The following is a 144179-nucleotide window of genomic DNA, read 5'->3' as shown; positions in this document are numbered from 1 at the left end:
AGAATGACTCAATTTTAAATAGAATTATTTATTAGAAGGAAGGGCTTAACACCAACAAACTGCATACTAAATTACTCAGAAAAGACAGAAGTTTATAAAAATCTATCATAAATGTTCAATATGTCCACCATTGGCTGCACAGACGACATCTAGCCGATAGCCAAATTCATCCCAAACTGAGTGTAAGGAGTCTTCTGTCCCTGAAGCTACAGCAACTGATATTCTTGTTTTTAGTTCATCAGTGTTACGAGGTAACGGGGAAGGGGGGATGTAAACACATTGTTTAACATATCCCCAGGAAGAAATCACATGGTGTTAAGTAAGGGCCCTATGAGGCCAAGAGTGTAAAGCCTGGTCCCACAGTCCTGTATGCCCTGTCCAACATTGAGGCACGTTGGCATTGAGGAAGTTGCGCACGTTGTTGTGCCAGGGCGATGGTGCTCCATCTTGCTGATAGATAGAATCACAACGCGTAGACTTGCGGGGGCTCCCCGCAAATGCTTGTCAGATTTGTTCCACTGCTTGTTCAGGAACACGTGGCCGGCCATGACTTTTGGCTTTAAAGAGGCACCCTGTTTCTTCAGACTGTTTATACCACCGTCGAATGTTCTTTGGTGCTGATGGTTTAGCACGAAATCGAATATGAAACTCCCGCTAAACTGCGATCACTGACTGAGTACGACTTAAGTCAATAACACAATACGCCTTCTGTTGTGCGGACGCCATATTGCGCGAGACTGGCTGCACGATCCAGGTCAGCGCTCGCAGCAACATCTAGCGGTTTTTTTTCTGAAACTCTAGACCATGCCGATTACATCGAGCGCTGTTTGAGTTACCCAGTGACATTTTTCTCAATATTATTACAAGTTAAAATCGGGTGATTCTTTTTGGGACACCCTGTATTTTAAGTAACTGGTCTATTTCACTTTGTGTTGAGTTTTCATGGATGTCTTTGAACGACACTTCTTTCGATGATCTTAAGAGCGCTAAAGACGACGTTCTCTTGCGCTTAATCGTATCATCATCATCACGTCCTATCTTCCGCTATGGCAATGCCGTAAGAGAGTTGTTCTATAATAAGTCAGTCCGATAGGCCTGCTTCCATCAGCAGCTATAATGCTATTCGTTCTTTGGATGAAAACTGCCTCACGAATAAATTATTAGCTGTGCCTCTGAGTTTCCTTAACCAACTGCCCAACTAACATGTCATTTAGAGAGCAAGAGCTTCTACACAGAAGAGAAGGTGGCTGAAGTAATTGTTTCGACGAATGGTGGAGTGTCCAAAAAGCAGCAGTGTACTGTTGCTAAGCATTACTTGTTTGTCACTTTGCCGTGTGCTGTCATAAAGCAGAAGCTGCTACGTACAAAATGTAACGTCTCGTAAAGCCCCAAAATTGCTCTTAGCGCAGAAAAGCGAGGGCGTTACGCGGAATTATAGACGTAGCGCCCTGGAAACCTGTCACAATGGTCTACGCGTGACAAAGGCATCTCTCAGGCAGTTCTGTGCACTCACGTCACTGACATGGAAAAGGGCAAAAAATGGGGGTGAGTTTGCCTTTCATCACGAAATTTAAAACACCAGGGCCAGAAGCAACTGTGGGGAGCATACGCTCCGGGAACTGACGCCTGTATATTCGCAGAACTACTGGCGATGCCTGGGCTTTTTCCAAATGGCGCCCAACAACAGCACCAAATAGGAATGAAGTTCCACAGTGCGAGTGTAAAGTCGATAAAAGTCAACGGCCTGCAGGAATAAATACGTGCATGTATTTCAGTTTCGTCTACACAACAGCCATTTCCAAATTCTGAAGTCAACAGGGATGAATATTTTGCTCTATACTTTTCATTCTCTAGACAGAAGGGCAGTGCAGGCTGTTGGAGGTCGCAGCCACAACAGAACGCAGTTTTCCGCAGCCAAGTATGACGCGTGCAGCCGTGGGGCATTTCTCAATTTTTATGCAGGATTTCCAACTGCAGGATTTACCTTGACACCATATCCGAGGCAAAATATGGACTACTAATGAATGTTAAACTCAGTTTATACGGAGGCACTGAGTTGAGAAACTCGCTTCTTGGAACCAGAGTTCCGAAACTAGTTTCATAAATAGCTTTCTACAATACATCGACGTTCACTTGTTTTGACATTTTAGGAGAGCTGAAGTACAATTTTCATGTGTGGAATGGAATTTGTGACTGTTAAATTGATAGTGGAGGGGTTCAGGCTTGTCAGCTTGAAATTAGTGCAAAAAGAAAAGAGTAAATTTGCCTGCATTCGTGCTTGGATAAAGAGAAATCTGTGGTAATTCATCGAACACAGTAGGACAGCAGCCAGATATGAAGTACTTGAATAATGAAAACTGAAACTAACAGCTACATATGAAGTACTTGAATAATGAAAACTGAAACTAATAGCTACATTGCAACTGGTGGCATGCTCTGCATAAACGACGTTTGAATTACAACAGTTGATTTCAATTCTCATTATTGAAGGATAAAGAGAAGGTGTCAGCTCGGATGCCCAGTGACGAAATTTTTGTATTTTACTCCAGAAGTTACTCCAGCCACACGAGGATGACGTCAGAATAATTCGCGGTTCTTCACGGAGTCCCAGATGCTATATGGAAAAAAGTTACACTAATGCCTGAAACATTTTCATCAGAATTGAAATTGGAGAACACATAACGTTGGAGATTTTTATTCCTGGTTCCTATAGCAATCATATCAAGTTGCTAACGCCGCAACTGCGAAATTTGTTTCAGAGATTTGCCACACCCCCTATTTATGAAGTTTGTCACCCAACACTTCCAGATATCAAGCTTTCCACTTAGTACATATTAAATTTCTGTTTTCACCGTTCATTGTCTCCAGCTCGTGGTCGTGCGGTAGCGTTCTCGCTTCCAACGCCCGGGTTCCGGGGTTCGATTCCCGGCGGGGTTAGGGATTTTCTCTGCCTCGTGATGACTGGGTGTTGTGTGATGTCGTTAGATTTAAGTAGTTCTACGTTCTAGGGGACTGAAGACCATAGACGTTAAGTTCCATAGTGCTCAGGGCCATTTGAACCATCACCGTTCATTGTATTCTTTGGGCAGCTTCCGCATTTGTGCAACTGTGCTTTTAGTGAAGTCAGCCTTTTCAAGATTATTTCCGTTGACTTAAGAGCATTTACAGAAGTTTCTAAACCTATAGTAATAATAAATCTGTAAAACTGCAGTGTCCGTCTGTTCGAACACGCTGATCTCCAAGATTACTAAACGAATTCTCGTAGGAATTTTGCAGGTAATATGAGCACAGCTTGGGGCACCGTATAGGCTTCATTTCATCAAAATCGGATCACAAAAAAATTTCATCTAAAACCATCGTATCAATCTGTTTCAACAGGCAAAGCTCTTACACGCTGTTTTGTAGATAAGTTGAGCATATCTTGGGGCATCGTGTAGGCTTCATTTCATCAAGATCAAATCACGGAAGAAAGAAGACATCGTAGTTGGAAATGTTAACCCATACTAATGCTACAAATGCGAAAGTAACTCTGTCTCTTACGTTTTCACGACTAACCCGCAGAATTGATTTCCGTGAAATTGGGTACGGAGATAGCTTGTAGCGTGCGAATGAACATAGGCTACTTTAAATAGCATGTAGTACAAGGTGCTTACAGATTTCAAGAAGAATGCGCGAATTAGGGAAAAAATTTGCTCCTTGAAAAAGCAATTAGCTGTTAGACTTTTGATTTTTTATCATATTTGTGAAAATGCTTTAATTGGCTGATAAGTACTATGTGACACTATGATATTACCGGCTGTTACTACGATAGTAATTCCCCAGTAATGTTACTCCTACTAGAGGAATGAAAGTTTAAGCGTGAGTGTATACTAATCGAAAGGAATCCGACTGTTTCGTCACCTGAAAGATTTTCTTTTTTTAATGACATTGCCGCCATTTGATTGTAATGATTTTTATTTTATTGTTATACAACCCACGTTTCAGCTTTGGGCCACTTTCAAATACAAAACTTGTTGTTCAGGCACAATAGTGCGGCGCCTAGGCGCTTCAGTCCGGAAGCGCGCTGCTGCTACGGTCGCAGGTTCGAATCCTGCCTCGAGTATGGATGTGTGTGATGTCCTTAGGTTAGTTAGGTTTAAGTAGCTGTAAGTCTAGGGGACTGATGGCCTCAGATGTTAAGTCCCATAGTGCTCAGAGCCACTTGAACCATTTTTTGCGGCGCCTATCTGTTTATTGGTTAGCAGTTTCATTCAGCAGCTGCGCTATTGTGCTCCTCAACCAGAGTTTGCAATAGGTTTAGGCGTTTGAGAGATGTTCTCACTTCTACTAATGACTGGTTTGGCCAATATCAACAGCATGGTTTTTTTCGACATTGACTTGTATGTCACACCTATCTGATGTATTTGTACATATAAATAAGTTTTTATACTAAGAATGGACTGGTGTCGAAATCTGGATCGCATAAAAATAAAATAAAGTCATTACAGTCAAACGGCGGCAGCATCATTCAAAAGATTTACCATGACGGTGGCTCCAGCCATAATAAAGATTATCAGTGTGATTCAATTTCTAAAGTACCACGGTATCCATTAAAATGGACGACAACAATTAGGTAAAAACATCATGAACAAATATAATGTCATCCAAGAAAACTAACTACTGTAACTGAATTTACATGGAACTGAAATCAGTTTTGCAAACTGAATACGAAACAACAGTACAATAGAGCAAGTATTGGTAAGATAACGAGCCATGGGCACAACAGATAAAATCTTAAACCGTTATGGCAACAGACTATCTCATACTAATGTATGCTGCACAGTTAAGGTGGACATGAAACGACCAACATTTTACTCTTGAAAGATATTTACGTAGAAATTATCATCAGACTGCTATGTTAACTATTATTATTACTATTAGGTTACTAACAGAGCGTGTAAGTCTTTGGACTATACAAAACATGCATGGGGACTCTAAATATCTTGTGGTCTTGATAAGTTACAGTCGGTTATACTAATAACATAAATGTCTCTAAAATAATTACTACACTTGATAAATACTTCACTGTGGACATTACTGAACTTATGGCTCAATATTAAGTGGGGGGGGGGGGGGGGGGAGGAGGGAGGAAAGAACTGTTCTGTCTTTTCCGTGAGTACAGAAGTACCATTTCAAACAAGATTCAACAGAGATACATACGTAAATGGAAACATAAGGGTGGAAGCACCATTACAAACCGGAAAAGTTAAGAATAATTGTGCAGTCCCTTGAAATGTAATAGCCTGTAATTGCTCCTTATACCATAACTCTCCCGTGTTACTGTAACACTGAGCAAAGCTTTTGATAATAATGAAAATTAAATACTGTAGGTAAATCTTTTTCTTTGCACTCATTCTTTTGAAACAAGTTAACTATACTCTTTCATTGATCAGGTGGTTTGTTTTATTGGAAAGACTAATTATTCATTTGAGAAATTTATAGTTCGACGAAAGGTAATAAAGGCTTTTGACACAATAATAATTTTGTAGTTCGTCAGAAATCGGACACTTGGTATTATTGCATTACTATGAATAGGAACCATTCTAAGTAAATGGCTGAGAACAAATCAGTGTTCTCAATACAAAATTGTAATGATAGCACTTATTATTTGCAAATAAGCAACTTAGTGATCCATACAAACAAATACAATACCAAACTTTATTTGTAGTGAAGGAGGTGGCGGTGGTGGTCTTCTGTGGCATCGTCATACATGATCATGGATCTTCATGTAAAATAACTTTATAAATTATGGTATTACCGACAGAATGAGAGCATGCCTATATGCCATGGTCTGATAGCTAATGTACAATCATATCTAAGGCATACATTACCCAATCTTGATGTTATCGTTGCCTCAAGCTACACACAGAACGTTAAGTGTTTGCAACCTAGCCCCTGACTCTTCGTCTCGCAGACTTCTTACAGCACTTTACGCTAAAAAACTTCCCCCCTTTGCACCTTCCCAGTTTCGTTGCAGCTTTTTTATCTATATACACCTACGTACCTTATGCATGAATTAGTTTTATATGCAGCTGTTTAACTCTTGTGATGATAAAAGAACACAGTTTTGAAAATTACATTCGCAAATTAATTCTTGTTAAATTGCTTTACAGATAATAAGAACAATAAATATGATGATTCGAAGAACGTTGGAACACAGATATTACATTGCCGTTTCAGATGTAAGCGTCACTGTGCATGTATAGATGTAACTAATTGACCTGCAAGATAATTCTCGTTTCAATTACAGTTCCTTTCACGCTGAAACTACCCAGGACAAGGTTTCTCAGGTAGAGATTCCGTGTCTCCATAAAGATGACGCAAAAGTGCTACAATATTTCGATTGATATATTTATGCGAAAGATCTCCTTCAACTATCAAACTAACAAGTCACGATTAAGTGGCAAACTGAGTGAAAATCTGTGAAATTATCTGCGTCTGTCAGTATGCGGACCGTTTGTACCAGATAAAAATTATGTTTTCAGCACGCCAATATATTTAATAATGCTGAAAATTAGTTTTTTTGGTCATCTATGTTGATGATAAATGTGTAACATATACAATGCGATTGCGTTGCCATGTAAATGCGGCGCATTGTGAGTTTCCCACTCTCTCCCCTCCTCACGCTCAGTGTGGCATGGCGGTGGGAGAAATGTACCAGCCAGGTTGAGCTCTATGACACTCGTCCTAAGAGCCGGTCTCTTGACCGCTCCTGGCCCACATACTCCAGTGTACGTGAAGAAAAATAGTGAAAAGTTATGCAGCTTTTAATTGCAAAAATAAAACCTACAAAGGAATCTGGATTAATCTCTACATGCACGTGAATATATTTAGATGTTTTATGTTAGGGACTTTCAGTCACAGCATTCACTGACTTTATATTCTTTTTTAACAGTACCTGTTATTTTTGACAGCAGTGGTGGACATGAGGCTAAAAATGTTTCATTTTGCAGTGCTGTAAAATAGCTCGTATAGCTCAAATGTAGGTGCGGACGCCACACAGTCAGGTGTCCAGGTAACAAGATTCACCCGCATACAACACAGGGCACGAAATGGTAATACAGTGGATAGCCCTGAAATCAATATCTATCATACAAAAACTACACATCTTACAGCTTTGTGGTTTGAGACAGATGTAAAAGTATATCACCAATTTTGTTTTCGTATCTTTGTTGCAGGTAAGATCACTGTTGTTGGAAAATTGTCTCACACGAGGACAAGGCGCAGTGTAGTATGTGCTATTAGGAGACAAAATCTTTAGTTGCTGTGGAGAGAAATTTTCTAAAACATACAGAAGAGAAGTACTGATAGAAGAAGTATTGTTGCGTAGAGAAGTTTTCTAAAACATGCAGAAGAGATGCACTGATAGAAGTATTGTTGCGCGGTGCATAGAGCTTAAACAGACCGGCAGTGTGTTAAGTCTTCCGCGAACAGTGTCAATGGACAACGTGTCGGACCTGTGCAACGTTCGATCTTATGAAGGCCTTCCACATCTACTAGTCGCGTATCTTGTTAATTAGGAATTCCTAGACCGACAACAGGAAGAATTCTACAAATCAGATTGCACCAGCATATATACAAGACCCAAAAAAGGCGTGCCTTAAAACCTGATGATTTAACTTGTCGACCATCTTTTGCAACTGAGACAGCGCACGGATCGATACAAGCAGTGACAATATTCAACGAATTTGTTTTTCAGATAAGACTAGTTTCCACGTATCAGGTAAGGTTAAAAAGCACAGTGTGAAGATATGGGGTTTGGAAATTCCACACGTTGCCTAAGGTCACTTTAGCAATTCCCAATGAATGTGTGGTGCGGTTCAAAGGACAGTAGCCATCGGTCTTTTCTTTTTTGTCGAAACATGTATGTGGATCTGCTCGAACTGTTTGCGGAACCGCAACTGGGAGACGTGCAGTCTGGTGCGATTTTTCAACAAGGCGATGTACCACTGACTGGAATTGCATGTTAGAAATTTTCGTAATCGTATATATCCTGTTTGGCAGGCTAGGCATGATGGTCCCAGTGCCTGACCTGTAAGGTCACCAGACCTATTTATTTATTTATATATTTATTCATTCAAAAATATCTTTCCAGGTTGTGGGACGCAGAAAAAGAAATAGTCACACAACATAGTAAAAATGCTTTTTTTCAGTAGTTACATTTTAACTTTACCCACAAAAGGGCTTGAACTACTTTTAGTAGCTGCACTGCTTTGTCTCAAGTCTCTTTTATCTCAAATGTTCTAAAGTTCTGCTACTGAACGGAAGCAATGGTCTAACATGAACGCCCATAAAGTATTACAAAAGAGTATGAATGATAATATGGCTTTTACCTTACGTGGAAAATATTGTAAATTTGTATAGTACTGCTTATTTTGAAAGTTTTGTAGACTGATGTCCTTACTGACTGGACATGAAGCTTTTCCTTTAGTCTTGTATGATGCTTATTGAGAATGTCAGCACCGATTTGTGTGCACTACCAAAATGGGCACAAGATATAGGGTTAAACCTCAGCCCATCAAAAACCCAAGCGGTGTTGATTGGCCATGCCAGGCTCATTGCCCCGAAATATCAGGAATCCCAGCCATCCTTAATCCTAACTGCAACTAACATCAACTTCTCTCCTTAAGCGAGCAGTCTAGGAGTAACAATAGATGATAATCTGAGCAAGTAACTGCGGTGTGCAAGAAGGCATCAGCATATTTCCATGATCTACAAAAGTATATAAAGCTATTCCCTCTTGACCTTAAAAAAGAACTTTTACAAACACTTATACTTCCAATTATTGATTACAGTGATTTCATCCTGCTAGGCGTTTCTCAGGAAGGTTCACAGCGCCTGGAACTGGTTGTGAATGCCTGTGTTCCATATATCTGTGATGTTTGACTCTCCTATCATATTTCACTGTTATATGCACAGCTATCCTGACTGCATGCAGACAGGTGAAGTGATTTCCATACCCACCGTCTCTTTTTTGTCTTATGGTTATATACTCTATTCCATAACTCTCCTCGACCTTGATACACTTGTCTGAACACCCGTTCCCATCAGAGCAAAATCTTTTCAGTCTCACTCAGTCGTTCAGCTACTTTCTCTAAGTTCTGCTCAGTACCAGGAACCTGACTTTGAAGTAACCTCGCGCATTATATTAGAGAACTGAGTAACATATCCAGCTACTTAAGACACTTAATGACATATAAACTAAAGCAGAAATTATGACTACCGTTGTCCCCACTACTCCTGTATATCCCTATTTGCAACCAGATCTTCTGCATTTCCATAGACTCTTAGCTGGTGCAATGTCCTAAAACTTCCTTTCCCCATAACTCGTTATGTCAGCAAACATCTTTATTTTACACCTATAAATTCTTTTTACATCTGCCACTATCATCATCATCATTATCATCTTTATTACTGGCAGCAGCAGCAATAGTAGTAGAAGTACTCCCAGTATTAACTTTGTCTCTAGAGACACTCAAAGAATTTTAGTACTATTTGAACTATTAATATTATTTCTTAGGTAACTATGACGTAAAAATAGGGTAACGTTTGTGTAAAACCATGGTCCGATGTAAGAGAGGGCCAGATGGGAGATCAGGCTAAATAAATAAACAAATAATATTGACCTCTCATAACATTTTGTCCTTGTGGATCGATTAAGAAAACCTTAATTACTGTGTGGGGACCAAATAAGAGTTACACAACAATTACCACGAGCGGCTGTAACCAACAGGCACAAACGCACGCTTGGGGTTTTTCACATGAGTACGGCAGCCTCCAGATGTCGCCTACAAACAGGGACCTCTTCCTGAATTGCATCTCTTCCTTAGCATGTCGTGAACGTCCACAAATGGTGTTAACAGCCAATAAAGAACATTGTTAAACACAGACTATTTTGTTTCCACCACGTACGGTCTTTTTTTTTCGTGAGTCATCAGGCTTCCGACTGCTTTGATGCGGCTCACCACGAATTCCTCTCCTGTGCCAACCACTCCATCTCAGAGTAGTATTTACAACCTACATCCTCAATTATTAGATGGGTATACGCCAATCTCAGTCTTCCTCTACAGTTTTTGCCCTCTACAGCTCCCTCAAGTATCATAGAAGCTATTCCCTGATGTCTTAACAGATGTCCTATCATCCTGTCCCTGTCAGTGCTCTCCACATATTCTTTTCCTGTCCGATTCTGCGCAAAATCATTCCGTACTTTATCAGACTACCTAATTTTCAACATTGGTCTGTAACACCACATCTCAAATGCTTCGATTATCTTATATTCCGGTTTTCCCACAGTCCATGCTTCAACACTATACAGTGCTGTGTTCCAGACGTACATCCTCAGAAATTTCTTCCTCAAATTAAGGCTTATGATTGATACTAGTAGACTTCTCTTGGCCAGGAATGTCCTTTTTGCCAGTGTAAGTCTGCTTTTGATGTTCTCCTTGCTCCGTACGTCATTGGTTATTTTGCTCCCTAGGTAGTAGAATTCCTTTACTCCATCTACTTCGTGACCATCAATACTGATGTTACGTTTCTCGCTGTTCTCATTTCTACTACTTGTCATTGCTTATCTTAGATTTGCTCTCCATCCTCATTCTGTACTCATTAGACTGTTCATCGCGTTCTTCACTTTCACACAGGATGGCAATGTCATCAGAGAATCTTACCATTGATATCCGTTCACCTTGAATTACAGTTCCATTACAGAAACTTTCTTTTATTTCTGTCATTGATTCTTCGATGCACAGACGTGACGGAAGGGGCGAAAGGGTGCATCCCTGTCTTATTCTGTCTTACACCCTTTTTAATCCGATCGCTACGTTGGGTTATCCACTCTTATTGTTCCCTCTTGGCTCTTGTACTATTGTATATTATCTCTCTATAGCTTCCCTCGTTTTCCTCATTATTTCGAATATCTTGCACCATTTTATATTGTCGAACGCTTATCCAACATCGACGAACACTATGGAAGTGTCTTGATTTTTCTTTACTATTACTTCCATTATCAACCGTATCGTCGGAATTGCCTCTCGGATGCCTTTACCTTAACTAAAGAAAAACTGAGCGTCATCTAACACATCCTCAGTTTTCTTTTCCATTCTTTTGTATATTATTCTGATCAGTAACTTGGATGTATGAGCTGTTAAGTTGATTGTGCGATAATTTTCGCACTTGTCAGCTCTTTGAGTCTTCGTAAGTGTATGGATATTTTTCCGAAAGTGAGATGGTATGTCGCCAGACTCATACATTCTACACACCAACGTGAATAGCCTTTTTGGTGCAGCTTCCCCCAATGATTTTAGAAATTCTAATGAAATGCTATCTATCCCTTCTGCCTTTTTGATCTTAAGTCCTCCAAAGCTATCTTAAATTCTGATTCTAATACTGTATCAACTATCTCTTCTAAATCGACTCCTGTTTCTTCTTGTACCACATCAGATAAAACTTCCTCCTCATAGAGGCTTTCAATGTATTCTTTCCACCTATCAGCTCTCTCCTCTGCATTTAACAGTGTAATTTCCGTTGCACTATTGATGTTACCACCCTCGATTTTAATTTCACAGGAGTTTGTTTTGATTTTCCTATATAATTTCTTTTTCGATTTCTTCACATTTTTCATGCAGCCATTTCGTCTTAGCTTCTGTGCACTTCCTATACACTTCATTTCCCTATGACTTATTTCTGTAGTCCTAGATTTCCCTGAACATTTTTGTACTTACTTCTTGCAATCATCAACTGAAGTATTTCTTCTGTTATCCATATTGCCTTCACAGTTACCTTCTTTGTACCTATGTTTTTCTTTCCAACTGCTATGAGTGCCCGTTTAAGAGATGTCCATTCCTCATCTGTTGTACTGCCTAATGAGCTATTCCTTATTGCTTTATCTATAGCCTTAGAGACCTTCAAGCATATTTCATCCTTCCTTAGTACTACTGTATCCCACTTCTATGCGTATTGGCTACTCTTCATCAGTACTACATCATGATCTGAGTCTGTATCTGCTCCTGGATACGCCTTACAACCCAGTATCTGGTTTCGGAATCTGTCTGACAATGATGTGATCTAACTGAAATCTTGCCATATCACCTGGCCTTTTCCAAGTGTATCCCCCTCCTCTTGTGGTTCTTAAAATATTCGCTATTACCAGCTGAACTTTATTAAAGAACTCTATTAGTGTTTCTATTCTGTCATTCTTTGTCCCCGGCTCATACTCTCCTGTAACCTTTTCTTCTACTCCTTCCCCTAAAACTACATTCCAGTCCCCCATGACTATTATATTTTCATCTCTCTTTATGTACTGCATAAACATCTCAGTTCGACACAAATTTTCGGCTTGCCCCATTGATATAAATCAATGCCTACTGGCAGATAATGTCTTAAAGTCCTTTGTGTCTTGAAATGTTATTAACATTCTACATCCTTATTCTTCATATCTACATAGCAGCAGCCTCCTGCCGCTAGAGGACAGCGAATCATAGCGTTAACGTAGTGGTGTGTGACGCAACTGTGTCAGTGTGTGAGAAACAGCATGGTGCAATCGGGTTTCGAATTCGAAGAGTAGATCTGCACATGTCTTTCAGCATGACATTGCCAGATCACACACGAGCGCTACGACATCTGTAGCAATACGTTGCCTTGGGTTCACTCTCATACATCATTTTCCATACGGTCCCGACTTCTCCGATTTTCATGTCTTTCCAAAACTTCAAAACACAATATACACAGGACTTCAGCTTGATAGCGTTCAAACTATGCAAGCAGATGTAAGGTGTGTCTCCGTCAACAAACATTCTATAGTGACAGGATCAACGAACTGATCTCTTATTGGGAGAAATGTCTTCGTCGCCAGGCTGACTATGTGGAGAAATAAATATGTATAAATTAAGAATAAAGATGCAGAATGTTAATAATATTTATTTTATTTAAAAATCTTTCAGAGTTTTTACATTAAAAGATTTGGAGGCATTACTTCTCAGCAGGCTCTCGTAAAGTAACCAGGGAGATTAATCTGCTACTCTAGTTTCTAAACATGTCTCATAAATACTAAATAAACATAAATGGACATGCACGTGCTACACTTTGCAAACAATAGCACATTAAGAAAATTATTAATGTTTATCTTGTGCGTTTGTTGAATAACAGGGTTATTCAAAAAGAAATTACCCGGGAGGGAGGAGGGGCGGAGGGGGGGGGAGTGGTGTAAAACGAAAACCGCTGAAGGGATCGTAATGCCATTACCAACGAAACAAGTTGTGGTCTCTGTAAGAGCGCTGAGACCACAAACTCGCCGCTAGATGCACACGGGCGCACACCCACTTGATGACAGTGCGTCTGCAAACACGTTTCCCGAGACCAGAAGGAGTACGGGCACGGGAATTCATCAAAAAATGGCATAACTGTACGAAGAGCACTTTCAAGGTTGAAGGCGTGGCTCAAGCGACTGATGTCTTTTTCCGACGATGCACTTCCTGTAACGGCACATAGCCTTACCGATGCCATTTTTGAACAAGGAGATGAGCTCTGGCGAGTTACGGTGGCAGCAACTGCTCCAGACGTCGGATTGTGCGGCAAGTCATTCACTGCTCTCCGCACACCTGTGTCATTCTTCGATGGACTTCCGTTTACCACTCTCGTGTTGCTATAAGGAATTGTGCTACAGTCCTGTGTTCTTCTTTTGAAACCTCCATTCCTCAGTTTCCAGCATGACGAGTGATGCAGCGGAGGTCGACGCTTGCACACCCTCCCTCTGTCGTCATTTGGGTGTACGACCATGTCTCTCTAGCGTCGATTTTGCGCTTCTTGTGGGGAGCACAACGTCTCCTGTAGGCAACGCGATTTTACGATTTTGTGATTTCACAGCCTCCTGGTCGGTCGTTTTTGAATGAGGATTAATTTACTTTTAGATTACTGTTTCACTTCTTATGAAAAACTTGTTCTATTAGAACATTAAACAACAGGTAAAGTGTGTGACCATATTCTAACTAGACTCAATCTGTAGATTACTTTTCAAGATAACACAAATTTCTGTCAGTTTCGTTACGGGGCTCCGGACCAGCTGGAAAATTCCTATCTTGGACAACGTAAAATATAGAAGGTACCTTTTCTCCGGAACTATTGGAATTAAAAATGGGAAAAAAATATTATTTGTAACTTACCTATTTTTGACCATTTTAACACGGGGATTCCTTAGCAGTTAAGTCCCAAAAGATTTTACACACATTTGAACATTTGATTAACACAGTGATTTTAAAATATTTAGTGATTTTAAGGTAATAATCGCTTCTGTAAAAAGTGGATATAAAAATAAAAGACTGTCTACACTTTTCTGCGTATCATTGAGATGAGATTTGCAAAATAAGGAAACCCTAGTGTTAAAATATGCAGAATACTTCGATGAGTATACTCGGTAATTTAGAACAAGTTCTGTCTAGTAGTAACTGAGAAAATGTACAGTTTATTCCTAAAAAAATACAACTTACGTGAAACAGCCATTAAACTTGTCAGTCCACCCCAGCTCCAAAAGATGGGTTGTCCGCATCGTCTACCATCTCATCTTGCAGTATCCTTTTTCCTTCTTCTTTGCGGTATCTTGCCCATGTTTCAATGTTTCTAGCAACTCTCTCTGATGCCATAAGTCTTTCTTTACCTAAATTTAACATTTGTTTCACTGTGAAACGACCAACAGATTGTAGCAGTGATTTCGGTTCTTCGCACCTTGTAATATTTCCTTAAATGGACGTCATTACTACATCAAAGACACCAAAATGCTGTGCACTAACTGCCACAAACACTATCTTGGGAATTCTGGCCAAGATTATACTGTTGATAAAGTCATTAGGATTCTGGGCGCGCCGGCCGCGGTGGTCGAGCGGTTCTAGGCGCTACAGTCTAGAACCGCGTGACCGCTACGGTCGCAGGTTCGAATCCTGCGTCGGGCATGGGTGCGTTTTAGTTAGGTTTAAGTAGTTCTAAGTTCTAGAGGACTGATGACCTCAGAAGTTAAGTTCTATAGTGCTCTGAGGCATTTCAACCATTTTTTTGATTCTCGGTGCGGCCATGAAGACATTTCTTCAATAGATTTGCCTCAGACAAATTTCTGAAAGCTTCTTTCAAGACCTCCTCTATGGCATTAGGATAACTGGTTTGTTAATTAATTTCTTGCCATTTTGCTGTGCTCTGTTGTGTTTGCACGCTGAATCGCTTTCTGGAGTGCATAGGCCCTGAATGGATTTATCTCCTGTTGAAGAGAGGTGAAAAAAATCTGCCCATGCAGCTTTTCTCATATCGTATTCCGTGAATCCTCTGTCATCTTCCTGTTTCATTCCATGGTACGCAGTTTTCAGTCGTCCCAGCCTCTTACCCATTCGCTTTTGTGCCCTGTGCACTCCTGCTTAGTGATAGCCACATTTACTGTATATGGCTTCTCTTCCTCAACTGCATTAAAACTTTTGAATCCCCATTTCCTAGATAATTGCCCTAGGAAGTGGAGGATTCAAAAAATCAGATTTCAATCTGAGAACTGTCAAATATACGTTGCGACGTCATCGCAGCGTTCTATTTAAATATATCATTTATCATTGTAAAAAAAAAAAAAAAAAAAAAAAAAACAGAAATTTAAAATTCTAATTTTCAATCTGTCCTATTTAAATGAATAAATCAACAAGAAATAAGACCATTATATATATCATTGTAAAAAAAAACAGAAATTTAAAATTCTAATTTTCAATCTGTCCCGAGTCATTTAGAAAAATAAAACAGTTTTCTGTTCAAAATTACGAAGCCAACTTTTAGGATTTGGGTCAGGAACTTATTGCAGGCAGCATGATTTCCGTCAATAGCAGTATGTTTGCACGCGTAAATTAAAGTATATTGATAAAAGAACACACTATAAGTAATGGCCCATGTAATTTACAACACTAAAGAAGGAGTACATTTCCTGCAAGCCATTACATCGACGTCTTCAGCCTCGGCGTTTACTAGGCTCATACGTATCTATTATTCTAATTAACAAGCGATGTGCGACACTGCTTACACAATCCACATCTTTACTGCTTGAGACAACGACAATGCAAGATAATATTTCCACGTAGTTTAGCCTCGTATACCATCCGGCATTTGCTATCCTATTGTTTATCGACCCTATACATGGAATATTAAACATAGAGTATTTGCACAGATTGCAGTACAGATGTAAAACTGGTTCTTAGTGAGTAGAAATTCAGAAATAAATATAAGCAGTAAGAAAAATAAGCGAATGAACAGTATCTACAAATGACTGAAAATTCGAAACGCCGCTTTTTAGGATTCTTTTCATAGGAGACTTTCTAAAAGCACCCCACCAGCGACGCGTCATATTGGGCTCATTTTTATTTTATTTTCTTTTTCAGTTTCTCCGTGCACTCCCTTTTAGCAATCAGCTTCAGTGCGATTCCGGCGTCGCGCGACCAACACCCGCAGTTCGCTCGCTGCCCTGCTGCCAGATGGACGCCCTTTTTTTCTTTCTTTGTGGCAGCGACGCAGCTTTGCGTGTAGCCGAATGTGGCTTTTGTGTGGACACAACAGGTGGCGCGAAAAATATTGCAGTTCGAGCCATAGTGTCCGCGGGTCGCAGCCTGATTCTGTGCGATATTTGCACCCAACTGCGACTGCTTCGCAACCGTGAATTGAAGTTCCAGTTTTACGGAGGAAAAGCACAGAAGTCTGTGTCCGTTATTTGATTTGATTAAAGCAGGGAGACCAAAATAACAGTGGCTCTAGCCCACTGCTGCGCGCACTGAATCTGCGTTTATTGTTCAGTTTCACTCATTGTCATTATATTAAAGCCAACCGGTACCCTTAAAAAGTAGCAGACACTTCACTAGTTCCGCTTAGACACGATTTCTTCAGGACTTAATGACCCGAATATTCTGTGCGCATTGTTCTCCAACGTTTCGCACTGGAAGATGTGGTTTCATCCTCTACACCACAAAGCGTACACTGAGGGGCATACTCCTCTATTCCCATCTGGTATAGGCGTTTCTTAAGGTTTCCACGGCTAGCTATACGTCTTACCATGAGTATAATGTGCCTCCGGTCCAGGATAAAAGAATTTCTCTTGAAATATGGCTTTCCGCGTTTATCTTTCTGGATCATAGAACAATATTCTACATGCTGCCTCCTGATCCAGCTACGTATTTTTGATTTTACCATCGCCTTTAGTTATGGTTAGGAAGCTCTCGGTCCAACAAACTGAGTACTCTGGCCTGTCCTGACCACTCTTTCAGCTTGTTGTTTCTTGACACTGTCAACGTCGGAGATAAGAGACCTGTTGCGATTTTTAAATTAAGGATTGAAAATTCTTAAAGACAGCAACTAAATTTTTACTTTGATTACTGGTTTCAGCTATACATGAACCATATTCAGATCACAAAAACATCCCTCCTTTGTGTAACTGCCATGATGGTTCAACACATCGTTAAAATCTTTTTTTAATGACAACATCCACCCAGAACTATGTAAAACAAATTTACATAGTTCATAATGCTCAAGTAGAACGAAGGTCATGAAACTAAGGAGTTATACAGTTAAAACTTAGTAACTGGCACAGTTTAATTAGTGTTTGTATTATCTCATCGCAGTTGACGTCCTCTTCTATGGTATAAGACAACACGGATTAAATTGTGTCAGGTACTACGTTTTAACTGCATAACGACTCAGTTTTATGAACTTCGTTCTACTTGACTAGTTATGAAGTATGTTAAGTTATTTTATCTATATGTTCGGTATGGATGTTGTCAGTTTGGAAAAAGGATTTTAACGGTGTGTTGAGCTTTCATGATAATTACACTTGTCAAGAATGTTTTGCTGTCTGAAAATAGCTCGTGTGTAACTGAAACAAGTAATCAAAACAAAAAAATACTTGCTATCTTGATTTCGAGTATTTTTAATCATTAATGTAAAAATATATCAGCTTTTCATTCCCACTAATTCCTGTGTAACCTAGGACCCAATACAGGTCTACCTAGTCACTTTCCTCTGGTCTCCGAAGGGCTCCGTGGCATTCTACAACGATTTTAGATCTTGTTGCAAGGGCTGATAAAGATTTCAGAGATTCTGAGCTGTCTGAATGAATGTAGATGCTACGATCCTTTTGGCATCAATTCAAATTATTCTCCGCGTACACTCGGATGGAACACTGGCCAGCTCCCCTTGAGAGACTACTATGTCTAGTCTGGACTGTACCCCATATACTGACTCCAGCACCTTCATCTTTTTTTCATCCGTCAGTAAACCAGACTATGTCTCCTGAATTGTGTAGTGTTCGTTCTTCAATATCCACTTCTCCCAGCTGTTACACTGAAAGGTTTACTGAAGCAGCTGAAAGTTATTGTGTGGTCAGCTGACACTTTCCCAAGCAGGCATTTCCCCGACTATTACTGTATTTACTACACACATTATATTGGTGTGAGATTTTGAAAGATAACCAATTATTTCCAGTTTTTAACCAATATGCACCTGTCGCGTAATAGGGATTTGTCTGCCAATATCCTTAGCAGCTACATTCTGTTCTGCTTCATTCCACCGCATTGTAACCCCATAAATTATCACAGATCTTATTATAGTAGTATACATCCAGTACCTGTTCCTAGGATACCGATCCCAGTTATTACCAAAGGCTCCTCTAGTACTCATAAGAGTATTTCTTGCCTTGTAATATATATTGTTTATGTGAGTGGTCCATGGTAGTTTCACATCTGGGGCTACCAATAGATACTTCACCCTTACATCCTATTATCTGCACCTGTTTTACACAACGCCAAATGCACATTGTGCCAATATTATAACGTTACTAGAAAATTTGACAAATATTACTATGGCTAAACCGACAGCGTATCCTTGAAAAAAGAAACTTCTAGTATTTAATCCCTCAGTGAATTCATCGATCCATAGGTTCCACAGTAGTTGGGACAGAGCCTCCTTGTGGACACCGTCTAGCAGTGTTGACCACCTATATCCCATTCATCATGGTGGCTTTGGCCTTTCTTCTACCTAGCATGGTGTTGATCCATCCGCATATGGTGGTCTCAGTGTTATGTTCTAACCATGGATTCGAAAGGCCGAGCGGAGTGGCTGTGTGGTTAGAGGCGCCATGTAAAGGAATTGCGCGACACCTCCCACAGGCTTGGATGTGTGTGTTGTTCTTAGCATAAGTTAGCTGAAGTTAATTTAAGTAGTGTGTAAGTCTATGGACAGCAGTTTCATCTCTTAGGAATTCACCCATATTTGAAATTTTTTTTATTCAAACGCTGTACTGCTAAAAGCCCCCTCAGTATCCAGGAAGATTTACAGAAGAATTTGGTCAAATTACAGAGCCCCTTCCGTCTTCCCAACAAGTTGGTGAAGTGCCATTTCAGATTATTTGCCTAGTTCATATCCGTATTTGTTTATATGTAAAGGACCTCAGTAAACCTTTTTCCTTACCGTGCTCATTAACCAGTTTTTCTAATGTCTTTAGAGGAAATGAGGACAGTCTGATTGGTCTCATTTCCTTAGCCCAGGTACGATCCGTTGTTCCTGACTTCGAAATGAAAACAACCCTCACTGTCGCCCAAGTGTTAGGAATGATTGCTTCTGCTAGGCTGACCCGAAATAGTCTACACAGGATTTTAAATGAATCTTTTTTGAAAAATTCCCATCGCTGACTGGAATTTTTTTGAAATCAGTACATTCTCTGGCGGATTTCCAGTGTTCCCTTTGATTTCCTTTTAATCAGTGCCTCTCAGGAACTAAGTGACACCTGGTCTCTGTTAATTGTCAAAGTGGATTGAGGGAAGTGAGTCTTGAGGAGCACACAATGTGCCTCGCTCCTTGTATACCGACCACTCTCCTTTCTTCGAGTACCACTTGGATTAGTTGGTATCCTAAGGAGGATTTTGTGAAGTCAAGCCCAAGTAGCTGTACATTCCACTTCCTCTCAAAATACCTTCCGATATGAAAGCATCGCTTGTTTCATCGCAATGTTGTATTTGGTCAATATTTTGCCCATTGTCCTTCCTTCCTTGCAAGGTTTAACCGTTTTGTTATCTGCTTCCTTTGTAATTCCAGCCGATTGTTATTCGCAGTACATTTCTATTTGGTCACTCCTTCGTGGGGGCAATTTCCTTTATATGACGTTGTAATATCAGATATCACTGCATCTGCCATTTCCGCGAAATGTACTATGTTTCTTATCGAATTCCAGTTGAGGGTAAGTTGAGATCTTTCCATAAGAGTCCCAGCCTGGTTTCCTAAGATTCCTATACGTCATGATCTGTTTAACACCCATTTCAATGTCAAACTTTTATATATATATATATATATATATATATATATATATATATATATATATATATATATATTTTAAAGTGTTACAAAAAGGTACATGAGGAATGTTTCCTAAAAGTTTGGCTTTTGTAACACCCTGTATATATATACAGGGTGGTCCATTGACAGTGACAGGACCAAATATCACACGTAATAAGCATCAAACGAAAAAACTACAAAGAACGAAATTCATCTAGCCTGAAGGGTGAAACCAGATGGCGCTATGATTGGCCCTCTAGATGGCGCTGTATCTATATTGTAAGATGGCAAGAACTTCACCCCTTACATGAAGTCATTAAAGATCACCTAAGTCACGTTGAGCGAACAGTAGGGCTGAACAAAAATGACTGACAAGGCACATTGCATCTTGTAGAGGGTAGTATGGATGTATTGGAATAATTAATGTCATGTGATGGTTTCAAAGTCATTCACACGACATGAAAACTTTGTTTGAAGCCCGTCAATTTACTGGTGGCCATCTGGGGAGCGGCGAAAGGAAGTGGCAATAGGCAGCTTAGGGCGGCTCAAGCTCTGAGAAAGTGGTAACGGGGCATGGCCTCCAGCTGCCTTAAGATGAGTGACAGTGAGTGGGTGGTGGACCCCATGCTGGTGTACCAGGAAGCAGATGGAGAACTTGTACGCCCGTTGATAAATGTCCACCGTCCCGTTTTCAGTGAAACATGCGAGAAAGGCGCTCAAATCTACAGTGGAGCGGTCAACAGAGGCCAAAATATGTGTGTTCGTGACTATAGCAACTTCACGCTGAATTCACGGTCCGCAGAGACTGAAGGAAATCGTCTGAAGAGCAATAGAATGAAATACACTGGCCTCCGATGGGAACGTAGGACCAAGGAATTTGAAGCACTCTCCTGGGAGTCAAAATTCCGGAAAAATTGGTGTTTTGTGCAGATGCTATACTTGATAGGTGGCCTGGGAGGAGCTAAATAGCACAAGCTGAGAGGAAGGGAAATTTTGTGGGAATTTGTCCACTTCCCAGAGCAGGCATTGCTCGGCGCTGGGAAGCGACTCATAATTAACGCGAGTTGTGCTGCAATTAGCGTAAGTGATTGTGCTGGAAGGGAAATTGAGGCGAAGAGAAGATTGGGAGAAGTCTCCATAGGGTCTTCCATTCCCAGCTTGCCTAGAGTGCAGACGTGGCGTTCTTTACTCAGCTTGCCTGAGAAAGTGTTAGCATCTCTGCAGTTTAGGAATTAGCAAATGGAACGATTGAGCTTGGAGACAGGAAGTTTTGGTTCAGCTATGTACTGAGCAAGATAGCTAGGAGCGAATAGATGAGCGCAGCCTTGCAGCACCACAAGGTCGGCCGACGTCCGAACAAAGACGCCGCTCCGCCACGCTGTATTCGGTGATATTGCGCCCGCTCCGACCACTGATTAATTTGTTGGATCACGTCGGCAAAGATTCCACAAGGGTTTCATGGACCGTGTATTATAGAATACTTCTCGCACTTCGCATTACGCCTGGATCAGTCGATAGGAATTACTTTTGAGTTATCACGCTTTACTCCACACAAACGCAATTTATTACCACTGCCTGGTAGGAGAGTCATGTAATGTGATGATTGAAGGTTGTGAGTTAAAATAAATTTGTGCTAATCCGCTGCATCTGTTTTCAGTCAAGTAGTTGAAATCCAAAGTCACTTTATTAATTAATTTTATGTTCAACATTTGCATCTGGTATTCAGTAGCTGAATATAACATCAATGTGCACCCGTTTTTAATTAAAAGTGATCAATTCTGAATCAATTAATGTTAACACTGCCATCGCAGTTTAATGAGGATTGCTTGACATTAGTAGAGTGGAACCAAAAGTTATGTCGATTTTTCCCCTTCTTATATTACTGAAGGTAGATTCCCTACCCCTATTCAAGATTTCCACATTATTGTGTAGTAGATGTTCGAGTAGGGGCTCAACTCTGTTGTTGATGTTATTGATTCCCCACACAAGGTTGTGGGCCTTGACATTACAACCAACCATAAGTCGTTCATTCTGCTGTGAGCAGGTGTCCGCCAGTCCCCTCACTCAGTGGGAAGAGAAGGTAGTATCCTTGCAAGGAAGGTGAGCTGAAGCCAGTACAATTGCGCTCATGCTTTCTTTCTCACGTAGTTTCAAACTGATAATCACTAAGTTTCTGAAACCAAAGTCCGCCATAGGCATGAATGTAATTTTTCTTAATCTAAATACATTTAAATTATTTTATTTAAATTTCCAGCATAAATCACCTCCGAGGTCTGAAATTCCTCCTTATAAAGATAGGGTTTCTGGATGAAGGCCACGTCCACCTCCTGCCTTCGACAGGCTCAAGGTTGTCCTTCACTGTGTTGCAGGTTTGTCTGCAACATCTTCAACCTCCAACTTGCCACCATAGCTTCTTATGCCTTTGATTTCTGTGATGGCAGCCTGTGATAACGCTAAACACAATTTCAGGCGCTGGTCTCGCATTTCGGTCACATACTTTTCGCCTACTTTCAACACAAGGGTTTGACTATCAGATACAACCTTTCGGTTTATTACCCTCGACCACTTTGTCGAGACCTTCAGGTGGTATGCCCTTACTTTCTAGAAGCCTTTGGTACCCCAGTTGATGTCATTGCAGTCCTGAACAGCTCAGCTACTCTCTTGACCAGCAGCTCCGCCTCCTCAGATTGAGATTTTTTAACAGTTTCCCGTAAGCCAATGTACTGCTCCCATTCCCTCGTAGACAAAGATATGAGCACCCTTGTCCAGATAGGCCCTCCTGAATTTGGACCTGGACTTTTATCCTCCCCAATCTTCTGCAACACATCCACCTAAACAAGCTCTACCTGCAGCAAGGTTATGTTTATCTGTAGATATCTGCGTTAGATAACCGCCATCCTGGAAACTGAGAGTGCGGTACTGCAGGTCTCTTTCCTTGTTCTCTTGTTTCCTACCGAGCGAGTTGGCGCAGCGGCTAGCACAGTGGACTCGTATTCGGGAGGACGACGGCTCAATCCTGCGTCTGGCCATCCTTATTTAGGTGTTCGGTGATTTCCCTACATCGCTCCAGGCAAATGCCAAGATGGTTCCTTTGAAAGGGCACGGCAGACTATCTTCTCCATCCTTCCCTAATCCGATGGGACCGATGACCTCGCTGTCTGGTCTCCTTACCCGAACAACCCAACTCAACCCTCTTGTTTCCTGTCTTCGCTGTAGCAGGTTTTTTTTTTTTTTTTTTTTTTTTTTTACTTAGGTTCAAGACCTCCTAGTTCTCTCCATTTGTGTTTAGGAAGCCATTCATTTTTAATCTTTACGTGCTCCAGTTTCTCAGAGACATTTTCTACTTCTTGGCCGTGTCTATCGCCCAGTCCGACTGCAAAAATAGCCCTCGGTCACTACTGCAGTAGTTACTCTGAGATGAAGAAGCTTGCACAGGAGGGAGTAGCATGGAGAGCTGCATCAAGCCACTCTCTGAACTGAAGACCACAAAAACAACAGCGTGGAAATAAATAAATAAAACACTGTGTTACTGTAAAAATAAACGACAGCTCTATTGAAACCATAGTTTTCTTACTCAGTGTACACTAGTAGGGTAAATTTCAAATCTGATGAGCCTGATATGAATTTCTGTGGTCGACAGATCTTTCTTCCGCAATGTCATCTCAATTGAAAACTGAATAAATCTGTCTGATCTGTTTGTTTCGTGTTTAACTACTTGCGCCTTGTGATTCTGAGGTGTAAATGAGGAAGAAGACGCCATTCGTCCAAACAGCTGTGATAAACGGTTTAGTAACTGCTCGTCGTACAACAGCAACAGCTGTTCATCCGACAACGATTCGATGTGAGACTGGTTCATGTGCCAGTCTCGTACATTGGCTCTCATTGTTCTATGCTAAACGAACAGGTCCAGTGGAATAGAAATTTAAGATTTACTACTGTACCAAATAAAAGGGAGAGAGTGACTCCAGATCCCAGACTTAACGTGTAACTTACAAAAACTTGATATGGTATGCAATCGCTCCCGTTCCGTTTTTTCACCCTGTGCGTTAGACTGCGATAGCTTCAGAGCCTGCAGTGATGCTGAAGCGACAATTGACGTTAATCTACTGAGGACAAACAAGAGCCTCCCATCTCCTGTCCTGGTCCACGGTCGGTTTAATACGCGAGTTTAGGGGGCGATTAATGACCCACAATAGCGTCTGGAAGCGCTCTGAGGGCCGGGGACAGTTTAGTGCAAAGCTTTCGACGCGTGCTCTGAGCACTTTGTGGGCGATTAAGGCCGTTCCTTACGACGCGGCGACGTCGCTGGCGGCGGCCGTAAAATTATTCACCTCATCTACTCCGCTGCTTCGAGACCACGCGGCCCCCGTACTAGTCTGCTGCAGCAGCGAGACACCTCCTCTTTACTTTACAGTAAACCTTCTCCTCCATTCTTCGTTCCTAATTCGGTGCATGTTTTCTCTACCTTCCGCTGCATAGTTTCAGGTCAGTGGCTGTCATTATTCGATTGTTTCTCATGAGTATTGCGACATTGCTGCAGCTATCACAACACGGTATTGGTTCACGTTTAATTTTATTTAGAACGTGATGAGCATATTTTCTATGAGAAAATCTTTGCCTTTTCCTCACTGGGATGGTGTGCTCCCGGTGTGGTCACTGGGTCCTCTTTGTCGGCTGGAGGAAGTCAATAATCTCATTAGGCCGAAACTTCCCTCAGAGAAAGGAAGTATTCGCGGAACTAATTCTTTTTTTTTTTTTTTTTTTTTTTTTTTTTTTTTTTTTTTTTTTTTTTTTTTTTTTTTTTTTGCGAAGCTGACTGCTCTCCTAGACTTTAGGGCGAGGCATCATGCCATCATGCCACCACTACCTATTCAGATATCGTAGGATGAGACACTGAGATTCTACCCGACCAGCAACGGAAAGTGCATTGCATTAACTGTAAAATTTGGTGTATCCATCCGAATGGAGTTGCCTCACCACCATGTTTACGGCACCGCTCCATCCCAGTACCAACATCTCTTATTCTAAGATGCATTTTGTATTTTCATCAGATAAGTGATATTCTTATCCATCACTCTGAGAACAGCACTGAGTCGCCTCATCCATATAGATTTTTTTGGGAAACAGAAGTTGTGGAGGGAGATCTATGTTATGTTTCGTGGATATTCATTCACCACCTACCACGAATGTCATTCATCTCACGGACGCTGTTTGCTGCTGATGGACGCACAGATCGCTGATGTTGGGGAAATTTACGTGTCACAAGTGTGGAGCACGATCGATTTTATCAGCACGTCGCCCCTTCCTCATTTTGCGATACAAGTTGTGTGCTTAATTTGCTTATGATATGTGACATCTCGTTGTATAGTTAACTCTGATTTCAAGAGTTGCTCAAATGATCAGATCTTTCTGTACTTTCTCCATACAGTCTTCCACACTTCTTCGTACCTCCTCACTGTGTTACCGTCATTTTGTAACTTGATTTGAGTTTTGAAGGACTTCGTTCTGCGTTGATTTTCATTGTAACTTTTTCAGTCCTTAGATAAGTATCTATTAATCTCGCCCTTCATTTACACTGAAGCGCTAAAGAAACTGGTATAGGCATGCGCATTCTAATGTAAACAGTCAGAATACGTCGCTGTGATCGGCAACGTCTGTATCAAACAGCAAGTGTTTGGCGCCGTTTTTTGGTCGACTACTGCTGCTACAGTGAAAGGTTGTCAAGATTTAAGTGAGTTTGAAAGTGGTGTAATCGGCGCACGACTGATGTGACACAGCATCTCTCAGGTAGCGATGAAGTGGAATATTCCCATACTACATTTCACTAGTGAACCGTGAATATCAGGAATTCGGTAACACATCAAATTTCAGACATCAATGCAGCTGTAAAAAGATCCTGCAAGAACAGGACCAACGACTACTCTGGAGAATCGTTCAACGTTGCAGAAGTGCCATCCTTCCGCAAATTGCTGCAGATTTCAGTGTTCTGCCATCCACAAGTGTCAGTGTGCGAAACATTCAACGAAACATCATCGAGGTGGGCTTCTGGAGCTGAAGGCCCACTCGTGTATCGTTTGCGACTGCACGACACAAAGCTTTACGCCTAGCCTGGGTCCGTCATTACCGACATTGGATTATTGATGACTGGAGACATGCTGCCTGGTAGGACGAGTCTCGTTTCAAATTTTATCGAGAGGATGGACGTGTACGGGTCTTGAGACAGCCTCATGAATCCATGAACCCTGCACGTCGGCAGGGGACTGTTGAAGCTGGTGGAGGCTCCGTAATGGAATGTAGTGGAGCATGTATACTTGAAGTGATATGGGACCCCTGATAGGACTAGATACGACCTTGACAGGTGACACGAACGTAAGCACCCTGTTTGATCACCTGCATCCATTCACGTCCATCGTGCACTTCGACGGACTTAAGAAGTTCCAGCAGGACAATATGACACCCCACAAGTCCAGAATTGCTACAGAGTGGCTCCAGGAACACTCTTCTGAGTTTAAACACTTCCGATGGCCACCAAACTCCCCAGACATGAACGTATCTGGGATGCCTTGGAATGTACTCCACCCCCTCGTACTCTTACGGTTTTAAGGACAGCCTTGCAGGATTCATGGGGTTAATTCCCTCCAACACTACTACAGACATTAGTGAAGTCCATGCCATATCGCGTTGCGGCACTTCTAAGTGATCGAAGGGCTCCTACATGATACTAGGCAGGTGTACCAGTTTCTTTGGCTCTTCAGTGTATAACTAGGTAGACGAGATAGTTTAAATGTTGAAATATAAGAAAAAAACAGTGACGAAATTTAAGGGGTTGTTCGTACTCTCCAGCAGATGTGGTTGCATAATTCTGGATGTATTATTGAGATCTGGTATTGGCTAAGCAGATACAGCCAAGGAAATGTTATGTGGCTTGAATCTGGGGTACGGAACAAAATAGATACTTTAAGTTTATTTACAAAAAAGGATGAATGCAGTTCACACTGACAAAAACTATTGTGTTCTTGGAGTAGATGAGCTGGCAGTGTATGAAACAGAAACCTTATTTAACAGTTTTCTGTCTGAAAATTAATTTTTAAACTGCACCTCAGCCATAAGGAAAGCGTTGGAGTAGAAGTAACAGTTTTAAACAGTTTAGTTTAGGCGCCATACTCATTGCTAAATTCCACAATGGTATGACAGTACATCGATTGTCCATCTGCGAATAACATTTTAGGAAAATGAATTACGGTTTTTTAAAGTGCTTACTACACGTGATAAAATTTCGACACGTATGACGATCATGTATGAAAAATGTGGCCATTGCAATAAAACGGAGCTTTGTCAACGAAGGCATAGCTAGCACTGTCTCAAGGAAAGTGCTCCTGTGAGAGGAAGGGTATTTTCTTGTATGAAAAACTCTGGTAGATTTGTTCCGCGCACTGTGGCTAAACCAGTGTTGTCTCAGCTGGCAGAACGTTATGTGGTCTTGTGAGCCGCTGGCAGCCGACTGAAAACTTTAAGGTCCCATTTAGGTTTTGCAATTATGCCTTGCATCACATTTGGTGACCAATAAAAACAACACAATAAATAACACGAAATGTTATTAAATAGGTCGAATTTTGCTTCCCATCCTGCAGGCCAATCTCAAAACATCTGATAATATATAAGATCAAGCTTGAAGCTATTATTCCTTTCAGGCCTGACTGTTTTCTGGATAAGGAAATTTTTTCTTTGTGCTGTAATGCTCTTAGCTGACTTTGTAAACATGTTAAATACAAGATTTATACTCGCATGTCTTCCCGTTTTCAAACTTACTTTGTACACTTGGCTTCTTTTTATGGACTAAAAAGTTAGTTTGGAATATTCACTGTTATAATGAATAAACTGCTCATACAGTATTACCATGCAAAATAACAACAATCATTCAGTTATACAATGGAATATAACTAGCCTACATTCATTTGCTTCAATTTTCATATTTATTCATAGTTATCGTCAAAAGGTGGCGTTCACTTGTGCATGGTAAAAGACTGAATATTCACAAATGTGTACATGAGGTTTACATTCAGGAAAAATATTTCTGTTTCAGCTAATGCACAGCAGATATTAATGTACACAATTGTAAACTGAGTGTCTGAAAGCATTAAACCAAAAACGTCTTAGGGTACGCTTGTAGGCATCTCTTTCGATAAAGTTTTGTAATATTACAGGGCCTGGTCAGACATGAAATTTTAGTGCATATGGAAACTTAAATGTAAATAATTTCCTTTCACTGTAACCCAAAATACATACCAAAATTTGCTTGCCTATATAGATGAACAGACATTAACGACGATTAACAGCTGTCCAAAATCAATACGCAATAAACGCGCTGACTACGAATGTCTTGGTATCAGCTGTGTTTAGTACAGATACACTACATATTACTGACATGAAAATTTGTGTCGCACTAGGAGTCGAACTCAGATTTCTCACATATCGTGAACGGTCACATTAATCACTTCGGCTATCCGTGCACTCCTCCCACACCGACGCAAACTATCACACTGCTACATACCTACACCGTAGTCCTCTACATTCATCACGTAATGCTCGCAGCCTTATACTGTATTCCCACACCAGTGAGAACGAGACTATGAGAAAAGCAGACCCATGGTATTATACCCTTATGCTATCAAAGGATAACTACACTCCTGGAAATTGAAAAAAGAACACATTGACACCGGTGTGTCAGACCCACCATACTTGCTCCGGACACTGCGAGAGGGCTGTACAAGCAATGGGCACACGCACGGCACAGCGGACACACCAGGAACCGCGGTGTTGGCCGTCGAATGGCGCTAGCTACGCAGCATTTGTGCACCGCCGCCGTCAGTGTCAGCCAGTTTGCCGTGGCATACGGAGCTCCATCGCAGTCTTTAACACTGGTAGCATGCCGCGACAGCGTGGACGTGAACCGTATGTGCAGTTGACGGACTTTGAGCGAGGGCGTATAGTGAGCATGCGGGACGCCGGGTGGACGTACCGCCGAATTGCTCAACACGTGGGGCGTGAGGTCTCCACAGTACATCGATGTTGTCGCCAGTGGTCGGCGGAAGGTGCACGTGCCCGTCGACCTGGGACCGGACCGCAGCGACGCACGGATGCACGCCAAGACCGTAGGATCCTACGCAGTGCCGTAGGGGACCGCACCGCCACTTCCCAGCAAATTAGGGACACTGTTGCTCCTGGGGTATCGGCGAGGACCATTCGCAACCGTCTCCATGAAGCTGGGCTACGGTCCCGCACACCGTTAGGCCGTCTTCCGCTCACGCCCCAACATCGTGCAGCCCGCCTCCACTGGTGTCGCGACAGGCGTGAATGGAGGGACGAATGGAGACGTGTCGTCTTCAGCGATGAGAGTCGCTTCTGCCTTGGTGCCAATGATGGTCGTATGCGTGTTTGGCGCCGTGCAGGTGAGCGCCACAATCAGGACTGCATACGACCGAGGCACACAGGGCCAACACCCGGCATCATGGTGTGGGGAGCGATCTCCTACACTGGCCGTACACCTCTGGTGATCGTCGAGGGGACACTGAATAGTGCACGGTACATCCAAACCGTCATCGAACCCATCGTTCTACCATTCCTAGACCGGCAAGGGAACTTGCTGTTCCAACAGGACAATGCACGTCCGCATGTATCCCGTGCCACCCAACGTGCTCTAGAAGGTGTAAGTCAACTACCCTGGGCAGCAAGATCTCCGGATCTGTCCCCCATTGAGCATGTTTGGGACTGGATGAAGCGTCGTCTCACGCGGTCTGCACGTCCAGCACGAACGCTGGTCCAAATGAGGCGTCAGGTGGAAATGGCATGGCAAGCCGTTCCACACGACTACATCCAGCATCTCTACGATCGTCTCCATGGGAGAATAGCAGCCTGCATTGCTGCGAAAGGTGGATATACACTGTACTAGTGCCGACATTGTTCATGCTCTGTTGCCTGTGTCTATGTGCCTGTGGTTCTGTCAGTGTGATCATGTGATGTATCTGACCCCAGGAATGTGTCAATAAAGTTTCCCCTTCCTGGGACAATGAATTCACGGTGTTCTTATTTCAATTTCCAGGAGTGTATATCGTAACCAAAGGAGCGATCTAGTGATAGTACCAGTTAATCTCACAGTGTTAGTAATAAAGAATTATACTACTTGACTATCTTTAAAGATAACATACACACATCAAAAAAAGTTTTGCATCATCCCAGTTCCAAGAACTCCTGAAGACAGACATCGACTGTAGGTTTTGTATTACAGACACAGTCTCTTTGACTGTCGGAAGTGTCACTAAATCTGCCCCAAGATGTACACAACTATGCATGAGCAGCGCCTATTAGACGGAGGTGTTCCGACAGTCCATCAATTCAAGTCATTCCACCAGGAAGGAGGTACACGGCTCGTGTTGTCTGTAGTTCAACCATGCCTAGACGGTCAATACCAGTGCCAGGAAGGGATCTCGACAAGGGAAGTGTCCAGGCGTCTCGGAGTGAACGAAAGCGATGTTGTTTGGACATGGAGAAGATACAGGGAGACAGGAACTAGATACAGGGAGACAGGAACTGTCGATGACATGCCTCGCTCAGGCCCCCCAAGGGCTACTACTGCAGTGGGTGACCGCTACCTACGGATTATTGCTCGGAGGAACCCTGACAGCAATTCAACCATATTGAATTACGGTTTTAATGCTGCCACAGGACGTCGTGTTACGACTCAAACTGTGCGCAATAGGCTGCATGACGCGCAACTTCACTCCCGACGTCCATGGCGAGGTCCAGCTTTGCAACCACGACACCTTTTAGTGCGAAACAGATGGGCCCAGCAACATGTCGAATGGACCGCTCAGGATTGGCATCACGTTCTCTTCACCGATGAGTGTTGCATATACCTTCAACCACATAATCTTCGGAGAAGTGTTTGGAAGCAGCCTCGTCAGGCTGAACGCCTTAGACACACTGTCCAGCGAGTGTAGCAGGGTGTAGATTCCCTGCTGTTTTGGGGTGGCGTTATGTGGGTCCGACTTACGCCGCTGGTGGTCATGGAAGTTGCGGTGACGGATGCGCGACACGTGAATGCCATCCTCTAACCGATAGTACGACCATATCGACAGAATGTTGGCGAGGCATTTGTCCTCACGGACGATAATTTGGTGAGGCATTCGTCTTAATGGACGAAAATTCGCGCACCCATCGTGCACATCTTATGAATGACTTCCTTCAGGATAACGAAATCGCTCGACTAGAGTGGCCAGCATGTTCTCCAGACATGAACGCTATCGAACATGCCTGGGATAGAATGAAAAGGGCTGTTTATGGACGACATTACCCACCAACCACTCCGAGGGATTTACGCCGAATCGGCGTTGAGTAGTGGGACAATCTGGACCACCAATGCCTTGATGAACTTGTGGATAGTATTCCACGACGAATAAAGGCAAGCATCAATACAAGAGGACCTGATACTGGGTATTAGAGGTACCGCCGGCCGTTGTGGCTGAGCGGTTCTAGGCGCTTCAGTCTGGAACCGCGTGACCGCTACGGTCGCAGGTTCGAATTCTGCCTCGTGCATGGGTGTGTGTGGTGTCCTTAGGTTAGTTAGGTTTAAGTAGTTCTAGGGGACTGATGACCTCAGATGTCAAGTCCCATAGTGCCCAGAGCCATTTTATTAGAGGTAGCGGTGTGTACAGCAATCTGGACCACCACCTCTGAAGATCTCGCTGTATTGTGGCACAACATGCAATTTGTGGCTTCCATGAACAATAAAAAGGGCGGAAATAATGGTTATGTTGATCTCTATTCCAATTTTCTGTGCAGGTTCCGGAACTTTCGGAACCGAGGTGATGCAAACACTTTTTTGATGTGTGTACAAACAGTGTATTACTATATATTTGGCTCCCTTGAACACGTAATAGTTAAGACAACAATATCTGTGATGGAACCAAAAATTGCAAAGATATCCGTCGAGTGGGGAAATAAAATTATAAATCTTTATGAGCCACGCGGGGTAACCGAGCGGTCTAGGGCTCTTTGTCACTTGAGTGCGGCTTCCCCCAGTCGGAGGTTCGAGTTCTCCCACGGGCGTGGGTGTATGTGTTTTCCATAGTGTAAATTAGTTTAAGTTAGATTAAGTAGTGTGTAGGCTTAGGGACCGATTGCCTCTGTAGTTTTGTCCCATAAGACCTTACCACAAATTTCCAAATAGGTCTTTATGGAATAAAGTAAGCAATAAATCACTCTAAGTGGAGGACAAACTCGCTATGCTCTTGTAATTATTCATTCTGTGTTGTCGGTTTGCAACAAAATACCTAACATTTCATCCTTCTTGAGCTATGCTCTTATGACGTCATTTACCAAATGGATTTTACCACTAAAACAACCTTTCTCTACAAAACACTGGCTTTTGCAAAACATAACACAAAAGAGAACAAACGCATAACATACCCTTTTTTGACCCTTAAAACACTGTTTCAAGTTTTCATCATAGTATTGATCAAAATCAATTCAATTATCTAACGTAACAAAGATACCCTTTTTGGAAAGCGATATCTTAGTGTGTACTTTGTAATGAACAGCTGTATACATCATGGGAAAGAAAACTATAAATACTATACACCCGTATCATAATATAGTCACTTTAATGATTGAGTAACATCTTATCAGTTGATTAATTGAGATTTCAGTAGGTTTGTAGGTGTTGAATATACAGAAACTGAACTCATCATAAACACCCGCAATTTCATGCATTTCTTCATTGGGTTCTTTATTTTCTTAGTACTTGAAGATGTTTAAGGTTTTGAAATAAATTATTGTTCGATAATGAACCATCGCAAACTTGAAATAAATTTACTATCTCAGCATTTACATCTCTTGGTCATAGTGACTTACGAAGAATCTATGACGCACCCGTGACACAATGTCTGCTTTCATCAGTACTGTAGAGGACACACCACATAACTTCTCTCTATTAGAATTTCAATATAAGCATACATTTCCATCAAAATGGCATTTAAGAGATTCTTCATTACTTTCAAATACTTTTTCATTATTTTTAAAGAGAGAGGCAGATCAAATTATTTAACCGGGCGTGCAATTTCGGTACACGGAGTAGCCTCCTCATCACAGATTAATCTGTCTTCACTTTCTGAACGCATTCATTTGTACGTCCGCTTACATCATCTGTTCAGCATACGTCAGAGCTCTAAACCAAGTATCATTGCTTGTCATTTAAGTGTCACTTCAGGGACGAAGCAATTTCCAATGAACGAGTTATAACGTTTTGAGCTTACAAAACTTTCTTCACTTTCATATATCAATGGAGGGAGTTCAGAAAGTAAAAAGCTATACATTATTATGGCAGGCCAGGTAGCTTTCATTGAATAACTCACAGCACTTCAAAGTGACATAGATATATGTCAACATTTTTCAATGTAGTTATCAAGTTACTGTGAACAACAATCAGAATTTAATACCTCTCCTGCTCCAAGCTCTTCATCACCGACTAGCTTTTGGAACTTACATCTCCTCAGTTAGAATGAAGCACCAAGGAAACTGGTATAGGCATCCATATCCAAATACAGAGAATACTGCGCTGCTGTCGGCAACGCCTATATAAGACAACAAGCGTTACTACTGCTACAATGGCAGGTTATCAAGATATAAGTGTGTCTCAACGTGGTACTATAGTTGCGCACGAGCGATGGGACACAGCATCTCCGAGGTAGCGATGATGTGGGGATTTTCCCGTACGACCATTTCACGAGTGGACCGTGAACATCAGGAAACCAGCAAAACATCAAATCCCCGACATCTTTACGGCCGGAAAAAGATGCTGCAAGAAGGGGATCAACGACGACTGAAGAGAATCGTTCAACGTGACAAAAGTGGAACCCTTCCTCAAATTTCTGCACATTTCAATGCTGGGCCATCAAGAAGTGTCAGCATGCGAATCATTCAACGAAACATCATCGATGTGGGCTTTCGGAGCGGAAAGCCCACTCGTTACCTTTGATGACTGCACAACACAAAGCCTTATGCCTCGCCTGTGCCCGTCAAAACCGACATGGGACTGTTGATGACTAAAATCATGTTGCCTGGTAGGGCGAGTCTTGTTTCAAATTGTATCGAGCGGATGGACGTGTACGGGTATGGAGACAACCTCATGAATCCGTGGTACCTGCATGTTAGCAGGGGGCTCTTCAAGCTGATGGAGGCTCTGTAATTGTGTGTGACGTGTGCAGTTGCGCTGATATGAAACTCCTGATAGTCTAGATACGACTTCGACAGGTGAAACGTACATAAGCATTCTTTCTGATCACCTGCATCCATTCATGTCCACTGTATATTCCGAAGATTTGGGAAATTCCAGCAGGACAATGCAACACTCCACACATCCAGAATTGCTACAGAGTGGCTCCAGGAACACTCTTCTGAGTTTAAACACTTCCCATGGGCACCAGTCTCTACCGACATGAACATTATTGAGCATATCTGGCATGCCTTTCAAAGTACTGTTCATAATCTCTCCACCCCTCGTACTCTTACGGATTTATGGACAGCCCTGCAGAATTCATGGTGTCAGTTCCCTCTAGCACTACTTCAGACATTAGTCGAGTCCATGCCACATCATGTGCGGCACTTCGGCGCGGTCATGGGGGTCCTATACGATATAAGGCAGATGTACCAGTTTCTTTGGCTCTTCAGTGTATTTGTTATATATATATATATACTGTTTTCTATCTTCTTCTACAGTTTTTATCCTCTACACAAACGTCTAGTACCATGAAACTTATTACTTGGTGACTTAAACGATCTCCTATCATCCTGTCCCTTTTTCTTGTCCGTGTATTACATGTGTTTCTTTCATCGCTGATTCTGTGGAGAAACTGCTCGTACCTTCTCTTATCAGTGGATCTAATTTTCAACATTATTTTGTAGCGTCACATCTCAAATGCTTTGACTGCCTCCTGTTCCGACTTCCCAAAGTTTATGAGTCACTACCATACAATGCTGAGCTCTATACGTACATTCTAAGAAATTTCTTGGTCAAACTAAGACCTATGCTTGATACTAGTACACTTATTTTCGCCAGGAACGGCCCTCCTTGTTTCATCCGTCATGATTTATTTTGATTCCAAGGTAGCTAAATTCCTTAAATTTGTGTACTTGGTGATCACCAATTTTGATTTTAAGCTTGTCGCTTTTCTCACTTATCCTAGTCTTTCTTCGGTTTACTCTCGGTCCATATTCTGTACTCGTAACATACTTCATTTCACTCAACAAATCCTGTAATCCTTTTTTCATTTCCACTAATAATTACAGTACCATCAGTCATTGTTTTCTTTTCTCGCTCAGTTTTTATCCCAGTCTTGGATCTTTCCGTTATTTCCATCGTTTCTTCTTCGATGTGTAATCTGAATAGTAGGAGCGAAAGACTGCATCGCTGTGTTACACCCATTTTAATCCTAGTACTTTTTTCTTGGTCCTCCAATCTTATCTCACCCTCTTGATTCTTGTGCAACTTGTGTATTACACATCTTTGTTTCTTACGTTACGCAACCGCTTCTCCGAAACTGTCTCGTAACTGATAACGTGAAATAAAAAGGCATATCAAACCGGCACAAATTAATCACCACTAATAAATGATGTATGTATGAGTACCAGTGGTTCCGGGTACTTACCTATGGATATTACAATTTCCTACCTAAACGTCTATAAAAGTATCTTGTACTTGGTTGTAGGCGAGGTGAACCGCCACGTCGGCCGAGGTGGCCGAGCGGTTCTAGGCGCTACAGTCTCAAACCGTGCGACCGCTACGGTAGCAGGTTCGAATCCTGCCTCGGGCATGGATGTGTGTGATGTCCTTAGGTTAGTTAGGTTTAAGTAGTTCTAAGTTCTAGGGGACTGATGACCTCAGAAGTTAAATCCCGTAGTGCTCAGAGCTATTTGAACCATTTTGTATGACACCAGAAAAACGCAGTGTTCAGAGTGTTCCTTGTTGGGAGCACACTGCAGAGTGTTGCTCATAGATAGGCTCCTTCTCTGGAGGACTTCCCAGGCAGGCGACTTGGCAGACAGACCTATTCACCCAGGCACCCCCTAGGGGAGATTTCGCTCTGGCAGCGAGAGGTTCTCATCCCACAAAACTGAACCTAGACACAAGTTGTCGGTACAGAGCCAATGACTGATTCTGCAGCTACTTCAGCCACCACTTGCAGATCATGAGTACGGTGAGAACCAGCCGCAACCACCAGGAAAACTGTAGGAACAGTCGAATTACTTCTGCGGCTATACATGTTTAAAGTGTGCAGGACTGGGTTTTGTTAATGACATGACTGAGCTTAATTTTCTTTATTCAAATCCGGTGAAAGCAGTAGATTCTACGAGTAGCTACTGGCGCCTACATAGCACTGAGGGAGTAACTGCACCGCAGTACCAGACTCTTGCAACAAGGACCAACAGTATATCCTGAAACAGAGATCGGTGTAAGTCACAAGCCCTTAACCGGCAGCATGAACAACAGTTTATTTACTGGCGTATGGCATATAACGAAAGGCAGGTTAAAGTCGCTTACAAAGAACACATTTACCAGCTCTAAAATATTTGGCAGCGATTCTCTCTTTAACTTGCAATAACTCACTATTACAATTACACAACATCAAAATTCTAACTTGATTCCGATAAGCAGTTCTTATACTGACTAGCGCACCTTATGAATAATTTATTATTAGGCAGCGATAGGCTTCAGTCACTGGCGTTTCTAATAGTATCTTAACTTAGACAGGCAGTAACTTTCCTAGGCTTACGAGGGAAAACTGCAGTACATTATCCATTAATTATTAATCAGGGGCTAGTCCTGTTGGCCTTCCAGCTCTTAACTAGCAGTTAACCTTAGTTTAGACTTCACTTGATGTGTCAGAACCGACACAAACAAGAAAGGAGGGAAGTTGCGATGACCAGCAGCTGTGATTCAAAAATGATCTGTACATTAAACTTTCAACTTACCACAATACTTTATTTCTAAAAAGAAAAGAAATAAAACTTGGGGTGGTGCCTGTGCCTCGTACAGGCAGTTACTGTTCACTATTACTACTCCCAGAAGGCAGGCTGTAATGTCTTCCTGTTACTTACTACTGATGTTCTCGAAGACTGCGAAGTGGGCCGACCAGAGATGGGTGGCTGGCTAAATTAGCGTTGACGGACGACGTTGAACTCTGTCTTTCTGGAGGTGTGGCGGTGCCCGTTCTTTCCAGCGGCGCGCTGGTCAGCGCCTTCTTGGTGCTGTTTCGCGGCGCTGTGCTAGGATTGCGCATTCCTCCCCTTCCCTCTCCCCAAAAAATACCACACCGTTATTGTGCAGTGTGTCGCCTTACGACAACGAGGAGAGCGAGGCAGGAAGCTGGGTGGCTTGAAGAGCTGGGAGCCGCAACTGAGTGCGAAGCCGAGCGCCCGGCCACACCTCGACATCCGCCCTGCGCTCCGAGGAGGACAGCGGTCGGAAAAACCCCGGAAAGGCGCCCTCTTCCTGAGCTGGTCCGACGAACAACGGAGAGGCCGACGTGACGTCGGCAATGGCACTGGGACGAACGCCCAGAAGTTGAGCAGGTGCGCCGGCGAAGGCGATGGGTCCTGCTCCACCGGTTCCGCAGGCGGCGCCGAAGAGGAACACGGGGGCAGACGCGCTGGGCGAAAGGTCCCGGTAGGATCCGAATCTGGAGACAGAAAATCTGCGAAAGGGCTTCGCAATCGACAAGCGCGAATCTGGTTCTGATGTCGGCATAGCAACGCAGTAGGATCGTCACGTACACACCGGGTGATCAAAAAGTCAGCATAAATTTGAAAACTTAAGAAACCACGGAATAATGTAGGCAGAGAGGTAAAAATTTACACACTTGCTTGGCATGACATGGGGTTTTATTAGAACAAAAAAAAGTATGGTTAGACACTTGAAAGATCTTTTACGCGCGTCGTTTGGTGATGATCGTGTGCTCAGCCACCACTTTCGTCATGCTTGACCTCCCAGGTCCCCAGACCTCAGTCCGTGCGATTACTGGCTTTGAGGTCACCTGAGGTCGCAAGTGTATCGTGATCGACCGACATTTGTAGGGATGCTGAAAGACAACATCCGACGCCAATGCCTCACCATAATTCCGGACATGCTTTACAGTGCTGTTCACAACATTATTCAAATGGTTCAAATGGCTCTGAGCACTATGGGACTTAACATCTTAGGTTATCAGTCCCCTAGAACTTAGAACTACTTAAACCTAACTAACCTAAGGACATCACACACATCCATGTCCGAGGCAGGATTCGGACCTGCGACCGTAGCAGTCCCGCGGTTCCGGACTGCAGAGCCTAGAACCGCACGGTCACCGCGGCCGGTCAACATTATTCCTCGACTATAGCTATTGTTGAGGAATGAAGATGGACATATTGAGCATTTCCTGTAAACATCTTTGCTTTGTTTATATTTGTTATGTTAATTATTGCTATTCCGATCAGGTGAAGCGCAATCTCTCGGACATTTTTTTAACATCTGTATTTTTTGGTTCTAATAAAACCCCATATCATTCCAAGCATGTGTGTCAATTTGTACCTCTCTATCTACATTATTCCGTGATTTATTCAGTTTTCTAATTTATACTGGCTCTTTGATCATCCGGTACATGCAAGCACCCAAATTTTGAAGAATCGTTCCTGTCACTCAGCACGTGGTACGACCAAAACCTGTGATAAAATAGAATCATTAGGCGGAAAGCGATACTTGCGAAGCACAAGAGGCGACGTGCTCTGCGGTGGGAGCAGCCACTCCGCCGCCGACGGACCATCGCGGGTCTGGGAGCCGTATGTTGCGAGGAAGAACAGCAACGTTTGCTCCTGTGTGTGGGAAGCACGCAGTTTCTTCACCTGTTGCTTAAACGTATGCACAAATCGTTCAGCTTCTCCATTCGACTGATGATGAAACCTAAAGTTGTAACCTAAAGTTGACGCTTGAAACCTCCGACGTTCAGTTGCGTGTTGTAACAAACACGGGCCACGGTCGGCGAGCATCATCTGCAGGGACATGTTTACGATGACGACCGTGTTTACGAGTGTGGCTGTAGTGCACTGTTGTGGTTTGGTCTATCTGTCGCAGTGTCCGCATGTAGCGCTTGCTGCTATTGTTATTCTGCATTCGTCTCCGCGCGCAGACCAACTGTAGTACACCGTGTTACCAGACGTCTGTGATAGTGTAGTGTTGTAGGAACTGTGACCGTGGTGTATTCGAACTCTGAAAAGGCGGAGATGATACTCATCTATGGCGAGTGTCGACGAAATGCAGCTGAAGCCTGCAGGGTGTATGCAGAACGGTACCCGGACAGGGAGCATCCAACGTGCCGCACATTGCAAAACATCTACCGCCAACTGTATGCAACAGGTATGGTCGTAGCATGCAAACGGGTCCGTAACAGGCCCGTCACAGGAGAAGCGGATGCAGTTGGTGTGTTAGGTGCTGTTGCCATGAACCCACACATGAGTACACGGGACATTGCGAGAGCCGGTGGACTGAGTCAAAGTAGTGTCATGGGCATACTGCATCGTCACCGCTTTCACCCGTTTCATGTGTCGCTACATCAACAATTACGTGGTAATGAGTGCAATTCTGTCAATGGGCATTAACAGAGAATGCGTCGCAGTTCTACCTGTTTACTGATGAAGTGGGTTTCACAAACCATGGGGCAGTGAATCTACGGAACATGCATTACTGGTCTGTGGACAATCCTCGCTGGCTCAGACAGATTCAGCGGCAGCGACCGTGGACTGTAAATGTATGGTGCGGAATCATTGGTGAGCACCTCATTGGTCCTCACTTCATTGCAGGGGCCCGAACAGCTGCAATATGCATCGCGTTTCTACAGAATGATCTGCCAACGTTGCTCGAAAATGTCCCACTGGAAACGCGTCGACGTATGTGGTATCAGCATGATGGTGCATCTGCACATTCCGCAATTAACACTAGGCTGACCCCTGACAGGATGTTCGACGGGCGTTTCAAAGGACGCATAAATTGGACAGCTCGTTCTCCTGGTCTTACACCTCTGGACTTCTTTCTGTGGGGCACGTTAAAGGAGAATGTGTACCGTGATGTGGCTACAACCCCAGAGGATATGAACGTATTGTGGCAGACTGCGGCGACATTACACCAGATGTACTGCGGCGTGTACGACATTCATTACGCCAGAGATTGCAATTGTGTGCAGCTAATGATGGCCATCACATTGAACATCTATGCGCCTGACATTTCGGGACACACACTATTCCACTCCGTAATTGAAAACGGAAACCACGTGTGTACGTGTACCTCACCCCTCCTTCACGTGATTGAATAACTCCGTCTGTCCGAACTTGGAAAATTTTTGCCGTCCCTTTTCGTTACTAATTTGTTGTGTAACTCTTTATACACTAACTTCGGCAATCACGGCACGACTTACACGGAATATAACTGTTTTATCCACAAACACGTACATTTGAATAACACTGAGGCGCGCTCCAAAGTCGACATCTCGCACCCGACTCAGGTGTATGTCTGTGGTACTCCCATGTGAGGCTCGTTTTGGTTTACTTGGGCAGTGCAGGCTGAGGTATCGCATGGGGATAGGTTTCTGGTTGTTGCCGTTGAACGAGGTCGCTGGCGGTCTGTTTTGGGTACGAGACGCTCAGTACCAACGGACTGTGGAGCTCGCTGGTGGAGTATGGAGAAACAGTGTAAACGCGGCAAGGACGTTCCAGCACTGGGAAGAGGGCGCGACCAGATGTTTGCGGCCTTTGACAACTTGTATTTTCCAGATCTCGCAGTTAGTGCTGTTTTGTCCGGAGCCTTGCTGCTCCTGGACTTGGTTGTTCAAATGGTTCAAATGGCTCTGAGCACTATGTGACTTAACTTCTGAGGTCATCAGTCGCCTAGAAATTAGAACTAATTAAACCTAACTAACCTAAGGACATCACACACATCCATGCCCGAGGCAGGATTCGAACCTGCGACCGTACCGCAGCTCGGGTCCAGACTGCAGCGCCTAGAACCGCACGGCCACTCCGGCCGGCCTGGGCTTGGTGAGCGCCGTGATTATCCTCCTGCGTTGGTGATTTTTCTCAGGTCTGGGCAGTGGAGTGTTTAGCACAGTTCTTGAAATATTATTCGGCAGCTTGCTCGTTTGTGCTGTTGTGATACATCACTTTCTTCTTTACTTCGTCACCTGTCCCTATTGCTTATGTCGTGCTCTGTTAGTGCTTTCATGTCGATCTAGCAACGCCATGCTCAGCGTCCCTCTCTGATGCGATGGTTTTCGATTTTGGCCTCTTTTGGGAAGCGTTTCTGTTTTATTGCGTTCACTTATTCTCGCCGGCGCGGGAGCTCATCGTGTTCGGTCAGAGAGCTGACTGGTCTCTGCAATAACAAATTGAGTGAAGGGATCAACAACGAACCGGCTGTCATGTGACATCTGCGACGACCAAATACAATGAACAATAACGAACAAAATGCAAAAAACGTGGCTAGCGTTGCTGCGTCTGAATCACTGGGTGCCGGGTTCGATATGTATACTGCTCGCCCTTATTTCCCTCAAAATTTCGAATATCTTGCATCATTTTATACTGTCGAACGCTTTTTTCCATGTTGCCAAATCCTACGAATGTGTTTCGGTTTTTCCTTAGTCTTGCTGCCATTTTCAATCATAACGTCAGAACAGCTTCTCTTATGCTTTAACTTTTTCTAAAGACAAATTAATCGTCAGGTAAAGGATCCTCAATTTTATTTTCCATTCTTCTCTATATTATTCTTGTCAGAAACAGGATGCAAGAGCTTTTTAGCTGATTGTGGGATAGTTCTCACACTTGTCGGCTCTTGCAATCTTCGTAATTGTGAGAATGATGTTCTACCGAAAGTCTCATGATTTATCTCCAGTCTCACACATTCTACAAACCACTTCCCCCCAGTGCTTTTAAAAATTCCGATGGAATGTTGTGTATAGCTTTTGTCTTATTTGATGTAGTTAAGTCCTCCAAAGATCCTTCAAAGCCTACCGATGTGCCCGAGCGGTTCTAGGCGCTTCAGTCCGGAACCGCGCTGCTGCTACGGTCGCAGGTTCGAATCCTGCCTCGGGCATGGATGTGTGTGATGTCATTAGGTTAGTTAGGTTTAAGTAGTTGTAAGTCTAGGGGACTGATGACCTCAGATGTTAAGTCCCATTGTGCTTGGAGCCATTTGAACCATTTGAAGCTCCTTCAAATTCTGACTCCAATACTGGATTCCCTATCTCATCCCTGTCGGCTCCTTTTTCTTCTATTACGTCCTCAGACAAGTTCTCCCCCTCATTGAAGAGTTCAACGTACTCTTCCCACCAATCCGCTCTCTCCTATGTACTTAATAGAGAATTCCCTTTGTCCTTTTAATATCGCCGTCCTTGCATTTAATTTCACCAAAGGTTGTTTCGACTTATTGTCAGAAGGACTGATTCCTTTTCGATTTATTGGTGTTTTTTATGAAGGCATTTCGTCTTAGCTTTCCTGCATTTCCTTTTTATGTCTTTCCTAAGTGACTTCTTTTCTGTAATCCTCATGTTCCCTGAACACTTTTGTGATTCTTTCTTTCGTCGATTAACCGAAGTATTTCTTCCATTAGCCATGGTTTCTTCGCAGTTACCTCCCATATCCCATGTCATTTTCTGTTTTTGCATCTTCTATGATTGCCCTTTGTAGAGATGTTCATTCCTCTTCATCTGAACTGAGTACTAAGCTATTAGTTATTACGGCATACGTAGCTTCAGAGAGCTTCAAGTGCATCTTTTCATTTCTTAGTATTTCCGTATGACTTCTTTTTGCTCATTTATTCTTCATGTCGAGTCTCTTAAAACTTGAGCCTACTCTTCATGATTATCAATTAGTGATCTACTCTATATCTGCTCCAGGCTACGCCTTACTATTCAATATTTGATTCCGGAATCGCTGCCTGACCATGATACAATCGAACTGAAATCTTTCCATATCACCCGGCCATTTTCCAAGAAGACCTCTTCCTCTTGTGATTCCTGAACAGAGTGCTCGCTATTACCAACTGAAAATTATTGGAGAACTCAGTTAGCCTTTCTCTTCTCTCATTCCTTCTACCAAGCCCATATTCTTCCGTAACTCTTACTTTTACTCCTTCCCCTACAACAGATTCCAGTCCCCCATAACTATCAGGTTTTCATCTCCCTTTACGTACTGTCGGCTTAGTGTAGCGGTTTAGCAAGTCCTCGGAGCTCTAATACGTTAACTTGTATAGTCGGGAGAGCACACTCATCGCAGTATGTTAATTTGCCTACCACTGAGAAAACTCCAACTAAAGCGAAACTCAAGCAGAGGAATGGGTGGGGGGGGGGGGGGGGGGGCGTCAGCTGGTGTATTCAACGTTTTGCAGATAAGGCCATCAACACCTACTGTGGAAGGGTTGTTAACATTTCCAACACAGCTAATCGTGTGATTTTACGAAAAGGAATGGGCTGCAGGTAATTGTTCAAGGAGAGGAGCACGGGGTAAGTATCTTGAGAAGAGAACGGCGGTTTTGCCGAAGACGGAAAGCTGCAGCTGTCGTGTGTGTACACTTATGGTGATAGAATATGGTAAACGAGTGCAGATTAGGGATGCCAACAGGCTAAAGCATCCGTCCGCCATGAAACATATCTTTTATATCATGCGAGTCTAAATGAGGAAAATGTAGAGGCTTTCAAGAATATGGAAGAATTTAGTAATAACAAACTGAATAACAAAGTTTTTGATCATAGGCTGTCGAGGGAATCACTACAACGAACGAGTGCGTGCTGAGATGTAATGCTTCCGAACGTTTTGTGTGAAACCTCTTAAAGCTTTTTATTCTTCGTCTCTGCCTATTTTCAGTCCTCTGCAGCTAGAGAGCTCCGAACTGTAGAGCGTAAAGTAACTACTCTAACATCGGTGCGGTGGAAGCAACGTGATGTAATCGAGTTTGTAAGAGAATGAAACTTCGTCCGCACTTGGAGCACGTGCTCCTTCAGCATGACAATGCCGGACCTGGCACTGTCATCGATCGTCCCCCACACAATCTCGACTTGGCGCCATCCGATTTTCATCTGTTTACAAAACTTAAAAATCATCTTCGAGGACTTCACTTTGACAGTGATGAAATGACGCAAGACGAGGGGTGATTGTGGCTCCATCAATGAAGTCATACATTCTACAGTGATGGTATAAACGAACTGGCCTCTTGCTGGGAGAAATGTGTTCGTCACCATGGTGACTTCGTTGAGAAGCAAATGAAGAATAAAGATGTAGAATTCTAATAGTCTGGTATATTTAAAAAAAACTTCAACAGTTTTCACATAACAAATTCGGTGGGGTCAATTTTCTTCACGCCCTCGTAATTGATTTACGAAGAAGTGATATGAAATACTCGTTCGACCGGTCCGTAATTATTGTTCATCAGTCCGGGACACCAAACAGGAGTAATAAAAGAGAGGAAGAAGGCTCAGAATGAGAGGCGCGTTTCGTCACGGGATCGTTTTCTCGGTGCGAGAGTGTTACCGAGATTCTCAACAAACTCCTGTGGTAGACAACCACAAGAGGGGCTTCGTACATCACGGAGACGTGTACGTTTGAAATTTTCGAGCGTACGTTCCAAAAAGAGTCGAGAAATATATCATTTCCTGCCACATACGTCACGTGAAATGATCACGGCGTGAAAAATCAGAGGAACTAGTGCTCATACGAAGCTTTAGCGTCCGTTAGTCTTCCCAAATGCCATGTACTATTGAAACAGGGAAGGGAGCAAATGACAGTGGCACACAATGTACCCTCCACCAAAAACCGTAAGTTGGCTTGCGGAGTGTACTTGAAGTAAACAAATACGTTTCCGTCGCTAGAGTCAGTCTATCCTTTTGATTGCCCTAAGTGTTTTATACGTTTTATTGTGGCCCACGTGATCCAATTGATGTTGTCACTGCAGTTCATCTATCCAACGAATGAACTGCTGATCTTCGAGATTGAACTAGTCAGAGTGCCTAAAAAGTCTATTATATTGATGATAGGTCTTGTCTCACAGGCTTTTGAAGTTAAAGCTAGTGTGGCGACTGAATTGTAATTGCCTCAACAGAATACCATCTCATTCGGAGTTTGATTTTTCAGAACGTCGATCAGTAGATGTTGTTCCTTTTATTTAAAATTTTAAAACCTAATATTGTGGTAAATTATACTTAAGTGTCAGCAACAATTAAATACTATAGAATTTTAAGTAATTTTTTTTTAATCAGAGAAAGCAGGTTATACTCGATAAAGTCTAACACACAGGGCGTTAAGGATATAAGATCAGATGTAATTGTATTGATGACTAGGGAAAGTATACTGAACAACATCAAATCTTTATTTACTTCATTTGCAGATTAATAATTTTAACTGTTACGAAAAGTATGTTTTAAGGTTCGTTAGTAGCTCCAAGTACGCGTGACACTAGCGAGCCAGTAATGTTTATTTTCCCCTGGCCAGCAGTTCAGGTATTGAAATGCGGACACTTGGATGCAAAATGAACAGTCTATATTGCAAGGGGTGTGGTATCTTTTCCGTGGTGCAATTACGACGATTCAGAAGACATCAGGTCGTAAATTATGGTTCAAATGTCTCTGAGCACTATGGGACATAACAACTGAGGCCATCAGTCCCCTAGAACTTAGAGCTACTTAAACCTAACTAAGGACATCACATACATGCATATCCGAGGCAGGATTCGAACCTGCGACCGTAGCGGTCGTGCGGTTCCAGACTGATGCGCCTACAAACGCTCGGCCACAACGGCCGGCCTCATAAATTATGTTATGTTTTTGTGGGGAGACAGGGAACAGACAACTAACACACTGAAGTGGGTACATATTAAGGTACCAATGAGTACAACACCTGTACCTACACTCATAACATCTTGTATTACCAAGAGTATCGGCAAAACCCGAAATACATAATAATTTTTGTAAAGGATGTGTAATGGTTACCCATGTATAGAAATCTCATTTGTATAAAATAAAACGTCAGGTTTAATAAATATTATGATGTAATTATTCATAAAAATAAATAAAGAAAATGGAGTATGTGAAATGGAAAGTGTTGGGTTGTATCGTGGCAATGGCTACTGCATGGTCGTTCATTGTGTCTTGGGTTCGCTCACCTACAACAGACCACATTTATTCCAAAGAGTCCGAGGTCCAAGAATGGTTTTTCTTCCAAGACAAGTAGAAGATTTTTTAAAGAGTGGAAAATGTCACACATTTTAATCGCTGTTTTTTTCACAAAACATGCTTTTAGTACTGTTGTGGTCTCTGCCCTCTGTTGCATATTCCTAACCGTTTTCAAAGTGCCAGATCCATGTTTCAAACATTCATTACTAGGTGTGATTAGGTCAGTGGTCGTAAAATTTTCTTGTTCAAGAGTCAATACTGATATTGTGAGACGGCACCTCTGGCCACAGGTGAACCGATCTTATTATCTATTGGTAACTTATGTAAATTAGTTTATTATGAGCCCCCAGAACACTAGCTATAGCACAATGAGTTCATAATGGTTCGGAAGTACTGATGGCTAAAAGCTGGCACCATTCGCAACACTTCATGTAGACTATTCTTTGTTTCCGATTACTGGCACACTCAGCGACCCAAAAGTTGTAACCCGATACTTGCCTGCCGAAGTGTTGTTTTGTAGTCTGCGTGAGTGGATGATTAACTGATTAATAACAGGAACTGTACTTGTGCTGAAATGCATTGTACGACATGAAACACCTCACAAATGTTTACCAAATATTTTGAATGTCATTTTCCTTCTACTTTTTGCACATTGGTGTCATATTCGTCATTTGAAGGCGAGCATCTCGATAATGCGCATTCGTGAATCCATGTTACTTCCATTTGAAATTTATACAATACCTGCTCACTGGTACGAGTCAAGCAAGCCAGTGATTGTCAGTACTGCAAAAGAAACAATAAACTTTTGTTTCTCTCTCCGGTGGCCGAGCTGGCTACCCCTCTACCCCTGAAGTAGGCGGCCAAGTTTATTAGCTCGCAGCCGAACTCGCCAACGTCAATTAAAATGAAGTACATCTTAACATATTATTGTCAAAAAATGGTTCAAATGGCTCTGAGCACTATGGGACTTAACATCTATGGTCATCAGTCCCCTAGAACATAGAACTACTTCAACCTAACTAACCTAAGGACAGCAGATAACACGTATTATTGTCCCTGTATTTTATTTTGTTACTGAACAGCTACACTCTTAAGAAGCTATTAACGTTAGTTAACGCTTTTAAATTTGGCCGTTAGTTGTCAGATGCATATTATTATAAAATACATCTGACGACCTCGGCCAGCATGCATATTTGATTCGGGCCGCAATTTGACGAGCACTGCTCTCGGTCTTCATGCCAAGTCGTGCTTCTTTTTGGATTTCCAAGTTTTATGTTTCAAGGTCTCCTCCATTTGGCCGATGAATAGTTTTGCCGGCCTCGGTGGTCTCGCGGTTCTAGGCGCTCAGTCCGGAACCGCGCGACTGCTACGGTCGCAGGTTCGAATCCTGCCTCGGGCATGGATGTGTGTGATGTCCTTAGGTTAGTTAGGTTTAATTAGTTCTAAGTTCTAGGCGACTCATGACCACAGATGTTAAGTCGCATAGTGCTCAGAGCCAATAGTTTGAATGTTAAGCAGAGTGTATCTCAGCTTTTTTGTGCCCGTAAAACGTTTGTCTGTAAAATGAAAGGTAATTAAGGTCTTTATTCTGCAAGATCTACACAAGATTGTAGGTTCAGCTAAAGCTAAAAGCCCAGTCCACGCAATTTCGCTGCATATGATTGACATTTTTCATTTAAAGATTCTGCTGAAAGACTGTTGACAGTGCAGGCATCTCCATATGCTGTACGATCGAAGTTTCCTATACTCATTTATCTCTCAAGAAGCTATTACAGTTCTTAGTCTGAAATAGAAAAACCTATTCAGAAGAGAAGAACCATGTCTAAAGGCCTGTTTAATATGTTGCCACATCACGTCAATAGCGCAGTGTGTTCTACAATCGACTATGCAACATCTGATCCTAAGAATGAAGTTATGTAAGAAACACAAGTCGATACTGCGAGATTTTTCTTTTCTTGTATTTAATTTTGTTATTCTCTAGACGGATGGGGTGGCCGAGCGGTTCTATGCGCTACAATCTGGAACCGCGCGACCGCTACTGTCGCAGATTCGAATCCTGCCTCGGGCGTGGATGTGTGTGATGTCCTTAGGTTAGTTAGGTTTAACTAGTTCTAAGTCCTAGGGGACTGATGACCTCAGAAGTTAAGTCTCATAGTGCTCAGAGCCTTTTTTTGTTATTATCTAGAAAAATTTAAAATTTACGAGAAATGATTTTTGGTGAGTACAGTTCTACTAGTTATAATGTTACTGCTGTATTTGTGTACTTGTAGTGACAAAAACAAAAGTTACTGCTCAGTATCAACGACATTTGAAAAATATCTTTCTTATTGGTACACAGAACTAGGTAATTACCTATTATGGTACATAGAACATTCGTAAGCCTATTTATTTTCTAATTTATTTCACTGTTTTTTTGCAGTGATAAAGTGAGCAGCATAATTCTGTGGCATCAAGATACCTTCTCAATAATGAGTTAGTGCCAACGTATGAAAAGATACTGCTGTGTCACTCTAGACATCAGACACCGACGGCGCCATGCACAACTTATTCGTCATGTGGGTTTCAATGAAATCAGCCCCTACAGACAGATGATATGGAACTTCGTAAATCTGGAACTCTGTAGCCAGACCAGTGGGGGGCGTCAACCAGGCAGCGTACACGGCGATGGTAGAGGTCGCTGGTAAACCACACGTCTTCATGCATCTGCCAAAAATAGCCTCGCACATATCTGTCCACAAGGCGGCTATTTAGGCTGGCACACAAGCTTCGGACAGCAGTTCCGTAGCAGCCAGCAGCCTGATGATCTTCACTATGCTGTGCCAAGGACAGGGTCACTGGCTTTTGGACAGCACGCTGCCTCCTCAGCTGGGAATCTAAGAGGTCAGCGATATGCTCTCTGAGACATGGTACTTACTGTTGTTCTTCTAGTCCAGAAATTGAGTCAGACTGGAATTTTTTATACATGTCGGACTTAGATATTTCATTATTGTTGGGTTTCAATACTTTTTCAGCGGAGAACCTGAAGTGGAAAACTTCTCTGTTGTACTCTACACAGTCTGCTTATTAAAGGGCGTGTGACTACAGAAAACTTAATTCGCCGTTTTTAATACAAATATCTTAATACTTTAAGAATGTGTTCACTGAGGCGTGTGTAACTCTTTCAAGTGTAACGGAACTTATTTATTTACTTTGTTATTCTGGAGGTCCAAGTAGCTCTGGTATTTACGAACTATCATTTATTTTGTTTCACTTACTGAAGGACTAGCATCCATTTTGTCTCACTTATTGGAGATTCATCATTTCTTTTGTTTTCTTGTGGAGAATATTGTTTGTCAAAATTGTGTTGAATGTTCGCCATACCTGGGCTGTTTGCTTGTTCCCGCCAGCTCTGGACACATCAGATACAGTGTTGTTTTAATCTCCTGACGAATGTGACATTTGATACTTAAAACGTTTGACAGCTCTACTCTTCAAGATACGGACTGTGCGGCTGGTCCCGGCGGAGGTTAGAGTACTCCCTCGGGAATGTGTGTGTGTGTGTTTGTCCTTAGGGTAATTTAGGTTAAGTAGTGTGTAATCTTAGGGACTGATGACCTTAGCAGTTAAGTCCCATAAGATTTCAAACTCACATTTTCTACTCTTCATTTGTTCGATTTAATACAGTGTAGACCCAGGAATGCAAGAAGTACAGGTTTCGATTCATAATTACAGCTAAAACTATACGTCTTGGCATATGAACCAGATGTGTACCTTCTGATGGATAATTAGTTAACATTCAATATTGGGAGGTACATCATACTACCCTGTCTACGTGGTATAAAATAGCTAACATCAGTTGAATGATTTGTTCGTTTAAGGGGGTAATGAGTTGTGTCTCAAGGGATAATGGTATTGTTTCGAAATAATACGACGAGTCAAAGGAAAGGACACATTATAAATGTGCCTCAGTCTTGTCATCACATATACAAGACGTGCTAAAAACGATAAAGTCCAAAACAAAAAATAATCTTCTGTGTGTAAACTATCGTCCATCTGAGTGTTACAGTAATTTCCTGAAACACCTCGTAGAATTCAACGTAAAATCCGCAAGAACCCTAAAGCATCTGCCTGGTACGTGCACAGACATTGCATAGATCCACGTCACTGCATATAGGACACATTCTGGTCACAGTAGATGTGTGTTCATCGAGCTGAAAGTCAAACACGCCTCGGATGAAATGTTCTTCTGCGCTAAAGAAGTGCAGTCGGCGTTATAATTGTAACGGAGAGGAAACGCATTATAAACTCATATAGATCTCGGGTTGTTTGCTCACTAAGTTGAACAGGGCGTTGTTGACTGTGGAATATGCTCACTGCTCTAGTGGATTCGTAATTCAGTCTTCACGGAGTATAGTGCGTTTTTTCCTGGCTTGTAGCAACAACGTCATGAGCAGAGTAAACAGACGTGTATGACGATCGTCTGGTGACTCTGTGGCAAACAAGAAATCCAAAGCGTTTCAGCAATTATACTGCAGAGTTACGACTACACCACTGAAGAGATATCTGAGAACACTAGCAAACACTATACTAGCAATGAACAGTAATGAGAAGAATTTATTTTTCTTGTGGGATTCCTTTAAAGTTTACGGAGATCCTAAATAGAAGCTTTCAGTGTAGTGTAAATAGTCATCCAGCAGACTAATTTTATGACCGTGGTACGTATGTAAAGCTGCACAAGGAAATCTGCACCGATGACAGCTGGACAGACACAATATTCACAGAAGTTCTCTTTGGATGAGAAGACACGTATGTGGTGTGCAAATGGGTAACTGTGAAACGTTATAATAATTACTTGTCCAGTTTAAGGCTACGTCTGCGCTTTTACGGATGATGTGAGAAGCCCGAAATTTTAAAAAAAGTTTTATATGCAAGTTATATGTTTTTCAGTCTTTATTTGTCACTTATGATGATTGTGGACCAGCAGAGATTTTCTGTGCAGAGGAGATGTTAATACCATCTGTAACCAAACTCAATAACTGTTTCCTATGTGGCGATCCTCGTTTCAAATGAAACTTGTTGATACCAAAAATAATTCTGAGTCATCAAAAACATAAATTTAACAGTTAACAACGTTTACAAAAAGTGGTCGATATTGTGAAACTGCGATGACTGATAGAACATTATTCGCAAACAAAGTGATATCTGTTCTGAAGTGAAAACCGAATAACAAGCTAAAGTACACAGGAACAAAAGTAGTCCAACTCAGATCCATAGTAATATCACAATACTGTGTTTTGCAGGGAATATTAATAAAATTTTAATTATCACTTCTAACGAGGCGCGTTCTGTATCACGGTGTGGTCTGCTGTTAAAATTCCAAGAGCGTACATAGAAGAATAAGTCAATATATTGCTTCTTTTTCTTTTGCCTTTATCCCGAGCCTACACTGGATCGCCGTGACTGCTATTGGGTTAAGTATTGTTAATGTTTGAGGGTGGTCGGATGCCCTTCCTGTCGCCACTTTGTTAGCCCCCATTTGTGGAATTTGTGTAGCCAGCAGTCTGCATGTGGAGTTATCCATATGAAAGTGTGTGAACGTTTCGTAATGTTTGCGCATCGGGTAAATAAGGTGGTACGTGGGTACCAGCCCAGTATTCACATAGTGGTATAAGGAAAACCGCCTACAACACACAGCCAGGTTGTCTGGCACACCGGCCTTCATCATTTGCTCACAGGGCGGATTCGATCTGGGGTTTGTGCACCTTCCAGAATAAGTCAACTGGTATTAATTGATGACTGGGTGTTGTGTGATATCCTTAGGTTAGTTAGGTTTAAGTAGTTCTAAGTTCTAGGGGACTGAAGTCCCATAGTGCTCAGAGCCATTTGAACCATCAACTGGTATGCTAACACAGGCAAATCTCAGACAGGATGGCTTTAAGCACTATGGGACTTGACATCTGTCATCAGGCCCCTAGACTTAGAACTACTTAAACCTAACTAACCTAAGGACATCACACACATCCATGCAGCATTCAAAACTGAAACTGTTGACTCTTCTCTGACCAAAATAAATGGTTTTACCAGACCCATAACTAGGAAACGAACGAAGAAGAAATAAAAGTATCCTGCAACAATTTTTAATTAAAAAATATTTGCCTTCTCCAAACCAAAAGAAGCTCCAGTACGGACTGATTAGTCCTCTTGAGAACAAAATAAAGCCTTAGAACGATAAAGTCCCATGCAAAAATTAAGTAAAACTACTCTGCGACTGAGAAAACACCGATCTTCAGAGCACTAGAAATGGGTCTCTCTTAACATAACTCCAGGGGAACAAAACAAAATCTACTGGATTTCATTCTTGAAGCAGATTATAGGATCAAGTGCGAAGAACCTTCTCGTAACGAAGATAAAGGGAAAGGGGCCAAAATGTTTGCAAAGACTTTTCGAAGTTTGTCATTTTTCTTTAATTTTCAGGCAGTGTTCCCAAGTAAGAAGTCGCATCACCTACTTGAACGTCTATGACGGCACAGACCGTATGGCCGAGTAGTCGAACCTTGCCTTTGGAAAGGGTTCAAAGTTCGGCAGGATAACACTGCCAACGGTCACATTTGCAGGAGCGGTCCTCTTGACAAATGTCACCACTGTTCGGGGTAGTTCCCACACTGTTTTGACAGAGCGACGCTGGAACTGATGTTCACTTGTATGAGGGTCACCACACGTTCCACAAGCAGCTGATGCGCGGCGGCTGATGTCCATGAGTCGCGGGGTCATTGACAGCGTACTATTCACTGCTTTGTACCAGAGCACAAGAGCACCTGGTGATAATACTGCGAGGTTGATATTCTTCAAAGCCTGTTCCCAGTCAATTATAGGCAATCGAACTTTCAGTTTGCCGACTTGTGGTTGTCAGATTAAAGGATACCTGTGCGTGACCGTCCGTAAAACGTAACTCTTGTCGAGGAAGTAGTCACGTACAAAAGACATATGGTATACGATGCACGCCACCACCAGAGTCCATTAGGATTGTGGCCCGTAAATCGTCTGAAGCGCCGTTGTCGATCCAACTGGCTGTCTGGGCTACCAGGTGGCTGTGCGGTGGGCTAGCAGCGCCGCGCTCTTATATTTCGTCTCTGTTGGTCCATCATGACCAGGGGACATCGGCTGGTCAAGTAATTGTCAATGTCAATCAAATTTACCAACAGCTGTGTACTTTAAGATATTATTATATTTTATTCTGAAGGCTACCAGTTTCGGGCTGGTCAAGTAATTGTCAACGTCAATAAAATTTACCAACAGCCGTGTACTTTAAGATATTTTATTTTATTCTCAAGGCTACCAGTTTCGGGCTGGTCAAGTAATTGTCAATGTCAATAAAATTTAGCAACAGCCGTGTACTTTAAGATATTATTTTATTTTATTCTCAAGGTTACCAGTTTCGACATTTCATCATTCCATCCTCATGCCCTTGCATAATAAAATAGTATGCATGTAATACATAAGGGTGAAACGTACTGGCAGATTAAAACTGTGTGCCAGACTGAGGCTCGAACTCGGGACCTTTGCAGAAAAGCTTCTGTGAATTTTGGAAGGTAGAGGATGAAGTACTGGCGGAATTAAAGCTGTGAGGACGGGGTGTGAGTCGTGCTTGGGTAGATCAAATGGTAGAACAATTGTCCCCGAAAGGCAAAGGTCCCGAGTTCGAGTCTCAGTCCGGAACAGATTTACTCTGACAGGTAGTTTCATATCAGCGCACACTCCGCTACAGGGTGAAAATCCCATGCTAAATAAGCGTGTACAAAGCAAGCTTAAAGAAAGTGACGGGTTATCATAATACCACTTAAGATTAAAAGTGAAAGTAGTGGCGTTAAATCAAATCTCTGTGTACTTCCAGCACAATAGACTAAAACATGTGAACATCTTTGTTAGTGATAAAACTATCTAACATCACAGATTTATAAGGTAAATACATTAACAAGATCAGCGCCAGACAGTAAACAATCAAGAGCTCCGTTGAAACAAAGCTCCAAAGCTCGTCCTTTATATATAATATATAGGGTAAGTCACTAACTATTGCCTCCTGGAATAACTCCGAAAGTATGACAGTAGCTGAAACTTTCGTGGGAAAAATGTTGCATGGGACAACGGGGGCCATAATAATTACGACGTTGGTTCTTTCTTGTTAGGTGGAGTCGTGTCAGTGATATGAAGATCAACTTTGTTTTTTTCTAAATGGGATGCTACAGTTTGGCACTTTCTTTTCTGATAGCAGCTATCAAGACGAATCCAATGATGTGTAACAGTAAGACCTTTGAAGGTCAATGGAATTCACAAAGGTGGCATGAACGTCCATTTACAGAAGGTGTTCGAAGTGATGACCATCAGTACCAATGCAGTGCTGCAATCTTCTTATCATGCATTGAGTGGTGTTCCTTATCACTTCGGCACTTATCGAAGCACATGCTCTGACAATTCTCTCTCGTAAATCGTGCAAATAGTAAATATTCGGAGAATACGGCGTATCCATCTGAAGTGCCATTGACATGTAAACAGCATTCGACAGTTTAGCATTGCAAAACTAATAGGAACGATAATATGAATGTTGTATTCCTTCGAAGAACAAGTCGATATGCTTCTCATTCACGGATAATGCTAACGAAATTCTGTGAGAGCTAAAGACTCACACACTGAAAGATACTCTCAACGTACTCACCCTACACGTCGTACATTTAAATATGTGTATGATAAACGGGATCTTTAACGCATCGCAAACATATCCGGCAAAGGAAAGTTGCTAACGAGGAACCGGAAATTGGTACTCTTGCCACTGTCGTTCGAGATCCTTGTTTTAGTTCGAGTCAAATGAGGAATCTGGCATGAGCCAGAGTAGTGTTGTTCGTGTTCTGCATAGCCATAAATATCATCCTTACCATATCAGTCTCCACCAAAGATTAACTGGTACGGATTGTATGCGTCGCATTAAATTCTTCCGATGGGCTCAACTTCAGATTCAGAGGGATAACACATTTATTAATTTGATTTTATTTACTGACGTGGCTACATTCACGAACCATGGAAATGTTAATTTGCATAACATGCATTATTGGGCAACTAAAAATCCATGTTGGCTGCTGCAAGTTCCACACCAAAAACCGTGGTCGGTGAATGTATGGTGTGAGATTCTGGAGGATCGAATTATAGGCCCCTATTTCATCAAAGGGAATCTTAATGGTAGGTCTGTTATTGGAAGAAACACCTTTAGGAACAAGAAACGAAATGTGGTATCAACACGATGGGTGTCCGACAGATTTTCTGCTGTTGGCTAGAAATAAGTTGCAGAGACAATTCTCAAATCGTTGGACTGGACGCAGGGAGATGTGTCGTGGCCGGCTCGGTCGCCAGACTTGACGCCTCTGGATTTTTTCTTGTGAGGATTCGTAAAAGACGTAGTTCATAAACATGTTCCAAGTACACCTGGGGATATGCGAGAGAGAATTGTCAAAGCATGTGCTCCGATAAGTGCCTGAGTGTTAAGGAATACCACTCAATCCCCGATAATAAGACTGCAGCACTGCATTGATACCAATGATCATCATTTCCAACACCTTCTGTAAATGGGTGACCTTGTGACCTTCGTTGACCTTCAAAGACCTTACAGTTACACTTCATTGGATTCGTCTCGATAGCCGCTATCAGAAAATAAGTACCAAACTATAGCATCCCATTTAAAAAAAATTGACCTGTTGACCTTCAAATCTCTGAAGTGACCTCACCTAGCAACAATAAACTAAAGTCATATTATGGCAACCGTTGTCCAATGCAACATTTGTCCCACAAACCTTTCAGTTATTATCATACTTTCGGAATCATTCTAAGTGGCATTAGTTAGTGACTCACCCTGCATATGAGAACAAGTCAAAGTAAAATGTTCCACAGTAAGTTATGAAGTACAGTAGTATGCATATTTACATTATCACGGAAGGTGATATAATTAGTTGTCACAGCTTCAAAAAACATCATAAAACAACTTGAGGCAAAACCCAACGGCAGTCGACGTATTAAGAGATAGTAGCATGCAAAGCGAAGTCGACCAGCCAGAAGTCCCCTAGTCACATGTCCAGGACACTAAAAATCCCCTGTCTTCAAAGCAGCCTATGTTCAACTTGAGAGACTGACCTTCCGAGAAGCTCTGATACGCTTAGAACTTGATGAACGCACCAGGCCTTGGAGACAAGTAGTGTCCTTTTTTAATGCAGGTTAGCCCTCCTACTTGTATCGATTTTGTAAAGACCCTTTATAGCAACAAGCATTCTTCGCCAGGTTCGTTCTTGCATTTTTAGAAGACTGTAAGATGGCTATTTTTTGGTGGTGTTATTTGATGTGTTACTATTTCTAAAGGAAAATTACATATTTGAAGAATTGTGGTCAGAGAAACAGTTGTTAGCCAACAATATCTGTGGAGTCGTAGAATCGTTGATAGCCAGTAGTGGATAGCTGCGGCGTGCAGCACGGGGGGGGTTCGTTGAGAGTACAGCGTAATGGAAGGCCACGCTTTTGCGACTATGCGAGTTGCAGATTTATTACGAAGAGGTATGATGACTCAGGAGAATGGTTGAATAGCATACGGACATAAATGTTTTGAAATGAAGAACAAGATATTATTGTACGAGGTAAAAGGTTCAGCCTATCTTTATTTTTGTAGACTTGTATTGTTGGTCCACTTCACTCTCGTCACAGTCAAGTTTTTGGTAATTGTTCGACCGATTGATCTTTGTTTTTTTATACAGTTACGTTTCTTCAAACAGTTCGCACTAATCAAGTCTACTGAGCGTGAAATTATTGGTTTGTTTATTTATTTTCTTATGAATCAGATCGGTTTTCACACACACAAGATTCTTTTCACTTTCGTGTAATTAATGTGGCTTTGAGCTCAGTAGCACATTTAGGTTGTCAGTTCACATTCTCAGGTTTGTATTAACGATAACACACACACAAGTTGAAACGTCCCCTTTGGAAAATTATGTGTTACTGTGCACGTAAACCTCTTACATTATTTGTTTTTCATACAGCTGAACAAAACCGAACGTACTCAGACATTTCTCTCTTTACTTATTCTGATCATCACTAACCTGATACACAATATCTTTAGCGCAACGCAATGTGACTTTCAATAATCCCCACAAAAGAATGGCCCTGACTTACAATAACCTACACCTTTCATGAATCACTTACCTCACAAAAATCTTCGTTACTCGAACTACTGCAATACAGTGAGCGCCAATATTGCCAGCTCAATAAAAGGTTCGAACTACTGAAGGCACTAACTACTGTAAGTCATAGTTAGCAAATGAAAGATTTTGAGAGAGAACAAACAATATATTTTATACACATATCTATAAATTCATGACATCCATCTTTACAAATTTCCTTTTTTTGGCGGACATACGTCCAGATCGTCCGTTCTCAAAACTCTGGCATCTCTCTCTCCACATCTACCACTGCTGGCCGCTCACCTTCAACTGTGCAACGCTACGCGCTGTTCACATCCAACTGCCCAACATTACACAAGCGAATATTATAACAATGAGTCCATCCAGCCACAGACTGCCCACAGTGCAATCAGCGATTTTCATACAGTGCACTACGTGGCGTTACCGCCATAAAAACCTAAACAGCCCACTTACAAAGTAAAGACTACTCACTAACAAGGCATTCTGTAAGATAAGCCCCAATTTCGAGTGCTGTTGCACGACAGGGTTCCAAGGTCGGCCGTCGTCAATTCCGTGTTGGCCGACTTGGAGGATGATTGTTTTACGGCGCTCCCCATCCGAGGCGCTTTTATACTGATTCAGTAACTGACGTATGAGATCAGTGGCATTAGTTTGTTCTACGGAGATGCCCAGGACATCAGCGGAGACTGTTCCCTCTAGGGAAGACGCTGGCCGTGCAGCTTATGGCTTGTAGCAGGGAGTTAATCGTAATCACAAAGAAAAACATAGACAACAGGCAGCCCTGCCGAACATACTGCGAGTGGCCATTGGCTTCCTCCTCCAGTCATTAATGATCACCACAGACCTCGCTCCTGTGGAGAAGTTCTTGAAGATGTACAGGAACTGTTGACCGAATCCTAGTTTAACCATGATACACTATGAATAACAGTCACTGATACGGTAGAAGACACTGGCGAAGTCAATTAATAAAATTCCCCTCGGAGAGCCTACTTAGTGCAGTGTAGGAGACTGCATTACAACGACTGGCTCCACATTACTGGTATGAGCAGGTGACAGGCTTCATTTTCACCGCGTTGAATCTTGCTGAAAGTTTATAATCGGCGTTCAGGAGTGCTTTGGGCCGTAGATTTACAATACGACACATCTCCTGTGCCTTTGGTATCAGCTCGGTTCGTTCTCCTAAAATTTTTCTCTGGAACTGTGTACCTCAAATGACGCCGTTCACAACGTCCGTGAATGTGTCTGCAATGATATCCCAGAAGACGTGGTAAAATTCTGCAGGAAGACTATGCGGGCCTTCTTTCAACACCACTTCTATGTAGTGCTTTGACACTTCCTCGCCTAAAACAATGCGATCAGAGTCAGAGCCAACACTGTATATTCCTTCCAAAAGCTGTGTCATCGTTGTCAGCGTGAAAGAGGTTGGTAAAGTAGTCCGTGGCATGAGTTACAATAGCGGTCTTCTCAGATAACCAGACACCAGCATCCGCTACTGCGGTGTTTCTGGCGCCAGGTGATTGATTGACAGTACCTCATGGTCGAAGTCATACCGGGAGGGGGAGATGGGGCGGCTGCGAACCAAGATCCTTTCCGGCTGTTGACAATGGATTCGAAGGATGGTTTTTCGTTATACTGAAATGCAGAACAAGGCTAGCATCATGACCTACAGGGGCGTCGACTGAATCTTGGAAACCTTGCTGATAAAATGAAAACGAGCACACTTTCCAGAAGGATACTTCGCGACTGCAACCCTGTGCAGCAATCCTCAACCGTGGCTCTGCAAGATGTACTTCCGTGCGGAGACAAGCTGCAGCAAGACGTATTAAATTTCCCAAAACGCGAAGAGGTCGCGTAACTACTATCTTCCAATTTTATTTCACAAGCAAAACCACAGTGGTCACTGAAAGCCACAGGACGCACTGCAACACTTTGTTTGAGGCACATTGAGACACTGATCCTGATGATCATAAGCACAATACCACTCAACCCCTTTCCTCTAACGCTTACTTCATGCCTTCCAAGTAACCTCGAAACCTACAATCCAGTCAACCGAACACTCAGAACTCGTTATTATTCTCTGGTAGCTATGAGATTCACATTCAACTTTCTACAACTCCATCCCAGATTAGCCAAGATCCCATCCTCACAAATGTCCTAACATAATCTTAACATCTACGAAGTTAAAAAAAGGAAAGCGTGCAGAGAAAGAGAGAACAGAAATGACCAGTTATTACTTTTGAAGGAAATACTCGTCCTGTTCAAAAAATGGCTCTGAGCACTATGGGACTTAACATCTGTGGTCATCAGTCCCCTAGAACTTAGAACTACTTAAACCTAACTAACCTAAAGACATCACACACATCCATGCCCGTGGCAGGATTCGAACCTGCGACCGTAGCAGTCGCGCGGTTCCGGACTGAGCGCCTAGAACCGCGAGACCATCGCGGCCGGCACTCGTCCTGTGCCCGCTTAGGTACCGCTGATGTGCGTAACTACGAAGATAATGACCTTGTGAACCGAAACCATTCGTAGTTTCAGACAAAATGGAAAGTGCAACTGATGTGGACCTTTCTTCAAAATTATTACCTCAGTTACGCAATCGTCACCAATATGTTTCGTATGCTGCATAATATATGAGTCATTAGTTTGGAAACAGTTATTTTGTTAGTTTTTAAACATACAAGAAAGGAGACACCAAGGGAACATATATCTCCATCTGAAATCACGTTTCTTGCGATAAAAATCTGTAGTTAGTATTAGATTGGCAGTGGGATTCTACAGCAGTTACCTTAAGAAAAATAAAAACAAGACAAAAAGAACGTAACGTGAAATGTATCATTGCTTTACAAGTGATAGTGTGACCTTGAACTTAACACCAGACGAGAGGAAACGCTTCTTTCGCCCCGAAAGATGAATAACTTTAAGCAGTAAATTAATAATGTAACTATTTTCTAATATGTAGGTGCCGCATTGCAAACAAGACTGCATTATTCCACATTAAATTCCTTAATCTTAAAGTCTAAACGCTTCTGGAAATTAAAAAATGTCTTTGGATTTATAAAACAAATCATTACGTGAACGAACACTCTTACTTCCTACTCCTTCAGCATGTGGTGGTTTTCGGTATCGAGTACTTTATTCAGATGTACTGGCCTGTGGTATAATTGACAATTGACAGTTGTGAACAGTAAGCAAGTTCACGAAATTGCAAATCTAAATTAGTTCGCCCGGTAGCCATGGAACTTGGTTACCACGGCGTGCTTCAAATGAACTGTTGAATTATTTCCACCTTCTAGTGCACTCATATTATGCAGGATTCAAACAACGAGACGAGGTCGCTGCGAGCTCCAGGAAAAATCTGTTGTTACACACGTGCGCTGCGCCCCTTTGATATAGTAGACTGTAAACACTTTCATAATGGAAAGGATTTGCGCTAAAGCGTGGCTCAAACTCTGTTGTTGAACTCTGTGTGCATAACACATTAGTGTGTGTACTTTACAATGAACACGATGCAATAGCAGCAATGTTAAGAAAGAATCTGACAGGAATTCTGAGTGGACTTTGGATAAGTAAGCTTAGATACTTAATTACACTCACGAACGCACGGTTGTGGAGGAGCAGTGCTCTCCAAACATGAAGAAACTAATGAACTTTTCTTAAAACTTAAAGGTTAACTTCACGCATGCTGCCGACTGAATCTGTTATGTTTAAAATGATTATTTGGGTAGATGTAAGTACTTGAGCGCGCTGGTTTTTCGGCAGGTACTTTCGCAAATTGCATCTGCAGTCAACCCAACAAATGGTGTTCATCACGTCTGTTTTTCATGTGGCGCCCATCTCAACGGAAAACTTTGTTTCCTGTTACAAACAAAATGATTTTGTATACCTTAGTTTTAAGTACCCATTGACAGAGCGCTCCAAAATTAGTCTAGTGCGATATACGTTTTATGAACAGGGACAATAAAACAAGAAGAATAACCAGTACTCCAGCAGTGACAGACCCGCCCTCGATGATGCTATCTGCTACAGCCGTGCGGCAGTTTTGCTCAGTTCCTGCTGCTCTGAGAAGCTCATCTGCAGAAACCAGCACGGTTTTAGGAAACAGAGGTCATGCGAGACACAGCTGGCCCTCTTTGTGCATGATACACAACAAGCTCTAGATACCGGCTTCCAGGTTGATGCTATATTTCTCGACTTTCGAAAGGCTTTCGACTCAGTTCCGCACTGTCGCTTTTTCGAAAAAGTGCGCGCTTACGGTCTGCCCGATTACATATGCGGTTGGATAGAAAGTTTTCTAACAGACAGGGAGAAGTATGTCGTCCTGAACGGGGTGACTTCAACAGAAACAAGCGTAACTTCAGGTGTGCCCCAGGGCAGCGTAATAGGTCCATTGCTTTTTACGATTTACATAAACGATCTGGTTGATGGTATTGACAGCGGAATTAGACTGTTTGTCGATGATGCTATAGTCTACACGGAAGTTGTCAACGAATCAATGAGGATTTTCAGAAAATAAATGAGTGGTGTAATGACTGGCAGTTATCTCTCAATATTAGTAAGTGTAACCTACTGCGTATAACAGACGAAAATTCCCATTAATGTACGAGTACAAAATAAATGCGGAGTCTTTGGAAACAGTAACATCCGTCAAGTATCTAAGTGTGACTGTTCGAAATGATCTCAAATACAGTGATCAGATTACACAAGTAACGGGCAAGGCGAACTCTAGATTGCGGTTTATTGGTAGAATCCTGAAGCTATGCAGTCCTTCAGCAAAGGAAACTGCTTACAACACGTTACTTCGTCCAGTATTAGAGTATTGTTCGTCTGTATGGCACCCTTACCAGTTGGATCTGATTCTAGAGATTGAGAAGGTCCAAAGAAGAGCGGCAATATTCGTGAGTGGAACATTTAGCCATCGTGAGAGCATTACAAAGCGTTCTCGATTCCCACGCCCGGGTTCCCGGGTTCGATTGCCGGCGGGGTCAGGGATTTTCTCTCCCTCGTGATGGCTGGGTGTTGTGTGCTGTCCTTAGGTTAGTTAGGTTTAAGTAGTTCTAAGTTCTAGGGGACTGATGACCAAAGATGTTAAGTCCCATAGTGCTCAGAGCCATTTGAACCAGTTGGGTCTGATTCTATAGATTGAGAAGGTCCAAAGAAGAGCGGCAAGATTCGTGACTAGTACATTTAGCTATAGCGAGAGCGTTACAAATCTCATAGAAAGTTTGAAGTGGGACACACTTGCAGATAGACGACGTGCTAAACGGAAGGGGCTACTCACTAAATTCCGAAATCCGATCTTCGCCGAGGATGTAGATCATATATTATTACCACCAACTTTCAAATCGCGCAATGATCACAATTCAAAGATAAGGGAATTAAGAGCTCGTACTGAGGCGTTCAGACAGTCGTTTCTCCCTCCAGCAATCCGTGAGTGGAACAGAGGGGGGGGTGGGGGGGGGGGGGGGGGGGGAATATGACTTTCACGCGAATAGTGCGGAGTATGTGTGTAGATGTAGATTCTTTTCTTGTTTTGCAGCCCCTGTTAATGTATATCGCTAAGATTAATATCGCACTAGACAATTTTGACACAGCTCTGTCGAAATGTAAAATTCCGCTTTAAAAATCGTTTGTACCGAGAAAGAAAACGACGTTTCCGCCGACACTGGGCGTTGTATGAAATACGTGACGTGCGGCACTGTATATGTTTTGTGGTCTCCATTTAAAAAATCGAAATAACAAATGTACACCGAAGCACCAGAGAAAATGCTTCTTACGACTCTTAGGAGGGACATCGTATGTACATAGGGTGTTTAACAGTTTTTACTACTGGCTTGTAAGAGTTGTAGAAGGAACTTAGTACGTACAGTTTTGGTAAGTATCACATCTCCAAAATGTACTGTTTGGATGCAAAACGAATTTGAAGATCGGATACTTTCTGATGTTCTGCTTCATGGTATACACACAAACTGAGAAGAGAACGCCGTCGTCAGTCACTTTTGTAGTTGTGACACCACATGCCGATATCGCCTGATGTCAACAATAGCTAAGGGAAACTGGTCCGTTCGCACCTAGGAGGACTGTCTGTAGTTCTCCACGGACACGTCTTTGGAGAAGACGTTCTTTAAAAAAAAAAAAAAAAAAAAAAAAAAAAAAAAATCAAATGGCTCTCAGCAGTATGGGACTTAACATCTGAGGTCATCAGTCCCCTAGAACTTAGAAATACTTAAAGCTAATTAACCTAAGGACGTCACACACATCCATGCCCGAGGCAGGATTCGGACCTGAAAAAGTAGCGGTCGCGCGGTTCCAGACTGAAGCGCCAGGAATCGCTCGGCCACAACGGCCAGCAGACATTCTTCGTCACCTGACGGCCAGTAGGGAAAAGTACCCTATTATCGGAAACCGCTTTTAAATTTAGCATTGCCAATGAATTAGAAGCCTTTAAATTATGGAAAATTAGCTACACTTCTTACTAGAGAATACTTAAATACTATCGCTGCAAACATCTTCCGAATTTTTTCTCATTCTGTAATGGCAGGGCTAATAATTAAAGTGGGTAATTTTTTCCTCCGGAAAATATGGTTCGTAGTTTCGGGTTTTCGGGATTCTTAATTACGGGTTGAAAATAAACTCTAAAATTCATGTATTAGTAACATGGCCTGCATTCGCACCAAGAATTTGTTTGAAAAGTAAAGTGTTGCACAATTATTGCTTACTCTACAGACATTTGGGCCATTACAAGAAAAAAGTTTTCCTTATGTTTTTTGATAAAGAAGTCGTCGAAACGTGAACAACGCTCTTAACATCAGCGCAAGCAACCGACGCATTTAATCCAGGTCTCTTTAGAGGTACCGGTTGGCCACAGCTCATCATAGTAAATGCTCTCCTCGTCCTCTTCATATTCAGATGATGGATCTTTCAACACGATCTCATTAAGGCCTGAATCGCAGTCTTCCTCACTATGGTTCTGCGGTTTTGTGGTCTCTGGTACTTTCTTACGAATGGGGTTCAAAAATGGTTCAAATGGCTCTGAGCATTATGGGACTTAACTTCTAAGGTCATCAGTCCCCCTAGAACTACTTAAACCTAACTAACCTAAGGACATCACACACATCCATGCCCCGGCCGGCACGAAGGGGGTCTTTTTGATTGACTCAGACGTTGAACGTCCTCTCAGAGGCGTCAAATGAAGCTCCTGGTGTAGGTTTTGTTGAAGGTGGCGTCTGTCCTATAGTACTGGTACTTGCTTTCTTTTTCCTTTTAGCCAAGGGCTGCTTCAAAGCCTTTTTGAAGGGAGGTGACGCTAACACTGCTGTTTTACCTGCTATTCATGCTGGGTTTGATTGCGGAAGTAGAGGAGGCGAGTTGATTTCAAAAGTAGGAACAGCTGTTTCTTCCATTCCAATAGCTATAGTCGACAATATGGCGGTGCTGTAGCTTCTGAGACCTTATCAGCATTTTCTGTAGATTGCCCAAGAAGAAAATCCCCAGACAAAAAAATCAGGGCGTCATGAGGCTAGATCGAACATTTTTTTGAAATAATTTTCAGCCATTACTGTTGTTGCAGCTCTGCGGTATGTCCTGCCCATTGATGGACCAGGTTCTTTACCACTCGGATCCTAGAAAGGTGGCATCTCGAATAAAATTCAGAACATCTACACTCCTGGAAATTGAAATAAGAACACCGTGAATTCATTGTCCCAGGAAGGGGAAACTTTATTGACACATTCCTGGGGTCAGATACATCACATGATCACACTGACAGAACCACAGGCACATAGACACAGGCAACAGAGCATGCACAATGTCGGCACTAGTACAGTGTATATCCACCTTTCGCACCAATGCAGGCTGCTATTCTCCCATGGAGACGTCCTGTGGAACGGCTTGCCATGTCATTTCCACCTGGTGCCTCAGTTGGACCAGTGTTCGTGCTGGACGTGCAGACCGCGTGAGACGACGCTTCATCCAGTCCCAAACATGCTCAATGGGGGACAGATCCGGAGATCTTGCTGCCCAGGGTAGTTGACTTACACCTTCTAGAGCACGTTGGGTGGCACGGGATACATGCGGACGTGCATTGTCCTGTTGGAACAGCAAGTTCCCTTGCCGGTCTAGGAATGGTAGAACGATGGGTTCGATGACGGTTTGGATGTACCGTGCACTATTCAGTGTCCCCTCGACGATCACCAGAGGTGTACGGCCAGTGTAGGAGATCGCTCCCCACACCATGATGCCGGGTGTTGGCCCTGTGTGCCTCGGTCGTATGCAGTCCTGATTGTGGCGCTCACCTGCACGGCGCCAAACACGCATACGACCATCATTGGCACCAAGGCAGAAGCGACTCTCATCGCTGAAGACGACACGTCTCCATTCGTCCCTCCATTCACGCCTGTCGCGACACCACTGGAGGCGGGCTGCACGATGTTGGGGCGTGAGCGGAAAACGGCCTAACGGTGTGCGGGACCGTAGCCCAGCTTCATGGAGACGGTTGCGAATGGTCCTCGCCGATACCCCAGGAGCAACAGTGTCCCTAATTTGCTGGGAAGTGGCGGTGCGGTCCCCTACGGCACTGCGTAGGATCCTATGGTCTTGGCGTGCATCCGTGCGTCGCTGTGGTCCGGTCCCAGGTCGACGGGCACGTGCACCTTCCGCCGACCACTGGCGACAACATCGATGTACTGTGGAGACCTCACGCCCCACGTGTTGAGCAATTCGGCGGTACGTCCACCCGGCCTCCTGCATGCCCATTATACGCCCTCGCTCAAAGTCCGTCAACTGCACATACGGTTCACGTCCACGCTGTCGCGGCATGCTACCAGTGTTAAAGACTGCGATGGAGCTCCGTATGCCACGGCAAACTGGCTGACACTGACGGCGGCGGTGCACAAATGCTGCGCAGCTAACGCCATTTGACGGCCAACACCGCGGTTGCTGGTGTGTCCGCTGTGCCGTGCGTGTGATCATTGCTTGTACAGCCCTCTCGCAGTGTCTGGAGCAAGTATGGTGGGTCTGACACACCGTTGTCAATGTGTTCTTTTTTCCATTTCCAGGAGTGTATTTGTATAAACTGTCGCCGTATTTCGGGTTCCCGAAATAGTACAGCCTGTTACTACCCGCTATTAAGGACCGTCCCTGATTTCTGTTTAGCACAACCTAACCACTGCGTTAACCGTGGACGATAATGTTATCAATTAGGTCTCATAACAAATACTTTGAAAGACCGTAATACAGTGGAATGACAGGTCTTAAATGGCTACACAGGATAATTGAAATGGCGTGGGAGTCGGGACAGCTTCCATCAGACTGGACGAAAGTAGTAATCACACCAATCTTTAAATATGGAAACCGAAAAGATTGTAACAACTACAGAGGTATCTCTTTAATCAGCGTTGTGGGTAAAATCTTCTTAGGTACTGTTGAAAGGAAAGTGCCAGTATTACTTGAGGACAAATCGGATGAAAATCAGTGTGGGTTTAGGCCTCTTAGAGGTTGTCAGGACCAGATCTTTAGCTTACGGCAAATAATGGAGGAGTGTTACGAGTGGAACAGGGAATTGTATCTATGCTTTATAGATCTAGAAAAGGCATATGACCGGGTTTCTAGGAGGAAGCTATTGTCTGTTCTACGAGATTATGGAATAGGAGGCAAACATTTGCAAGCAATTACAGGTCTTTACATAGATAGTCAGGTAGAAGTTAGAGTTGACGATAAATTGAGTTAATGGTTCAGAGCAGTTTCATGGGTAAGACAAGGCTGCAACCTGTCTCGGTCGGAGTGGCCGAGCGGTTCTAGGCGCTACAGTCTGGAAGCGCCAGACCGCTACGGTCGCAGGTTCGAATCCTGCTTCGGGCATGGATGTGTATGATGTCCTTAGGTTAGTTAGGTTTAAGTAGTTCTAAGTTCTAGGAGACTGATGACCTCAGAAGGTAAGTCTCATAGTGCTCAGCGCCATTTTTCTCATATGTTGAAAACAATAGACTGGCTGGGTCAGATTAAGATATGAGAACACAAAATAAGCAGTCTCGCATATGCGGATGACTTAGTTGTGATGGCAGATTCGATTGAAAGTATGCAAAGTAATAATTCAGACCTAGATCAGAAATGTAAGGACTATGGTATGAAGATTAGCACCTCCAAAACGAAAGTAATGTTAGAGGGAAAGAGATATATACGGATTGAGTGCCAAATAGGAGGAAAAACTTATAACAGGTGGACGGTTTCAAACATTTAGGATGCCTATTCTCACAGGATGGCAACATAGTGAAAGAACTGGTAGCGAGGAGTAGCAAAGACAATGCAGTGAGCGCTCAGCTACGATTTACTCTCTTCTGCAAGAAGGAAGTCAGTACCAAGACTATCTGTGCACGCTTCAATCTTTTGACCAAATTTGTTGTATGGGAGTGATTCAGGTTACCTTTTCAATAAGGTTGAGGTTACGGATATGAAAGTAGCTATGATGATTGCAGGTACTAGTAGATGGGAACAAAGGCAGGAGGGTGTCCACAATGAGGAAATCAAAGAAAAACTGAGAATGAACTTATAGGTTTAGCAGTAAGGGAGAACAGGCTTAGATGGTGGGGTCATGTTACACGCATGGGAGAAGCAAGGTTACGCAAGAGACTCATCGGTTCAGCAGTAGAGGGTAGGAGGAGTCGGGGCAGACCAAGGAGAAGGTACCTGGATTCGGTTAAGTATGATTTTGAAGTAATAGGCTTAACATCAGAAGAGGCTCCAATGTTAGCACTGAATAGGGTATTTTGGAGAAATTTTATAAGGGGGACTATGCTCCAGACTGAACGCTGAAAGGCACAATCAGTCTTAAATGATGATGATGATGATGAAAGAACGTATTACCTGGCTTTAGGAGAAACTTCCAACTGAACCTTGCAAAAAATGTTTATCCTGGCCAAAATGTAAGAATAAATTTGGAGAAAGAAAAGTTAATAGCACCGGCACCAAATTGGCAATGGCTTATGACCCTCAGTACTGGTTGTCAGACTGAGCTACACAGTGCAACACCAAGAATGGGAGATATTTAGCTACCCAGAATTATACACCCACCTGAACTTTTTCCAATGCCATGGGCTTCTATAACGCTCAGATGTCAGACTCATTTACTCCATTTTGAAAAACATCCATCCATTCTAAACTTTTTACACCAAAACAGTACAATTCTGGACAAGGTTTTCAAATAAAAATTGTTGCTACTTATTCTCTACAAACTCTACAAGCCTGTAAGAGAAACAATGAAATATGCGTTATATTGGTTCACGTCGGCTGTAATATGAATGACTGAGCCCACGCCATGCTACGTAAGACGCCCCGAGAGCATCACATAACCATTTCCACATCGCTGGTTCAGCCCCTCATTGGGCCTTCAGTACTCGCGTCACCTTGCAACACTCCAAAAGCGGCGAAATCGCGACTCTTTGTACCACACTACACTCTTTGAATGAGACACTGTCTATTTTCTGTGTTATTTGGCCTTCTGGAGACGTACAGCCACGGTGAGCAATGTCTTCTTGCGAGGTATCCGCAATCCATGCAGTTCCTTTCGCCATGTTCGCCCAGAAACTCTATGACATCGTCCTTCATTAAGTGGCAGCAGTAGTTCCTCGGATTTGAAAGCTATTGTAGAAACCCATTACTCGGAGGTTGGAACGGAGGAAGCCGCTGTGAGCCGGCCAGAGTGGCCGAGCGCTTCTAGGCGCTACAGTCTGAAGCCGCGCGACCGCTACTGTCGCAGGTTCGAATCCTGCCTCGGGCATGGATGTGTGTGTTCCTGGTTTTTTTTTTTTTTTTTTTGTCTTCAGTCTACTGATTGGTTTGATGCGGCCCGCCACGAATTCCTTTCCTGTGCTAACCTCTTCATCTCAGAGTAGCACTTGCAACCTACGTCCTCAATTATTTGCTTCACGTATTCCAATCTCTGTCTTCCTCTACAGTTTTTGCCCTCTACAGCTCCCTCTAGTACTATGGAAGTCATTCCCTCATGTCTTAGCAGATGTCCTATCATCCTGTCCCTTCTCCTTATCAGTGTTTTCCACATATTCCTTTCCTCTCCGATTCTGCGTAGAACCTCCTCATTCCTTACCTTATCAGTCCACCTAATTTTCAACGTTCATCTATAGCACCACATCTCAAATGCTTCGATTCTCTTCTGTTCCGGTTTTCCCACAGTCCATGTCTCACTACCATAAAATGCTGTACTCCAGACGTACATCCTCAGAAATTTCTTCCTCAAATTAAGGCCGGTATTTGATATTAGTAGATTTCTCATGGCCAGAAATGCCTTTTTTGCCATAGAGAGTCTCCTTGCTCCGTCCGTCATTGGTTATTTTACTGCCTAGGTAGCAGAATTCCTTAATTTCATTCGTGACCATCAATCCTGATAAGTTTCTCGCTGTTCTCATTTCTACTACTTCTCATTACCTTCGTCTTTCTCCGATTTACTCTCAAACCATACTGTGTACTCATTAGACTGTTCATTCCGTTCAGCAGATCATTTAATTCTTCTTCACTTTCACTCAGGATAGCAATGTCATCAGCGAATCGTATCATTGATATCCTTTCACCTTGTATTTTAATTCCAATCCTGAACCTTTCTTTTATTTCCATCATTGCTTCCTCGATGTACAGATTGAAGAGTAGGGGCGAAAGGCTACAGCCTTGTCTTACTCCCTTCTTAATACGAACACTTCGTTCTTGATCGTCCACTCTTATTATTCTCTCTTGGTTGTTGTACATATTGTATATGACCCGTCTCTCCCCACAGCTTATCCCTACTTTTTTCAGAATCTTGAAGAGCTTGCACCATTTTATATTGTCGAACGCTTTTTGCAGATCGACAAATCCTATGAACGTGTCTTGATTTTTCTTTAGCCTTACTTCCATTATTAGCCGTAACCTCAGAATTGCCTCTCTCGTGCCTTTACTTTTCCTAAAGCCAAACTGATCGTCACCTAGCGCATTCTCAATTTTCTTTTCCATTCTTCTGTATATTATTCTTGTAAGCAGCTTCGATGCATGAGCTGTTAAGCTGATTGTGCGATAATTCTCGCACTTGTCAGCTCTTGCCGTCTTCGGAATTGTGTGGATGATGCTTTTCCGAAAGTCAGATGGTATGTCGCCAGACTCATATATTCTACACACGAACGTGAATAGTCGTTTTGTTGCCACTTCCCCTAATGATTTTAGAAATTCTGATGGAATGTTATCAACCCCTTCTGCCTTATTTGACCGTAAGTCCTCCAAAGCTCTTTTAAATTCCGATTCTAATGCTGGATCCCCTATCTCTTCTAAATCGACTCCTGTTTCTTCTTCTATCGCATCAGACAAATCTTCACCCTCATAGAGGCTTTCAATGTATTCTTTCCACCTATCTGCTCTCTCCTCTGCATTTAACAGTGGAATTCCCGTTGCACTCTTAATGTTACCACCGTTGCTTTTAATATCACCAAAGGTTGTTTTGACTTTCCTTAGGTTAGTTAGGTTTAAATAGTTCTAAGTTCTAGGGGACTGATGACCTCAGCAGTTAAGTCCCATAATGCTCAGAGCCATTTGAACCATTTGAAGCCGCTGTGCAGGGAAACAGGGACACATCGCTCCATCCGTCGCCCTACCAAGTAAACTGTTACGTCAGACAACACGCCCATACAGCCAGGAATCGTTGCCGCAAGTGACGTACTGCCGGCTGCGGCACCCAGCTGCCTTCAGGAAGAGACCAGGTTGCCAAATATCATCACGACGAAAGGTTCCAGCGTGCCGCCTGCGTGATCAGCAGGTGGTGTCACATTTAAGCCAAATCCCCCCATCATTCGTCATTTTCAGCAGTCGTGCACCGCAACGTATGGTCGGTCCGTGAGGCTCCTCCCCATGCAGATAATGCAGCCGCTCCTGCTGCCAGCGGACGCCGAACCACTACCTGTCCCAGTGGGCTGCGCTCTGCCACCCCACCAGCCGAGGAGACAAAGGTAGTTTCTTATCTGCCCTGACCTCGCTGGGGTAACAGCACGGTGCACTGCGATACGTGAGTTGGAGAGTGACGTAGCCAGGGTCTTCCTCGTTGCTGCCTTCTGCGATGCGAGCCAGCACTGTGGGTCTTTCTGCTATGCAGATTTAGCAGCCGCCACAAGCGCCTGGTCAGCAAGCGGGGTCAACGCATCTGGCCCAGTGGAATCAACGGCAATTCATCATATACGTTGTTAATAAAGTAGCGTTGCAGTTCATCAACGCGTTCCTCAATCACTGCCTACCGTTCACGTGCCTCCTACATTAGAGTCATTGCCAAAGCATGATTCTCGTTTTTAGTCTGTGGTAGCTACGATAATTTCACAACAATTGTTCTTACGCCTTCTTAGATGGCTACGAGTGGGATACTGTTCCTCGTAAGCACGTTGGACAGTCAACGTTGACGCACAAACAAATCGGGCAATTCATTCGTGTTGTTGTCATTGGCACATCCAAACACGATAACTGATTTATGTTGTTCTGTCTCGTCTCCATATCAATACAACTTACAGCGCTGTTTCCATACATCGTAATAGGACACACACATCACTTCATTTCCATGACTTAAGCCAACGGTTGAGGGTCACATGATCGTCCGGTACTATTTCTACATCATATACAGTGTTGCAGAATGACCGGTGTTGTGCTTTAATTGGAAGCTGATACTGTGTCTGGTGAATTTCTATGCATTTTTATAGCTATATGCCTCCCTACGCAGATGCCAAAACTCATAAATAAGGTACTGTGTACAGGGTCTAGCTTGGTTGTTGAAACCGATAGTGCTAGGAGAGGATAAGATACACAACCCGACAAAGAAAGTCTAGCACCCATAAGCCATAGTCGGAAGTCAGTGCAAGTCAGTACAAATCATCACCACGTATGTAAGTAGACTCTAAGATAGAAAACACGACGCACCGCGGAGGAACTATCCGAAGGGGGAGAATTGGTAGACCTGATGTGTGCGACAAATGATTACAATGTCAAAAAAGTGAGATGATTTATTCAATATTATTCACAAATTGAGCAAGTCAATAACGCGTTGGTAAACCTTTGGCCCTTAAGCAGGCAGTTATTCGGCTTGGTATTGATTGAAAGAGTTTTGTATCTCCTTTTGTGGGTTATCGTGCCAAATTCTGTCCAATTGGCAAGTTAGATCGTCAGAATCACGAGATAGCTGGAGAGTTGGAGGGTCTTGACCATAATGCTCCAAGTGTTCTCTCTTTTGGAGGGATCCAACGATCTTGCTGGCCAAGGCAGGGCTTGGCAAGGACGAAGGCAAGCAGTAGAAACACTCGTAACGTGCAGGCGGGTTTTATCTTGCTGAAATATAAACCCAGGATGACTTACTTGCCATGGAGGGCAACAAAACGGGGCGTTAAATATGTCGACGTACTGCTGAGCTGCAACGGTGCCGCGGATGACAACCACAGAGGCCTTGCTGTGAAATGAACAAGGAGTGATAGTCCGGAGTGCCACTTCATTTTACAGCAGGACACTCTGGTTGTCATTGGCAGCATCCTCACAGCACATCAGTACGTCGACTATATTCTACTCTTCGTGTTGTTGTCCTTCATGACAAGTCATCCTGCGCTTACATTTCAGCAAGATGATGCACGCCTGCAGACGCCGAGAGATTGTAATGCTTGTCTTTGTGTTTACCAAACCTACCTTGATCAGCAACGTCATCAGGTCGCTCCCCAGTTGATAACGTTTCGAGTATTATGGACAGCGCCATCCAACCACCTCAGGATTTTGGCGTTCCAACACGCCAATTGGACAGCATTTGGCACGATATCCCTTAGGAGGAGATCCAAAAGTCTATCAATGAGTGCCAAGCTGAATAATTGCTTGCATAATGGCCAGAGGTGGATCAATGCGTTACTGACTTGCTCAATTTGTGAAGAATTCTCCCTTGAATAAACCATCCAATTTTTTATGAAAATGTAATCATTTGTTTTCTCCATGTGTACATCACACAAACCCATTTCCCTTGCATTATAAGAGTGTTTTTAAATTAGCAATTCTCTGTGAAACAACGACCAACCGAGTGTATTCATGTTTTTCGTGTTTAGTGCTGTGACCGTGCAAGAGGAGTAAACAGTGCCAGATACTGAATGACGATCACTGCGAAGGAGATGGAGGTGCCGTGCACTCACAAGAGACAGCTCTATCGGCACCTGACACAGTTAGCATGGAGCCTCGTCGTGGGTCTCGATTAGGCTGGCTGATCGAATTGTGGAACATCCATATTTGTGGAGCATTCGGATGTGTGCCTGATGTCGGATTGTGTGGGAACGTGAATGCAGGCATGGTCGTCGTCAAAGTCCCGATCGAAAATGCCTGGGCACCATAAGAGAGGATCGCCTTATTGTACGTCAAGCACTGTGTAACCACTTGCCACTTGTCCGCAGGCCACGTGAGAACAATGAATGGACTCGCTGCAATATTCTGTTCCATCCCGCTCCATTGGATGGAAGTTTGATTTGGTTTGTGGGGCCCTCGATTGCGCTGCTGTCAGCGTTGGTTGGAGGCTACTAGCAGCTGCGCTAGGGAACTGCAGTCCCACTCGTAGGTTCTCGTTAGTACCACAACCCAAACGTATTCTTTTAGAGTGGTAGCGTGACTGGGAAGGATGAACTACTGAGTAACGGCGCCGTGTTCAGAAATGAGTGGCAGTCCTTCGCTAACCCGGATGACCATCGTCGGCGAGTATGGTGGGAACCTGGAGAGAAGTCATTCTTCCACTGCTATGGAGACACACAGAAGTTTTACTACTGATGTCATGGTATGGGAAGCTATCGGGTTGACATCAGATTACAACTGGTAGTGATTGAGGGAATTTTGATGGCACAACGGCACGTCACGGATACCTTGTGTTCTCATGCGGCATTATCGTTGTGCCATTTTTCAACAGAACAATGCCCTTTGGCACTTGACATGTTTCTCTATGAACTGTTTGTGTACTGTCGAGGTACTCCAGAGGCCGGCAAGAGCTCCATATCTGTTATAAGTAGAACATGTGTGGGGCTAGCTAGAGCATAAATGCCTAAGGCCAGTAACCAGGACGCCAAGAACGTCAGTTATACACTCCTGGAAATTGAAATAAGAACACCGTGAATTCATTGTCCCAGGAAGGGGAAACTTTATTGACACATTCCTGGGGTCAGATACATCACATGATCACACTGACAGAACCACAGGCACATAAACACAGGCAACAGAGCATGCATAATGTCGGCACTAGTACAGTGTATATCCACCTTTCGCAGCAATGCAGGCTGCTATTCTCCCATGGAGACGATCGTAGAGATGCTGGATGGAGTCCTGTGGAACGGCTTCCCATGCCATTTCCACCTGGCGCCTCAGTTGGACCAGCGTTCGTGCTGGACGTGCAGACCGCGTGAGACGACGCTTCATCCAGTCCCAAACATGCTCAATGGGGGACAGATCCGGAGATCTTGCTGGCCAGGGTAGTTGACTTACACCTTCTAGAGCACGTTGGCTGGCACGGGATACATGCGGACGTGCATTGTCCTGTTGGAACAGCAAGTTCCCTTGCCGGTCTAGGAATGGTAGAACGATAGATTCGATGACGGTTTGGACGTACCGTGCACTATTCAGTGTCCCCTCGACGATCACCAGAGGTGTACGGCCAGTGTAGGAGATCGCTCCCCACACCATGATGCCGGGTGTTGGCCCTGTGTGCCTCGGTCGTAAGCAGTCCTGATTGTGGCGCTCACCTGCACGGCGCCAAACGCGCATACGACCATCATTGGCACCAAGGCAGAAGGGACTCTCATCGCTGAAGACGACACGTCTCCATTCGTCCCTCCATTCACGCCTGTCGCGACACCACTGGAGGCGGGCTGCACGATGTTGGGGCGTGAGCGGAAGACGGCCTAACGGTGTGCGGGACCGTAGCCCAGCTTCATGGAGACGGTTGCGAATGGTCCTCGCCGATACCCCAGGAGCAACAGTGTCCCTAATTTGCTGGGAAGTGGCGGTGCGGTCCCCTACGGCACTGCATAGGATCCTACGGTCTTGGCGTGCATCCGTGCGTCGCTGCGGTCCGGTCCCAGGTCGACGGGCACGTGCACCTTCCGCCGACCACTGGCGACAACATCGATGTACTGTGGAGACCTCACGCCCCACGTGTTGAGCAATTCGGCGGTACGTCCACCCGGCCTCCCGCATGCCCACTATACGCCCTCGCTCAAAGTCTGTCAACTGCACATACGGTTCACGTCCACGCTGTCGTGGCATGCTACCAGTGTTAAAGACTGCGATGGAGCTCCGTATGCCACGGCAAACTGGCTGACACTGACGGCGGCGGTGCACAAATGCTGCGCAGCTAGCGCCATTCGACGGCCAACACCGCGGTTCCTGGTGTGTCCGCTGTGCCGTGCGTGTGATCATTGCTTGTAAAGCCCTCTCGCAGTGTCCGGAGCAAGTATGGTGGGTCTGACACACCGGTGTCAATGTGTTCTTTTTTCCATTTCCAGGAGTGTAGTTACGGACCACTTTTCCTCAGGAAACAAGACAACAGCTTTATGACACCCTTCCCAACTAAATTTGTGCATGCATCCCGGACAGAGCGTGTTCACCGTCATACAGGTTCGTTGGTTTGGGTCATCAGCCCCCGTCATACTAGTAAGGGGATTAAAACTGCCAAGCTATTTAAAATTCGATTCAATTATGTAACCACTGAAATAACATCTAACCACTGAAATAACATCTGTTTTCGTAAACTTTGTGTGTGTTTCACTTTGGAAGGTAAATTATGTAAAAATGTTTGTTTGACGACCTCGTCGTTAGAAAAGGAGCCCAAGCTCGAACAAGACAAGGATGGGAAGGAAATAGCTCTCATCGATTGAAAAAAACTGTGGAAAACCTGTATCTGGATGGTCGGACTGCGATTTGAAGCTCGTTATGCGACTGCAGCGGCAACGGCATTACGCGATCCCGCTCGATGCGAGTAGCGGGGTGAGAGTAAAGCTGGCGTTGATGCGATAAGGCGTCCCCGGGGGCGGAAGTTAGCGCGCCGCTAACTCCATCAGCACGTGGCGCCTGCCACGCCACGAGGAGACGCCCCTGCAGACGGCTGAGCCCCGCTGGAGCGGTGGCGCCGGAGTGGACACGTGGGCACGTGCGCACGGCTCAGGCGACGGCTACAGCTACCACCACACATACACTGTCTGATCAAAAGTACACCTCTATGTGGTGCGGAACAGACCGCTAGATGTCACTAGAGGCGAATCCACCAGTATGAAAAGTTGTCAGTAGAGAACCAGTATCAAAAGGCTCTGAGCACTATGCGACTTAACTTCTGAGGTCATCAGTCGCCTAGAACTTAGAACTAATTAAACCTAACTAACCTAAGGACATCACACACATCCATGCCCGAGGCAGGATTCGAACCTGCGACCGTAGCGGTCGCTCGGCTCCAGACTGTAGTGCCTAGAACTGCACGGCCACTCCGGCCGGCGAACCAGTATCATAAGAATTGGCCGATCGGGAGAGATCAGTGAGATCGAACGTGGACTAGTCATTCTACATCTACATCGATACTCTGCAAATCACAATTAAGTGCCTGGCAGAGGGTTCATCGAACCACCTTCCTAATTCTCTATTATTCCAATCTCATATAGCGCTGTTTCATTCTCGTAACGTACTGCCGTTACAGCACCTTCCATGGCCATCAGCGGCGTACGTCTCTGACGATTGTCTCGTTGAAGGCGTATGTAACACTCATCGGTGAAGAGAACGTGATGCCAATCCTGAGCGGTCCATTGTTGGGCCCATCTGTACCGCGCTGCATGGTGTGGTTACAAAGATGGACCTCGCCATGGACGTCGGGATTGAAGTTGCGTATCATGCAGCCTACTGCACACAGTTTGAGTCGTAACACGACTTTTGACATTATCTAGTTATTTCCATTATTAATTTTAAACGTTAATTTCAAATAATTTTTCCCATAGAATTAATCTTGAAATGAACTATTATTAATTTAAGAGAATATTACATATAACTCATATTTGATCTGCGCAACATAAAACATGAAACAACAAGACACAATAACATAGACATTAATCATTTTATCTACCCAAAAACACAAAGGTACACTTCCTTTATTGCGAGCTGCAAAATTATTGTTCTTAGATTTCTCTGAAACTTTTATTGTCTCTGCTTTAACTTTTCATTGTAGCTCTACGACAGAATGAAACTGAGTCATGTTATGGTATTTGGGGTTTCCAATAAAAAGAGAAACGTCACAGCGTTCGTGGTGATCACACATCCTATTAAGAATCTTGTCCCGTCTTTTGTAATGTCCAGTGGAACTTCATCAATCATGGTGACTTCGGTGTAATTACTATATTTGAAATAAAGTGTCATTTCTGTTGAAGGCGTATGTAACACTCATCGGTGAAGAGAACGTGATGCCAATCCTGAGCGGTCCATTGTTGGGCCCATCTGTACCGCGCTGCATGGTGTGGTTACAAAGATGGACCTCGCCATGGACGTCGGGATTGAAGTTGCGTATCATGCAGCCTACTGCACACAGTTTGAGTCGTAACACGACTTTTGACATTATCTAGTTATTTCCATTATTAATTTTAAACGTTAATTTCAAATAATTTTTCCCATAGAATTAATCTTGAAATGAACTATTATTAATTTAAGAGAATATTACATATAACTCATATTTGATCTGCGCAACATAAAACATGAAACAACAAGACACAATAACATAGACATTAATCATTTTATCTACCCAAAAACACAAAGGTACACTTCCTTTATTGCGAGCTGCAAAATTATTGTTCTTAGATTTCTCTGAAACTTTTATTGTCTCTGCTTTAACTTTTCATTGTAGCTCTACGACAGAATGAAACTGAGTCATGTTATGGTATTTGGGGTTTCCAATAAAAAGAGAAACGTCACAGCGTTCGTGGTGATCACACATCCTATTAAGAATCTTGTCCCGTCTTTTGTAATGTCCAGTGGAACTTCATCAATCATGGTGACTTCGGTGTAATTACTATATTTGAAATAAAGTGTCATTTCTGTTGAAGGCGTATGTAACACTCATCGGTGAAGAGAACGTGATGCCAATCCTGAGCGGTCCATTGTTGGGCCCATCTGTACCGCGCTGCATGGTGTGGTTACAAAGATGGACCTCGCCATGGACGTCGGGATTGAAGTTGCGTATCATGCAGCCTACTGCACACAGTTTGAGTCGTAACACGACTTTTGACATTACCTAGTTATTTCCATTATTAATTTTAAACGTTAATTTCAAATAATTTTTCCCATAGAATTAATCTTGAAATGAACTATTATTAATTTAAGAGAATATTACATATAACTCATATTTGATCTGCGCAACATAAAACATGAAACAACAAGACACAATAACATAGACATTAATCATTTTATCTACCCAAAAACACAAAGGTACACTTCCTTTATTGCGAGCTGCAAAATTATTGTTCTTAGATTTCTCTGAAACTTTTATTGTCTCTGCTTTAACTTTTCATTGTAGCTCTACGACAGAATGAAACTGAGTCATGTTATGGTATTTGGGGTTTCCAATAAAAAGAGAAACGTCACAGCGTTCGTGGTGATCACACATCCTATTAAGAATCTTGTCCCGTCTTTTGTAATGTCCAGTGGAACTTCATCAATCATGGTGACTTCGGTGTAATTACTATATTTGAAATAAAGTGTCATTTCTGTTCGTCTGATTACATACTTCTTTCAGTTATTTTCTGTCCCATACTGTAGTAGTTCTTTCTAGGTACGGTCCAGGTATCATCGAGCTGTGTTACTTGAAAGTGGCACACCATGCCAGAGTTGCTTTCGTCCTTACGTTTTTCCGAGCACAATGTTTTGTGCGGTTGCGTTGAAATGCCAGACCCATTATGTAGTCACGTTACGACAGTTTGACGTTTGTTACATGCCGCCTTCGTGGTGTTGCTATTTTTATGACCACTTAAGCATTAATTAATTTACTTTCAAATTGACTATCATACATACGTTTCAGAAATGTCTTCAGAAAATTTACTGAGAGGTGATATCTCTGCCAAATACATAAATGAAGTTAGTTCTGCAGATGGTTATAAGTCTTGCTCTCCTGCAATCGCTGACTTCAATTCTCTTACCAAAAAAATTGTATAATATATCGGTAAATAGGTGTTTTACGTGAAACAAAAATTACACATAGATCTCGGTACGAGTTACATTGTGATATGCAGTCACACTGAAGTTTTGCCTGCCTATCCTCTATGCTTGTGCTGTTGGTCAGGAACCTTTGTTCGACGCGAGTTCCGTAGATAATTCGGGATGTGTTCCTGCTTTTTCCTAACAGACCAATGCGAAACCTCACGAATCTGGTGCGCCATTAATCACGATGTCCTAGAGCTGCTCCTCTGGGAGTCATTTTAAAGGAGAGATAACGTCGATGTTGTGCCATTTATTTCTGTCAGTTTTTCCTTCCATTCTAATGGACCGTTCGAAACACGTGTCACCCAATACTGCTACGACTTTTACTGCGCTGGTCGTTCTTATATCTACTTTCTGATTATTTTACATTATTCACTACGCCGCTCCCCGCTAAGTTAAATGTGATACACCTATTACGGTATATTGATAATTTTTACTTATGGACCGTCTGACAGTTGCTGTCACAGGAAAAATATCACTACGGCATCAAAAAATGTTGTAGCGTCCGAGAAGTGGTTTTAATTTACGCTTGGTATTCTTTATTTCATCATTTATTAAATTTAACTTTGTACTTGCGAAGACTCTGATAATTCTAATATTATCTTTTCACTTTTGGTATCATTGCTATACAGAAACTTTATGCATACCTTTGCTGGTTCACATGCTTTGTTCTTCAAAATAAAGTATAATTATGCATTACTTTTATTGTGTTGCTAGCTGAGTACCCAGCGTTGCCCAGGTATTCAATTATCCAAATTCCTATTAGTCCATTTCCTCCTTCTCGCTCTCTCGTGTTCATCTCCGCCTTTTGCCCCCGCTTTGTCCATCTCCTCCTTCCTCCCCTCCTCACTCTCCATCCATAACTTCCACCCTTTCTGTCCAACTCTTCCACCCTCTACTCGCTCCATCTAATATTGTCGTTCACATCGTCTATCTCCTCATAAACCTCTATCTCCTCTTCCCCTCTCCATTCTGTCCATCTGTCCATCTTCTCCTCCCCATCTAATTTCATTTTCCCTTTCGCTTTCGTTATCCATCTCCGCCTCCCCCTCTGTCCATCGCCAGCTCCCCCTCTCCCTGTCTATCTCCTCTTCCGCTCTCTTGCTGCTCGTCTCCTTCACCCTCTTCTCTCTGTCCTTCTCCTCATCTTTCCTTTCACTGACCATTTCCTCCCCTCTGTCCATCTCCTCCTCTTTCCTTCCTCTGTTCATCTCTTCCTCTCCTGCCTCTCTATTTCTGACTCGTCTCTCATTTCCCACCTTCTACCCCACCCCACCCCTATCTGTGTCCATCTCCCCCTTATCCTTCTTTATCTGACCATTCTCCTCTTCCCCTTTCTCTCTCCACGTTATCACCCCCACCCCAAAAGGATGCTGCTGATTCTCACTCCACCTTTTTTCCAGATCATAATTATTATGTCTACCTAATTTGATGACGTCGTTCCAGGGGTTTAGGATCAGATTTCTACCCATGACTTTGCCCACATACACAGACGTCAAATATACTCACACGTTCAGAAAAAAAACAGAGCACCTTTGAACGAATAGAGATAGGAAATTCATAAGCACAGAATATGTACATTACTATATTCTGCAGAAATGATTAGCTTTTCAATCACCTCGATTCAGCATGTGTTCTGTTGCATAGCAGAGAAAGGGCTGGCCATTGGCCAGGTAATTGTTCCATGCACGATGGCAACGGCGTGTATAAGGCGGGAATGGCGTCCTTTGGTATAACCATCCATGTTGATTCCAAAGTTCATCTGTGGTGGGTGGCATTGGGTCATAGCGTAGCACCCATCATTTCATCATATTCGATTGGCGGAAAGTCTGGTGATCTTGCGGACCAGGTCAAAAGGCTGACGTCCTGTGACACCAAGAAGGTACGTGTTCATCTTGCCCTGCATTGTAATGCTGAAAAATGGTGTCTGGGGTGTTGTGCTGAAAGGGTATTGCTGCGGGTCACAAGATTCATTCACGTAGGCACACTGGTCACAGTGCACTGGACAGTAACCAACTCTCTCTTGTGGTTGTACCCAATAGTACTCCACACCGTAATGCCTTGATTTGGCGCTGTAAGCCTTGTGCGAATGCAGTCGCTGATGACGCTCCCCTTCCTGAGGCGAACCAAAACGCAGCCATGATATTCAAACAAACGGGACGTGGATTCGTCCGAAAACACCATTTGATGCCATTCCTGACCCCAGTGACGTCGTTCCATACACCGTTGCCGTCTAGAACATTTCTGCACATTATTCAAACGTACGTGGAGAAGTGGACGATGCACAAGTAACCCCTGCCGTAATAAACTGCAACGGATTGTCACCCTTGGTAGTGTACGATGTGTTACAGTGATCGCCAGAGCCGAGAAGGACGCTGATCTGTCCTGTAATGCCATTCGGATGAGGTGTCGATCTTCTCAGGGGGTGGTCTATGTGGTGCGACGTGACCCATCTCGACGTGTTTTGCGAACCATTCTGCATACATACAATGCACTGCCGAAGCACTTCGTCCCAAACGAGCAGCAATTTCCCGGATGGATGCCTCACATTCTGTAATGCCAGAAATATGCCCTCTTCCAAACTCACTGATTTGACGGTACCGGTACGGATTGCGCGTGGATCTGCGGGGTATTCTGCACGTCTTCTCAAGTCACACTGATCCAGTACCTTCGGTTTATAGCGACAACGAGATCCACAGGGACATTTTACCGGTAGGTGTCGTTGCGTCGCAATATCGATGTTGACATTGAAACAGCGGCGCGAAATGGTTCAAACACTAATCATTTCTGCAGAACATACTATTGTACGAGGGCTGTCCAGAAAGTAAGTTACGATTGATCGCGAAATGAAAATCACTGTGAAAATCAGAAATGTTTCATTTGTAACAGTTAGCTACACCTTTCAGCTACTTCTCTACGTAGTCGCCGTTCTGACTCAGACATTCGTCGTAGCATTGTACCAACTTTCCAATACCCTCATCATAGAAGGCAGCCGCCAGTGCTTTCCGCCAATTCTCTACGATGACCTAAAGCTCGTTGTCTGTGCCAAAATGTTGTCTGCATAGCCAGCGGTTCGTTTGAGCAGAGATGAAACTCAGTGGGAGACAAGTACGGGCTGTATTGTGGGTAACCAAACATTTCCTATTGAAACGATGCACGAACATCTTCAATGCCCCTGCAAAATGGGGCTGAGAATTGTCTTGAAGAAGAAACCGCACGACAGTTATGTAATGTTGGTTACATAGCTTCAGCCGAAAATTCTCACCAGGCCCTCGTACTTGGCGGGAGAAAGTATTTTATATAACATCTTTACGCGCTCACTAAGAGCTCAGGAATGAAAAGAGCCACATAATTCTACCTAGAGTCATACTAGAGACACTGCCCAACACATCTTTGCAAAGCTTTATCGGATTTTCATAGTCGTTTCTATTTCGCGGCCGATCGTAACTTCCTTTCTGGGCAGCCCTCGTACATGTCCTTTTAATATGAACGTCTTGTCTCTAGTCGTTCAAGGTGTTCTGTTTTTTCTGAAGATGAGTGTATTTCACATATATATTTACATACGCTGGTGTCCAAAATTAAAGCAACAAACTGCTGTTTCTCCTTCCTGTGCCTAACTCACGATATGATCATACAAAATGTCAACAGATTTCGTTACGATCGTGTTCTGCACGGAAGATGGCATTCCGATAAAGGGACAACCACGCCAGCAATGACATCCAGGTGGATAGTGTTTGAGGTTATTCCCACATCCACAATTGATGTGTACACAGTCACAGATGGTGCAGTATGGCACAGAGAAGACGCCTACAGACTGTCTGCTGTGGAGGGCCATAGGAAGAATGGAAGCAGCAGAGTCGCAAATTGATATGGCCCGAGGGCTCAATGTGAATCGTTCTGTTGTTTTTCGGATGAGGCGACAATTTATTGAGGCCGAAACCGTATCCTGGTGATCAGAACAGGGCCGACCACGTGTGACAACAGAAAGAATGGACCGTTATTTGGCTGTAAGGGTACGACGGTTCCGCCTTATTACTGCACTACAACTGGCATCTGACTCGCAGCATCCCCGGAACGTATTATATCGAGGCAAACGGTATACACAAGGGGTCGGCGGGAGTGACCTTTATTGTTGGAGACCTGCTGTCCGTTTACCTCTGGCGTATCTTCACAGAAGAGAAAGTCCAAAGTGGAGCCGTCAACTTGCCACCTAGACGGTCGAACAGTGGCCAGTGTTCTTTTCATGGATGAGACCCGAGTTGGTCTGGAGAGTGATTTTTGACGGATTAGCATCTGTAGGGCACATGGATCACGATTTCGGAATCCAAACTTTGTGGAAAGAGACAGATATCGGAGATCATTCTTAATGATGTGGACAGGTATTGTGTTGAGCACTGGAACACCTCATCATGAAATTATGTGGGTCAATCAGCGAGATTCAACTGCTGTCAGGTACCTTGAGGAGATCTTAGGATCTCATGCGAGGTTGTTACAAGGTGCTGTGGGCCCAGACTTCGTGCAGGGTGGTTGATGTTTTTCTTGGAAACGGAGATATTGCATGGCGTGACCTGCTCACTCTCCCGATTTGAATCGCAGCATGTCTCTGATGCTTTAGGGAGACGGGTTTCATCAAGTCATTATCCACTAACCACCCTCCAAGACTTGCGAGCAGGAAGAATGGGCGTTATTGGCTCAACAGGAGATTGATAACATCATTCACGGCATTTCCCGTCGAAGTCAGGCCTATACTGATGGCAGAAGTGGTCACACCCCATATTGGCCACAGTAACCAGTTGTCACAATGTGTGCGCAAATACGTTAAGCTGAAAAAAAGAATATTTTTGTCTACCGTTATACATGTTCTGTATTCTTTACGTTGTTTCTACTTTACTATCACCAGTTTACACTGTTTTGTTCAAACGGGTCAAATGGCTCTGAGCACTATGGTACTTAACATGTGAGGTCATCAGTCCCCTAGCATTTAGAACTACTTAAACCTAAATAACCTAAGGACAACACACACATCCATGCCTGAGGCAGGATTCGAACCTGCGATGGTAGCGGTCGTGCGGTTCCAGACTGAAGCGCTTTTGTGGCAAAATAAACGCAACCTTGCAAAATTTCCATTTTTTGTTTTAATTTTGGCTCCAGTGTATGTCAAGCATATCTGTACATACCTCGCGAATTTCGCCCTGCAGTTTATTTCCACGCAGCTCATTGTTTATGACGTAGTTTCTCCTGAACTATGTACGTACGATAATGTAATTTTGCGGGTACACCTAGTGGTATAGGTGGCTACTGTCTACGAAATATGTTGTGAATAGCGCCAATGGTAAGGAAATAATAAATTAAAAGGTCATACATGATACCACAGTTTTTCACGCATCTTAGTATTTTACATCGTATCTCCTGAACAATGTGTCGTACAATGATATATTTGTGCAGGTACATCCAATGGCACACCTGGTTACTGTATGCGAAATGTGTTGTGAATAGCGTCAGTTGCAAAGAAGTCACAAATTTAAATGTCATGCATAATGCAGCAGTTACTCGCTCGTCTCCGAATTTATGACGTCATATTTCCTGAATTATGTGTCGTACAATGATATAATTTTGTTGGTTCATTCAGTGGTATGTCTGAATACCGTCTGCAAAATGTGTGGCGTATATAGTTAGTAGTAAAGAATTAATAAATTAAAACGTCTACCGTCCATGCAGTTTTACTGCATGGACAGTGCAAAAGTATTAAACGATGAACTTTGTTCCTTTCATTTTTTTATGAGGATTATCAGCGGAATATTTTCGTAAAGCTTTGGATTTTTTTGTAGAGAGTTTTGCAAGTTTCTAAGTGCTGTCATCCTCAAATACTGGATGAATAAAGTACAAATATTCGCGCGTCTTGGACTACATTGCTTCTCCGCTCCCACCCCCACATCTGTGATAGACAGCTCGTTCTTACCCCGTAGCGATTCTTTCCAGAGAGTGATATGTGTACCAAGTCTAGTTGAAATCGATCCATTGGTTTAGGAGGAGATGTTGAACACACACAGTACTGAAAATCAGTATAAAGGCAAGGTTCCTACGAAACTAATATACAATTTGTGAAACATATATGAATGGGATTTATTTTGAAAGTAAAAGATACATATAAGACATAAATAATCATGACGGACTTACGTAGTGTCTTTCATAACACGAGTAACAAAATGAGACGTTTGCATCTCCTGGATGGAAATAGGTATAAAAGCACTCACTGCCCTGTTGTGTTATTGCATTTGCTCAACTTTCTTTTCTCCCTAATCACCTCAAAAGTTCTCTTCGGCACTTATTTTGTAGGGTTTGTAGTTCTTTTAGTGAAATTTCATCCTTTCTTCCCTTCAGCTCGTATAAGGCCTCAAATTATCCTCCATTGCGATAAACACGCCTTGCCAGTGTTCCCCAATGGATGTCCTCGTGATTCAAATCCAGGCTACGTGCGGCCGGCCTGGGAAAAATATCGATATATTTATCTTCAAACCACTCTTTCCTTGTGCAGAAACCTGGACAGGGCCGTTGCCTTGCTGAAACATTAGACTGTCGTCCCCGAATCCCTCATACATTCTAGCTCAGTCTGTCTGTAGCATCTCAGTACACATATCAGAGTTCATTCTGGTGTTCATCTAAGCAATGCATGATGAACCTTTAGCGCAGAAAGCTTCCCAAATCTAAATTAAACTCCTTTCCATCGCTGCATATCACTTTATGTCATTCTCAAGTCCGTGACATGTTTTTCAGCAAAATCCAATCTAGCCAGTTTATGCTTGGGTATTACAGCAGATTTCTTCAGTCGTATCTTAAATGCAAGATGTTTTCATTTGACAAAATGTGTTCAATACGTCTGGCAGTTTCTGGCAACTGTAAATTATTAAGCCGGCCGGAATAGCCGAGCGGTTCTAGGCGCTACAGTCTGGAACCGCGAGACAGCTACGGTCGCAGATTCGAATCCTGCATCTGGCATGGGTGTGTGATGTCCTTAGGTTAGTTAGATTTAAGTAGTTCTAAGTTCTAGGGGACTGTTTACCTCAGAAGTTAAGTCCCATGGTGCTCAGTGCCATTTAAACCATTTTTTGTAAATTATCAACAGATTTGTGGTCCTTGATTTGCGCAAAAGTACCTATTCGATGCATCAGATAGTTTTCTACTTTGCCGTACTTTTCGTTCTGTCTACACCACGCGCCGAGACTAATAAAACGGAATTGTCGTGTGACTAGGGCCTCCCGTACGGTAGACTGTTCGCCGGGTGCAAGTCTTTCGATTTGACGCCACTTCAGTGACTTGCGCTCCGATGAGGATGAGATGATGATGCTTAGGACAACACAACGCCCAATACCTGAGCGGAGAAAATCTCCGACTCAGCCGGGAATCGAGCCCAGGCTCTTACGATTGACATTCTGTGCCGGCCGCGGTGGTCTCGCGGTTCTAGGCGCTCAGTCCGGAACCGCGGGACTGCTACGGTCGCAGGTTCGAATCCTGCCTCGGGCATGGATGTGTGTGATGTCCTTAGGTTAGTTAGGTTTAATTAGTTCTAAGTTCTAGGTGATTTATGACCACAGATGTTAAATCCCATAGTGCTCAGAGCCATTTGAACCATTTGACATTCTGTCGCGCTGACCACACAGATACCGGAGGCGGAAGCTAAATCTAATGAAATTATAAATCACTGTGCAATAACGATACAAATTCTTGACGATTCAATGACTAGTGTGTACCATTTCCCCTCTACGGTCGCATGTTCGAATCCTGCCTCGGGCATGGATGTGTTTGATGTCTTTAGTTAAGTTCAAGTAGTTCTAAGTTCTAGGGGACTGATGACCTCAGATATTAAGTCCCGTAGTGCTCAGAGCCATTTGAACCATTTTGTACCATTTCCTTCTGCCTCACACGTCTGCTCACACAAGATTCCTAAAAGGAAACACAGTTTGGTTTTAAGTAGAAATTGAAATTAACCACTGGAGACCAAACTTCAGCCAAATGGAGCAGACGGCCATTATTGATGATGGATGCATCTTTGTTAGTGGCCAAACTGACTTCTAGAAAAATGCTGAAAAATTAGAAAAGATAATATTTTTTAAAACTACCGTCAGTTTTGCGGGGGGAGTATCTGTTATTTACGGGCGAAACGGAATCGTTGCTTGGAAACTGTGGCCAGATCATTTAAGGCTCCTCTCCAGTTTTCAAAACGCTTGGTAGTGGTCGCCAATTAATCTCAGAGATGCTGTAGCAAGTTTCAAATGAATAAATAGCAGAATACTAATTGTTTTCGACCATTGTGTCTCCACGCCACGATCCGTTAAGCTCGTAATGGTCGTTGTCTATAATAATTAAACATTAAAACATGTCTCATACTATACATGGTGTCCCACTTATCTTGACCACCCAAAATAACTGTTTGTCCAGATGCAAATTACAAAATGTTTTAAGCAAATCTTCTTTAACCGTCAGGGGGACATCAATCAGCATGACTGCCTTCGTTGTAGCTTTGTTTTTTAACAAAGATATGCATAGAGGTATGAGTTTTATAAATGGCACGCTGTATTTTTTATTCGGTAATTCATTTCCTCTCCTAAATACATATCCAAGAAAGTATCACAAAGTACCATTCACTGAAACAGAACATTATTAATCACATTACACAACATTGACTTTGAGCCCTGGATCACAACTCGTCCACTTGCTGGAGTTGTCAGAAAACCAAGTAAAAACGTAACACAAAATTGCCTTTGACTCTGCTGTGCCATTGTCCAGGAGTAGAACATTCGAAGGTGCTCGAAGTGGTAACACTGGACACCGATACACTCGTGCACTCGTTGAATGAAAAAATTATTTACTGCTTCCAGTGTTGCCTGCTGAAGAGAATTATAAGCAAGCGCGATACGTTCCTGCATGTCCTCTGGAGTTTATGGAATATCGCGATAGACAACGTCTTTAATGCATCCCCAAAGAAAAAAGTCCAGAGGATTTAAATCAAGAGACCTAGCAAGCCAAGTAACTGTTCCTCCTCGACCAATCCATCTGGCAGGATACCATCGGTTCAGAACACGACGTGCACGCAAGGCATTATGTGCTGGACATGCATCGTGTTGATACCATACAAGCATTCTGGTTCTTAGCGGCACTTCATCCAGAAGTGGAGGAAGAATTCGTCTGAGGAAGTTGGCACACGTTGTGATATTTAGACTACCACCGATGGAATAAGGGCCAATAATTGTAGTACCAAGCATCCCACACCAGACGTTAACTCTCCATTGACACTGATGTTCCACCTGTCTAAACCATCGCGGGTTGTCGCTGAACCAATAATGCGTGTTCCTTATATTTACCTGTCCTTTGTTTGAGAAGGAACATTCATCGGTAAATAGAACATTAGGGAAGAAGTTCGGCTTGGCGAGGATTTGCTGCTGTGCCCACTGACAGAACTGTCCACGAATCTGGAAATCATTCCCATACAACTCCTAATGTAGGTGTACATAGTAAGGATGGAACCGGTGATCTGTGAGAATATGATGCACAATGGTTTTAGGAATGCCAATCTCGTGTTCAAGCTGTCATGCGCTCACATGTGGATTCATAACAACAGAAGCGAGAAAAGTAACTTCGGCAGCTTCGTCTGTGTGAGTTGGTTCAAATAGTTCAAATGGCACTGAGCACTATGGGAGTAAACATCTATGGTCATCAGTCCCTTAGACCTTAGAACTACTTAAACCTAACTAACCTAAGGACATTACTCACATCCATACCCGAGGAAGGATTCGAACCTGCGACAGTAGCGGCCGCGCAGCTCCAGACTATAGCGCCTAGAACCGCTCGGCCACTTCGGCCGGCCACTATACTCACACAACTCTTCAACTGAAGATTGTTGACGGAATGACGGGTGTGCATTCTACTTATGTTTACATTTGTGCTTTGTCAACGTCAGCACGTGAGTGTGTTCCATTACCCCGGGTACCTGCACTACGCGGTGGGACCGTCAACGCCAATCTTGTGTTGTGTAATTAAAAACCTTGTGATTCAGTGAATGGTACATTGTGCTACTTTTCTGAATAGGCGTTTAGGAGAGGAAATGAACTACCGAATAAAAAAAATACAGGGTGCCATTTATAAAAGTAAAAAAAGCAAAGCTACAACGAAGGCAATCATGCTCATTGATTCTTGAGTTTCTCCCGGCGCATTTGATAATCAAAATATCTACGGGTGTACTGCCGGTCTAGTGTCCAACGGGCACAATATTTCGGCGATCATACATGTCGCCATCATCAGGTGAACTGACGGACTGAGCTCCTCTGAACGTGCCGGCAAGGAGATCCGTACGCTAACGCTGCTCAGAGGAAACTGGGTTCGGTCGCGGCGGCGGCCGATTTAAATACCCTCCACCCGCGGCGCGCTCCTTCCGCCGTCCCCGCCCCGCGCCACGGTCGCGCGGTAGAACAGATTGCGATGGCGTCTCAGATGACGTCGCTGCGATGGCTCTGTCCGGGCGGAGGGTATTTAAATCGGCCGCCGCCGCCACCGAACCCAGTTCCCTCTGAGCAGCCATAGCGTACGGATCTCCGTACCGGCACGTTCACAGGAACTCAGTCCGTCAGTTCTCCTGATGATGGCGACATGTATGATCGCCGGAATATTGTGCACGTTGGACACTGTAGACCGGCAGTACACCCGAGGATATTTTGATTATGCTCATTGATGTCCCCAAGGTGGCTAAAGAACATTTGCTTGAAACATTTTGTAATTTGCATCTGGACAAACAGTTACTAGGGTGTTCAAGATACATGGGACACCCTGTACATCTATTAGGGGAACTGTTAAAATGAGAACTCATGAGACTTAACTGATTTACATTAATTTCATAGCAACTAGCTCTAAAGCTACTACATGACACTTTCATGGCATTTGTCTACACAAAAGAAAGATCAATTAAAGATACGGAAGGAATGCAGTTTAGTGCGTCCTATCAGTCTAAAGGCTAACAGACAAGAGACAGGGAACGCTCTTCACTTACTTTCCAAAACATAAAGGGTGTTACACGCGATCGCAGTCGGATACTGGCTGACTTCCACTGTATCTTTGAAATATTATTTATGAAATAAAAATAACATTTCACAAAATTAATTTACATAAGCTATTTAGACATGAAGTTACAGGGTGTTTCAAAAATGACCGGTACATTTGAAACGGCAATAAAAACTAAACGAGCAGCGATAGAAATACACCGTTTGTTGCAATATGCTAGGGACAACAGTACATTTTCAGGCGGTCAAACTTTCGAAATTACAGTAGTTACAATTTTCAACAACAGATGGCGCTGCAAGTGATGTGAAAGATACAGAAGACAACGCAGTCTGTGGGTGCGCCAGAGGATTTTTCTGGTGTTGGAATTCCACCGCCTAGAACACAGTGTTGTTGCAACAAGACGAACTTTTCAATGGAGGTTTAATGTAACCAATATCCTTGGGACAACAGTACATTTTCAGGCGGACAAACTTTCGAAATTACAGTAGTTACAATTTTCAACAACAGATGGCGCTGCAAGTAATGTGAAAGATATAGAAGACAACGCAGTCTGTGGGTGCGCCATTCTGTACGTCGTCTTTCTGCTGTAAGCGTGTGCTGTTCACAACGTGCAAGTGTGCTGTGGACAACATGGTTTATTCCTTAGAACAGAGGATTTTTCTGGTGTTGGAATTCCACCGCCTAGAACACAGTGTTGTTGCAACAAGACGAAGTTTTCAACGGAGGTTTAATGTAACCAAAGGACCGAAAAGCGATACAATAAAGGATCTGTTTGAAAAATTTCAACGGACTGGGAACGTGACGGATGAACGTGCTGGAAAGGTAGGGCGACCGCGTACGGCAACCACAGAGGGCAACACGCAGCTAGTGAAGCAGGTGATCCAACTGCGGCCTCGGGTTTCCGTTCGCCGTGTTGCAGCTGCTGTCCAAATGACGCCAACGTCCACGTATCGTCTCATGCGCCAGAGTTTACACCTCTACCCAAACAAAATTCAAACGCGGCAACCCCTCAGCGCCGCTACCATTGCTGAACGAGAGACATTCGCTAACGATATAGTGCACAGGATTGATGACGGCGATATGCATGTGGCCAGCATTTGGTTTACTGACGAAGCTTATTTTTACCTGGACGGCTTCGTCAATAAAGAGAACTGGCGCATATGGGGAACCGAAAAGCCCCATGTTGCAGTCCCATCGTCCCTGCATCCTCAAAAAGTACTGGTCTGGGCCGCCATTTCTTCCAAAGTAATCATTGGCCCATTTTTCAGATCCGAAACGATTACTGCAGCACGCTATCTGGACATTCTTCGTGAATTTCGGTGCACTCTTGTCCTTGGTGTAGGAAGTAGCCAATAAAGGTGGAAGAATCAGCAATGATCAGCGTGGGGATGAAGAAGGCAATGGAGACCACTGCATTAAAGCCATATAACGTGCATCCACAGGACATGTGGCCTGTAACTGAAAAAGTGTCGTGATGATATCTCCATTGGCAAAAGATTCCGGAATAGCCCTCTATTCGGATCTCCGTGAGGGGACTGCCAAGGGGGAGGGACCATGAGAAAAAGACTGAATAACCAACTAAAGGATAACGTTCTACGTGTCGGGGCGTGGAATGTCAAGAACGTGAACGTGGTAGTGAAGCTACAAGAGCAGAAAAGGGAAATGCAAAGGCTCAATCTAGGTATAGTGGGGGTCAATGAAGTGAAATGGAAATAAGACAAGAAATTCTGGTCAAATAAGTATAAAGTAAAATCAACAGCAGCATAAAATAGTATAATGAGAGTAAGAAACATTTTGAACAGGAAGGTAGGGCAGCGACTGTACTTCTGTGAACAGTTGAGTGAGAGTGTTGTTTTTATCAGAATCGCCAGCAAGCCGACACCGACGATGATAGTTCAGGTATAAATGCTGACGTCGCAACCTGAAGACGAAGAGACAGAAAAAGTATATGAGGATATTGAAAGGGTGATACAATACGTAAAGGGAGTCCAAAATCTAATAGTCATGGAGGACTGTAATACTGTTGTAGGGGAAGGAGGAGGAGAAAAGGTTTCAGGATAAGGGACAAGGAATGAGAATGGACGTAGATTAATCGATGTGTGTAATAAATTTCAGTTAATAATAGCGAATACTCTGTTCAAGAATCACAAGAGGAAGAAATGTACTTTACTTGAAAGAGGCAGGCTGACACTGGAAGATTTCAGTTAGATTACATCATGGTCAGACAGATATTCCGAAATCAGCTACTGGTTTATCAGGCCTACCCTGGATCAGATGTAACCTCAGACCACAATGGAATAGTGATGAAGAGTGAGCTAAATTTTAAGAAATTAGTCAGGAAGAATCAATATGCAAAGAACTGCGATATGGAAGTACTAAGGAATGACGAGATACGCTTGAAGTTCTCTACAGCTATAGAGACTGCAATAAGCAATAGCTCAGTAGGCAGTTGAACGGGAATGGACATCTCCAAAAAGGGCAATCACAGAAGCTGGAAAGAAAAACGTAGGTTCAAAACCGAGTGATGTGGCGCAGTTGTTAGCATACTGGACTCGCATTCGGGAGGACGACGGCGAAAACCCAAGTCCAGCCATTTTGGTATAGGTTTTCCGTGATTTCGCTAAATCGCTTCAGGCAAATGCCGCGATGGTTCCTTTGAAAGGACACGGCCGACTTCCTTCCCCAACCTTCCCTCATCCGATGAGACCGTTGATCTCGCTGTTTGGTTCCTTCACCCGAATCAACGAACCAACCAACCGACCATAAGTACAAAGAAGGTAAATGAATAGGAACCGTGGGTAACAGAAGAAATACTTCAGTTGATTGATGAAAGAAGGAAGTAAAAAAATGTTGTGAGGGAAATTCAGGAATACAGAAATATAAGTCGCTGAGGAATGAAATAAATGGAAGCTAAGACGAAATAGCTGCATGGAAAATTTGAAGAAATCGAAAAAAATTGTCGAAAGGAGTAACTCAGCTGACAAGAAAGTCAAAAAAACCTAAGATGAAATTAAAAACAAGGGTGCTAGCATTAAGAGTGCAATGGGAATCACACTGTTACATGCAGAGTAGAGGGCGGATAGGTGGAAAGAATACATTGAAGGCCTCTGTATAGGGTAACATTTGTCTGATGTGATAGAAAAAGAAACAGAAGTCGGTTTAGAAGAGATAGAGAATCCAGTTTTAGAATCAGATCTTAAGAGAGCTTTGGAGGACTTAAAATCAAATAAGACAGAAGGGATACATGACATTCCATCAGAATTTGTGCAATCAGTGGCAACAAAACGACTCTTCCCGTTGGTGTGTAGACTGTGTAAGTCTGGCGACGGACCATTTCCCTTTCGGAAAAATATCAACCACACTTTTCCGAAGACTGCAAGAGCTGATAAGTGCCAGAATTATCGCACAATCAGCCTAACAGCTCATACATCCAAGTTGCTGACAAGAATAATATAGAGAAGAATGGAAAAGAGAATTGAGGATGTGTTAGATAACGATCAGTTTAGCTTTTTGAAAGGTAAAGGCACCAGAAAAGCAATTCTGACGTTGAGGTTGATAATGGAAGCAAGACTAAAGAAGTATCAGGACTCGCTCATAGGATTTGTCGACCTGAAAAAAGCGCTTGATAAAGCCAGATGTTAGAAATTCTGAGAAAAATAGGGGGAAGCAAGAGGGAAAAACGGTTAATACACAATAGCGCAAGAGCCAAGAGGGAATAATAAGAGTGGACGACCAAGAACGAAATGTTTGGGTATAAAAGGGTGTAAACAGGGTTGTAGTGTACCCTACTGTGAAATCTGTACATCGAAGAAGCGATGATGGTAATAAAAGAAAGGTTCAGGAGTGAAATTAAAATTCAAGGTGAAAGGATATTAATGACACGATTCACTCGTGACGTTTCTATTATTAGTGAAAGTGAAGAAGAATTACATGATATGCTGGATGGAATGAACAGTCTAATAATTACAAATTATGGATTGTGAGTAAATCGAAGAGAGTAATGAGAAGTAGCGGAAATGAGAACATTGAGAAGCTGGCGTTGTCAGGATTTTGGCACAAAGTAGATGAAGTTAAGCAACTCGACTACCTAGGCAGCAAAATAATCACTGACGGACAGAGCATTGGCAAAAAGGGCATTCCTGACCAGGAGAAGTTTATTGGTATCAAACATAGGCCTTAATTTTAGGAAGAAATTTGGGGCACATTGACTGTGGGAAAACTGGAACAGAAGAGAATCGAAGCATTTGAGGTTTGGTGCTATAGACAAGTGTTGAAGATCAGGGGGATTGATAAGATAAGGAATGAGGAATTTCTGCACAGAATCGGAGAGGAAAGGAATTTGTGGAAAACACTGACGAGGAGAAGGGACAGTATGATCGAACATCTGTTAAGATATCAGGGAATGAATTCCACGATACTAGAGGTAGCTGTATTGAGCAAAATCTGTAGAGGAAGTCAGAGATTGCAATACATCCAGCAAATAATTGACTACGTAGTTTGCAAATGCTATTTTGAGGACAAGTGGTTGGCATAGGAGAGCAATTCGTGGCGGGCCGCATCAAACCAGCCAGAAGACTGATGACTCAAAAAAAAAAAAAAAAAAAGAGTTGCTCTCTGTTGTGTCACCTGGTACGAGGAAACATTTTTTTTACTGGTATTTTCTTATATTTTTAAGTCCACCCCAATAGCTGCACGGTCAGCGCGTTGGAATGCCACGCACGGGGGCCCGGGTTCGATTCCCGGCGGGGGTGTGAGATTTTCTCCCGTCAGGGACTGGGTGTTGTGCTGTCATCATCATTTCATCCCCATGGTCGACGCGCAAGTCACCTAATGTGGCGTCGCACTCAATAAGACCTGCACTTGGGGGCCGAACTTCCACCTGGGAACTCCCGGCCACTGACGCCATACGCTCATTTCCATTTATATTGTAAAGCAGAGTAATATTGAAGGAAGTGGTGCAGCTAATACGTAAATCTAATACCTTGAATGTGAGATTCAGCTGTTAGACGCCACACTTTATTGCGCCTGTTAATTTTATTGTGTCTGTAATAATAGCCCAGTATATCTTTTGCAACCAGTTAATTTGGGCTGTCTCGTCGTATTCCTGTGGTCCTACTGACATGTCGGAACCATTTGCAATACCCAAAAGTTGCTCTGAGTATTTTGTTATACTTTTACCTTAAAATTTCTTATTACAGTTGTTGTATGAGCAAATGTCTCACATTCAAATTTCTTATTACAGCAGTTGTACGTACATGTAAAAATTTCACTTTCACATTTCTTGTATAGTTGTTGTATATGTCTTTTCTTAAAGCATTCTTTAAATTGATTTAAATGTCACTGGATGTGTCCAGTTAAGTTTGAGCTGAGTGTCGCTGTGAGTTCGTGTGAATTATTTCACGCACTTCTAAAAGCTTTTAAGAGTTGTTTGATTTTATTTGAAGCCTATATCGCTAAGATTATATAATTTTACTCTAAATCTTTGCCTTGCAATGCTCTTAGTTCAGAATTTTTTTAACTCTATCCTTTGGTATTGGGCACCATGATTTATGTGAAATTTAGTAAGCTTTATAAATTGTAATACAAATGTGCGTTAGTGAATGACATTCAGTCCCCATTGTCTTCCTTTACTGAGATGTCTTCTAATTGGTAGCAGGGCACGGTTTCCTTTGGTTATAGCGTTTGTGATTGAAAATATTTCGTTACCTTGTTTGGTCCAATTAACAATTGTAATAAAATTCTCTTTTGTCAAAATCTACTCATATTGTGGTTTTCATGCGTACTTGGAGGCAAGATAGTCTCGACCTGTGATAGGTGTTGGCTGTTTGAAGATGGAACAGATAGAATATGAACTATGCATTGGGGTTCAGGTAGAGGAAGGCGACATAGCAGAATTAGGTGCACGGCTACGTTGGGCAGCCGCCCTTTTTTCAGATGACCGAGAAACGGATCTGGTTTGATCAGTAGTGCCCTTTAGTGCTACGACGCTTGTTTGTCCGATATAGAGAAAACTATCGCCTTCTTAGAAGGCAATTGCCTCTCCAGAACCCAAATATCGATTTTCAGTGTCAGATGATCTATTTTTAAACGTGTTTAAGATCTAGAGCGGGTATAATCACAGCTGTAAGCAGCGACTAAGGTTAATGAATTACAAACTGAAGTCATGTAGTTGCTGATAAAATTGAGTACCTTAGAATGGGGCAGGGAACCATGCAGTAATATATAGAATAGTATACCGTTATTAGAAATTTCTGGAGATTTCTCTAGTGAACCAGATGAAGTGCAGTTAGTGAGTTATGTTGATTTACGGAATTACCCAGTCCACTTCTGCGCATACTGAAAGTTGTGGAGTACGTTACAATTGATACAATGCAGAAACTGGTGCAATTTTTGTGGTGTACGGTAAATGTACAGAGGCAGGTTAATGTGTTTAGAGGTCCGAGGGCTGTAGTATTTCCAATGTTATGTCCATTGTGTGACGGTTCATGTTTAGTGTTATGTTGTCAGAGCCGGGGAGTCTGGGTAGTTGTGCAGCAGGATTCTGAGGAAGAAGTTGTGAGCTAGGACCAAGATTGACTTGGTCAATTGGCATTTACTTGATGTTCAATGTGGATGGATGGGGGCCTATGACCTTGACGGAGAACGACCTTGCCTTTGACGTTTAGCCGTCATGGTGGGGATTATCGTGCATGGTACGAAGCCAGTGTACCGCCAGTCCACCTATATCAACATAGCTCGTTAGCAGCATAGTTTTCCCGTGGTCTAGGGGTAGCGTCTTTGATTCGTAATCAAAATGTCTTCGGTCCCAGGTTCGATCCACGCCACTGCCTAAATTTTCATAAATAATCAGCATTGGCGGCCGGAGACTTCCGGCATATGAAGTCAGCTTCATTCTGCCAACGGCCTTGTCAAAGAGGGCAGAGGAGCGGATAGGAATAATAAGAGTGGACGATCAAGAACGAAGTGCTCGTATTAAGAAGGGAGTAAGACAAGGCTGTAGCCTTTCGCCCCTACTCTTCAATCTGTACATCGAGGAAGCAATGATGGAAATAAAAGAAAGGTTTAGGAGTGGAATTAAAATACAAGGTGAAAGGATATCAATGATACGATTCGCTGATGACTTTGCTGTCCTGAGTGACAGTGAAGTAGATTGTTGACTAAAAAAAAAAAAGCATAGAAGGAATTACACAGGCTGACAAGAGGCGAGAATGGGAAGAGAACCCTGTTAGGCTGAGTGACGACTGTGTTTCCAAGGATGTTCCCTTCTGCAATGTCAGCAGCAGTAGAGGATGTTGTTATCGCTGTGCACAGTGAGGCCCTCTTTTTCGCCATTGTCAAGTTTGGCGGAACAAATAGTCAAACAGTTGATGTCAAAAGAATCGTAGGCGGTTTCTGTCTGGTGGATTCCCAAGGACCTGCAGTAAGATTAGAGAAATTGCTAGAACTCTTTATCCTTTGTGTGTGCAAATCTCATTCATGAACGAGTATGTGCGCTACTAGACACAGACGGTAGTATTTCATTACTGAATCATAATCCGCTCCCGGTAGCTGCGTGGTCAGCGCGACAGGCTGTCAATCCTAAGGGCCCGTGTTCGATTCCCGGCTGGGTCGGAGATTTTCTCCGCTCAGGAACTGGTTGTTGTGTTGTTCTAAGCATCATCATTTCATCCCCGTCAACGCGCAAGTCGCCGCAGTGGCGTCAAATCAAAAGACTTGCACCAGGCGAGTGGTCTACGCGACGGGAGGCCCTCGTCACACGCCATTATTATCATTATTACTTGATCATAAATGTTACATTAGGTACCGTATAATTTGTAAATTTCCTGATTACAACCCGTCACATGGAGTTGCATTGCTGCTAATGGTTAACACTTAGTTCTGACAGTGTCATTGTACGCCTCTTGTAGGATTGGAGACTTTTCCTGGCCCTTGGATGTCATAGTAGTAAAGGGTTTAAGTTCTCATTCCTCGTTAGGCTGTGATTTTGTGAAAACGACAAGGTTAATTCTCTGCTTTTCACGTTGAGGTTTTCTGTTTCAAGCTTTTCCCTTCGATATGTTCTATTTACGCCGACATGGTGAAGTTGTTGCAACAGTTTCTGGGGGTGTTGACGGATAACTTACGTGTTACCAATAAAATAGAATATTGTATCCGCTTGTGGAATGAAGTGCCGGTTAGAAAGTCACCTTTCAGGCTGTGTTGAGAGAGGTAATTGGGAACATTTTGAGATAGGACGTCATCCGCTCATCCATTTCCCCTTACGCCTCTCCTATATTGTAGTTATTATAGGACTTTGAATCAGGCTTATCACCAACTCCCCCTGGCTGAGGAATCCAAGCCGGCCATGGCAGTTACCACGAACTGGAACTTGTAAGAGCTTAACAGGGTATCTTTCAGGTTGTCAATCTGGGTACCTACTTTATCTAGGCTCCTCGATTCGGTTTTGTGTGATATTAAGTTCCAATTCGTGTATAACTACCTGGGTGATGTAGGGGTCTGCAGTAAGTCTGTTTCCAAACACCTTCGCAGTTTCTGTCACCGGAGAGTCAGGACTTTTCCAAGGTTAACATGGCACCTCAAGAAATTTCCTTTCTGGGACATGTGGTCTCAGTCAATGGGGTAAGGCTTGATCATTCACGAACTCAGGCTATAATAATTTCCAACCATCGAAGATCAAGAAAGGAATAGTCCAATTCGTGCAAAGATAACTTTCTTTTTCATAAGTTCATTCCTAGGTTTGCGAACTTGTGGCTCGTCTGAATTTGTTACGTCGAAAGGGACAACCTTTTAAATGGGCTGAGAGCCAGGAAGCAGCCTTTGAAGGACTGAAGGCAGCGTCAAGTAACACTCCAGTGTTGGCTGTCCCAGATTTTGCCCGTCCTTTTATTGTCCAAATACAAGCGTCTAACTCTGGGGTTGAGGCTGTATTGTTACAAGAGAAGAATAGAGAGCATCACCATGTCGCTTACGTTTCACGTTCAGTTGTTGAAATGGCTCTAAGCACTATGGGACTTAACATCTGAGGTCATCAGTCCCCTAGTTTTAGAACTACTTAAACCTAACTAACTTAAGGACATCACACACATCCATGCCCGAGGCAGGATTGGAACCTGCGACCATAGCAGCCGCGCGGTTCCGGAATGAGGCACCTAGAACCGCTCGATCACAGCGGCCGGCTATGCTTCACGATGGTTAACTCCTAGTGAGAGTAGAAATTCCTCCTAGAGAATTGTGGCCCCTGCTGTGTTTTTCTCTGCCGAAAAACCTAAATTCTTCCTCGATCATCGCGAATTTACCCTCGAAACAAATAACAAAGCCCTCAAATGGTTGCTGGCACGTCCACGGAAAAGGGAGCATATCGTCCGTTGGACAGTCAGAGTATTTTCGTTCAAGTTCTGAGTCTAGCATATTAGTGGACGGTATGGTATGATGTGGCGGCAGAGGCCCCTCGTCGGACGTTCGAGGTGCAGTGCTTGCCAAGGTGCCAAGCCTGTTCGCTGCCTTAGGGAGACAACAGGAATAGGATCCTGAGCTCGGTATTATTGAAGGTAGCCGAAAATCTAATGAAGGAAAGGATACTAAAGAGGATGGACAATTAAAATTTTGCCCGCCTAGGGCGCTGCTCCCAGCTATGTTCTGGAACTATCAGAGTCGATTTTAGGGGGACTCTTCGGTATTTATAAATTAATACATAAGATGAAGGAATTATTAACGTCGCTTTCTCTCTGTAAGCACATGTGGAAAATGGTGGGTCAGTACTGGAAATATAAAGTTGCTAAACCTATTTCTAACATGATTGCTCCAGTCTACCTGAACCATGTAGCGAATGGAGCGTTTATTTATTGATTATGTAGAACCACTGACTCGCATTCAAACGGGTCACAGATACATCTGTGTCTCGGTCGAAGTCTTATCCAGGTTTGTCTGGTTACTGCCGAGTAGAGGTATGACGGCGAGTGTCACTATTAAGCGTCTGGGTAGATTGTTTTCACCTTTTCGTCCTCGGAAGATTCTGATGAGCGATAACTCTCCAGCATTTACTTCTACTGAGTTTCAGAAGCATTAGTTTTAACGAGAAATTAACCATGTTATGATAAGGGATGTTTTCATAAGTGCAGCAGTGGTTGGGAAGGGAGTGAGACAGGGTTGTAGCCTATCGCCGATGTTATTCAATCTGTATATTGAGCAAGCAATAAAGGAAACAAAAGAAAAATTCGGAGTAGGTATTAAAATCCATGGAGAAGAAATAAAAACTTTGAGTTTCGCCGATGACATTGTATTTCTGTCAGAGACAGCAAAGGACTTGGAAGAGCAGTTGAACGGAATGGATAGTGTCTTGAAAGGAGGATATAAGATGAACATCAACAAAAGCAAAACGAGGATAATGGAATGTAGTCGAATTAAGTCGGGTGATGCTGAGGGAAGTAGATTAGGAAATGAGACAATTAAAGTAGTAAAGGAGTTTTGCTATTTGGGGAGCAAAATAACTGATGATGGTCGAAGTAGAGAGGATATAAAATGTAGACTGGCATTGTCAAGGAAAGCGTTTCTGAAGAAGAAAAATTTTTTAACATCGAGTATAGATTTAAGTGTCAGGAAGTCTTTTCTGGAAGTATTTGTATGGAGTGTAGCCTCGTATGGAAATGAAACATGGACAATAAATAGTTTGGACAAAAAGAGAATAGAAGCTTTCGAAATGTGGTGCTACAGAAGAATGCTGAAGTTTAGATGGGTAGATCACATAACTAATGAGGAGGTATTGAATAGAATTGGGGAGAAGAGGAGCTTGTGGCACATCTTGACTAGAAGAAGGGATCGGTTGGTAGGACATGTTCTGAGACATCGAGGGATCACCAATTTAGTATCGGAGGGCAGCGTGGAGGGTAAAAATCGTAGAGGGTGACCAAGAGATGAAAACACTAAGCAGATTCAGAAGGATGTAGGCTGCAGTAGATACTCGGAGATGAAGACGCTTGCGCAGGATAGAGTAGCATGGACAGCTGCATCAAACCAGTCTCAGGACTGAAGACCACAACAACAACAACCCCAGCCATCCTGAGCCGTGGCACCATTGAATTAGTTGATTGTTCTGTCTGGCTCCGCTGGCTCAGATGTAGTATCGACTATCCCTCTTGCGGCCCCAATCTCAGTATCTATGAGGAGGAGGTGGTATCTGTGGGTTGTGTCCTTAGAAATTATTTGCTTGCCGATATACATACGGGTTCGCTGGCCCGAGAGAGAGGCTCGAAGTTTGGGGATAGGCGGTAGCGTCGCGACTGAGGTGGTCACGAGGTTCGAGCAACGAAGCCACAAGCTGCGCAAGGAAGGCCTGGGAAGAGCGAAGATACCGGAGTACATTACCGGGGTCAGCATCGACTGTAAGCTGCAGACCGACATCCCATTCTTGCTACCACCTAATGCCTCCTGACCCTTTCCGTACTCACTTCACGAATTCACAATCGCCAAGTCAGCGAAATGGAAGAAGACTCTTATAGGCCGCGAGTTCGAGTCTTGGTCCGGCACACACTTTTAATCTGCCACGAAGTTTAATATCAGCACACACTCCGCTGAAGAGTGAAAATTTCATTCCATTGCGCTAGAGTTTGCGTGATGCACCAACAAAGTGGCCACCGCGATCTTCACACATATCTTCTCTGGGTTTCCTCCTGTGGGGTTATATGAAAGGCACTGCGTATGCCTCGTCTGTACATTCCTTGGCGATCTAGCATAATAGTGTTGTGCATGCACTAGCCTCCATCCCCCCGGAAATGTTTGTGCACACACGGTTTGAGTCATAGTGTCGTATACACATTTTACAGTTTACGAAAGAAGCCCATGTACAAATTTATTAATTTTTTGCGCAAAACTTTTGGAGTTACTTTATATGACGACGCGAACCGCAAGTACACTAATGGCCATTAAAATTGCTACTCCACGTAGATGACGTGCTACGGAGGCGAAATTTAACCGACAGGAAGAAGATGCGGTGATATGCAAATGATTAGCTTTTCAGAGAATTCACACAAGGTTGGCGCCGGTGGCGACACTTACAACGTGCTGACATGAGTAAAGATTCCAACCGATTTCTCAAACACAAACAGCAATTGACCTGTGAAACGTTGTTGTGATACCTCTTGTAAGGAGGAGAAATGCGTTCCATCACGTTTCCGACTTTGATAAAGTTCGGATTGTAGCCTATCGCGATTGCAGTTTATCGTATCGCGACATTGCTGCTCGCGTTGGTCGAGATCCAATGACTGTTAGCATAATATGGAATCGGTGGTATCAGGAGGGTAATACGGAACGCCGTGCAGGATCCCAACGGCCTCCTATGACTAGCAGTCGAGATGATAGGCATCTTATCCGCATGACTGTAACGGATCGTACAGCCACGTTTCGATCCCTGAGTCAACAGATGGGGACGTTTGCAAGACAACCATCTACACGAACAGTTCGACGGCGTTTGCAGCAGCATGGACTATCAGCTCGGAGACCATGGCTGCGGTTACCCTTGACGCTGCATCACAGACTGTGATGGTTTAACAACGACGTACCTGGGAGCACAAATGGCAAAACGTCATTTTTTCCCATGAATCCAGGTTCTGTTTACAGCATCATGATGGTCGCATCCGTATTTGGCGTCATCGCGGTGAACGCACATTGGAAACGTGTGTTCGTCATCGCCATACTGGCGTATCACCCGGCGTCATGGCATGGGGTGCCATTGGTTACACGTCTCGGTCACCTCTTGTTCGCATTGACAGCACTTTGAACGGTGGACGTTACATTTCAGATGTGTTACGACCCGTGGCTCTACCCTTCATTCGATCCCTGCGAAACTCTGCATTTCAGCAGGATAATGAACGACCGCATGTTGCAGGTTCTGTATGGGTCTTTCTGGATACAGAAAATGTCCTACTGCTACCCTGGCCAACACATTCTCCAGATCTCTCACCAATTGAAAACTTCTGGTCAACGGTGGCCGAGCAACGGGTTCGTCACAATACGCCAGTCACTACTCTTGATGAACTGTGGTATCGTGTTGAAGCTGCATGGGCACCTGTACCTGTATACGCCATCCAAGCTCTGTTTGACTCAATGCCCTGGCGTATCAAGGCCGTTATTACGGCCAGAGGTGGTTGTTCTGGGTACTGAGTTCTCAGGATCTGAGAACCCAAATTGCGTGAAAATGTAATCACATGTCAGTTCTAGTATAATATATTTTTCCAATGAATACCCGTTTATCATCTGCATTTCTTCTTGGTGCAGCAATTTTAACGGCCAATAGTGTAATTGTACCAATTTTGTTTTTTTTTATTGTCTTTAGAATTCAGGGAGGGTCACAGCTGCTCATTCTGTACGTTGCTGATTCTTTCCATAAATAACTTCACTTCATTATCTCACCGCAGAAACCTGAGCGCGATTCATTTAATGACCAAACTGCGATTACTTGGAGTGGTAGCTGCACACAGCAGTTATTGGCGAGTAGATAATATGTGGCGAATTTTTTTTGGAGAGCGTCCAGTTGAAACAGATCCGGCATTTGCGGTGGTGGCTGACCTGTCTGGAAGCGAGCCAACACTAGCGCTGCCACAGGTCTTCCCGCCCCTTTTTTCTCCACTAAATTCCTTTTAATGCCGCTCCACGGTATGCGGGACACAAGCAGGCAGCCACGCCACAGGAAAAGAAATGGGGCGGTAATTCAGCTGCAAAATCTGCCTGTAATAGGGAACAGGTAGGCGAGGCGATCGTCTAATCACTTTAGGACTTAGACCAACAGCTCCTCACACTTCTCTGTTAACAAATTGTTTCGGGTCACACGCAATGCACCAAGTTCGGCCTACAATAGCTCTCGACGCCACAAAATACAGGGAGGCGCACAGTGGGCCAGAATCTTGAAAACGTGGCCAAAAAGGAAAAAAAGTTCATAGATTGGAATTTTGGACTATCAGGTTGAATGCAGCAATGCTGGGACAACTGAATGCCGGCTGTGCGGACGACCACTTGTTCATTTGTTCGGCTATATCAGGTCAAATGCGTGCAGCTGGCCAGGCTACAAAAATAGTCTTTTGTGGAAGATAGTTATTTGTGTTTTGTACAAGTGAAGCCAGTACTTTCAATATGGAAGGTATTCCAGGAGGTATGTACTAACGAGAAAATATGTACATCACTATTAAATAATCAATTTTGCATGTTTATTTTTCAATTAACGTACTACAGGAAAATGGACGAGAAAATTGTAAAATACGCTTCAAAAATAGAGATAAGTTATGAATTCCAACATTCCGCTTTCTTTTGCGCTGATTCCACAAGAATACATTATTACCTTTGTAAAATAAGCTTCATATCCTGCTACTAGTTGCTACTCTGGTTTTGAGCCAAGTTTTAAACGACACTAGCACTTGCAAAATGTCGTTGTTGAGGCATCTTCATAAATGACAGTAGAATTAACCAATTATGAGCTGCATTTGTACAATTTAAATTATAATCGACGCGAAGAAGCATTGTAGAGAATAAAATAATTCGAAAAAATGACGAAAAGTGCACACCCGGTTTTTTTTTATTTCACTTTCATCTGATCTAGCGTATTCCAGAATCGGATCTTCGAGGAATGATATTTTTCTAGTAACAATAGAGAATTTGTCAAACTATTTGCAGGTGGTCATACAAGATCTGTAAAAGTTGCTGACAGAAAAATGTGGACATTCCCGGTGATAAGAGGCCTACCATTTCGATTCTGTTGACAAAGTTAAGAAGCAAATATAAGGAAGCAACTCGGCACCAAGACTACTTTTTCAAGGAGAAGGAAAGCTTGTTAAATACAGTAGTATATATTCCGAATTATGCGAAACCTGCAAGTGTGACTAAATCTACAGGCCGACCTGCTATAAAATTTGAAACAGTATCTGACAGGTACAAAAGAAGGAGAGCTGAGGAGATTCGTACGAAGTTCAGTCCTGTCGAACTATCTTTCGCAGCGCAAATGAGTCTTAGATCTTCGGCGCACCCAGACGCTGCGAAGATTGTGAAAGACGTCGCACTCTCAAGTCCATCCAAGGCGAAAAAATACAAGACAGGCTTGCGATTGTCAACATCATCACCATCCTCGTCTAATGCAAATGCAGGTCTAGCACTTCTTTTAGACTTGAAATTGTCAAAAGAATCTTACCAGCATTTGAGAAATGGGGCTAAAGGAAAAGGCTTAAACACACCTTATCCACCGTACTCAGCCGTTTTGGCAGCAAAACAAGTTTGCTGCCCTCCAGACGAAACCCTCACTTTTACCGAATCAAAAGCCGAGGTACGGTTGCAAGCTTTGCTAGACCGCACAGTTCAACGTTTTCTACTCCTAAACGAGACGATATTGTACATATGAGTGATTCAGAAATGTCTAATATGGCTTTTATTTGTAAGTGGGGCTTCGGCGGAACTTCCGGGCAAAGCATGTATAAAAAGAAGTTTTCATATTCGAGTGTTTCAGATGCAAGTTTATTTTTCACTTCGCTTGTTCCACTGAAACTTGCAGGTGTAAATGAAGAAACGAAAGAAGAAAAGATCTTATGTATTAATCGGGAGCAGTCTTCAGAACACTCAAGCTAGAATTTACAAAGGAAAAAGAGTTTACTCTTTAAATGAGAAAGCGTATTACGACAAACAGATCGAACAAGTGCAGGCATTAGAAACAGTCATTCATGGGAAAGTCATGACCATGATGGATGGTAAAGTGTGCAATGCTATCACCAACGCAAAATCAGCGCAACGGTGCTATCTCTGCCAGACCACGTCCGCCCAGTTTAATAGCATTGACGATGTTTTGAAAAGACAAGTTACCACCTATTATCTGCATTACGGACTGTCAATTCTTCACGCCTGGATTCGATGTTTTAAGTGCTGTATTCATTTGGCATGCCAAATGAAAACAAAAAAATGGCAAGCACGTAAAGCAGAAGATAAGGAGGGAAAAGCAATACTGAAAATCAACATTTAAAAAGCTTTCAAAGAGCAGCTTGGAATTTTAATCGACTTGCCAAAACAAGGGCATGGCAGTACGAACGACGGAAACACCGCTCGACTTTTTTTCGAAAACTTTCCAATATCAGCGCTGATAACTGGAGTTTCCGAAGAACTAATCCACCGTTTTCATATAATTTTGCAGATGATATCAAGCGGACGTCAGATTGACGTTGAAAAGTTTCGAGCATACGCCTTAGCAACTGCCAGGCTCAGGGCGAAAGAACACCCCTTGTACAACTTGCCAACAGCGCTCCATAGATTGTTGATCAACGGTACAGACATTATTTCTTCGTCCATGTTACACATCGGTCAACTGTCGGAGGATGCTCAAGAATCAACCAATAAGTTGATAAACCAATATCGCCGGAGTTTCTCTCGAAAGTTTTCAAGAGTTAAGACTATGAAAGACGTGTTCAGGAGGTTGTTGGCAACGACAGACCCTTACATTTCTCCCTTACGCCAATCTTCGCCAAAGAAACTAAAGCCGTTGCCCTCTTAGTTCTTGTGGCCGAAGATTATGCAGATTCAGATACAGATGATGAGGAAACAATGTTTGAAGATGATGACGATTCAGCTGAAGCAAAAAAGAAGATGATGAAGATGATAAATAAGAAAACGAAAACTTGTAATTTTAGTTATAAAAATTTACAATATAAATAATTGTAACTGAAAGTAAATAATTTTTTGTAATATTTTACACCATCTTCTATCCTCTATTTGGTCCTTTCTTTGAGGTTTCCAATTTTTTGGTTTCTATTTTTAACAATTAACTACAATAACCCCTATATACTCACTTTTATGTAAATATAAACATATAAATAAAAAGACTTAACAATTTTTGACCGCTATCTTGGTTCCACCAATTTTTTTAACTTTTGAACTCAGTCAGCAATCTCGATAATTTCCTAAAAATTACTTTTATATGAATAAAGTGACAGTAGTGCAAATAGAACCCGCCATCTTGGATCCGCCATTTTGTTTCTTTTTAACTTTTTTATGTCGTAGTCTTAATCAGAAACTTCGTTAACACATACTAAGTTTGGTACAAATTCAACAAGTCCTTATACTTTGACCTTGGCGCTGAGAAACGGGAAAATTGGAAATGCAGCAAGCTCCCGATTATATGTGTCGGGAATGTCCATGCATAGGTTATAGATTTTTCAAAAAATTAAAAACGAACCACAAGTGTTCTGCTGTAATTAGAAGGAATATTGTTTTCGAGTACATTATCATCCATATTACCCATGTTTTACCGCTGAAAGACGCCGAGAACCCCCCTGCGTCTTTTCAGTCGGGCTCTTGCTCTTCATACAAATGGGCTAGTGCAGTCCTCGGTACAGTCCGAATACGTTATCACCTATACCGTGACACTGAAATGCGTTGATCTTGCAATTAAGTACGCAGAACAAAATGCGTTTTATCATACCTATGTTTTGACACTCAAGAAAAGGGGGAACTTTGGTTAGATTTAAAGTGAATGCGAAACAGAAACGGAAAAATGGACAATTAGTTTACGAAAGTGAACTGATGCAGGAGATTTTTAAGTATAATTTAGTAAACAGGTGCTCAGTTTCCGACAAGTAAAGCGCACGTAATGCAGTGTGCTTCCAAAAACATTGAAGAGCCAAAGAAACTGGTATAGGCATGTATATTCAGATACGGGATGAATACGGTGCTGCGGTCGGCAACGCCTCTATAAGACAACAAGTGTCTGGCGCAGTTATTGGATCGCTTACTGCCGTTACAATGGCAAGTTATCAAGATTTAAGTGAGTTTGGACGTTGTGTTGTAGTCGACGCACGAGCAATGGGACACAGCATCCCCGAGGTAGCGATGGAGTGGAGATTTTCCCTTACGACCATTTCACCAGGAATCCGGTAAACATCAAATCTACGATATCTCTGTGGCCGGAAAAAAATGGTTCAAATGCCTCTGAGGACTATGCGACTTAACTTCTGAGGTCATCAGTCGCCTAGAACTTAGAACTAATTAAACCTATCTAACCTAAGGACATCACACACATCCATGCCCGAGGCAGGATTTGAGCCTGCGACCGTAGCGGTCGCTCGGCTCCAGACTGTAGCGCCTAGAACCGCACGGCCACTCCGGCCGGCGGCCGGAAAAAGATCCTACAAAAACGGGACCATCGACTACTGAAGGGAATAGTTCAACGTGACGGAAATGCAACCCTTCAGCAAACTGCTGCAGATTTCAGTGCTACGAAATCAACAAGTGTCAGCGTGGGAACCATTCAACAAAACATCATCGAAATCTGCTTTCGGAGCCGAAGACCCACTCGTATAGGCTTGATTACTGCACGACACAAAGCTTTACACCTCGCCTGGGCCCGCCAATACCCACATTGGACTGTTGATGACTGGAAAATTGTTGCCTGGCCGGACGAGTCTCCTTTCAAATTGTATCGAGTGGATGGACGTGTACGGTTATAGAGACAACCTCATGAATCCATGGATCTTGCATATGAGCAGAGGACTGTTCAAGCTGGTGGAGGCTCTGTAATGGTGTTGGGGGTGGGCGGTTGGAGAGGTATGGGACCCCAATGCTTCTAGATACGACTCTGACAGGTGACACGTACTTAAACATCCTGTCTGATCACCTGCATCCATTCATGTCCATTGTGCATACGGACGGTCTTAGACAATCCCAGCAGGATAATGCGACACCCCACACGTCCAGAATTGTTGCAGAGTGACTCTAGGAACACCCTTCTAAGTTTAAACACTTCCGCAGGCCACCAAACTCCCCAGATATGAATATTATTGAGCATATATGGGATACCTTGGAACGTGCTGTTCAGAACATATCACCACTTTCCCGACCTCTTACGGATTTATGGACAACCCTGCAGGATTCGTGCTGTCAGTTCCCTCCAGCATTACTTCAGACATTAGTCGAGTCTATGCCATGTCGTGTTAGGGCACTTCTGCGTGCTCGCGGGTGCCCTTCACGATGTTAGGACGGTATATCAGTTTCTTTGTCTCTTCAGTATATGATATGTAGTATGTTTTTGAAACACGGGGAAGAGCAGTTTCCAGTAATTTTACGTTTTGTATTTTGAATTAGCCGTGTTCCTCAGTGGGCAGTACAATCTCGAAAATATTACAGAATGGTACAAATCTTTATTTTAGGTTCAAAATATGTCGTATGGAACTGTGAACTGTATCAATTTTTAGGGTTTCGTACCTTCATTGGTAAAAACACAAGTTACAGAATCAGTTTTTTATCTGTCAGTCTGTCTGTCCTACCATTAAAATCCCTTTTCCTAAGGAACAGGTAGACATATCAAGTTGAAATGTATGTCCCATATTAAGCTCTAAGGTCGGTTGCTGGTATAAAAAATTGTAATTTCTGAGTCAGTGTAACCAAACCAAAAGATACGACCATTTATGTCACAGATCTCGATAATCGCAAACCCACTCATCAAAAGCTATAGCGTGCTTCCCGTTGAGCAAAAATCATGAAATTTCGCAAGAAGCAAAGTTTCATAATACAAGTAAAGGAAAAAATCCGAAAGTTGTTGATTTGTAATCATATCACAAGAAAATATCATTGACTGTAATTCGTTGTCCTACAGTCCGTCTGTTGATATACGTTTTTCTCAGGGACGAGTAGACGTACCAAGTTCAAATATATGTCATATGCTAAGGTCTACGGTCCCTTGGCTATGTAAAAAATGTAACCTTCGAAGTCAATGAACTCAAAAGATACAGTCGTTTATGTCACATATTTTGATACTCGGAAATCCGCTCATAAAAACCTCCAGTTGACATATAACCGCTAAGTTTGGCAGAAGCAAGGTTTCACGTTGCAAGTAAAGGAAAAAATCCGAAAATGGTTAATTTGAAATTGTATCACACAAAAAAATCTTATTTGCCATTGGTTATCTGACTGTCTGTTTGTTAACACACTTTTTCTCAGAAATGAGGAGTCACATATCTTGCCGTCATCGATATCGGTAACATATAAAAATCGTCGAGACTATCTATATACATGTATAATTTTGTACAGAACGCTCGGTGCGCGAGTCCTGTTCCCACATGTCAGCGGTTGTTACTAGCAGTTCATGTTTAGGGATCTTGTGACAATTTACTTGTTGGTCTCCGTATGAGATTATACTCGAGCATATGTGAAGTTGACCAGTGTCGCGTTTCTAAGCACATTGCGGTAAGGACTGCACAGCGTTAATTGGCGTGTGGCTTAATTTCCGTTGTCTGATCTCTGTCTTGGTTACTGTAATTAGAGGTCGATTAAGTATGGTGAAAGGGATAGACCCCAGACCTCAACTATTGCTCGTGGGACCGATCTGGGGTTTCAGTACTTCCTGTAAATGGTCTCTGGGCTCCCTCTATAGTTTTCAGACCCACACTTTTTTTCCATTAGCGTCATTCCGTGGTCACCGGCGTAACATTTCTATAATTTACACTGAAATATTAACAAAAAAATAAAGAAAATACATAGAAACGATTTACTTGCTGTTGCTAATGTGCGTTTTATATGCTCCCTACATGGCCATCATCAGTTATTTTACTCTCAAAATTGCAAAACTCATTTACTAGTTTTAGTGTCTCATTTCTTAATCTAAATTCCTCAGCATTGCCTGATTTAATTCGACTATAATCCATTACCAGCTTTTTGTTTTTGTTGATATTCATCTTATAATCGCGTTTCAAGCCAATTTGTCAAAAGAAATGGGGAAAAAAGCTGGGATGAAGTGTATAAGGAAGCCAATGTGAATATGAAATTCTCTCAATTCTCCATATTGTTTAAATTGAACTTTGAAAAGGCATTTCCAAAAGTATGCATGTCTGTATCAACATCTCACAAAACCAGATAGATGATAGCAGGTTTTAAGAAGTCCTTCCAAACACTTAAATACCTCAGTTCCATGAAAAAGACTCGCAATGATCCAGAACTCTTAAATTTCTATAATATATACAAAAAGATCTATAGGAAGGCCCTGATTGCTGCAAAAAATTCATTTAGTGACAAAATAATATACATGCAGAGAATAAAACCAAAGAAGTCTGAGATGTTGTAAAAAAGGAAACGGGGAAAGGCAAACAAACGCAGAATAACATACTGCTAAGGGAGGGGGTAAGGTAATAAATAATCCACAACACTTCGACAACTATGTAAACGATCGTTTTTCAAGTATTACAGAGAAGTTACAGCAAAAATTCCCCAAAACAAATATCACACCTGTAAGTAATGTTGCACTAAATACAATGATGCTACTTCCAACCACAGAGAATGAAATCAATAAACTGTTCAAAAACTAAAAAATAAAAAGTCAGTAAGCTTACATGAAGTACCAATGTGTGTACTGAAACAATGCATAGGGATTATACAAGGCACCTTCACAAAATTGATAAGTGAATACTTCACATCAGGGACATTCCCAGAGCAGTTAAAGCAGGCAAGACTTGTACCTTTGCTTAAGAAAGGTAATGCAGAAGACATAGAAAATTACCAGCCAATTTTCCTGATATCAGTGTTCCCAAAAATAATAGAAGCAATTATGAAAGACAGATTAATGAATAACCTGAATAAATACAATCTTATAAGCGAATCACAGTTTGGTTTCCGAAGTGCTAAAAATACGTAATCAACCATAGTAGAATTCACCAAAGTTGTACTTGATGATCTTGATAAAGATGAGTGTGTCACAGGCATATTTTTTGATCTTTCTAAGGCGTTTGATACAGTTAACCACAAGATTCTATTAAATAAATTAGAAGTATTAGGAATAAGAGGAGTAGCTAATGACCTAACACATAGGATACAAAGAGTAGAGATAATACATACTTCAAATAGAACTAAACATTTGGCAAAACACTTATCAGAATCAAAAGACATTAATATAGGGGTTCTGCAAGGTAGCATATTAGGACCATAACTGTTCCTGACATGCATCAAAGACTTTCCCAGTAGTGTTCTGTTGAAAAAATTCTCTTCGCTGATGACAACGATATTACAGTCACTGAGAAAACAAGAGGACTCCTTGTTGAGAAAGCAAATGAACTCTCAAAGAAGTTTATTATTGGTCAATAAGCAACAAAGTGACAATGAACATAAAGAAAACTAATGCCATGAATTTCAATTTGAAGAGGAAAAATGACAATGTTAAATTAAATGTAGATGGCACCTCTATAGACTGTGTAACAAATGCAAAATTTCTAGTGATGAATATTTATTCTTAGTTGAAGTGGTGTGAACACACAAAGGTACTTGCAAACAGAACGTCATCAGCATGTTATGCCCTTAGAATCCTATCATCAGTATGTAACATACAGTGTCTTTTAGTTACACACTATTCATATGTACACTCAATTCTTAGCCATGGCATTCTTTTTTGGGGAACAAATGCACAAAAAATGAACACAATTTTCAAATTCCAGAAAAGAGCCATAAGAATAATAAACAAAAATACTAGTCAAGCCCATTGTAAAGATCTGTTCAAAACACTGGGGATTTTAACTGCTCCATGTGAATACACTTAACAGTCAGTTGTATACATCAAAAATAACATTGCTAATTACCACACAAGCAGCTCTGTCCATGACCATGCAACAAGAGGTAGACTCAACTTACATTTACCAAGAAAAAATAAACATAAAACTGAAAATAGTATTTTCTACCAAGGAATAAAACTGTACAATTAATTACCATAAGAGGTTGAAGAAATTGAAAAAATGCTCTTATTTACAAAGGCAGCTAAAAAGTACCTGTTATGCAATACATTTTATACATTGAAAGATTACTTACATATAACAGAGTAGGGGTTTGATTGAAAGATGTTATACAAATAAATAATAATAATAATGATTATAAAACATCCGACATTCCACAGAACACCTTCACTTTATGTTTTTTTCTTCTTTTCTCCTTTCTAGAAATACTTACCCCCAAGCTATGCATAACACAATGCTAACACCTCTTCCTCTTTCTGAGCTCAACATCTCACTCATTGTGGAGGGATGCTGACTCAGTTTTCAGGATAGCAAATGGGAAGTTGCATTACAGAAAATGGCCCAGAGATCACCAGTGTGTATGTATGTGTGTGTGTGTGTGTGTGTGTGTGTGTGTGTGTGTGTGAGGTGAGTGAAGTGTTATGAATCAATGTGTGTACAGTGTGTGCAGTGACTGATAGTAAGACATGAGTGAACAGTGCGGCATTACTTTATTTAATAAGTTATTTGGAAAAAAATGTATTGTATACCAGGAGTAAATCTAATGATTGCCTCTAACTAGAAGTCTGAAAATATTTGTGTATACGAATTAGCTTATTTTAAATTGATCTAAACTTGTAAATACTTTAACATGTCCTTTATCATTGTAAAAAGAGATCTACAGGTGAATAAAGCTGCTACTACTATTACTTCTACTACTACTACTACTACTACTACTACAGCTTCCATTCCATCCAACTGCTCTTACAAATCGTTTTCTTCAGAAAACATTAAAGATTTTATTTTTTCTACGCTAACTTTATCCTCCTTTCCCAATATATCCTACGCTTCTGTCACAGCTTGCTCAATGTAAAAACTGAATTTTTCTCAACTACAGCTTGCCCTTTCATGTCCCATGACTCTTGAAATAGCAGTCTGGTTCCTGTACAAGTTGTAATCAGTTTGGAATCTGTACAAATTCTAAATAATCTTTCGCTTTCTGTATATTATCCCTGCTAGCGTCAGAATTTCAGAGTGTGGTCCAATCAACATTCGTCAGAAACTTTCTCTAAATCTACAAATGCTGTAAATGTTGATATGTCTTTCTTCAACGTAAGTCTTAGGGTCAGTGTTACATTGGCAACGGAAATGGAATATAGTCGAATGAAATTAGGAGATGCTGAGGAAATTAGATTAAGAAATGATACACTAAAATTAGTTGCAAAATAACTGATGATGGCCAAAGTAGAGCGCATATAAAACGCAAATTAGCAACAGCAAACAAATCGTTTCTGAAGCAGAGAAGATTGTTAGTATCTAATATCAATTTAAGTGTTGGAGAGTCATTTCTGAAGGTATCTCTCTGGAGTGTAGCCTTTTACAGAAGTGAAATTTGGACGATAAGCAGTTCAGACAAAAAGAGAATAGAAGCATTTGAAATGTGGTGCCACAGAAAACTGCTGATGGGTGGATCGAATAGCTAACGATGAGGTTCTGAATCAAATTGATTTAAAAAGAAATTAAAGGCACAATTCGACTAAATGAGGGGAGCAGTTGATTGGACGCATCAAGAGAAATCAAAAAATTGTCAGTTTGGTAACGGGCTTTCCATGAAAATTGAACATTTTGCTAAGTCAGTTTCACTGTTTCACTGTTTAGTGGTAAATCAACACAGCTCGTATCATCAAACCTTCGTTGTATAGAGCGTTATATTAAGGTCTAGTGTCTTCATTTTCATGTTAATACTTCAGTGTAAATGGCACAAATGTTACGTTCGTAACCACGGAATGACGCTAATGGAAGGAATTGTGAGGGTGACAATTATAAAGGGAGACCAGAGACTGTATACAGGAAGTACTGAAACCCCAGCTCGGTCCCATGAGCAATAGTTGAGTGGAGGGCTGGGGTCTATCCCTTTCACGATACTTAAACGGCCTTTAATTACAACATCCAAGTCAGAAAGTCAGAGACCAGAACCGACAACCAGCTACGGAAATTAAACCACATGCCAATTAGCGCTGTGAAGTCCTTAAGATTAGAGATATTTCACAACGTATGCTCAAGTATAACCTTATATGAAAACCAACAAGTAAAAAGATTCTTAACATGAATTACAAATAATAACCACTGACATGTTTAAAAGAGAAAAATTGTCACAACACTAATACTACAACAGATTTCATCTTCAGCTAAATGCCCCAGTGACAAGCCCTGTTTAACAATTTCAGTAACTAGTGGCCCATAGATAAACCTAACCTGGAAACCCACTGAAGCAATAATTACTCAAGCTTAATGGTAAAACAATAAACACGAGCACCAATCCCTAGCGACATATTAGAGAAATTTGCAGGAGTAAGACCACTCAACAATACCACGAAAAACGTCAGTCAATTGCTGTCTACTAACACGCAATTTAAGCACATACTTGCGATCAGAGGCAAGCCCCTTCAACGGATATTGCTATAAAGGAATCGAATCCACTTCCACTCTATATGAGTATTATTAACACAGACGGACTTTTAACTGGAAAAATAACAACGATGTGTCACCAAACTTAAAAGGGGAAAGGCTAATCAGCGCAGCACTTGAAACCAATATTTAAAGGGCCACTATAGGAACGCTAACAATAGCTTAACAAACATCAAACGAATTCCTCTCAACGAAAAGCAGACAAGCACAACGGCATATTAGCAACAGTAATTAGTTCTCAGCCCCTGCTCGGTTTCCCTTAACAACAACTAACACCAGCAGAAAAACGCAACATCATTGAACTAGTCAGAAGCTAAGCAAGGTAACGATCTCTAACTGTGCAATTTTTCTAAGAACATCCACAAAAGAACATCAAAAACAAAACCGCTCGTAGCAATTCTCAGAGATAACGAAGAGACGATGGCCCACTACACACTACTGTGAAGGATCCGTCCAACTTACTGTTCAGTTGTCGGGTCGCAAACAGCGCTCCCCTTGATAACGCTAGAAGGCATTGCCCACTTACCCAGTACACAGCAGTCTGCAGCACTAGGTGTTTTAAATTAAAATTATAACCCGCCACGGCTGGAGACGAAAGAAAATCTCACGGGATGTGCTATACGGCATAAAATCTCCCTCGCTCTTAGTGTCGCCACCAGTCACACAATACTTAAGGATTCTTGACTCGATTGGTTTAGGTGTGAGCCTACCTTGCTTTATTCCAGCCAACTGAATCGTGACGGGTGTCAAGAACCTGGATATGCGAAATACTGCCTCGAACCTCGGTAGAAGCTCTTTGTGATCTTGTCGACAGCTCTGCTCGTTGCCTGATAATTCTTGAAGAACATCACGTCTCCCTTATGATATGGAACTACCTGATTCCCCACACTGCACTTCTTAGCTTGCTGTCGATGCAGTCTGTAGAGTTAGCCTTAGCTGCCTTCCACTGGTGTGCAATTATTTTCAAGCAGTAATACGATCAGGCAACAAATTTTCTATACTCTAAAGACTACTCAGGCTGAGTTAACCAAAAAGGTAAAAAGCAACTGTGCCTGGCTGTGTTAAAGGCATACCTGAGCAGTGCAACGACTGGTCCAACCTGCTTTCACTATCCTGACAATTAGCAGTCAACACTGCCCAAATATTTTGGTTAAATCTTTCGATGAATGATAGGTTTTGGCAGCAGGGAGTGCACATTCTGGAGAAATGGGAGCAAAAGTAAGTTGCGCTATCGCTAACGACACTCTTGCTAGGCCCAAACAAAGCAAACAGTTATTGTAAAACCTCCACCACTGCTTGTGCAGTCGCACCCCTAGTGGGAAACAGCCAACTGACTCTGGATAATGCGTCGACACAGACCAAAATATACGTGTGGTCACTGTGAGCTCTAGGCAATCATCCTACAACGTCCACATGTCATTTGTCAGAGGGTCACTCCAATGGGATAGATGGCAGGAAATCGGCCTTGGTTTTCAGTTGTGGATTCTCGCTGCACAAATCTGACAATTCTTCACTCTATGCTTAATATCGCTATCCACACCCTTCCAAATAAACTGCCTACGAAATTTTTCCCAGGTTTTCAAATAACCAATATGTCCACCCACCAGAGAGTCATGAAAATATTTCACCACCACTTTCAGATTTCCATCAACTTCCGCTTTATAGTACAACACTCGTTGCTTACTTGAATATCGGGGCACCAACTAGCCTCTATTTAGTCAATCCTTAATGGCCTTAACTACTCAAAAATGGTTCAAATGGTTCTAAGCACTATGAGACTTAACATCTGAGGTCATTAGTTCCCTAGACTTAGAACTACTTAAACATAACTAACCTAAGGGCATCACACACATCCATGCCCGAGGCAGGATTCGAACCTGCGACCGTAGCAGCAGCGCAGTTCCGGACTAAAGCCCCTAGGACTGCTCGGCCACAGTGGCCGGCTTCTTGACTACTGCACTTGGTCTTAATACTGACTAATTCCTATATACAATGAAGGAAAATCCGTTTAAATTAACATTCTCAGGATAAGAAGGGTTGCTTGGTAACATATCCTGTTCTGTAGTATTCTGCTGGCTAACCAGTCTACTAAGACCGCTAACAAATCAATTTTCAGAGCCCTTAAAGAGTACAATCTGAAACCCAAATGCCAATATACGTGTAGCCCATCGTGCTATTTGTCCAACCTTAGTAGGCCTGCCCAGGTCCCAGCTCAGTGCCTAGTTATGAGTCTCGCGTTGAAATGTGGTATGTTAAAATAATAAGAAAATTTTTCCAGAGCGGAAAGAAGCGCGAAAGAAGCTCATAAAGGGAATATTTCCTCTCCATATCAGATAATGCTCTCAGTGAGTATGCAAGCGGTCGCTTACCTTGGTCTCCCTCCTACAATAACACAACTCTTATACCAGACAAATATGTGTCCATCTGTGCAATGAATTTTTAATTAAAATCGGGTAATGCCAAAATTGCAGCACAAATCTATCTTGTGATGGACCCCATTCCGACTTCCGTCCCTTTTGCCTAAGTGATTCAGCAACGCTGCCTTTTGGGCAAATTGAGGAACAAGTTTCTTAAAAAAAATGTTCTATACCAATAAAACAGGCAACGGCTTTGCAATTTGTAGGCCTAGGACAATTGAGAACTGCTTGCAGTCCGACTGCAGAGACTATTCGACCCCGAAACTGTGCAAACATTACCTTATATTGGTTAACTGTCACCCCAGCACGATGTAACATCTCAGATACTTGATTCAAACGATCCCAGTGCTCCTTCATAGTCCCACTGGACACATTCAGATCATCAAGATGGTGGAACACAAACTGAAACTCGAGTATATACGAGTTATGACAAGACCACCAATCCAGTGGCTAAATCAAAGGATATGCGAAAAAAATTCAAATAATTTCCAGTCAATAATTTTCCAGTCTTATTAACATTACCTCCCCATCCACCATTGGAATATTTCCTTGTATCAGCTCGTTGTGGTTCATGATGTGGGTTCTTGTTGTCATGTCCTAGTTCACGAACCATGGGCAACGTATGAGTGGCCAAGTAAGTAGTCCTGACCGTCGGGATACCAGTTACTTTGGAAGAAGGCCGGACGTCTTGGACATATTCTGAGTCATGATCACCTTTGTGCTCAGAAGGCAAAGACTACCAAATCCACCGGTTAGTCACTCAACCGTTAGGGGTAATACCCAATGGGACCCGGGGCAAGTAAGGCTAGCAACCTGCTCCCCTGGTACATTAAATATGATGCTGGCAACTATCAGAGCAAAATGCCTCGGACCTTTGGAGGTGACGGAGTCCCACCTCTAACTGACAAATCAGGGACTCCTAAGATACGACTTGGCAAACAAATGGTAATGAGATGGGGAGCTATTAATATTAATGGGGGCTACTCTGGGAAGAAGGTAGAGCTGGCAGAGGCTGCAAGTAAGATGGGGCTGGACGTTTTAGCTGTTAGTGACATTCGGGTAAGGGGTGAGAAAGAAGAGGAAGTGGGAGAATACAAGGTCTACCTGTCAGACTTCAAAGCAGGAATAGCACAATGGGGTGTAGGACTTTACATGAGGAAAGATATGGAACCCAGCGTAGTTGCAATAAGGTATGTAAAAGAACAACTGATGTGGATAGATTTGACAGCGTCTAGCAATAAAATTAGGATTGTGTCAGTATATTCGCATTGTGAAGGGACAGATCAAGATAAGATGGATAGTTTTTATGAGGCACTCAGTGATGTAGTTGTTAGTGAAGGACAAGGACAGTGTTCTGCTCATGGGTGATTTTAATGCCAGGATTGGAAATCGAACAGAATGGTATGAAAAGGTTATGGGTAAATTTGGAGAGGATATGGAGGCCAACAGTAACGGGAAACAACTCTTGGATTTCTGTGCCAGCATGGGCTTAGCAATCACAAACTCCTTTTTTTAAACATAAGAACATTCACTGGTATACTTGGGAAGGCAGGGGAACCAGATCTGTCATTGACTATATAATAACAGATCAGGAATTCAGGAAGGCTGTGAGGGACACACGTGTATTCAGGGGATTCTTTGATGACACTGATCACTATTTAATCTGCAGTGAAATTGGGATCGTGAGGCCGAAAGTGCAGGAGGTCAGGTCCATATGTAGGAGGACAAGAGCGGCGAAACTTCAGGATAAGGAAATCAGGCACAAGTACATAACAGTGATCTCAGAAAGGCACCAGTTAGTTGAATGTAGTCAATTACAGTAATTGGAAAAGGAATGGACAAGGTACAGGGACACAGTACTAGAATTGGCTAAAGAATGTCTTATAACAGTAGTGTGTAAAGGTAGGATGAAGCAAACAGCTTGGTGGAATGACACAGTCAAGGCAGCCTGTAAAAGGAAAAAGAAGGCGTATCAAAAATGGCTACATACTAGAACTCAGGTAGACAGAGAAAGTTATGTTGAAGAAAGAAACAAAGCCAAACAGATAATTGCAGCATCCAAGAAGAAATCTTGGGAAGACTTTGGAAACAGGTTGGAAACTTTGGATCAGGCTGCTTGAAAACCATTCTGGAGTGTAATTAGCGGTCTTCGAAAGGGAGGTAAGAAGGAAATGACAAGTATTTTGGGCAGGTCAGGAAAACTGCTGGTGAATCCGGTTGATGCCTTGGGCAGATGGAGGGAATATTTTGAAAAGCTGCTCAATGTAGGTGAATATATGGTCAGATTTCGATGTACAACGGGATAGGAATTATGATGGAAATAGGATCACATTTGAGGAAGTGGTGAAAATGGTCAATAGATTGCAGTGCAATAAAGCAGCTGGGGTGGATGAAATTAAGTCGGAACACATCAAATACAGTCACGTCTTTAATGGCTACACAGGATAATGGAAATGGCATGGGAGTCGGGACAGGTTCCATCAGAATGGACGAAAGCAGCAATCACACCAATCTTTAAACATGGAAACAGAAAAGACTGTAACAACTACAGAGGTATCTCTTTAATCAACGTTGTGGGTAAAATCTTCTCAGGTATTGTTGAAAGGAAAGTGCCAGTATTACTTGATGATAAACTGGATGAAAATCAGTGTGGGTTTAGGCCTCTTAGAGGCAAATAATGGAGAAGCGTTACGAGTGGAACAGGGAATTGTATCTATGCTTTATAGATCTAGAAAGGGCATATGACCGAGTTCCTAGGAGGAAGTTATTGTCTGTTCTACGAGATAGGAGGCAAACTTTTGCAAGCAATTAAAGGTCTTTACATAGATAGTCAGGCAGCAGTTAGAGCTGACGGTAAACTGAGTTCATGGTACAGAGTAGTTTCAGGGGTAAGACAAGGCTGCAACCTGTCTCAACTGTTGTTTATATTATTTATGGATCATATGTTGAAAACAATAGACTGGCTGGTAAGATATGTGAACAAAAAACAAGCAGTCTCGCATATGTGGATGATTTAGTTGTAATGTCAGATTCGATTGAAAGTTTGCAAAGTAATAACTCAGAGGAAGATCAGAAATGTAAGGACTATGGTATGAAGATGAGCATTTCCAAAACGAAAGTAATGTCAGTGGGAAAGAGATATAAACGGATTGAGTGCCGAATAGGAGGAACAAAGTTAGAACAGGTGGACGGTTTCAAGAACTTAGGATGCATATTCTCACAGGATGGCAACATAGTGAGAGAACTGGAAGCGAGGTGTAGCAAAGCTAATGCAGTGACCGCTCAGCTACGATCTACGCTCTTCTGCAACAAGGAAGTCAGTACCAAGACTAAGTTATCTGTGCATCTTTCAATATTTCGACCAACTATGTTGTATGGGAGCGAAACCTGGGTCGATTCAGGTTACCTTATCAATATGGTTTAGGTTACGGATATGAAAGTAGCTAGGATGACTGCAGGTACTAGCTAACAATGGCAGGAGGGTGTCCACAATGAGGTAATCAAAGAAAAACTGGGAATGAACTCTATAGATGTAGCAGTCAGGGCGAACAGCCTTAGATGGTGAGGTCATGTTACACGCATGGGAGAAGCAAGATTACCCAAGAGACATGGGTTTAGCAGTAGAGGGCAGGAGGAGTCGGGGTAGACCAAGGAGAAGGTACCTGCATTCGCTAAGAATGATTTTGAAGTAATAGGTTTAACATCAGAAGAGGCACCTATGTTAGCACTGAATAGGGGATCATGGAGGAATTTTATAAGGGGGACTATGCTCCAGACTGAACGCTGAAAGGCATAATCAGTCTTAAATGATGATGATGATGATGAGTTCGTTTTGGCCACCGTCATCCTCACTCAACGAAAACCTGAGATTTCGAACAAAACTGACATAATAACTACTGTCTGCCAGGGCAACAACTACTACTGGTGATTACCCTTATTTAATCTTCTACATAAATAAAGCGTCGTATCACACTTGCCCAGGATGCAACAGTTTGAAGTAGCAGATCTTTTAAATTAACACTTTAACCCACCACGGTTCGAGGCGAAAGAAAAGCTGGCCGGAAGTGTCAGCGGTTATTATACAGAGGCTTATGCAAAGCACTGCGTAGTACAGAATACAGAATAGAATAGAGAGCTGCATCACACTGAAAGAAAACTGCACGACTAGAGATTGGGCACCACTATTAGATCCCGCTTCCTTGTCACGTTCGATCGTTACATGGAATCACAATTTTGAAAAAAACGGCTTCAAATTTGAACAGTGGGGACGCATGGTCTGTGCGCAACCTCACCTTTCCCCATTTATCTGCGCCACGCCGTATATTCTACAAACCATAAAGCCACTTTGAAGTTAATGTCACTCCTAAGCAAGTCTAAAATTCATTTTAAGTTCATTTGGACTGACTGTAGCCGAAATCAATTGTGTAATAGTCAAATAGGATATTATTTAACTACACACATCAAAACATTAAAGAATTAGCTCCCTCGCATTTGGACTCACACACAAAATACAAAATAAAACAAACTGGTCAATGCAAAGCAGCATGAAACACTACTTAAATAACGTACTTTTTATGTAAACAAAGTGCGAGTAAGTAATAGTAAACTTTCAAATTTCATGAAGTTTTGGCTGTAATAATGAAACTTAGTCACTCAACACAAAAGAAGTGATTAACGTTAATAGAGGCAAAGTAATGATATCGAACGCATTGTTTACTTGAGCAACAAATGTATTATTTTTTAAACTGAATCGAGCAAACACGCTAGGCCCTATCTGAAGCTGAAGAAGACTATGCCGACGTAATACAGCTGCAGATGATCTAAAGAGACTCCAGTCTGCACCTTCAGCCCAGTGGCTACGAGTAGCCGCACGTTTAGACACCAGGGATGAGCATTTGTATCGGCTTGGACGTCTGGAAGGTCCCGATGCGCAGCTGCAATAAAGCTATTGCACTATTGGGTTCTGTAAAATATATCCACGTCTGTCCCTGTTGACTGCTGCAACAGAAAATTCCCTATATCTCGACGACAGCAGTGGACAGTTCATAAAGGTCCACTAATAGCGAAGAAGATGGCACTACATAATAGTCAAGGATTGCTCGTTCAACATCCAGCAGATGGAACTACAGTCTACTCACTCTCTATCTCTCTGAGCGCACAAGTACCGTTAGGCAGCACCAACCACTGCTCAGGGGCACTTAGAGGAAGACGGTATATCTGTGGCTTGCCCTGCGTTTACAGATCCCTAATAGTTTACTGTTAGGCTGACAAAGCTAAGTCATACAGTGCTTACTCTCTGGCTCACCACAGAACTTTTAAAATAGCTTCATCCATTTATTCAGTCACTCAGAAGGGAACGCAGAAAAGGTTATACATGAAACAGATACCATTACCTAAGAAACAAACTCATTTTGCTGCACGTCCTTCTCCCAGAGGCCCGTCGCTACAGTAAAAGAGTAGGACTCAGTGTGAGTCACCTGCCAATTGTACCTCCGGAAAACCTAAGAGAAAATCTTGTGAAAATGGTCTGACAGTAAAGTTTCAATAGCAATTAAAAACAAATGAGACCCGGAATTTGTTTCCACAAACATCATTGGTCACAACATAAATACGACATCAAATGAGATCTGTTCCATCATGCACCAGTTTGCTGTTGTGACAGGTGTATGACAGTTAAAACGAATAGAGGAATTCCATGGCAGACTAAAAGTGAAACATATTAAAAACTGAAACACGAAGTGCGGAAGTTCCATAGTAATATTTTTCATACTTTTTGTTTTATAGACCACCGTCAGACGTCTTAGACTGATGAAACAGACCACATAACGCCAGCGAGAGCTTCTATGAGCTATATATAGCTATACCAAGACTTATTTCCAACGATATATGACGATGTGAATATTATACAACTGTACACACGAAAATTGCCATGCGCCAATTTGGCATGGGTACAAAACAACGAACATTATATAATGATGTATTGAATGTTTTAGACTCTAAAGATACGAATATAAATTCCTAAACACACTGACTGAATGACCTAAACATTTAGCTAACGTAATACAGTTACATAAAGAGATCCAAACAGATTCTATTAGCTACCAGAAAAGTCAGTTCGATTTTCGTTGAGCGTTTCCGCACTTAGCTTTCCCCGCTCTGATAAGTGATCGATGTCTGACAGAGAAGGATCGACCTGTTTGTTGACACTCCACAAGACGTCTCAGTGGAGCCGCTTCTTTGTCCATCACGTAGAGTAGATGTCCCACGCTGCTCCACCTGTGGCACAGATGGATGAACCATATGTCGAGGAAAGGGACTCAATTCTGGGCGTATTAACAGTACCAACAACATAAGGTACGATGAATATGAGAGACGTTAGTACAAACAGAAGTGAATTACATACGAAAATATCGTTTATGCCCTGCGGTGTTTTATACATCGCTGTATAAAGAGATAGCAATAGGTGATATCCGAAAAGTATTGCTGTCCTGGTACCGAGTCTGTAGAGATGAAATTAAATTAAATTACATTACATCTGTCTTAATTTCCACGAATTACTCTGCACTGCTAGATTATTCCAGGACAACCAACATATTTACATCACACACTAAGATTAAAAAGCAGACGGTAAATTCCTACTGTATTAATAATTACCTCTGGATCACTTTCAGTTTCTTGCCACGATATTCCGGCTGATAACCAGCCAGCCAACTCCGGGTTATAGTTTTCTACTGTAAATCGCTAATTTAATACCAAAATTTGGCACGGAGACGTATGGGTAAAGGCAGCCGCTACATAATCAATCTTTGTCGAATATAGAGCCTTCTTAGAATATTCCTCCATATACGGCGCGCAGGCGAATGCGTAACATTGATACTACATGCGCGCTCTCTGTCGGTTTGTTGACTCGTGGTATTAAAATCCAAACGTTAAACTAATAAAATTAACTTTCACTAGACGTGTCACTGGTCATTAAAACATTTTCTTGCTGTAAACATTAAGGAAGTCGTTGGATCTCACGTCTTATCCAGTTAGAACCCACCATCTTGATTAATAAGATCTTCATAATAAATGAAAAGCGCTAGTTTGCTTTTGTTCTACAGTACTACTTTTTGTGTTAACCAGCTTTCGGCTTAGAAGACCATACTCAGATATTTACTGACTATTGTCGCCAAATAAGTTACAATGTTTGTAAAGAACATTGAAAAAGATGTTACACATACAGAGTGAAGCATAAATGTACAGTAAATAATATCTTTGACACTGTGGTGGCAATTCAATGCAACAAGTAAAAAGTGAACAGTAAATGAATATAAAGGGAGCAAACAGGAAGAACTTTATCAAAAAACTGGAACAGCAAGCGTACATAACAGTTTGTACTAATAAACAAAACCAATAAAATAAAATAAAATTAGTACTTGACAAGGCTACTTCAGAAGGTAACATAATAAGTTTTTCCTTAACAACTGAATTCCACAAGGATCTCATCGAAGCCAAGATTTTTGTGTAGAAAGGTCCATAAAATTTCCATGCTCCGTTGTGACTGACTTTCTGGGCTGCGAAGGGAGAGTTGGCGACCATGTTCAATGCCCCTTTCACGTACTGTGCGTGTTGACTGAAAAATATTAGTTTTGCCAGACTGGTGGTGTGTTCTGTGGAATCCAGCCGTCCGCAATCCCAGATCGTCTTTTGCCGAACCGAGCAGAGCACAAGCATTTGTAGGTGGCTAACTTTGACGAAATATTACTGATATATGGTAGTAATGTCCTAGACTTGAACCGATCCTTCTCCTCTCGCTTTTGTGGGTGTTCACGTTCCCTCCTCCTTTAAGTCGCTCTTATCTTACGTGGAGAATATCTATTATTTTTAAGCACAGATTGTAGGTGTTCCCTTTTCAGAACCGACGTTCTAATAATGCCCATAGTTTGCGATGGATGGTGGCAGCTAGACGCCTGCTAATACAGGTCTGTATGACCAAGACGTCCAGAAGCTGCAGACAGTCTCCTTTCTCCATTTCCATTCTAGATTAGATATTCTCGTGGATTCAAGTCAGATGCTTTTTAACCATGACGGTCACACTACAAAAGAACCATCTACAAATTGCCAGAAGACTTTTGGTGAGTTCTGTCGAATCTTTCGCACCCCATTAAGTCAGCCATAGCTGAGCATTTTTATCTCCATAGAAAATTCTACAAATTATTCTGCCACGGAAATGTTGGTCTCGACGAGATCTTTCTGGGTTTCATTTATTAAGAAATCTGTGGAAATACGTTTTCCGGAAGATCTTTGTATTCGTGATGGCAGCTTGCAACTCAACAAGAAGTGGCCCTGGTGATTTCTTTAATATCTAGAGAAAGAAAACATTTCACTACTAGTGATACGTCTAGTGACAGTTAATTTCAGTAATGTAACATCTGAATTATAACTCTGCTAGGCCACATTCCGACACACAGGACGCATGTAGTGTTACCATTACGCATTCGTCTGCGCACCATAGTTGGAGCAATATTGGAAGAGGCTGCTAATCCCAACTGAGGTCGCTCATGTAGCGGCCGCCTTTTTACATGCGTCTCCTCGCCAATTTTTGGTGTAAAGCCACCGATGTGAATCAACAATCTAGTATGCCCCAAGGTCTGCTCTATCTCCTGTATACTGCCAATACGGCCAAACCTCCCCCGCCTCTTCACCTCCTCCAATTTGCTGATGACACCGCCTTCCTGACCCTTTATCCTGCCCTCCAACGGTCTCAACGTGCCCTCCAAATCCACCTTCACCAGTTCACCACTTGGTGCGACCAGTGGTTCTCTCGTATCAACCCCTCCAAGACCCTGGCAATCATCATAGGCCGCTACTTCCGACTCCATGATTTCTACCTAACCATTTATGGTCATCCTATCCACCTCACTCCTACCCTAAAATACCTTGGCCCTCACCTTTGACCGCCACCTCACCTGGACTCCCCATATCCTTATGATCCAACACAAAGCCTACAATAGACTCTGCCTCCTGAAACTCCAGTCTGGCTGGACATCGGGACTGTATCCTTCCACCATCCTTCACACCTACAAATCCTCGATCTGCCCCATCCTTTGATATGCCAGTGTCACTTGGATTTCTGCAGCTCCCAGATTCTATACAGCCCTCCAAATTCTGGAACGCCATCCACTCTGACTCTGCATTCCATCCCCCACATGTATGCTCTGTGACCTCATCCCTTCCCCCACCTTCTCTTTTCCTTGAACACATCCGCACCCTGTACATCGTCCGCTGACTCGATCGCCCCACCTGCTGGTGTCCCCCTTCCTCTCCATTCCCAGCCCGTTACCACGCCTTTACCATTGTGTCCTCCACCTCCTTTCCCAATGCAACTTCTAGCACCTACCCCTCCCAGATGATGAGCTCCGCACTGACATCTACCCCTCCTACCAACTCTAACCCCTCCTTCCTCCCCCCTATTCCATGGAGCTTCCTCTCCCCTCCCCTTCTCTTCTCTGAATGGTTTTCTCCCTCCTACACCCCTCCCTAAGCTGTGCCCCCTTCTGTGTCTCTGCCCTCCCTCCTCCCATTTCTTCCCTCTTCATCTCCCGCCCCAGCCATCTCCTGCCTTTTGGTGCCCCCCTTTTTTTTCCTTTTCCTGCCGCCCCCCTCCACATTCCTCCCCTATTTTTCTCTCCTTTCCTTCCTCCAGTCCCTCGGCAGGTTCCTACCAGCGACTTTTATTCTTCGTGAGTGCTCCATCGTTTCCAGTGGTTTTTTTTAAGTGTCTCATTCTGTGTGATTTTTATACTGTGCCCGACTTGTGTTTGACTCCCATGTATTTTGAATGCGCCACGAACTGCCAGGTGTGTTCTTCCAACTTTCTATCAACTTTTTCACTGTCCCCCAGTGCATGGCCCCGTGTTAGTGTATATTTTAACTTCCATTATCTCCATTTCTTTGTTTTTATATCCCCCTTTTTTTGCCCTTTTATGCATCAGTTCCCCCTTTTTATATGTCTGTAAAGCCATTTAGCCGAAGAGCGGTGGACTGGGCTGCTGCCAAAAAAATGGTGCAAATGGCTCTGAGCACTATGGGACTTAACATCTATGGTCATCAGTCCCCTAGAAGTTAGAACTACTTAAACCTAACTAACCTAACGACATCACACAACACCCAGTCATCACGAGGCAGAGAAAATCTCTCACCCCGCCGAGAATCGAACCCGGGAACCCGGGCGTGGGAAGCGAGAAGGCTACCGCACGACCACGAGCTGCGGACGGCTGCTGCCTGCCCTCCCCTGCCCATATGGGACAGAAATAAGTCAGCAATCTCCAGTGTAAAACACTCACATGAAGATGTCTGGATGGTTGTCAGTCGACATACAGTGGCAAGAAGTCGACCTCGTTCAGCTGCAAATCCCAAAACTTCTTGGAATACTCTTTAGCCCAGGAAAACTTCAAGTATCACAAGAATAACATTGTTATTGTATAATAACAAGTTATTTATGTAACTAGACACTCTACATAATTTACTTTACAAGCAATACGAAAGCATGTTGCAAGATAGATATTTGTAATGTAGAATGACATTACTACAGTGTAGAAATAAAAAGGTTTCATTCATTCATGAAAATACAAAGATAATGACAAATCAGAGGAAGGTATATTTAAACTATTAGTACTAGCAGCAATGAAAGAGAAGTGGAAGAGGAATGTGATAAAAGAAAAGTAATGAAGATAAAGCGAAAAACTGTGACTTTATTGAGGGAAATAAAAAGAGAAAGAAGCGTAAGATGAGAGTGTTTGCTTTACTGTTTCTTAGTGCAAAAACAGACGATATATGTTTTGGGAAACTTTATGAGGCTGACAGGAGTAAGTACTTTGGCTTCTTCTTAGAAACAACACTGAATTGTGGGCAGAGTGAACGGTAGCTTGTTCTAGAGACGGACAGAAGCAATGAAAATGAGGTTTAGTTTTATGGATGGGTGCACCTAGACCACAAGGTGTGTGTGACCTTGTGTTCCGGCTATGATGGGCTGACAGGGACCGAATCTCCGATGTCAGTTATGGAGGTGCAAGTGCACAGATGAGTCAGTGAGACAGACACAGCATGTTGTACCCATGTCTGGCCACAGACAGCCTAGCTGTATTAATGAAGCAATGTTGTTGTTGTTGTTGTCTTCAGTCCTGAGACTGGTTTGATGCAGCTCTCCATGCTACTCTATCCTGTGCAAGCTGCTTCATCTCCCAGTACCTACTGCAACCTACATCCTTCTGAATCTCCTTAGTGTACTCATCTCTCGGTCTCCCTCTACGACTTTTACCCTCCACGCTGCCCTCCAATGCTAAATTTGTGATCCCTTGATGCCTCAAAACATGTCCTACCAACCGATCCCTTCTTCTAGTCAAGTTGTGCCACAAACTTCTCTTCTCCCCAATCCTATTCAATACCTCCTCATTAGTTACGTGCTCTATCCACCTTATCTTCAGTATTCTTCTGTAGCACCACATTTCGAAAGCTTCTATTCTCTTCTTGTCCAAACTAGTTATCGTCCATGTTTCACTTCCATACATGGCTACACTCCAAACAAATACTTTCAGAAACGACTTCCTGATACATAAATCGATATTCGATGTTAACAAATTTCTCTTCTTCAGAAACGCTTTCCTTGCCATTGCCAGTCTACATTTTATATCCTCTCTACTTCGACCATCATCAGTTATTTTACTTCCTAAATAGCAAAACTCCTTTACTACTTTAAGTGTCTCATTTCCTAATCTAATTCCCTCAGCATCACCCGATTTAATTTGACTACATTCCATTATTCTCGTTTTGCTTTTGTTAATGTTCATCTTATATCCTCCTTTCCAGACACTGTCCATTCCATTCAACTGCTCTTCCAAGTCCTTTGCCGTCTCTGACAGAATTACAATGTCATCGGCGAACCTCAAAGTTTTTACTTCGTCTCCATGAATTTTAATACCTACTCCAAATTTTTCTTTTGTTTCCTTTACTGCTTGCTCAATATACAGATTGAATAACATCGGGGAGAGGCTACAACCCTGTCTCACTCCTTTCCCAACCACTGCTTCCCTTTCATGCCCCTCGACTCTTATGACTGCCATCTGGTTTCTGTACAAATTATAAATAGCCTTTCGCTCCCTGTATTTTACCCCTGCCACCTTTAGAATTTGAAAAAGAGTATTCCAGTCAACATTGTCAAAAGCTTTCTCTAAGTCTACAAACGCTAGAAACGTAGGTTTACCTTTTCTTAATCTTTCTTCTAAGATAAGTCGTAAGGTCAGTATTGCCTCACGTGTTCCAACATTTCGACGGAATCCAAACTGATCCTCCCCGAGGTCTGCATCTACCAGTTTTTCCATTCGTCTGTAAAGAATTCGCGTTAGTATTTTGCAGCCGTGGCTTATTAAACTGATAGTTCGGTAATTTTCACATCTGTCAGCACCTGCTTTCTTTGGGATTGGAATTATTATATTCTTCTTGAAGTCTGAGAGTATTTCGCCTGTCTCATACATCTTGCTCACCAGCTGATAGAGTTTTGTCAGGACTGGTTGTTCCAAGGCCGTCAGTAGTTCTAATGGAATGTTGTCTACTCCGGGGGTCTTGTTTCGACTCAGGTCTTTCAGTGCTCTGTCAAACTCTTCACGCAGTATCGTATCTCCCATTTCGTCTTCATCTACATCCTCTTCCATTTCCATAATATTGTCCTCAAGTACATCGCCCTTGTATAAACCTTCTATATACTCCTTCCACCTTTCTGCCTTCCCTTCTTTGCTTAGAACTGGGCTGCCATCTGAGCTCTTGATATTCATACACGTAGTTCTCTTCTCTCCAAAGGTCTCTTTAATTTTCCTGTAGGCAGTATCTATCTTACCCCTAGTGAGATAAGCTTCTACATCCTTACATTTGTCCTCTAGCCATCCCTGTTTAGCCATTTTGCACTTCCTGTCGATCTCATTTTTGAGACGTTTGTATTCCTTTTTGCCTGCTTCATTTACTCCATTTTTATATTTTCTCCTTTCATCAATTAAATTCAATATTTCTTCTGTTACCCAAGGATTTCTAGCAGCCCTCGTCTTTGTACCTACTTTATCCTCTGCTGCCTTCACTACTACATCCCTCAGAGCTACCCATTCTTCTTCTACTGTATTTTTTTCCCCTATTCCTGTCCCCTTATGCTCTCCCTGAAACTCTGTACAACCTCTGGTTCTTTCAGTTTATCCAGGTCCCATCTCCTTAATTTCCCACATTTTTGCAGTTTTTTTCAGTTTTAATCTACAGGTCATAACCAATAGATTGTGGTCAGAGTCCACATCTGCCCCTGGAAATGTCTTACAACTTAAAACCTGGTTCCTAAATCTCTGTCTTACCATTATATAATCTATCTGATACCTTTTAGTATCTCCATGGTTCTTCCACGTATACAACCTTCTTTCATGATTCTTAAACCAAGTGTTAGCTATGATTAAGTTGTGCTCTGTGCAAAATTCTACTAGGCGGCTTCCTCTTTCATTTCTTAGCCCCAATCCATATTCACCTACTATGTTTCCTTCTCTCCCTTTTCCTACACTCGAATTCCAGTCACCCATTACTATTAAATTTTCGTCTCCCTTCACTATCTGAATAATTTCTTTTATTTCATCGTACATTTCTTCAATTTCTTCATCATCTGCAGAGCTAGTTGGCATATAAACTTGTACTACTGTAGTAGGTGTGGGCTTCGTATCTATCTTGGCCACAATAATGCGTTCACTATGCTGTTTGTAGTAGCTTACCCGCATTCCTATTTTCCTATTCATTATTAAACCTACTCCTGCATTACCCCTATTTGATTTTGTGTTTATAACCCTGTAGTCACCTGACCAGAAGTCTTGTTCCTCCTGCCACCGAACTTCACTAATTCCCACTATATCTAACTTTAACCTATCCATTTCCCTTTTTAAATTGTCTAACCTACCTGCCCGATTAAGGGATCTGACATTCCACGCTCCGATCCGTAGAACGCCAGTTTTCTTTCTCCTGATAACGACATCCTCCTGAGTAGTCCCCGCCCGGAGATCCAAATGGGGGACTATTTTACCTCCGGAATATTTTACCCAAGAGGATGCCATCATCATTTAATCATACAGTAAAGCTGGATGTCCTCGGGAAAAATTACGGCTGTAGTTTCCCCTTGCTTTCAGCCGTTCGCAGTACCAGCACAGCAAGGCCGTTTTGGTTAATGTTGCAAGGCCAGATCAGTCAATCATCCAGACTGTTGCCCCTGCAACTACTGAAAAGGCTGCTGCCCCTCTTCAGGAACCACACGTTTGTCTGGCCTCTCAACAGATACCCCTCCGTTGTGGTTGCACCTACGGTACGGCCATCTGTATCGCTGAGGCACGCAAGCCTCCCCACCAACGGCAAGGTCCATGGTTCATGGGGGGGGGGGGGGGGGGAATGAAGCAATGACATGGTCAAATAGGCGAATGTTGCAGAAGTAACGGACACAAGCTTTCATAGTAAATCATCTACTGTTCTCGCTACATGTGCTATGTTGGATTACACTGCAATATTGGAGTGTCCATAGAAGCCGTGACTGCACAAAATTATATTTCGCAACCTGTCGAAACACCAGATGGTTAAAATTACAGTGCAGCTACGCACAGAGGTCCAATTTAGGCTGTAATTATCATACGGCACCGAAACTGGCTAGATATGCTAATGCGTTAATGCGGAAGGCTACCAGTCGCGAATCTGGTGCTGTGAATGCAGTTAGAAATGCTCCCATATGCAACTTTTTAGCAGCAGGATGTGGGCACAAAAGGTCAAGTAAGTGATACAAGCATAATGTTGATTTTATTACTGATCCTCTCTTACACAGTTTGTTCAGAGGCGTCAATGAGAAGTTGCGTCCGAATGTTCCAATGTTTGTGAATTCCTAAGGGACCAAGCTCCTGCGGTCATCGGTACCTAGACTTACACACTACTTAAACTAACTTACGCTAAGAACAACACACCCACACACCCTGCCCGAAGGAGGACTCGAACCTACGGAGGGAGGGGCCGCGCAACCCATGCATGGCGCCTCAAATCGCGAGGCCACTCGGCGAGGTGAAGTTGCGTCCGTAAAACGATGTGATCAACAGTTACTCGCAATAACTCCGATGTAATCTGAATTACATGTTCCTATTTACTGGTCTTCGGATGAAACAGAGACGAAACGCGTCCCTGGCAATCGCATTCTTTCAGATACCCCCAGAGCCAAAAGTGACATGGATTCAGACCAGCTGATCTCGCAGGCCAGGCATCTGGGATATCTCTAGAGATAATACATTTGTGAGAGGTTGCATTCACTAGACCTTTTATTGGGCGTGCTACACGAAGTGTTGTTCCATCTTGAAGGAAAGCTGTGGTTTCCCCACAATTGCGCCCTTCCGATGCAGGAATCACCTGCTGGACAAGGAGGTCTTGTTAACACGGTACACTTGACGAGTCCTCTCAGTGTGTTCTCTTCAAAGAAGAACAGAAGGAAAATAAATTTGTTTGTGAACTCATGCCACATAGTCACATACGGCGAATGTAACGGTTCTTCGTCCACAGCTTGTGTTTCAACAGTACCCCAAATTCGGCGGTTCTCTGTATTCACTGCATCCTGTAGGGTAAAATATGCCTTGTCACTCCATGAAATATTACCCGGACACACTTAATCAGCTCCGATCCGTGCCAGAAACCGAAGAGCACATTCACAACGTTGTGGCGGGTCGCGTGGTTTCACTTTCTGTACGGTCCGGATCCTGTACTGGTAGACCGTAACACTTCCCGTAATGTTGATCATGGGACAGACAGTTCTCATGACAAAGCACGAACAGTAACGCTACACGGGGTCCGTGCTGCGTGGTCAGTTACTGCAATATGATGTTGTCAATAATTCCACTTCCTCTTCCAGATGCCACACCACGCTCACCCGTGTTTTCGAATTTCATTATCATCTTCTTTAAACCCTTTCTGGACATCAAGTCTTTCCTCATACCTTTCAGTCGGCGACACTCCTTCAATGCAGCACGGTAATTTCTTTCTTTCCCATAAAACAGTTTCACTATCAGCTCACGGTCTCCCTTCCGATAACGGTACTGTTCAACGACGTTATGGGTTGTCAAGTGACAACGTGGATTCCATACCGTCGCATAGACAGTGCACAGCGCCAGATTTGTATCTGGTGGCAAAAGCTAGAACTAAATTGTTTTCCAGTGTAAATCGGTTCCGCATTAACGCATTAGCATATCTATCAAGCTTCGCTGCCCTATGATAATTACAGCCCACGCTGCACCTCTGCGCTGTGAGTACCTACAACCGGTACGTTCCGAATCGTCTGGTTGGTACAGGGATAAGTGGAAGTTTTGATGGGACACTGTAGTAATTTTCAGCATTTAATTTAGTTCGCAATGAGGCTTTGCACCCATCTTACCATTCATATAGTCGATCGCAGTATTGACGTCTTTGGGTCTGGCACTTATAGACAACTAGAGGTCGTCGACTTAGAAATGACATGTACAGAACAGAACTTACATGACGTCGTTGACATATGAAGAAAACAAAAACTGGCTTAGGACTGCCTTCTGTGGCACTCACGAGAGAGCATGCTTGCAGGACGACTTTTCATTCCCATAGACACATACTGCTGTCTGCTTTCAAAATATCTTTCAACCCATACAGTGTACTATCTGAAAAGTTTAGCTGCCGCATTTTTATGAGCATAATGACAGCATAAATAGGAAAAACAATCCATTACTGTACAAGTACAGGTCACTGAAAATACCGTAAAATACCTAGTAATACCCATAAGGAACGCCCAGAGAGACGGCATAAAATAAACTGCAGAAAAAACGAATGCCAAGCTCAGATTTATTGGAAGAGTCTTAGGGAAATGTAATTCATCCACGACTGAAGAGGTTTTCAAAACATTTGTTTGATTTATTTTTAAGTATTGCCAACTAATCTGGGACGCTTATCAGCTTGCATTAATATAAGAGATAGAGAGGACCCGCAGAGAGCGGTGTTCTTTTAGTCGGCACGAAAGCGCTACTCAAGTGGCAGACGCTACAAGGGACGCATTGTGAACCTTTGAGAGCTTTCCTATTGAAATTCTAAGAAAGTTCGCCCTAGGAGGAATCGGGAAACATATTACTTCGTCCCACATACGCCTAGCTGACGATATCGAATGTTTTTTTCTGTAGTAGTGTCAATAGTGGGCGCCCTGCTGTCCATAGCACATTCCATGTCATCAGCTACCTTAATTAAAGTATGTGGTATGCTGTTCACGAAAGTAGGACTGGAATTTGTCATATTAGTTACATTTGCATAAGTGTCAGTAATATGACCGTGAACAATATATTCTAGGGCTCTGAATACATAGGCTAAGATGCAGAATGGTCGCTAATGACAAGGTGATTTCTGTTTTCGTTTCTAGGGGTGTTAAGACTATTTTTTGGATGGTATGTTTCCCATTCAGGAGAATAAACGAAGTACATCAGTTTAGACAGGTGTTATGTGCAACATTCTATATCATGGTTACGCTGAAAGCATCGTTGTCTACTGCTTTAGAATAGGTTCTTTTTATTGCTTTCCTTATTGCGTTTTTTGTAAAAGAAAGTGGCAGGTGTTTCGGTGATGCAGACTGGAGATCCTTCTTGGTGATAGTTCTTTGCGTCAGGGGGTGGACGAGCGCTGAGAAAAATTCGTTTTGTTTGTCAGCCGTGTTCTGAGAATCAGTATCCTATCCGATTTCGTGCTTCCGATACACAAACTATGAAGATTCTTTCAAGCATCACAGGTGCATGTAAAGAAACGAGCCTCCTGATTGTAATATTTCGTTACCCTCGTTGAAGACTTCCTATATTCTTTGTAGCGTTCAGGTTTCAGACTTTTTGAAATGTCTGTGAGTAGCATCCCTGTTGTTCATCATTTGATATAAGTCAGTTTTAAACCAAGGAGCATTTTTTTACACAGGTTGTACGTGTAGAAACATTTTTGTCTTAGAGTTCAGTGAGCTTATTAGTGTGTACACGATTTTTGGCGTCAGTTGAGGCCTCTCTATTTGATGCCATTGCGTTTCTGGGAAGTCAGCTAGTAAAGCAATACTATTAATATGTTGAATGTTCCTGAAAGTTAAGTGAGGTTATTTGTGCGTTGTGATGACTAGCCCAGGAATATTAATGTAAGTTCACTTTTTCGCCAGTCGATATGACTGCTATGGTCTCTGTACATTGACAACTACTTGCAAGGTGTCGCTCCTGCGTCTGTACGGACACGGGTGCTTCTCCCCACAAACAATGTTAGGAACGCATGCATAACTACGGAAATAATTACAAATATGTATATCCAAAACACTGGTTTATGTAACACAAATATTCCACTTTCTATATAAACGATTTGGGAGACAATCTGAGCAGCCGTCTTCGGTTGTTTTCAGATGACGCTGTCGTTTATCGACTAATAAACTCATCGAAAGATAAAAACAAACTGCAAAACGGTTTAGAAAAGATATCTGAATGGTGCGAAAAGTAGCAGTTCACCCTAAATAACGAAACGTGTGAGGTCATTCACATGAATGGTAAAAGGAACTCGTTAAACTTCGGTTACACGATAAATCAGTATAATCTAAATGCCGTAAATTCTACTAAATACCTAGGTTTTACAATTACGAACAACGTAAATTGGAAGGAACACATAGAAAATGTTGTAGGGAAGACTAACCAAAGACTGCATTTTATTGGCGGGACACTTAGACAATGTAACAGACCTACTAAGGAGACTGCCTACATTACGCTTGACAGTCCTCTTTTAGAATACCGCTGCACGGTGTGGGGTCCGTACCAGATAGGACTGACGGAGCACATCGAAAAAGTTCAAAGAAAGGCAGCACGTTTTATGTTGTCGTGAAATATGGGAGAGAGTGTCACAGAATTGACACAGGATTTGGGCTGGAAATCATTAAAGGAAAGGCGTTTTTCGCTGCGACGGAATCTTGTCACGAAATTCCAATCACCAACTTTCTCCTCCGAATGCGAAAATATTTTGCTGACACCGACCTACATAGGGAGGAACGATCACCACGATAAAGGAAGAGAAATCAGAGCTCGTACGGAAAGATATAGGTTTCCATTCTTTCCGCGCTATACGAGATTGGAAAAATACAGAATTGTGAAGGTGGTTGGATGAACCCTCTGCCAGACACTTAAATTTGATTTGCAGAGTATCCATGTAGAGCCTATTGTCCCATTCAGAGACTAAGTTCAACGCCCAAGGAATTAGATAGTTTCATTGGCTTCCTTTATAGCACCTTCCGAGTCTTGAGTAGCCGTGGGATAGGTGAGGAGGTGCGTGCCAATCTTTTCACCGTGGAACACGTCCACGTTGGAAGTGGGCACAACTGTGGTGAAATTTGGTGTCCAATGCAACATCTTTATACGCCTCTCACATCACGTTAACTCCTGAAGACCTTTCGCACGTGTCGACGCACTGCTGTTTGAAGCGTCGCCGAGCCCGAGAATGACCTCGTAGAGGGTCATGCTTTAGCACCATCACAGAGGAAGGTTGCAGGCACTTTTAAGCCAAATTTCAAAATTCAGCGTGGCATTGGAGGAAAATTATCTCAACCTTTATTTCTTTTACGCAGTGTAGTTTGTTATCCTGGTGACCTGTGCAGTATAAGCCGTTCGAATTACTTGTCGTCTCACTCCGCCTGGCGAGCAGGCTGTCCCGCGCTACGTGCGTTGGCCAGCAGATCTGCAACCCCGCGATTCGCAGTCGCAATATGCTTCCTCCCCGCCCCTCCTCAGGTGGGAGTATGTGGAGCATTTTCTTCTTCTGCTCGCACTACTGTGTCTATGCTGGTCTCCACGCTGCAAGCACAACCTCCATGGGTTCTGTTTGCTGCAGGGCATCACCGCTGTTTAACTGGCGCACTTCGATCACTCCTAATTTGCTGCGCGGCTCTTGCCCCGGTTCGCGCGGCTGCCCCCGACGGAGGTTCGAGTCCTCTGTCGGGCATGGGTGTGTGTGTGTGTGTGTGTGTGTGTGTGTGTGTGTGTGTGTGTGTGTGTGTGTGTGTGTTGTCCTTAGCGTAAGTCAGATTAAGTTAGAATGTTCAAATGTCCTAAGGGACCAAACTGCTGAGGTCATCGGTCGCTAGACTTACACACTACTTTAAACTGACTTATGCTAAGAACAACACACACACCCTTGGCCGAGGGAGGACTCGAACCTCCGGCGGGAGGGGCCGCGCAATCCTTGACATGGCGCCTCAAACCGCACGATCACTCCGCGCGGCAGTTTAAGTTACATTAAGTAGTGTGTAAGCCAGGGCCCGATGACCTCAGCAGTTTGGTCTCATAGGAACTTACCACAAATTTCCAGGACTCCTACTTCCCCTTATGGACAGATCCATTGTCACCATCTGAAACTGAAAAGAGTTTGTACTCTCTGGAGTGGAAAGTAGTACTTGGTCCTCATGCCTACGATGGGCAACACCATCTTCTACAATTATGATGTATGGTATGTTCCCCAGTTTATATGCTACTGTTCCTGGGTACCGTTCAACCTTCCTTTGATACACCTCTAAATATATTGTCTTGTCTCTTTCAGCGGTTACTTCATGCTTGTTGAGTGCTGTTAAGCAGTGTTTAAGTTATCTTCCTTACATGGAGCTAGAGACTTTTCCTTATGGGGAGTGCTTCCGTAGAATATAACAACATAATGGCTTCATCTTTATTGTGTTCGTAGTTCAGGTTCTTCATTTGTGCTTTGAAAATTATGATGAATCTTTCAGTTACACCATTGGATTCAGGGTGAAATTGTGTATTACGAAGACGCTGCATTCCATTTTCCACACAAAACTCTTCGAATTCTCAAACTGTAAACTGTGTCAACAGCTGTTACTTATCCTGCTACTGAAAATATCTTCCTTAGTATTCGAACTGTGTTCGCCTCATCTGCGTTTCTCGTTCTTAAGATGTATGGGAAACTAGTACAAATGTGTTCTAGTGCGGTCCAATTTTTTTCCTAATAATGTCCACCATAGTCCAAGTGGATTCTAAGCCAAGGCTTCGCTTCGACGCGTCAGTTAACTGAAAACATGACTTCAGTCGAGCAGCTTGATATTTCCTCCATGGCTTGCATTTGTGCAACATGTTTTCTGTGTCCTTCTCTACATCTTTCTAATAGAAGTGTTTTCTTTCCATTTTTTGGTAGTGGATACTCCCCAGTGGCATCTGTACAAGAGTTTTAATACTTCTGAGTTCTTCCAGAATGAGTACTCGCACTTTCTCTTCTACTGAGTGCAGGGCGATGAGCCCTTTAAACAGCTACAGTGCGTCAGTTCAGGGTGTGTTAGCTGATTCTTAGACAATAGTCACTTAGTCTCTGTGAAATATGTCACTTTCGACAGTATTTCATCTTTTCTTACTGCTTCTTCTATTATTTTTGCGTTTAGTAGTAGCCCTGTCACCACCTCGTATAACAGGACATATGTGAGAGGATATAAGCGTTTATGTGTTTTGAGGAAGTGTGATATTATGTTTCATAATCATATACTGATAGCACCAGTTTAATTTTAATTGAGAGTCTCTGTCAGGTGATGGCAGATAAATATGATATTGCTGTGCGAGCACTGCCGTATTGTAATTATCCGCCGATACCGGCAGCATCTTTCAATTAAAATGTTCTTCCTTGTACGGGAATTATGTAATGTGTATGCGAATACAGGTTGTGGCGCAGAAAACATGATATATTCTAATGGTGGTTTTTTGGTTTTTTTGTTATTTAATTTTATATTATTCTGGCTTTTAAAATGTTTGAATTCAAATGCAAGTCTGAATCAAATTAAAATTATATTTGGCTGATTGAATCAAGAAAAATTATGTACTTGAAAAAACATGTAAAATATTTTTTAAATATTGAAATTGGAATTTAATTACCACCGTCACGATTCATATTTTTTTAGACAGCCTCCTCCAGTACCGGGATTGTCTGTTGGCGAATATAATTTTGGGACGTGATTTACGCCTAAAAGCTTCTAGACTTCGTTTTGTGGAAAGTGAAACTTTACATGCAGGTTCTGTTCTGAAAGCAAACCAAACGTATTACACTGAGTGGTGCCGTTAATACGCGATCATTCACTAACAGACATCCCCACACAAAGCAAGCCACATTTAACTATCAAACTCATGAAAAAAGCTGAGGACAAAAGGTATGGTTAGTCGTAATAAGAAACACAATGAAGTTAAATAGGTGTTATTATGCAAAATGAGCACAAATAACAAAATCTCTACATAGCATTCACCAAGCAATAATTTATTACCATACCAGACAATGGCTGATCAGGAAGAGAGAGAACAAAAGGTTGCGAGTCCTTGTTCGCTTAAATTACATAGATAATATAGTTACAGAAATATTAATTTTGTTGTAATCACAGTGTATTTTTTTTTTTTTTTTTCAACGATAAAATCGTCTCACGTCTACTGCTCGAAAACACACAGTCACGAAATCCGCTAACACTTGGGAGATCATTATAATATGGAAGTCTGCCTCTGGCTGTGAGTCGTACATAGAGAAGGCGGTTAAGGCACCCACTCATGTAAAGCGGAAAATCCGGATTCGTGACCCGGTCCAGCACAAGTTTTCATTGTCGTTATTCCCTTATAGAGCTTATGGTTGTTCTTATTCTCAACTGCGAATACATTTCATGTATTTCATAACGGCTGTAGTTTCCGCAGTGTCTGTCTATTCGGACATGACCGAGCGAGGTGGCGCTGTAGTTGGCACACTGGACTCGTATTCGGGAGGACGATGATTTAGGTTTTTTTGTGATTTCCCTAAATCGCTCCAGGCAAATGGCGGGATCCCCATCCTTTTCTAATCCGATTGGACGGATGACCTCGCTGTTTGGTCCCCTATCGCCAATCAATCACTCAACCTTCGGACACGCTTGTATGTCCGAAAGAAGATTACATCGTTCTTCTTGACAACACAGCCACTACAATATTGTGTTACAAAATAGTTACAAGCGTCATCCAGAGAAGGAACCAAATTCGATAAATAATAACTACAATTTTTTTGTACCAGAGCATACTGACTCGTATATTCACCTGTAGACATAGACGGGTGTTGAAGTAATAAGGCTCTTTTCTAGAACAATGTGCATGTCACCACAAATATCAACAGTTAAAGGGCGTAATTGAAGGTAGTAGCCCAGTACCGGAGGCCTTTGTCATTAGAGGCTAGTGACATGAGCCGACTGACTAACATGTGCAGACACTGGCGACAGGCAAAGTATGGAAGGCGGCGCTTCCTGCTTGAACGAGTGTGCTCATAGCCGCACTGAGCAGGCAGTGCCTGAACCAGTGAATAAAATGGTTAGCACCTAAAATTGACACATAATAAAACTAATTGAAATAGTATATATGACGGTAGTATCTGTTCCCGAAAGAACAGTTACCGTTGATGATCTTTCAGGTTTGCTAGAATGAAATGATAATTAAATGGACACACTAGCTACAAACAGGCGTTGTTATGCGTCGTTGGAGACATGTTGAAAATGTGTGACCGGACGGGGACTCGAACACGTGATCTCCTGCTTACATGACAGACGCTCTATCCACCTGAGCCACGGCACAGAGGATAACGCGCCTGCACGGACTTATTCCTTGCACGCTCCTCGTGAGACTCACATTCCCAACATGTCCACACCACTACATACGTAGTGCGCCTAATAGATGTTCGCCCATCATATTCATTATTCGTGGCAGATTAATCTACCAAGTCCCGTACGAGTTCAGGCACAGCCTGTGCGTTCGCACAAAAAGGCCAATGGCCGGGAAGCCCTCGGTGGCTCAGATGAATAGAGCGCCTGCCATGTAAGTAGGAGATTCCGGGTTCGAGTCGCGGTCTCGGCACAAATTTTCTACATGTCCCCAGTGAAGTATATCAACGCCTGTTTGCAGCTAGGGTGTCCACTTAATTATCATTTCATTTAATGGAAATAGGAAAACGGGCGGGGAAGCGACGGGAAAGGCGGAGAGGGGTTCGAAGGGAGACGTAAAGTCATGTGTCATGTAAAAAGCAAGCAAGCTCAGGTAAACAGTGCTAACTATTTGGGTATGCGTGCGTCAAGCAGCACGAGAAGAATTTGTTCAATAGGTCCAGTTTCCTCCTGAAAGTGATTGGCTGCTATTTTCCAACCATACCGAGGTTCTACACGCTGCAGCGCAGCCCTCTTTAAAATCTACAGAGTATTTTTGTTTTATTTTGGCTCCTCGAAAAAAATTGGTTAGACATTCTACTTTTCTGGCATTCTAGGCACCAAATTTTGAAACTTCTGTACGTGTGTTTTGAAAATAAATTTTCTTCATAATGTCCGGACGAAATCGAAGAGTCCTAGAGTACTACTAGCAAACTTTTCTTATTGAAGCAAGCTCGTTGTTTTAATCCCTCTTATTGTCGCCAGAGAAACGAGACTATTGTAACTTCAGTTCGTTGCCAGTCGATGTGCTGAGAAGTAACGCTTCCCCATTTTTTGTGAAAAATCGTACAGTTCTTTTCATGAAACCATCTTCATTAACATCCTACATTTTTATACTTCATGTTCACGTATTTCTTTCTCAATATATTCACATTGGTGATGAACACATTTCTCCCACCGAAAGACCAGTTTGTTGGTACCGTCACTGTAGAATGTTTGACTTTTTTGACCGAGCCACAGCCTCATCTCCGCTAGCACTGCTTCATCACTATCAATGTACAATCCTTAAAAGGTGCTGTTTTTGGGAATCAATTAAGCTCCGTTGCACACGTTGAGGTTGTCACCGCCATTTTCTTCATTACGATTACAAACAACAAAGCGTCGCACATTACTGCCGTCGAGACAGTTATCACGGTACATAGCTTTCATTCTTCTGTGGATTGGAAGTACGTTTTCTGCGGTAAGAAACTCGATTACAGTACACTGTTTCTCACATACCGACGTAGTTATGTTACAGACCTCCTGCCATGTTACACACTAGAATTCGGAGCCCTCTACCGGCAGAGGATTGCAGTTAGCGACAGCGAAGCGGCAAAGCCGGCCTAGTAATATCCATGAAAGCCGGGCTACGCGCAAATTGACACGCGTATAGCACGTGTGGCCTGACACGACTCTACAGCACGACGCGCACTTCCCGCACGTGCCGCGGTGATCCTGTGCATATTGTGACCGGACAGACACTTTGCACGCGCCGGTTGGCGACACTCTGCACCGACAGAATCGAAGCGCTGTAATCTTTTTCAGACGATTTTACAGCAACTATTCGATAAAAATATTTGATTTTTGCTTTACTTCTAGTGTTATATGTCAGCTTCGTGGCGAAGTGCCCATTATCTCATACTAATTGTCGTCCTCTGGCGAGGATCTCCCTGGTGCAAGTCTTTTCAGGTGGCGCCACTTCGGTGACTCGCGCGTCGATGAGGATGAAACTATGATGATGA

The sequence above is a fragment of the Schistocerca gregaria genome, chromosome 8 (assembly GCF_023897955.1).
Source record: "Schistocerca gregaria isolate iqSchGreg1 chromosome 8, iqSchGreg1.2, whole genome shotgun sequence".
NCBI lineage: Eukaryota > Metazoa > Arthropoda > Insecta > Orthoptera > Acrididae > Schistocerca > Schistocerca gregaria.
The sequence above is the reverse complement of the archived record's forward strand: the minus strand, read 5'-3'. Positions refer to the sequence as shown.